The sequence below is a fragment of the Ictidomys tridecemlineatus genome, unplaced genomic scaffold (genome assembly GCF_052094955.1).
Source record: "Ictidomys tridecemlineatus isolate mIctTri1 unplaced genomic scaffold, mIctTri1.hap1 Scaffold_626, whole genome shotgun sequence".
Taxonomy (NCBI): Eukaryota; Metazoa; Chordata; class Mammalia; order Rodentia; family Sciuridae; genus Ictidomys; species Ictidomys tridecemlineatus.
Genome location: NW_027524315.1, coordinates 69,604 through 211,933, shown reverse-complemented (window position 1 = coordinate 211,933; position 142,330 = coordinate 69,604). Strand labels below are relative to the sequence as shown.

At 50.3% G+C, this 142,330-nt stretch overlaps 3 protein-coding genes and 2 long non-coding RNA genes across 7 annotated transcripts in view; all 5 read right to left on the bottom strand.

Moving 5' to 3' along the window:
* LOC144374235 (uncharacterized) overlaps positions 1 to 8,340 on the bottom strand; it is a 12,572-nt gene extending 4,232 nt beyond the window's left edge. Inside the window, exons 1-5 of one of the 2 annotated variants that reach the window (XR_013433682.1) lie at positions 7,681 to 8,340; positions 6,509 to 6,714; positions 4,879 to 6,272; positions 3,388 to 3,503; positions 1,794 to 3,221 (exon numbers count right to left, since the gene is read on the bottom strand). This is a non-coding gene — a long non-coding RNA (uncharacterized LOC144374235). The remainder of the gene's footprint in view (positions 1 to 1,793; positions 3,222 to 3,387; positions 3,504 to 4,878; positions 6,273 to 6,508; positions 6,715 to 7,680) is intronic. The other variant, XR_013433681.1, reaches the window with a different exon arrangement.
* A 25,417-nt stretch (positions 8,341 to 33,757) lies between these two features.
* LOC144374232 (uncharacterized) lies at positions 33,758 to 36,006 on the bottom strand. The gene is made up of 3 exons (XR_013433679.1): positions 35,346 to 36,006; positions 34,174 to 34,379; positions 33,758 to 33,937 (listed from the first exon to the last, which is right to left on the bottom strand). It is a non-coding gene; the product is annotated as an uncharacterized LOC144374232 (long non-coding RNA).
* A 15,078-nt stretch (positions 36,007 to 51,084) lies between these two features.
* Positions 51,085 to 60,829, bottom strand: LOC144374236 (uncharacterized). Its single transcript, XM_078037161.1, has 6 exons — positions 60,817 to 60,829; positions 60,212 to 60,346; positions 58,724 to 58,839; positions 58,327 to 58,557; positions 57,130 to 57,244; positions 51,085 to 54,827 (listed from the first exon to the last, which is right to left on the bottom strand). The coding sequence occupies exons 1-6, from the start codon at positions 60,827 to 60,829 to the stop codon at positions 54,664 to 54,666; spliced, it is 774 nt and encodes a 257-aa protein (XP_077893287.1). The 3' UTR covers positions 51,085 to 54,663.
* A 596-nt stretch (positions 60,830 to 61,425) lies between these two features.
* On the bottom strand, positions 61,426 to 91,239 carry LOC144374231 (uncharacterized). Of its 2 annotated transcripts, XR_013433678.1 has the most exons (13): positions 90,688 to 91,239; positions 89,516 to 89,721; positions 89,074 to 89,279; positions 87,886 to 88,000; positions 86,381 to 86,496; positions 85,984 to 86,214; positions 84,787 to 84,901; positions 82,400 to 82,500; positions 82,117 to 82,233; positions 81,029 to 81,143; positions 63,014 to 68,252; positions 61,842 to 62,047; positions 61,426 to 61,605 (listed from the first exon to the last, which is right to left on the bottom strand). XR_013433678.1 is itself a non-coding variant. In XM_078037157.1 (11 exons), the coding sequence occupies exons 1-11, from the start codon at positions 90,747 to 90,749 to the stop codon at positions 78,928 to 78,930; spliced, it is 1,590 nt and encodes a 529-aa protein (XP_077893283.1). In that variant the 5' UTR covers positions 90,750 to 91,239; the 3' UTR covers positions 78,762 to 78,927. The 2 variants fall into 2 exon arrangements, 1 of the variants encoding a protein (XP_077893283.1); XM_078037157.1 differs by lacking the exons at positions 61,426 to 61,605; positions 61,842 to 62,047; positions 63,014 to 68,252 and adding an exon at positions 78,762 to 79,133.
* Positions 91,240 to 106,430: 15,191 nt separating this feature from the next.
* On the bottom strand, positions 106,431 to 136,486 carry LOC144374233 (uncharacterized). The gene is made up of 13 exons (XM_078037158.1): positions 136,376 to 136,486; positions 123,379 to 123,591; positions 118,349 to 118,536; positions 117,177 to 117,382; positions 116,735 to 116,940; positions 115,547 to 115,661; positions 114,066 to 114,181; positions 113,669 to 113,899; positions 112,472 to 112,586; positions 110,069 to 110,169; positions 109,786 to 109,902; positions 108,697 to 108,811; positions 106,431 to 106,802 (listed from the first exon to the last, which is right to left on the bottom strand). The coding sequence occupies exons 2-13, from the start codon at positions 123,418 to 123,420 to the stop codon at positions 106,597 to 106,599; spliced, it is 1,758 nt and encodes a 585-aa protein (XP_077893284.1). The 5' UTR covers positions 123,421 to 123,591; positions 136,376 to 136,486; the 3' UTR covers positions 106,431 to 106,596.
* Between the last annotated feature and the right edge of the window lie 5,844 nt (positions 136,487 to 142,330).

The following is a 142,330-nucleotide window of genomic DNA, read 5'->3' as shown; positions in this document are numbered from 1 at the left end:
TCTAGGATCGCTCTCCTTCCCCTTGTTTCTCATCAGGAGCTGTCTGCTTGGTACTTTTATTCTGGTTCTTGTTCTACTTCTGGCTCTTCTTTCTGTCCTGCATCTTCTTGTAGTTCTTTCTGGGTCTTTTTCCTGTTCTTACATGATTCCTTCTTGTTCTTCTTCTTGTGTATCTCCCTCCACCCTTCCTTCTGTTCACCTCCTTCTTTTTCTTCTTCTGCCTCCTGCTCTTTATCGTGTGATCCTCTCCCCACTCAGGAGTGTCTCTTTCTCCTCCTCCTCCTTCTCCTTCTTTCTCTGGCAATGGTGGGGCGTCCTGAGGAGTTCAAATCTATCACACTCTTCTGCCCAGATGCAGCCTCTGTTCAGTAGTCCAAGATGAAATCAGTTCTCAATCAATGGCCAGGAGTGAAACCAAGACCAAAGACAAGTGACTTCCTTTCTTTGTCATTGTCACAGTCAGGAAAGACTGAATAACAGACACCGCATTCTGGATAGGCTTCTACCTGTGGTAGTCAGCACCTCATCTGGACCAGGATTGCTAAAATAGATTCCACCTCCATAAAGCTTCCCCAATGAAAACAAGGTTTCCAAAATCTAGGAGAGGGCCAGCATCACTGCCACCCTCCTGCCATAAGGCATAGATGCCATCACACCTAGTGGGTTCCAGGCCCCCCGTAGTCCTCCCTTTTGACGTCTTTTACACACAAACCTCCCCTGGTCTGGAGCCTGCTCTCAACTGATGCTTGGGTTGAAAGTCTGTTTCTGAAATCACCTTTGTAGATTCTCGGTTTGGTAATTCCTTTTGACTGGCTTATTTTTTTACTAGGGATAAAGCCAGAGGCACTTAAGCACTGAGACCATTCCCAGGCCTTTTGACTTGGGTACAGGGTCTCCCTAAGTTTCTGAGGCTGTTTGGAAATCCCCTTCCCCCTGCACTGCCTCCCAAGTCCCTGAGATTCGCAGACACTGCCCCTTGCCCAGCTCCTTGCACCTCAGTCTTCCTCATGTGTGAGACAGAGCCAACTCAAATGAGGCAGTGTGTGAAAATGGGAAAACTCACTTACGTGCTCGACAGATGGTGTGTTCTACTGTGGACAGGCTGGGATGGTGGAGGCTAGGAGTGTCGGGCTCACAAGAAAGGAAAGAGCACTGGCATTGTGGACAGCTCAGCATTGTGGCCTCTGTTCTTCAGATGCCCTTCTTTGTTGCTGGAAGGAATAATAACCTGGCCATTCTGATATCTTCAGGAGATGGGCACCCAGGCACAGAGGACTTGGAATTGTTCCAAAAAGAACCCAAACAGGCTGTCCCCTGGCCTTGACTTCCTCTTCACTGAGTCCTGTTCCCAGTTGCTGCAATCCTGACATTCTTGAGTAGGCAGGACTTCTCATATCCTGGCCATGGATTGGGACCTGTGCGGCTTCCGTCCATAGCAATGCTGATCCAATCAGGACCCATGCTCTGCTCCTCTTCATTTGAAGGCATCCTTATCAGTGAGCCATAAACCAAACTGATGATAGATTGAGCCTCTCTCTGCCTTGCCCTCATCGATATTAGCTTTGCATTGCCAGACCAGGTCCAGGGGAGAACACATTTAGAGAGGTCCAGCAGCCGCCTGGGGCCTCATTGAACTCGTCCACACTGGACACGCCCATCACTGCACTTGGTTTCCTGCACCAGGCCCACCACACTCTGGCTATTTTAGGGCCAAGGCCCACTTTCTCTTGGCTGTGAGTTATCCTGAGCCCACTGTGGATCATGTCTCCCCACTGTCTGATTGTCCTACTTACTGTCATGCAGAGACATCATTCTCAGCAGCTCAAAGTTGTCCACATCCTCATGCTGCAACAAATTTTGGTCCAAGGCCCTGCGGATGAGGCTTGTCACCCTCTCCTGACACGTCACCTAGATCAGGGTGGGACAAATGTCATCAGAGAATGGCTTTTAGAGGAGCTACCCAGAAGACTGTGGTCAAACATTCAGGAGAAATGTTAGCTACATATACAAGGGCACAATCTTGTTATCCTGCTACCTGAGTGTGGCCTCCATATACCGCCTGGGTTCTTGCAACGTGCTACTAGAACAATCCTGGTACAAATATCTGCCTGTACCTGCCATCTCCCCTCCCCCTGGGGAGCCACATTCCACTCAGGTCAAAGGACCAAACTGCCTATGCACAGACACACTCTCATCTCACTGAGATGACAGCAATGGGCCAGGGATCTGCGCACCAAGTGTGCTCTGGGATGCAGGCTGCCTTTGTGGGTGGAAGAGGCAGATGCACTGAAAATTTTGGTCCTGACTGCCACTACACAAAACAGACTCAGATGCAAGAGTGTGCACTTGAGTGCTTCATGATAGCCTGGAGAGGCCCTGGGCTCTGGAAGCTCGGTGTGGGTCTGGTTCTAATGATGTACTTGACTCAGCACTGGCAGTCACTGAACATGTCTCCTCTGCAGCTGGACACCTGCAGCATTAGCGTGTCTACTGCACATCCATAGAAATTCTGCCAAGAACCCCTTTAGCTCCGTATTTACATACATGCAAAGACTGACATTCCGAAGTTTGGCATGACCCCCCAGGTGATCCCGACCCCAAATTTTCACACCTAGTCATGCTAAGGAGGTTCTCTTCCCTGCCACCAGGAACACACCCCCTCCTACACATGTGACAAGTCACTGCCAGCTCCTCTGCTCCAACCTCACTCATTGAGAATACCAAGTTCTAGGCACTGCAGCCTGCACCCTGGACATATCTCTGCCTTCATCTGTCCACAGCACTTCCGTCTGCACTTCTGGCCTGCCAAACCCACAATACACAGGCCCACTCACCGCTGCAGCTGGGCATGCTGAGGCTCTCCCCACTCAGGTCAAGCCCTTAAGACTGACCTCTCTCTTCTTAATTTCCCACCACAGCCCCAGGGTTAGCTGTGTCTCCTGCCTTCCACTGTGGGGACACCCAGGAGGCAGCCCTGCTGTCGGGCTTACCAGGATGCGCTTTGTCTCCCTCAGGCTCTGTCCCTCTAGGAGGACGTGGACAAAGCGGCTGTCTTCCACCTGCTCGCTGGAGTGAAGCAGTGAGGAGCTGTTACTGGTGACTTTTCTCACGCACCACTCATTGGTTTGGGTGGCCTGGGGCAATGGTCCTGCAGCCACCACAGAGCTGCTGCTCACAGCTGCTGGGATCCTGGATGCCACTGCCACAGAAGGCTCCAAGAACTGTGGGGGATGACAACATCAGCAAAGCCCAGCACCTGCACCCCACCCAGCCTGGTAGTTGGCTCTGTGGGCATTCTAAAACATCCATCCAGAACCTGAGGTTCTTGTCCCCTTGGAGGATGTGGAGTGGCACCAGGAGTAAAGACTGAAGAAGGTGGCTGTTTACCTCCTTTGGCTTGACTTTAAACAACTTGCTGGCAGCTGTTTCCTGAAGAAGAAAGTTATAATCCACTCTGCCATCCAGGGCGTAATATACGTTTCCATCAGCAGGGATCCTCAGCTCTGGAGAGGCAGGGGCAGAGGCGTGGTAGGTGACACTCAAGTAATACACTACCCAACATCCCCCACATCTGAGAGCCTCTGCCAGCTCAGGTCTCACACACAGACCTGAGAGCCCCCGAATCCAGCTACTGTTGCACCAAAGACTCCCCACTGATTCCTCCCTGAGGACCCTCTATGCACAGGAGGTCCCCTACAGGAACACCTTTCAAGGAAATAGCCCCTTGTACCCCAGACCTTCTTAGTTCACGTTGGACCCACCAAAGACAAACAGCTAGAGTTTGTATCTGGATTGGTCCCCAAAGACTCATGTGTTCAAATTTTTCTCCCCACTGCAGCAATGATCACAGGTCAGTTTATGGAAAAGCACTTGATGGTGGGTGCCTCCACCTTGCCAGTGGATTCATCCACTCATACAGGGCTACACTAATTGGAGGGGTATGGTTTGGAGGTGTGTTGAGCGTAGGTGGAGGATGTCCACAGCAGGGCTGTGCCATCCAGAGATATATATTTCTCTTGAGTTCCCCACTTCTGCATTTTCTCCTCATGAGTCTAATTCTCATTCACATTTTTAATCAATTTATTGTTATACTTCTTGTTCGGCTTGTGTTTCTCCTTCTTGTTCTTGTTCTTCTTCATCTTCTCCTCATGCTTCTTCTTAAAGTCATCTTGACCTTCTTATTCATGGTCTCCTCCTTCAACTTATTTTCATTTTTCTACTTCTCCTTCTCCTCCTCCATGTCCTCCTTCTCCTCGTCCTCCTCATCCTTGTCCTCCTCCTCCTCGTCCTCCTCCTCCTCTTTCTTCTTCTTCTTTCTCTCTCTCTCTCTTTCTCTCTCTCTCTCTCTCTCTCTCTCTCTCTCTCTCTCTCTCTCTCTCTCTCTCTCTCTCTCTCCAAGAAGAGTTTACAAGCTGTGAAGGGTTCTATTCTACCACACTCTTCTCTCTAGAAATGGCCTCTGGTCCTAAGTAAACTCAGTTTGCAATGAATAGAAAGATTGGAAGCCAGAAATGATTCTTCATTGAACTGCTTTTCTCATGTACTCATCTAGGTCAGGAAAGGCCACCAAAGTAGGCACCCTGTGGTTGTCTGTCTTCTTTGACACAAGACAAAGAAGCCTCTCTTCTTGGCCCCTTGTGGATAATAGCTTTGCAATGCCTCCTCAGGCCAAGGAAAGAACACATGATAGGCAGGTCCACAGCCCCTGGGGAACATGAAGAACCTGCAGATTTATGCCCCATCATTACACTTTGTTTTATGCACAAGTCCCACCATACTCATCCTGGGCACTGGGTCAATGCACACTGTGTTCTGGCTCCCAGTTATCGTGAGCCCACTGTGACTCACTGCTCCCTACCCTCTGATGGTTCCACTTACTCTGATGGTTCGAGAGAATTTGCAGAAGCTCGTAGTTTTCTGGGTCCTCCTGCTGGAGCAAGTGTGCATCTAAGGCCCTGCGGATGATGACTGGAGCCCTGTCCTGGCAGGTCACCTGAGCAGGGTTGGAGAAAGCTCATCAGAGAGGGAATTTGGGAGTAGCTACCCAGAGGACAGTGCTCAAGGACAATCAGAGACAAGTGAGCTCTCAACACAAGGGCACCATCTTGATACCCTGCTACCTGAGGCCTTCATGTGATCATGTGGGGGTCTTCCTATGAGCCTCTAGTCCAATCTTAGTACAAGAGTTTGCTTCAACCTGCTATGCCCTACAGGGACAAGGGAATAAGGACCAAAAGACTTTGTACAGACACACTCTAGTCCCATCAAGATGGGAGGAATGGTCCAGTGCACTTCCATATCCCTGCTCTGGTCTGGGATGCAGCTGCATTTTTGTATGGACCAGGCACAAACCCTAGGTGCTTTGGTCCTGACAGCCAGGGCACAACACACACTAGGACTCTTTAATGATAGGCATGGAAGCTGCTGGGCTCGAGAGTGTCAGTGCTTGCTAGGGTGTCAGGAGGTTCGGACCCAGCAGGTACAGTGGTTCAACATAGCTCCCCTGGAGGTGGACACCAGAGTCTCATGATGGATACTCCACACCCAGGAAAATTCTGCAGAGAGAGCCGCTAAATCTCTATTCACATACATGCAAACTAGGACACTAATGGGCCCCTCCAAGGCCCCCAGTTCTCTGTGACCCACACCTACCCACCCTAATCATTCTACAATGGCTCCCTTCCCTTCAACCAGCAACATATCCCCTCCCACACACAAGAAAATGACTGCCAACTCCTGTGCTTCAACCTCCACGGTTCAATATACTCCTCCTCAATACCAAGGTCAGTAGAGGATGGCCTGTACCCTCGATATTTCTCTGACCTCCTCTGAACCCAGCACTCACTCCTGCACTTCTGACCTGCACATCCCAAAACACGCAGGCCCACTCGCACCCAGACCTGGCATGCTGCTGCTCTCCCGCCTCTCTCTTGCTCACTTTCTGCTCTCCTTCCTGACCTTCCAGAAGCTCCAGTTCAAGAAGACAGGCCTAGTCCAAAGTGTTTGCTGTGGACTCGGTCTTCCCCACTGTGGGCTCCCAGGAGACTCCCCTGCTCGAAGACTCACCAGGATGCTCCTATACTGTGTTGTCCTTTCCTTTTCCAGGTAGACGTGAATGAGGCACCTGCCTCTCATCCGCTTGTTATATTGGGGCCTTGGGGAGGACCGAGTAGAGACCCCTGATGTCCTGGACTCCGGCTCTGCCCCTTCCCTGGGAGAAGGCTCTGGCTCTGGGGTTGGCTGAGGAGCCGTGACAGGAACTGAGCTTGTAGCTAGAGGAGAAAAGATGCCAACATGACTGCCTTGCCCTGACCTTCCCACAGACAGACAATACCTCTGCTGCCAGGAAGAACTCAGGCCCTTGGCCCACACAGGACCTCTTTGCAGACTGGGGTCACTTCCTGAATGGACAAAGGCTTGTCCTAATTTCCAGCCCAACACCAGGCATACAGACTTCCTGCAGTGGGACAACAGTCGGACCTTTCCTCATATACCCTTAGGTACTCACCACAGTCCGCCTGGCTCTCAGGCTTTGCCTGGCTTGATTTGCCATCTTCAATTGCGGCCAGGAGGTGGTGTGCTTGGTGTTCCAGGTTCAAGCCTCCCAGCAGGAGCCACATGGATAGCAGCTGCTGCAGACTCAGAAAGCCTGGAGGCTGATGGGAAGCCTCGGAGTAGAGGTTCACCCAGGTCCCCAGGAAGGAAGGTGAGGCACTGTGGGGAGGAAGGTGTGGAGTCAGCAAAACCCTGGCCTTGCCTTCACCACGGCCTCCAGAGAAAACCTCTGACCCTACACTGGGGAGAGCAGTCTTTCCTCAGCCTTCCCAAGTCAAATCACCTTGCAGGTCCCTATTCTGGAAACAGGAGCCCACCCTCTTGACCCCAAGCCCATTCCATGTTGAAGTTGGTCCAGGGGTCCACCATAGTCACTGAAGAGGACAACGTGCACTTATGCCCCATGGAGTCAGGGATGCAGTCACATGTAGGATATGTACTCATGGCACCTGCGGTTTGAGGCTGACCCCCATGAAAAGGGACACAATGGCAGTCATTTGCACCCTATTTTTCAATGAATTATGAAATGTGACTGGAAACGTGTCTTCACACAGTGGGTGCTTTCTCCATGTTCATCAGTGAATGAGCCCAAACTGCTGATTCCCACATATCTCTGGGTGTGGGAGCCGCCATGTCCAAAGCCCCTGTCCAGCTATGTCCCAGCTAGGATGCTCTGTCCCACTATGGAAATTAACATGTCTTTATTAACCCAAAAGTGCTTTTCCCAAGGCCTGAGTTTTGAGACGCCTCTGGCACAGATCTACGTTCTTCACAAAGCCAATATCACACCAGAAAGACCACCTGGCCTCGCTGAGTCCACCTGGGAATGAGCTCAGTGCACACCATTGAGCTGTGGTGCCCAGTGTGTGGGGACTGCTCCACGGACCTCTGTGGATCAGCTGGAGTCAGGATGGTTTCTCTGCCTGAGAGCGGAGTTCACTCCCCTTGCAAGGCTGTGGCAGGCACCTCCAGGACTCGTCCCATTCGGGACTGACATTCCACTATGAGTGTGGTCCTCTATCTCATTAGGTATCACAAACCTTTGGGTCCCTGAGAGGTACATGGCAGCCCCAAGACCCAGGCATGAGGGGGCTACACACTTGGGCTTGGTGGTCTGGTGCTTACCTTGGGAACAAGAGATCCAGCACCTGATGGGTGGGGATGGAATCCCAGGAGATTAACCCCATGTTGCCGCTGCAATGTAGGTTCCTCCCACAAATGACAGGCAGGAGCTCATTCCTAAGCTGGTCCTGCCTGTAAGGTTCAAGGCTCTGTACCCTGAAGGGCTCCTCCGTGTTCTCATCATTTTCACCCTGTGTTGGGACCAAGAATGTTGGTTTAAAATGGAAATGGTGACAAACAGAAAAATGACTTGTGCCAATACACTAGAGTCAAAGCACAATGGGACAGTTCCCATCAGTACAAACACACACCCACACACACCCACACACACACAGTCAGAATAGGAGTCCTGGGCCATTCATCAGGGATCAGACTAGAGGGCCTGCTGGGCTCACCTGCCCTGTGCTACTCACTGTTACTCTTGAGCTCCTCTGCGACAATCGCCAGAGGCTCTGGCGTCTAAGATGAAGCCTCACCCAGTGCATCCACAAAAGGGCTAGTTGGCCCCCCTGAGATTCCTGGGAGCCTGAGGCTCGGCATTGTTTGCAACCACAGGAGAACATCCTTCTCCCTCCAGTTTCTCCAACCAAATGAGCTCGGATGGCTTGGTCAGTTAAGTGGGTGCCTGGATACCAGGGTTCCATGTTCTGTTTGATCCATTGTCAAGGCAATGATGTCATTTCCTGTGCCCATACCTGAGCCTCTTTTCACATAAGACCACTTTCAAAAGCCCTATGAGCTGCTGATTTCTCCTCCATGCCTAAACATCTCAGGTGCGCAGGTGTTCACCAACAACTACCCAAACATCCCCACCAGCATCTGCCCTGCTTGGTGCCACTAGAGTTCCAGCTTGGAGCCTTCAAAAATGCATTCACAACCAGTCCTTCCCTCTCAGCAGCTTTTGGACCCTGGTCCCATCATTGTGCAACTCATGGTGTGCCCAGTCTTTTCTGGAAAGTAGGGTAGCATCTAATCTCTAGGGTTTATTGTGTCTATTGGCCCATAACACCCTCTATTCTCTCTGAAACCAGAGATGGGACTCACAGGTGGCTAAAGCACAAATGTAGAGATGGGACAATCACAAGAAGGGCAGAGACAAAGAATGCACCCCAACTCAATCAGGCCTGTGTCCCACACAGGGACGTGGCCAATGTCCGTCCCATCATGGCTGCAGTTCCCTCTCTACACCATGGCAAGTTGGAGGGGACTGAGATGCAGAGGCTGCTCCCCTCTGCCATACAACTTCCCAAGGCTTCTCCTAAGATTTCAAAAGGGCCAAGTGTGTCTAGTGTTGGGGTCTCACAGAGACTCCGAGGTACCACAGCATCCTGCTGCCCAGAACCGGTTCACCCCTCACCTCAAGGGGGCTCAGCCTCTGCATTCATGGGAATTGAAGTGGGTACAGGTGATGGGATATCACCTCCAAGACTGAGTTATGCCAAGTCTATGACCCCTGTCTGCATCCCTGTCTCCAGCACCACTCCCTTCTCTCTCTTTCCTCCCCAGAGCAAACAAATCCATTTAGCAAGTGTGTCCTGTGATAAAGACATGACAGTCACCCATCCTCTCATTGCAAAAACACTGAGGCTCAGCCAACATGGATCCTACCAGGAACACAGGCATAAACTCAGAGTCCGATCCTCCCAGCCCAGCCTCAGTGGAGCCTGGACTCCCAGCCTCCTGAGTCAAGGAAACAGAGGTGCCTAGCCGAGCCACCTTGGATGCAGCCACACACAAACTGAACTCATCAATGCCCCTTGCTCTCAGTTGTGAGTAAGAGGGGAGGTGGTGTTTCACAACCCTGGACATCAAGTGCAGTCTCCAGGCTTTGGGGTGTGCCCTGGCCTCTCTCTATCTGCCCAGGCCCTCCAACTCACACTGGCCTTTTACCCAACCTCCTCCTAGGGCCAAACTCAATCCTGCCTCTCAATTTCTTCTGCCTTCCCCAACACACTGCTCCGCAAAATGAGCAGGGCTGGCTCTCTGTTATCATGCTGGTGTCAGCAGCAATGCCACCCCACTGACATAATTCTGAGTCCCAACCTAGGCACTCCAGCTGTCCTTGCCACATGTGGCCCTGTTTGGGCTCTGGCTCTTGCTCTTTTCTTTCATGTGCATGTGTTTTGAGGTTTTGAGTTTCTCCCACTGCAGAACTGCAGCTGTGGCAGGGTAGAGCTCATGAAGGTGACATTCTGAGCCACATCCAATCCCATCAGGACTGTGAACTGGGGTGATGCTGGAACACAGTGATGAGTGAACACATGGGAGGTGGTTGGACCCACCTTGCCTCTGAGTGGTTTCCTTTCAGGACAGGAATGTAGGGATGGGAGCCCCTGGCGTGGGGTGCTTTGCACAAGGCGTGACCACGGGCTCTTTCCTGGCAAAAACTGGCTCCACTCAGCATGGAGAGCACTGTCATTCCTGGTGGCTAACAACAGCCCTGGACCCCAGAAAGGAACCCACACTCAAGATTAACGTCTGAGTGTGCGTGTCCTGGAGGAAATGAGGTCTCCTGATCCCAGGTGCAAAGGGGTAAGTCCTCTAACTCCAGGGGCCATGAAGGGACATCTGAGATTCCCTTGTCCTTCTTTCCCTCTCTGAACCCATGGTGTCCTCACACTAACCACAGTTAGGACCCTGGCCTCATTCTCCAGTTGGGATCATTAGGCTCCATAAAGGACAGTCTCTAAGATGCTCAGTAAACCACCACCCTCTGCACAACCCATAACCCTATTCACCCAAGAGGCAAGAGGATTTCTATTCAGGAAAACCAGGACAGGGAGAGCCTTTCTCAAGGACACAAGGACATTAGTGAGTGAGGGAGTGATTAATGGATGGAGAACTATTTCCACCACCAACTTCCAGGAGCATATATGGCCCTTTGGGCACAGGTACGGACCCTTTTTTTCCAATCAACTTTTTCAGAGAAGTGAGGCTGCCTTCTAGATGGCACCTCCACACTAAGGGGGTCTCCTACTTCTTCCACATGTACATATTGCAACGGGCCTCCCACTGTGCATCTGAGAACACTCTGTGGGCATCTGTAGCCTTTCAAGACCCCAGAAACCATGCGGGCACCCCAGCACCAGCAGAGCATTTGTGCACATCACAACAATCACCCCGGGTGAGAACTCTCCGTTCCACTCTGTACTAGGCCCTGCCATCTGTACTGATCAGTCCAACCCCTCTCCTTCCTGTTTCTTGATTATACTACCATGGTTCCCACACATGGATGCCAGGGTGCTTGTGGCCCCCCCAACCATTTGAGTTCCAGGCACAGTGGAATGTGTTTGGGAACTTCTGGATGACGGGAAGTCCCACCCTCCAGGGTTTCATCTTCAATGTAATGAGTGCAGAGGGAGCCAGGAGGGCTCTGTCAGGTAGAGAGAGGTGGGAGCTGATGGAGCCTCAACTAAGTGCCCAGGACTCTGGGTTCAGAGCTGGTGTTATGTGGAATTGTTGAGGGACGTGAAGAAAACCCAGCTCACTGTACGCAGAGACAGCAGATGCCCTCACGTGGTCAGGCTGCTGTGCTAATCAGAGCCCCGAGATGTTCCACAGGTGTGCAGGTGGGGAACCCACGTGCCAGCCCAGGCTGTTCCTGAGCACCTCTACCTGGATTCGGAGCACGTGACTCTGCATCAGCGTCCTCACATCAATGTATCCCTGCCCCCCACCCCAAAAGTTCTCTCAGAGACAGTGAGGTTCCACTGCTCTGGACTTGCCCTTTTCTCTGGGATTCTGGGGTTCCATTAATTAGGAGGTCACAACAATTCTCAGCACACAGGCTGAGCCTACTGAGATCCCAGGAGTATCCAGGCATTGCTTCTATTTATAGTCCATCATGTCCCACGACACTGTGGACACGTATTGCACTCACCTAAAGAAACCACCAGGCCCAGGGCCTTCGTGCCACTGGCCTGCAGACACCTGGAGGAACAGGCAACCTATAGGCTGCGTGGAACCAAAGACCCTAGATCCTGGGATCTGAGCTGGACACACAGCTCATGTGCACACAGTCACCACCGTCACCGAGAGTGCAATTGAAACACCCGCCGAGTTAGCAGTGGACCTGATATGCCCACGAGTGGGGGTGAACTGCATCCCTTGAAAATGATCGTGTCCAGAGAAAGGCAAATTTTGTAGGATTTCACTTATCTCAGATTCTCAATTATCAGGTTCATAAAAAGATAAAGTACAATGTTCTTTTCCTGGGCCTCAAGGGCACTAGAATTCTGCATTGATGGCAAGAGTATGTCCACGTGACTTCTGGAGATGCATGGTGGTGACGCCTATACACCAACATGAACATGCTTAATGCCACTCAACTGTGTCCTCCAAAATGGTTTAATTACAAAACAGATGTTCGGTGTCAATTACCACAATGTAAACCCTTGGGAGACTGCTGATTGACTCATCTTAGCGTAAGTCAATGAATAAAGGTCCTAAGGTGCGAAGCTACAAAATGAGGGATGAGCATGGATGAGGATGGGCGGGAGAATCCTCCCCCTCTAACACAATTAGGGAAGGATGTGCTGCCCTCAAGTGGCTGGGGGGCCTGGGATCCTGCCACAGAGGGGGATTCCAAACCTCACATGCCCTGACCCAGGCCAGAAGACCAGGTAGAGTCCAAGGACCCTGGGGTGGCCCAATGGCAATAAAGGTCAAAAGGAACTGGGATCTGCCTGGACCCTCAATCCCCTACTCTGAGCAGGGCTGCATTATGAGGCCAGAGGCCATCCACAGCAATCTGCCTTTACAGGAAAACAGGGACTGCAGGCTGCCTCTGGCTCACTGACTCAGGATGGTGTTTTCATAAAGCAAGACCACTTCCTCACATTTGACCAGCAGCTCATGCGCTGACAGCACAATGGCTGGCTTGACTCAGGCCCTGAGAAATGAAATAGAAAATTCATAGCAAACCCATCTTCAGCTCTTCCACATCATCAGGGGGTGTGATTCATTTCCATCAACAAAGATGTCTGAAATGATGTCTAAACATGCTGGGGACTCACCTCCGTGTGGAACTTTTCAGGAAAAAGGGGATCAAATCTCATGAAGCAACTCTTCTCTCCTCTAGCCCATGGGCAATGCAAGGAACCTGCATGTTACCAGAGGCTCACTCTCTCTTCTCATGTCTTCTGGAAAGGATTCATGAATGCTTCCTTCAAGGTGAAGCAGAAGCCTGCATTCCCAGCTGCACAGAAGTGTTTGAGGGCAGTGTCTCCCTTAAAACCCAAGAAGAAAAACAGGTCATTAAACAGGCACATGGATTAGAGTACATGATCAATGATCCCTCCTCCCTGAAGCCTTCCACATGCCCACCTTCCACATTCACAGAGAAATGCTTGGCCATTCTCAAGACCAGGAGACCATGATGCTCATCACCAGGAAGTCAATAGGAACATGAACAGAGCAGCATGGATTGCACAAGGTGGCACACCAAGGATCTGCAGCACAGCTGCTAGAACACCAGAGCTGAACTTCAGTATTGACTTTCTGCCACCTGCCGAGTACGATGGTAATGTCAAGCACAACATGCAGATATGCAAGTAGTGGGTGACACGGTGCATCCATTCACAGAAGTGGGCAACATCTTCATTGGAACAAGGAAGTATCTTATCCTTACTCATCAAAATCATCACAAAGAATAAAATGGATGCAAGACTTCTCATTTCACTATCATGTAGCTGTTGGATTTCCCTATTAAATAATACCTCCTCCAAAATAAAAAATATCTCAGATATGTGTCAACTATTCGATGGATGACATTTTAAAAACTAGGCCTTTCCTTCATATTTATGTATGCTATAGCCCTGCCTAAGGCTCTTTGAGAAAGGAGCACATAGAATTGGATCTTTGAAAATCTCACATTTGCCGGTAAATATTACCGACAATGTCAGGCATGGCGAAGTGAAAAGTGGGACTTTGGATACTCAAAGAATGCTATGTTGTGAGATTGGTGTCTCTGACTCATAGACAGCATGTGGTTTCTATGAAAGCTGGTGAGGGAGCAGGAGTAACGAAGCTCATGGAACAGATGACCTCAGGGAATACTGACAGATAGGCCAAACTGGAGAACATGTTCCAGCTAACATTGGTATTTGGGCTCCTGAGCCCAGTCCTGTTTTAAAAAAAGTTGCAGACAGGCAGTGTTCATGTACAAAATGTCTACCATGTAAAAGTGGGTAATTGAAATGTCATCTAGGTACACATCTGATAGAATGGTCTGCCAACCTATGGATTTCATTCTAACAAATAAAAAGAAAAACACAGACATGAGACAAAAAGATAAAACCTTGTCTTCACCAGGATGCCTAAAAATAAGTTTTATTTGCCTCATGCAAAGAGCTTTCAATAGAACTTCTGATTTCTGAATGAACCCATTCAATTTTATAATGCACAGATCATAAGGTTTTCTTTACAGAATATTCTCTTCTTCTTCTTCTTCAAGCCTCACATAGAAAATGTCTCACAGGACATAGGAGGGGAATGACCCAAAGGATGAGAGAATGGCTGGAACCGTTCTCAAATGTGCCCATGTAGCCTAAAGTTTGAAGGCACCTAATTGTACTCTAAAACAATGATGAACCTATTTGATCCATTAATTAATAAATAGCAGGGCTTTACCACTTGAACCAAATCACAGAAAAATGGAAACAGATGATCGAATTCCTCTTCTCCCATCACCTCCTGGCCCAGACTCTCCCCAGAGGTGGCTCTGGTCATCTGTCTATTAGGGAGTCACCCGTGGTCCCCTATCTCTCAGAAAAGAAAATCACCTCAGCTACTGTCCCTAAAGCCAAGTGATGGCTGCGGTTTCCACACCGTGTGGATCTGGAGAGATGCACAGTGCCGCTGGACCAGCCTATGTTCAGGGCTGTGTCTGTGTCCCACAGCTGAAACATGTGGTCCAGGGTCTTCTTTCCACCCACAGGTCCTAAGAACTTGCAGTCAGCACGTGCCTCCTTATTCACTGTGGCCACAGACTTCCTGCCAATGGCCATTGCATTGTACACGTCTTATAATTTAACACGGCATTGAAATGAACTTCCTTCTGGGAGCTTCCCAGGGCACGTCCCAAGACCTGAATTTCTGTGTTGTAGGGAGCATAGCGTTCGTGCATTTTTTAAGTTTCATGGATAATGTTAAATGTGCCTCCAAAGTGTATGAAAAAAGCTTATCTTCCTATCCCCTCCCAGCACATATTATCAACATCCTTAATTTGGGTAAAAAATAAATAAATAAAACACATCATTTGAGCCTGTGTTCATCTTCTTGCCAGCTGTGTTCCAGTGACCTCCTCCCGTGCATAGTGCTCATCTGTGTTTCTCCTCGTGCCTCCTATTCTACTGGGTTGCCATTTCCTCCCAATCGGTCCCTCTGTTTTGACAATGTTTGGGGCATATTTCGTTGGAGAGTAGTTTCTAACGTGGATGGTCAATTGAACCATCTTGACAGCTTTGGGTTTTGAGGATTGAAGCCAACCCTCCCCATTTCTAGGCCACAGCCTCTTCTCCTAGATTTCTACCAGTATTCCAGTAAATATTTCATTGAATTTGGTTGGTCTCTGTGTCTGGGTTCAAGACTTAGGTCCTGCACTTGCTAGCAGGGACATTGTGCTTTCTGGTTTGTTGTGTTGGCTTCTTGGGGACACTGTGAGGATCAGGTAGGCAAGGCAGGTAGAGTGGCTGGCCTAGAGCATGGCCCAGAGGGAGCGTTTGATCAACATTATTTGTAAAATGACAGCTGTCAATTATCACAACCAACATGAAAGGCCATCCTAACAATCATCATTATGAAAATATTGGTCACAATAATGTTTTCTACTTCTATGGTACATCTGTATTATACTCTCCATGAGTGAGGTCACAGGCCATGTGTCATTGTGTGCCTGCTTCTGTCATTTAGCCTGGAGGCCCCTGGCATAGTTTGCGCTTCAGGACTGGAAGCTCTTTTACGATACAGTTTTCAAGTGGCCATTGGTCGCCTGATGGTACTCCATGGGGTCATCTGAGCCTGGCTTGCATCTGGCTCCTGCAACCAACATCCTGTTTTGCTAGAAACTCCATCGAAAGAGGCTTGGAACTCCTGCTCTCTTGTTCATCTCTGAAGTTCTGCCATTTCTTCTCAGATGGCTCCACAAACCTTTCAAAACCCTCCCCTGCTCCAGGGCTTTGAAGCGGTTTCTTTGGAAGCTTCTGCACAGGGTTAAGGACAAGCCATTCCTCACATGCTCCTTCCACAGGAGGAAGAGAGGGGCCAGAGGGGCCACAGGGAGCAACCTCCTGCTCTGTTCCAGGCAGCCACTTCCAGGCTGGGGCTGCAGCCTGGGGCTCTCAGGACGGCTCTGGCTAAGGGGGAAGCCCTACCCAAGCCTGGGTCACAGCCTCCCATGCCCCAGGGCAGCTGGTGAGCACTGGTAAAGGGTGGAGGGGAAGGCTTGCACCCCAGGAGTCGGGTCTGGACAGCATTCAGGTGGGAAGAGACCACTGGTCACCAAGGGGATGTGAAGCAGGGGGTGACCCAGGGCAGCCATGAGATCTCCTCTAAAGACCACTGTGGTCCCAGCACTACAAAGGGACTGAGTGACATTATTACTCTTCCCTGTTTTAAGGACAGAGGTGTGGAAGGGATTCCTGAGAGTCACAGAAAACGTGGCTCACAGGTTTCATTTTGCCATCTAGGAGTGACCTTGGCCGCACTGGTGGCAATTCCCCGGACCTTTGATGAGCCCCCTGGCATCCTCCCAGTGAGTCCTCCCAGGCCCAGTCTCAGGGGCAGACAGCTGCTCTGACTGCTCTCCCTGGACCTGAGGATCACATGGGGTTTTGAAATTCTTTTTGTTGCCGCACTGGGCATTGAACCCAGGGCCTTGCACATGCTAGGCAAGTGCTCTACCGCGGAGCTCACCCAGCCCTGAGGGTGACAGGTTTGGAGAGCATTTGCTACCTGAGTCTTGGTGAGGTGAATCCTCATAGCCCTGAAGTCAGCACGTTTCTCTACCAGCTGCGTTTGCAGGGTTAAGATCTTAGCTTGAGTTTTGTTTTCCCTTATTTCTTCACTTCTCTCTCTCTCTCTCTTTTGGTACCAGGGGTTGAACCAAGGGGTGCTTTACCACTGAGCCACATCCCCAGCCCTTTTTAAAATACTTCATTACAGACAGAGTCTCACTGAGTTGCTCAGAGCCTCACTAAATGGCTAAGGTTGGCTTCAAACATGCCATCCTCCAGCCTCAGCCTCCAGAGTGTCTGGGATTACAGGCATGTACCACTGCCCCCCAGCTCTGCACTATTCTTAATCAGAGAACCTGTGGGGCTATGTTTACTAGGTATGAATTGAGTTGCCCTCCAGAGAAAAGAAAAAGTAACAAAGCACTGCTGTGTGGGCAAATCAGGGATGACCCCAGGACAGGGTCAGCTTTCTCTCCAAGGAAACCCCACTGCCCAAAAGGAGCCCCTTGGCCAACGCAGTGGTGCACTCCTGGAATCCCTGCACCTCGGGAGGCTGAGGCAGGAGGATCAAAAATTTCAAAATCAGCCTTAGCAATGGCAAGGCACTAAGCAAATCAGTGAGACCCTGAGCCTAAATCAAATTCAAAATTGGGCTGGGGATGGGGTTCAGTGGTCAAGAATCCCTGAGATCAATCACTGGTACCACCCCCCGTGAAATAAAAGAGCCTCTGCTAAGGACTTCCATGTTGGCTGAGGCAGCTGCCTACAGTGGGTGTCCTGCAGAATGCAGTCAATCTCCCCAGGCCTGGCCTGTGGGGAGGGGTTGGCCCGGAGACCGGGGGTTAGCCCCCAGCTAATGATCACTTGGTATTGTGGTTTGGATGTCAAATGTCCCCATTGCCCATGTGCTAAAGGCTTGGTCACCAGCCTGTGGCCCTTGGGACATAATGGAAACTTTAGTAGGTGGGGCCTCCTGGAAGGAATGAGATCATTAGGGGTGTGACCTTGAGGGGGATATTGGGACCCAGCCCAGTCCTACCCACCCTCTTCCCAGTTACCCAGAGATGAGCAGCCTCCTCTGTCATGTGCTCCAGCTGCCAGGATGTCCTACTGTGCTGTCACAGGCCCAAAGCAACAGGGCTAAGGTGCCATGGACTGAGACCTATGCAGCCATGAGCCAAAAGAAACCCTGTTTCCTTTTAAGGGGATTCTCTCAGATGCTTTGTCACAGCAACAGAAAGCTGACAGCACCCTTGGTCTGTGCCCCTGCTTTATACATAGGGATGCTGAGGGCCCACAGGAAGCCGAGCAGCCCCAGGTCACATGGTCCCATAAAAACAATTATTATCTATTCATTCACTGACTACATGGCAGGAGCTGGACTCCAGATCTCAGTGTTTGAAAAAGTTGTGTTTCCTTCCTGCCCCTTAGTCCCTCGCTCTCTCTTTTTGTATGAATCCAAGAAGGACCTTCAGGAGATTGCAATGCCATCCAGTCATCCTAGCCAGATTTGTACTTGAACATGAAATTCATGGGATGTTTCTGCTTCACATTGTGTTAGTCACTAGTCATCAGAGAGCTCTGTGCTTTCACCTACAGAGTGCCACCCCACTTCCCTGCTGCAAGGGCTCTTCCTGCCAGGTCACCTGCTGGATGGAGGGCACTGCCCAGTGCCCTAGATCTCTCCTGAATGTCCTGTGACCAACCCACTGCAGGCCAGGCAGACATCCACAGAAAAAAACAGCGAGAGGGTCTGGCGCCCCCTTCAGGTACTGTTATATAGATGCCCACAGAACATTCCTCAAACCTGCAGCAGCTTGGACTGCATCCAAATGCAACCACAGGCCGAGCACAGTGCCACCCACCTGTGATAGAGTGACTCAGGAGGCTGAGGCAGGAGGATTGTGGGTTTGAGGCCAGGTTTAGCAACTTATTGAGGCACTGTCTTAAGATAAAGAATTAAAAGGGCTGAGGATGTAGCTCAGTGGCAGAGCCCCTGGTCCAATCCCCAGTACCAAGAGGAGGTGGAGATACCAGAGATGGGAACTTATGAGTTGGGTCAATGGTAACTCCAAGCCCAATGAGACTGAATGCACAGGGGAAGCTTTAACCCGCAAAAGAAAAGGAGGCAGGGAGCTTCAGCTCCAGGTAAAGGACTAGGAATTGAACCCGGGTGCCTTACCACTGAGTACACCCCAATCCTTTTTATTCTTGTTTTGAGAAGGGGTCTTGCTACGTTGCTGAGGGTCTCACAAAATCACCAAGGTTGACCTCAAGTGATCCTCCTGCCTCAGCCTCCCGAGAATCTCTGGGATTACAGGCATGCACCACCATGCCCAGCAAGAAAGGAACTTTTATCAGTGCAGCCACACGGGGAAGGCCGGGGACCCACATCTTAGCCTGTCTTCAGGGGGTGACAATGACTTGGAGCTTTTATAGAGAGGGGAATGAGGGCAAGGGCTTGGGCTTTGCACAGCTGCCAAAGCAGGTGGTCCTGACCAGTTGAGGTCTGTCCATCTTCCCTGGATTGGCCAGGTGGTGCCTTGTCAGGAGAGCTGTGTCACCTGCTTTGGCTCTCAGATGCACATCAATCAGACCTTGTTCCTGGGACATGAAACAGACTGCATGGGGGTGGGGGTCTGGATTCTGAATTAAGAGCAACTTTCTTCTGCTGAAAATAGAGACGGGCTGCAACCCCACGCCCACCTCAGGAGCCAGGAAAGCTAAGATGGGTCCCGCCCTTCCTCAAGCCTGGGCACAGGCCATCTGCCTAGGCATTTTCTGTGTTTTTCCCATTTTTGCTTTTCTTCAGGCCAAGGAAATTCACGGATGTAGATCACTTGGGTTTTGTTTCTATAAACTGTAACCACTTCTGTGGGTCAGGGGCTTCTTCCAAGCCTTCTGGCTGCTTCTCCCCAGTTTGATCAAAGTTCTTCATTTTTTCCTTTTTATTTCTTTTTTTTGCCTGTTCCTTGTGCTGGTGGGCACTGATGCAGCCAGCAGGGTCCAGTAACAAATCCAAGGTGACTCAGGCAAAGGGGATGGATGGGCCATATATTGAGGCAGAGATGCTGCCCTTCTAATTCTGCCTTTAGCCATCCATTGGATGTCTGCGGGTAGAGGTGGAGGGCTGGAGTCCTCCTTACAAAATCCTTACAACTCAAGTCAGCAAACACTGAAAGCCCTGTCGCCCTCAGGGACAGGGCACCAGACAGTTCCTCGGTGCCTCCCAAAGGCTGCCAAGGGAGAAGTCACTTGGGGCCCGACTCCAGGAGGATCATCAAGGGGCGGGACAGGGGGACTTCAGGTAAAAAGCCGCAGCCAGCTCGCCCTAGGACCCCAGCCCTCACCAGCCCCACCGCTTTCCTGGACAGAAAGGTTTCCTCGAGCATCCTCACTGGGTGTCCCTGCAGCAGGGCCCCAAGATTGTTCTGGAAAGGGATCTGTCAGGTGGGAGCGACAGAATCTCATGAAATTTTAAGTACAACAGAATGCCAAATGACTACTCATTCCAGTGAAGACATGCTGCAAATAAGACTTAGAACACGTGCTGCAAACAAGACTTAGAAAAGTGTCCTCAGAGAAGATTCTGTCATTCTGCATTTGTTTCTGAAAGTTGAAGCACACAGTTCTAATGAGCCCAGGAAGAGGTTGATACCCAGTTGAGTTGGCATATGATGTGCCAGAGGTCAGGACTTCAGGGCTGCTGTCAGGTGGTTCCCGGGCTCTTCTGGTCCTCACCTTCACTCAGGGACTTTTTGTTAGTGATGGAGTTCAGCAATGGATTACTGGCCCAGAGACTTGTTCAGTATTGCTCCGTAGGAGCAAAACACTGTCACCAGTTGTAGGTAGCCAACTCCAGGTGAGAAACTTGATAGATGTTAATGCTCACGGCTTCACACCAGCAACCTGCCCCTCAGTGATCATGCTCTCTAAAATATACACCATGCTAAATTGTGTGGAAGCATTCTAGGTCTAGCCAAACCACACGATCTTTCAAAAACAGCCCAATAACATTTAGAGGATTCACTCTCCAAAGCAAGCTTGCCAATGCCTGAGCGCCCACACACTCTATTGGCGCCAACCTCACCTCCTTTTAGAATGCACACATCCACCAAGATACCACTGCCTGTGGTGGTTGAGCAGCCTTTCCAATGGACGAGGTGGATGTGAATGTAACACGTGAAGGAATTAGCATTTACCAACAACTGGAAGAAAAAAATCCATTCTCTAAGATATGATGACGGAGCGGCTCTGTGATCTAGACCATCCCCCTCTCCTGCATCCTCTCTCTTTTCCTCTGCCTCGATGGACCTCCAACTGAGCCCAGAAAGATGTGTCCTTTCTAGTCAGAAGCCCTGTCATGGCTTCCATTTCCAGGCCCTGATTCCTGGTTAACTGCAGCCAGAGCTCGCTTTCAAGGTACTCTCTTCAGATCCCTTCCCTACCCTAACCACAGTGTGGGCTCTGGCCCCACCCTTACTCTCTACACCACCATTCCACATTAGGGTCTTCCTGTCCCTCTCTGTGACCCAGGACTGCCCATGACCGACCCCACCCAACAACAAGCTGTTGAACCAGGTGCCATCAAATGGAAGAAATGACCAGAGATGGCTAACTTGAAGATTTCACAGAATAGTCCATGAGACAAGGAATATCCTGAACCAGTGAAATGACATAAGAGGAAGTCAATGAATTCTAACCTCAAGAGCAAATCCTACAGTACACTGGCTCTCAAATTCAGCTACACACTGGAGCCACCTGGGAGCTGTGCATAGTACTGACCGCTGGACCACCCACTGGCCCTGGGCTGATGGAATGGCTCTGGGCTAAGATGGGACACTGGGGTTTGTAAATTACCAGTTGAGTATAATATAAAGCAAACTTTGAGAACATTGCTTTTTTCCCCACATGAAGAACTGTGTGCATACAGATGCAGAAGTACACAAATCTGCAGCATAAACCTCCTTGAGGGCCATAGATTAAATGCACTGCAATCACCAGCATCCTGGCTAGGAACACCACCAGCCTCCTATTTCCACCTTCCAGGTGATTGCAGCCCCGCCATCCAAGCATGGAGGAGTCCTCCCTGCTGAGAAATTTCAGTGTGCAGAATGGAGAGCCCTCTCTCCTGGGAATCCCTGCTTAGACAATAAGTGCACTGGAGAAGTTGAAATCAAGTGGGAGGCACATGGGGAGGCTTCTTGGATGAGGCCCTATTGAAAGGAGGATGGGATCTGAGGAGTGGACCAGAGAGAGGAAAGATGGGAAGTACAGCAAGTACATTCAGAGCCGAGGTCAGGCCCAAAATACAATGTTGGCTGACAAGAGAGCCCTTGCACCAGGATCAACAATTTTGAGAAGGCAATGAGGACTGCCTGAAAAGATCAATTCCACAAAATTCCATGGAAACCCACTCATCACACCTTTCTGAAAACACTGGAAATGTAGGTTTCATGCAAGGAACTCTGGGTGACAGATGGCAAAGTTTGCCAAATGCAAACATGCCTACCAGCTCTGAGAAGCCATTCTCATTCACACTGCTTCAACCAGGGAAAATCCCCATGTGCTCACTGAGAACAAGTTAGCTTGTGCCACTTGAAGCTGCTTCAACAAACAGCTTCACTTCTGCACTTCTAAGCTGTTCTCCTCAAGAACTTTCAGAGCACAGTTCAGGCATGAAACACAAAGGGTGCCAGAAAGAGATCTCTTGAATCTAGCATCACCAACGTGCAGTGAAAAAGAGGACCAGCTGAGAAGATCAGTTCTCCAAAGTCTCACTGACATCCATTTGTCACACTCATTTACAACATTCACTTGAAGTGCAGGTGCCCACATGAGTGAACTGTTTTTTTTTTTTATCAATGGCACAGAGGCTTCAATGTGTAAGCATGCCTGTCACCTGTAAGAAGCAGTTTTGAATTCTTCTAGGTCCACAGGAAAAAAAAAATAGCATGTGCTCACTTACAACAAAGTTAATCAACAAAGCAAATTGAAACTGCTTGCAGCAAACAGCTTCCATTCTCCCATTCCCCAGCTATTTTCAGCAATCGCATCCAGAGTCCAATTCCAGCTCAATATAAAATGTGTGCTCCCAAGGAAGCCTGTATAATTGACATCACCCAACTTGGGGAGGCAAGGGGAATGCTGAGAAGATCAGTTCTTCAAAACTCCTACTTTTTCAGAAAACTCATTGAAAGGCAGGGTACCCACTTGCAGCCATCAGTGGTTGACAGATGGCACAGAGGCTTCAATGTGAAACCGTGAATGCCAATCATTACAAGTGCTTCTGACACACTCTAGTGCAACCTGGGACACCCCAAAGTGCTCAACGAGAACACACTTTGTTCCTGCAAGTGGAAGCAGCTTGCATGAACTGTTTCAATCAGGAAATTCCAAGCTCTTCTCAGCAATCACATTCAGAGCACAGTTTTGGCCCAATAGAAAAAGGGTCCTAGCAAGAGGGTCCCACACCTACGATCACCTTCATAAGGTAGCTTCCCATCTTCTGTGTGGAAGTGGGTTTCTCCTTGGCCCTTATGCTGTGGAGGAGACCACTAGGAGCTAAGCTTCATGCAGGACCATCTGACCCGGACTTTTTGCAAGCCCTATGAAGCCCTCACACAAGCTCAAATGCTACAGGACTCTGCAGACCAGTCCATGCAACAGTAGACATTCATTCATTGTCTAGAGTCTACAGGTTCCTAAATGCATGGCATTCATTATCATCAAATGCACAATTTGGATCAAAAACCATCACAGTAGATCAGGTAACAAATCATCACAGTAGATCAGGTAACAAAAACATATATATTTTAAAATAATAATATATTAATGGGAACAACAAATACAGGATAGAGTAACAACTGTGTTACTAAACAAGGTCAAAGACAATGGCAAACTATAGATTCAAACTTTGAAGCAAATAGTAATCAATGTAAATATTCCTGGGCTGCCTCAGCCCCGCCCAGGCACACAGCAGCAGAATGGTTTTGCAAGCATCCTCAGGAGGGCTGGAGCCTTCTTTGCAGGACGAGAGGGAGGTTGAGGCTGGATCCACTCATCATTCTTTTGGGAGAGGCTCCTTTTCCTCAGCACGAATTTGGGTTTCGTGTGAGGGTTCTTTGCGTAAAATACGTTGGCCTGCGCTGGAATCCTCAGCTCTGGGGAGAGAGGGGTGTACAAAATAAGGTGGCTCAGGAGGTGCTCCCTGGGACACCCCAACATCTGAGAGCCTGTGCCAGAAACGAACTGAGCCACACACCTGAGAGCTCTCCAATTCAGCACCAATACCAACAAGACAGCCTCCACAGTCCTCCCTGAGGAAGAACTAGGCAGAGCACTTCAACAGACCTAATGTCTGTTCCTACCAAAGGCTTTGGACTCCAAAACATCCCAGGTCCTCTTGCGTCTGCCAAAGCACACCACTAGGGTTTGCATCTGAAATCTCCCACAAAAGTGCCGAAGATTCAGACCCCACATGAGCCATCTTCACAGGTGGGTTTGGAAGGAAGCATTGGATGGTGAGTGCTCTGATGTCAACATGAAATTCTCATTCAAGATGAATACACTACTGGGAGGTGGGAGGGACTGGAAGAAAGGTGGAGCATGCTTGGAGGAAGACCTAAACAGGAGTGCGCCCTGGGCAACAGTACCTTGTCCCTGTTGGCTCCACTGAATCCTCATTCTCCAAGTAGAGGTCTTCCTTCTCCTCTCCGTCTTTCTATCTCTCCCTCTCTCCCAGCCTTGTTCTCTCTCTCCCAGTCTATGCCTTTGTGGCAAGGGCTGAGGAGCTCTCCACTGCCACACACTAGAGCTTTATGGACAGCCTCAGTGCACAACCAAAGAGAAAGTTGTGAAACCCAGAGAAAAGGCCTAGGATTCTCAAGTATGGCCACGGTGAGGACAGGCTGACCAGCACGGATACCACATTAGAGCCACGCTTCTGCGTTGGTGGAGCCTGCTTCCATGTGAACCAGGCTTCTGAGAATGGAGACCACATTCCAAATGCTGCCCTCCTGAGAACAATGATTCCAAAGACCAGCAAAGGGACTGCTTCCCTCCGACATGGTGTATGGCCCAGTGGTGCCATGACCCCGAGTGGGGGAATACAACAGCCAGCTTCTCCTTCCTCTGAACACCTCTTTCCTCTCGCCCTCCTCTAACCTAGAGCCTGTTCTCTATCCCTTCTGGGTTGGATGTGGGGATCTCTGCTATGAATTTCTTAGGCTACCAAGGCCCCAGACAGACTTCCTCTTCCATAGACTCTACTAACCTAACAGAAGGTTAAGATAGGAGACAAGTGATCCTAGAACTCATTGGGATGGTGGTCTTCAGCGTACATAGGCTGGGATAATGGCTGCTGAGGTGTTTGGCTCACAAAAGCCAACCAACCAACCAATGAAAAAGCGCTGACATTATTATCAGATGAGCTCTGTGGCTACGTGCTCAGGAAGCCCTCATCTGACTCTAGTTAGGGATCATAACCTGGCTATTGGGATCACTCCTTGGCTAGTGGACTCAGGTGCGGAAGACCATGGAATTGATGCAAAAACAGATGATTCAAGCTGTCTCCCAGGCTGTGTTTTCTTCCCAATTTCATCCTGTTACTGCTTGCTAGAATCTTGGCAATGCTCTGCCCAGGCAGTGGTTTTCTGGTCACACAGAAGGCTTTTAATCCTACTGCTTCAGTCCACAAAATGCCAGTTCCATCTTTAGCCCATGCATTCCCATGTTCCTCTGAAACCACTCCTATCTCAGACCACAGAACCATACTGCTCCTGGAAAGAGGCTTTCCTCCTCACTCCTCAATGATGTCAGCTTTGCACGCGTCTTCATGTCCTGGGCAGGGCACCTGGTGGGGAGCCGCACTAGCCACTGGGGTATACCAAAACACCTGGAGAGCTTACACCAGCAGAAGTGCAGTTGGCTTTGTGCACGAGCCCAACACACCCTGTTAGAGTGTTCTTGGGGGTCAGAGAATGCTCTTTGGTGCTAAGAGTTGACCTGAGTCCACATCCTGACCCTTGCTCTCTGTCATCTGATTGTCCCACTTACTCTGACGGTGAGAGATGATTTGGCCCAGCTCATATTCCTCCGGCTTCTCCTGAGTAAGCAAGTGTAGCTCCAGGGCCCTGCGGATGACGACAGGAGCCCGATCGTGGCAGGTCACCTGGAGCAGCATGGGAGACAGGCCTTCAGGAAATGGGCCTTGAAGTGACTACTCAAGGACAGTGGGCAGGGGCATTCTGGAGGCACCTCCACTCTAAATACAAGGGCAACATCCATGACCCTACTACCTGAGGCTGACCTCCTGCTCATCGCGTGGGCTCTTCCCATAGGCTACTAGCCCAATCCTTGTACATAGGACTTCCTGGACCTGCCATTGCTCTTTGTGGAGCTGCACTTCTCTCCAAGTGAAAGGACCCCACTACCTGCATACAGATGCAATCTCATCCCACAAGTTGGGAGGAATGGGACAATAGCCTCCAAGATCCTAGGTCTGCCCGAGGATGCAGGCGGCATTGGGAATGGCCTAGGCACAAAACCTAGAGGCTTTGGTCTGGATTGCCAGGGCCCAAATCAGACCCAGGAACGTGACCACACACAGGAGTGACGAAAGAGAGCCATGAGAGCTCCTGGCCTCCAGAGGCTCAGTGCTGGCTGGGGTGTACGAGGGCACCTGTTCCGCCAAGGGTAAACATTGGGTTACCTGGACATTTAGTGTGCTTGCTCCACATCCATACTGACTCTGCAGAGAGACCCTCTCAGCTCCTTGTTCAAGGAACATGCAGAACCTCATACTGGTGTCCTGCTCCATAGAGGCCAGCATCCCATACAGAGGAACCTGCAACCTAGGTCCTGGCCTGTTCTCATCTGTCACTCATACCTGCCTCTGCCCTTCTGGACTGCATGCTGCCACCTGACACACAGACTCCCTCAGACATGGCGGTGGACAAGCTGCTGCTCTCCCTCATCTCAGCTCCAGCCCTTCACACTGACCTCTTCCTTCTTGATTCCCATCTATCCTCCTGATCATCCAGAAGCTCCAAATTCAAGAGGTCATGAGTAGTTCATGGTATTGGACCAGTGTCTGCTCCCCACCCAGGTGTAAGCACCAGGGGACACCCCTGCTCCCAGGCTTACCAAAACAGTCTTGGCCATCTTTGGACTTTGTGTTTCTAAGTGGACACGAATTAAGCAGGTGTCTCCCACCTGCTTGTGGGAAAGCGGCCTGGAGGACTTGCAGGTTGATTCTGAGAACTGTGGGGGATGGAACATCAGCAAACCCAGAAACAGAAAGCCACCCCAGCCTGTCAGTTGGCTCTATGGGCTTCTAGCACATATGTCCAGGTGCTCAGGCTTCTCATTTCCCCAGGTGGGAGTGGAATGGCAGCACAAGTACAGCTTGAATAAGGTAGGTGTTTACCTCCTTTCCCTTGACCTCGCGGCGTTTCCTCACGATGAAATAATATTTGATTTGTGGATTCATGGACAGATACATCAGTGAGTGGTCAGGGACCTTGATTTCTGCAGAGCAAAGTGGAGAGAATTGTTAGGTGGCACTCAAGGATTAGACCACAAAACACCCACAACCCCTGAGAGTCTCCGCCAGGGCGAGCCTGCACCAGAATTGAGAGCCCTCCTATCCAGCTACAGTGCCACCAAAGACTCCCTCAGTGATTCTTCCCTGGAGAAGATGATGTACAGGATTCTAAACCAAAAGAGCACCTGGCAATGGAAACAGCACCTTGGGCCCAGAACTTCTCAGTGCAGGTTGGATCTGCCAAAGGGACACTGCCAGGATCTGCATCAGGATTGGCAAAGGCTCCTGTGCTTAGGCCTTTCTCCCCAGGGCAGCCATGCTCACACATGGGCATTCAGGGAAGCGTTGGATGGTGGGGGAATTCATCCCCTTGCCCTGGATGAATCCACTCATGGATGAATACACGGAGGGGAGGTGGTATCCATCAGAGGTGTGTTGGGCATGGACATGGGAGGACTTGAGCAGGGTGGTGCCCTGAAGAACTCTATTGTTTTCTAGGATCGCTCTCCTTCCCCTTGTTTCTCATCAGGAGCTGTCTGCTTGGTACTTCTATTCTGGTTCTTGTTCTACTTCTGGCTCTTCTTTCTGTCCTGCATCTTCTTGTAGTTCTTTCTGGGTCTTTTTCCTGTTCTTACATGATTCCTTCTTGTTCTTCTTCTTGTGTATCTCCCTCCACCCTTCCTTCTGTTCACCTCCTTCTTTTTCTTCTTCTGCCTCCTGCTCTTTATCGTGTGATCCTCTCCCCACTCAGGAGTGTCTCTTTCTCCTCCTCCTCCTTCTCCTTCTTTCTCTGGCAATGGCGGGTCGTCCTGAGGAGTTCAAATCTATCACACTCTTCTGCCCAGATGCAGCCTCTGTTCAGTAGTCCAAGATGAAATCAGTTCTCAATCAATGGCCAGGAGTGAAACCAAGACCAAAGACAAGTGACTTCCTTTCTTGGTCATTGTCACTGTCAGGAAAGACTGAATAACAGACACCGCATTCTGGATAGGCTTCTACCTGTGGTAGTCAGCACCTCATCTGGACCAGGATTGCTAAAATAGATTCCACCTCCATAAAGCTTCCCCAATGAAAACAAGGTTTCCAAAATCTAGGAGAGGGCCAGCATCACTGCCACCCTCCTGCCATAAGGCATAGATGCCATCACACCTAGTGGGTTCCAGGCCCCCCGTAGTCCTCCCTTTTGACGTCTGTTACACACAAACCTCCCCTGGTCTGGAGCCTGCTCTCAACTGATGCTTGGGTTGAAAGTCTGTTTCTGAAATCACCTTTGTAGATTCTCGGTTTGGTAATTCCTTTTGACTGGCTTATTTTTTTACTAGGGATAAAGCCAGAGGCACTTAAGCACTGAGACCATTCCCAGGCCTTTTGACTTGGGTACAGGGTCTCCCTAAGTTTCTGAGGCTGTTTGGAAATCCCCTTCCCCCTGCACTGCCTCCCAAGTCCCTGAGATTCGCAGACACTGCCCCTTGCCCAGCTCCTTGCACCTCAGTCTTCCTCATGTGTGAGACAGAGCCAACTCAAATGAGGCAGTGTGTGAAAATGGGAAAACTCACTTACGTGCTCGACAGATGGTGTGTTCTACTGTGGACAGGCTGGGATGGTGGAGGCTAGGAGTGTCGGGCTCACAAGAAAGGAAAGAGCACTGGCATTGTGGACAGCTCAGCATTGTGGCCTCTGTTCTTCAGATGCCCTTCTTTGTTGCTGGAAGGAATAATAACCTGGCCATTCTGATATCTTCAGGAGATGGGCACCCAGGCAGAGAGGACTTGGAATTGTTCCAAAAAGAACCCAAACAGGCTGTCCCCTGGCCTTGACTTCCTCTTCACTGAGTCCTGTTCCCAGTTGCTGCAATCCTGACATTCTTGAGTAGGCAGGACTTCTCATATCCTGGCCATGGATTGGGACCTGTGCGGCTTCCGTCCATAGCAATGCTGATCCAATCAGGACCCATGCTCTGCTCCTCTTCATTTGAAGGCATCCTTATCAGTGAGCCATAAACCAAACTGATGATAGATTGAGCCTCTCTCTGCCTTGCCCTCATCGATATTAGCTTTGCATTGCCAGACCAGGTCCAGGGGAGAACACATTTAGAGAGGTCCAGCAGCCGCCTGGGGCCTCATTGAACTCGTCCACACTGGACACGCCCATCACTGCACTTGGTTTCCTGCACCAGGCCCACCACACTCTGGCTATTTTAGGGCCAAGGCCCACTTTCTCTTGGCTGTGAGTTATCCTGAGCCCACTGTGGATCATGTCTCCCCACTGTCTGATTGTCCTACTTACTGTCATGCAGAGACATCATTCTCAGCAGCTCAAAGTTGTCCACATCCTCATGCTGCAACAAATTTTGGTCCAAGGCCCTGCGGATGAGGCTTGTCACCCTCTCCTGACACGTCACCTAGATCAGGGTGGGACAAATGTCATCAGAGAATGGCTTTTAGAGGAGCTACCCAGAAGACTGTGGTCAAACATTCAGGAGAAATCTCAGCTACATATACAAGGGCACAATCTTGTTATCCTGCTACCTGAGTGTGGCCTCCATATACCCCCTGGGTTCTTGCAACGTGCTACTAGAACAATCCTGGTACAAATATCTGCCTGTACCTGCCATCTCCCCTCCCCCTGGGGAGCCACATTCCACTCAGGTCAAAGGACCAAACTGCCTATGCACAGACACACTCTCATCTCACTGAGATGACAGCAATGGGCCAGGGATCTGCGCACCAAGTGTGCTCTGGGATGCAGGCTGCCTTTGTGGGTGGAAGAGGCAGATGCACTGAAAATTTTGGTCCTGACTGCCACTACACAAAACAGACTCAGATGCAAGAGTGTGCACTTGAGTGCTTCATGATAGCCTGGAGAGGCCCTGGGCTCTGGAAGCTCGGTGTGGGTCTGGTTCTAATGATGTACTTGACTCAGCACTGGCAGTCACTGAACATGTCTCCTCTGCAGCTGGACACCTGCAGCATTAGCGTGTCTACTGCACATCCATAGAAATTCTGCCAAGAACCCCTTTAGCTCCGTATTTACATACATGCAAAGACTGACATTCCGAAGTTTGGCATGACCCCCCAGGTGATCCCGACCCCAAATTTTCACACCTAGTCATGCTAAGGAGGTTCTCTTCCCTGCCACCAGGAACACACCCCCTCCTACACATGTGACAAGTCACTGCCAGCTCCTCTGCTCCAACCTCACTCATTGAGAATACCAAGTTCTAGGCACTGCAGCCTGCACCCTGGACATATCTCTGCCTTCATCTGTCCACAGCACTTTCGTCTGCACTTCTGGCCTGCCAAACCCACAATACACAGGCCCACTCACCGCTGCAGCTGGGCATGCTGAGGCTCTCCCCACTCAGGTCAAGCCCTTAAGACTGACCTCTCTCTTCTTAATTTCCCACCACAGCCCCAGGGTTAGCTGTGTCTCCTGCCTTCCACTGTGGGGACACCCAGGAGGCAGCCCTGCTGTCGGGCTTACCAGGATGCGCTTTGTCTCCCTCAGGCTCTGTCCCTCTAGGAGGACGTGGACAAAGCGGCTGTCTTCCACCTGCTCGCTGGAGTGAAGCAGTGAGGAGCTGCTACTGGTGACTTTTCTCACGCACCACTCATTGGTTTGGGTGGCCTGGGGCAATGGTCCTGCAGCCACCGCAGAGCTGCTGCTCACAGCTGCTGGGATCCTGGATGCCACTGCCACAGAAGGCTCCAAGAACTGTGGGGGATGACAACATCAGCAAAGCCCAGCACCTGCACCCCACCCAGCCTGGCAGTTGGCTCTGTGGGCATTCTACAACATCCATCCAGAACCTGAGGTTCTTGTCCCCTTGGAGGATGTGGAGTGGCACCAGGAGTAAAGACTGAAGAAGGTGGCTGTTTACCTCCTTTGGCTTGACTTTAAACAACTTGCTGGCAGCTGTTTCCCGAAGAAGAAAGTTATAATCCACTCTGCCATCCAGGGCGTAATATACGTTTCCATCAGCAGGGATCCTCAGCTCTGGAGAGGCAGGGGCAGAGGCGTGGTAGGTGACACTCAAGTAATACACTACCCAACATCCCCCACAACTGAGAGCCTCTGCCAGCTCAGGTCTCACACACAGACCTGAGAGCCCCCGAATCCAGCTACTGTTGCACCAAAGACTCCCCACTGATTCCTCCCTGAGGACCCTCTATGCACAGGAGGTCCCCTACAGGAACACCTTTCAAGGAAATAGCCCCTTGTACCCCAGACCTTCTTAGTTCACGTTGGACCCACCAAAGACAAACAGCTAGAGTTTGTATCTGGATTGGTCCCCAAAGACTCATGTGTTCAAATTTTTCTCCCCACTGCAGCAATGATCACAGGTCGGTTTATGGAAAAGCACTTGATGGTGGGTGCCTCCACCTTGCCAGTGGATTCATCCACTCATACAGGGCTACACTAATTGGAGGGGTATGGTTTGGAGGTGTGTTGAGCGTAGGTGGAGGATGTCCACAGCAGGGCTGTGCCATCCAGAGATATATATTTCTCTTGAGTTCCCCACTTCTGCATTTTCTCCTCATGAGTCTAATTCTCATTCACATTTTTAATCAATTTATTGTTATACTTCTTGTTCGGCTTGTGTTTCTCCTTCTTGTTCTTGTTCTTCTTCATCTTCTCCTCATGCTTCTTCTTAAAGTCATCTTGACCTTCTTATTCATGGTCTCCTCCTTCAACTTATTTTCATTTTTCTACTTCTCCTTCTCCTCCTCCATGTCCTCCTTCTCCTCGTCCTCCTCATCCTTGTCCTCCTCCTCCTCGTCCTCCTCCTCCTCGTCCTCCTCCTCCTCTTTCTTCTTCTTCTTTCTCTCTCTCTCTCTCTCTCTCTCTCTCTCTCTCTCTCTCTCTCTCTCTCTCTCTCTCTCCAAGAAGAGTTTACAAGCTGTGAAGGGTTCTATTCTACCACACTCTTCTCTCTAGAAATGGCCTCTGGTCCTAAGTAAACTCAGTTTGCAATGAATAGAAAGATTGGAAGCCAGAAATGATTCTTCATTGAACTGCTTTTCTCATGTACTCATCTAGGTCAGGAAAGGCCACCAAAGTAGGCACCCTGTGGTTGTCTGTCTTCTTTGACACAAGACAAAGAAGCCTCTCTTCTTGGCCCCTTGTGGATAATAGCTTTGCAATGCCTCCTCAGGCCAAGGAAAGAACACATGATAGGCAGGTCCACAGCCCCTGGGGAACATGAAGAACCTGCAGATTTATGCCCCATCATTACACTTTGTTTTATGCACAAGTCCCACCATACTCATCCTGGGCACTGGGTCAATGCACACTGTGTTCTGGCTCCCAGTTATCGTGAGCCCACTGTGACTCACTGCTCCCTACCCTCTGATGGTTCCACTTACTCTGATGGTTCGAGAGAATTTGCAGAAGCTCGTAGTTTTCTGGGTCCTCCTGCTGGAGCAAGTGTGCATCTAAGGCCCTGCGGATGATGACTGGAGCCCTGTCCTGGCAGGTCACCTGAGCAGGGTTGGAGAAAGCTCATCAGAGAGGGAATTTGGGAGTAGCTACCCAGAGGACAGTGCTCAAGGACAATCAGAGACAAGTGAGCTCTCAACACAAGGGCACCATCTTGATACCCTGCTACCTGAGGCCTTCATGTGATCATGTGGGGGTCTTCCTATGAGCCTCTAGTCCAATCTTGGTACAAGAGTTTGCTTCAACCTGCTATGCCCTACAGGGACAAGGGAATAAGGACCAAAAGACTTTGTACAGACACACTCTAGTCCCATCAAGATGGGAGGAATGGTCCAGTGCACTTCCATATCCCTGCTCTGGTCTGGGATGCAGCTGCATTTTTGTGTGGACCAGGCACAAACCCTAGGTGCTTTGGTCCTGACAGCCAGGGCACAACACACACTAGGACTCTTTAATGATAGGCATGGAAGCTGCTGGGCTCGAGAGTGTCAGTGCTTGCTAGGGTGTCAGGAGGTTCGGACCCAGCAGGTGCAGTGGTTCAACATAGCTCCCCTGGAGGTGGACACCAGAGTCTCATGATGGATACTCCACACCCAGGAAAATTCTGCAGAGAGAGCCGCTAAATCTCTATTCACATACATGCAAACTAGGACACTAATGGGCCCCTCCAAGGCCCCCAGTTCTCTGTGACCCACACCTACCCACCCTAATCATTCTACAATGGCTCCCTTCCCTTCAACCAGCAACATATCCCCTCCCACACACAAGAAAATGACTGCCAACTCCTGTGCTTCAACCTCCACGGTTCAATATACTCCTCCTCAATACCAAGGTCAGTAGAGGATGGCCTGTACCCTCGATATTTCTCTGACCTCCTCTGAACCCAGCACTCACTCCTGCACTTCTGACCTGCACATCCCAAAACACGCAGGCCCACTCGCACCCAGACCTGGCATGCTGCTGCTCTCCCGCCTCTCTCTTGCTCACTTTCTGCTCTCCTTCCTGACCTTCCAGAAGCTCCAGTTCAAGAAGACAGGCCTAGTCCAAAGTGTTTGCTGTGGACTCGGTCTTCCCCACTGTGGGCTCCCAGGAGACTCCCCTGCTCGAGGACTCACCAGGATGCTCCTATACTGTGTTGTCCTTTCCTTTTCCAGGTAGACGTGAATGAGGCACCTGCCTCTCATCCGCTTGTTATATTGGGGCCTTGGGGAGGACCGAGTAGAGACCCCTGATGTCCTGGACTCCGGCTCTGCCCCTTCCCTGGGAGAAGGCTCTGGCTCTGGGGTTGGCTGAGGAGCCGTGACAGGAACTGAGCTTGTAGCTAGAGGAGAAAAGATGCCAACATGACTGCCTTGCCCTGACCTTCCCACAGACAGACAATACCTCTGCTGCCAGGAAGAACTCAGGCCCTTGGCCCACACAGGACCTCTTTGCAGACTGGGGTCACTTCCTGAATGGACAAAGGCTTGTCCTAATTTCCAGCCCAACACCAGGCATACAGACTCCCTGCAGTGGGACAACAGTTGGACCTTTCCTCATATACCCTTAGGTACTCACCACAGTCCGCCTGGCTCTCAGGCTTTGCCTGGCTTGATTTGCCATCTTCAATTGCGGCCAGGAGGTGGTGTGCTTGGTGTTCCAGGTTCAAGCCTCCCAGCAGGAGCCACATGGATAGCAGCTGCTGCAGACTCAGAAAGCCTGGAGGCTGATGGGAAGCCTCGGAGTAGAGGTTCACCCAGGTCCCCAGGAAGGAAGGTGAGGCACTGTGGGGAGGAAGGTGTGGAGTCAGCAAAACCCTGGCCTTGCCTTCACCACGGCCTCCAGAGAAAACCTCTGACCCTACACTGGGGAGAGCAGTCTTTCCTCAGCCTTCCCAAGTCAAATCACCTTGCAGGTCCCTATTCTGGAAACAGGAGCCCACCCTCTTGACCCCAAGCCCATTCCATGTTGAAGTTGGTCCAGGGGTCCACCATAGTCACTGAAGAGGACAACGTGCACTTATGCCCCATGGAGTCAGGGATGCAGTCACATGTAGGATATGTACTCATGGCACCTGCGGTTTGAGGCTGACCCCCATGAAAAGGGACACAATGGCAGTCATTTGCACCCTATTTTTCAATGAATTATGAAATGTGACTGGAAACGTGTCTTCACACAGTGGGTGCTTTCTCCATGTTCATCAGTGAATGAGCCCAAACTGCTGATTCCCACATATCTCTGGGTGTGGGAGCCGCCATGTCCAAAGCCCCTGTCCAGCTATGTCCCAGCTAGGATGCTCTGTCCCACTATGGAAATTAACATGTCTTTATTAACCCAAAAGTGCTTTTCCCAAGGCCTGAGTTTTGAGACGCCTCTGGCACAGATCTACGTTCTTCACAAAGCCAATATCACACCAGAAAGACCACCTGGCCTCGCTGAGTCCACCTGGGAATGAGCTCAGTGCACACCATTGAGCTGTGGTGCCCAGTGTGTGGGGACTGCTCCACGGACCTCTGTGGATCAGCTGGAGTCAGGATGGTTTCTCTGCCTGAGAGCGGAGTTCACTCCCCTTGCAAGGCTGTGGCAGGCACCTCCAGGACTCGTCCCATTCGGGACTGACATTCCACTATGAGTGTGGTCCTCTATCTCATTAGGTATCACAAACCTTTGGGTCCCTGAGAGGTACATGGCAGCCCCAAGACCCAGGCATGAGGGGGCTACACACTTGGGCTTGGTGGTCTGGTGCTTACCTTGGGAACAAGAGATCCAGCACCTGATGGGTGGGGATGGAATCCCAGGAGATTAACCCCATGTTGCCACTGAAATGTAGGTTCCTCCCACAAATGACAGGCAGGAGCTCATTCCTAAGCTGGTCCTGCCTGTAAGGTTCAAGGCTCTGTACCCTGAAGGGCTCCTCCGTGTTCTCATCATTTTCACCCTGTGTTGGGACCAAGAATGTTGGTTTAAAATGGAAATGGTGACAAACAGAAAAATGACTTGTGCCAATACACTAGAGTCAAAGCACAATGGGACAGTTCCCATCAGTACAAACACACACCCACCCACACACACACACACACAGTCAGAATAGGAGTCCTGGGCCATTCATCAGGGATCAGACTAGAGGGCCTGCTGGGCTCACCTGCCCTGTGCTACTCACTGTTACTCTTGAGCTCCTCTGCGACAATCGCCAGAGGCTCTGGCGTCTAAGATGAAGCCTCACCCAGTGCATCCACAAAAGGGCTAGTTGGCCCCCCTGAGGTTCCTGGGAGCCTGAGGCTCGGCATTGTTTGCAACCACAGGAGAACATCCTTCTCCCTCCAGTTTCTCCAACCAAATGAGCTCGGATGGCTTGGTCAGTTAAGTGGGTGCCTGGATACCAGGGTTCCATGTTCTGTTTGATCCATTGTCAAGGCAATGATGTCATTTCCTGTGCCCATACCTGAGCCTCTTTTCACATAAGACCACTTTCAAAAGCCCTATGAGCTGCTGATTTCTCCTCCATGCCTAAACATCTCAGGTGCGCAGGTGTTCACCAACAACTACCCAAACATCCCCACCAGCATCTGCCCTGCTTGGTGCCACTAGAGTTCCAGCTTGGAGCCTTCAAAAATGCATTCACAACCAGTCCTTCCCTCTCAGCAGCTTTTGGACCCTGGTCCCATCATTGTGCAACTCATGGTGTGCCCAGTCTTTTCTGGAAAGTAGGGTAGCATCTAATCTCTAGGGTTTATTGTGTCTATTGGCCCATAACACCCTCTATTCTCTCTGAAACCAGAGATGGGACTCACAGGTGGCTAAAGCACAAATGTAGAGATGGGACAATCACAAGAAGGGCAGAGACAAAGAATGCACCCCAACTCAATCAGGCCTGTGTCCCACACAGGGACGTGGCCAATGTCCGTCCCATCGTGGCTGCAGTTCCCTCTCTACACCATGGCAAGTTGGAGGGGACTGAGATGCAGAGGCTGCTCCCCTCTGCCATACAACTTCCCAAGGCTTCTCCTAAGATTTCAAAAGGGCCAAGTGTGTCTAGTGTTGGGGTCTCACAGAGACTCCGAGGTACCACAGCATCCTGCTGCCCAGAACCGGTTCACCCCTCACCTCAAGGGGGCTCAGCCTCTGCATTCATGGGAATTGAAGTGGGTACAGGTGATGGGATATCACCTCCAAGACTGAGTTATGCCAAGTCCATGACCCCTGTCTGCATCCCTGTCTCCAGCACCACTCCCCTTTCTCTCTTTCCTCCCCAGAGCAAACAAATCCATTTAGCAAGTGTGTCCTGTGATAAAGACATGACAGTCACCCATCCTCTCATTGCAAAAACACTGAGGCTCAGCCAACATGGATCCTACCAGGAACACAGGCATAAACTCAGAGTCCGATCCTCCCAGCCCAGCCTCAGTGGAGCCTGGACTCCCAGCCTCCTGAGTCAAGGAAACAGAGGTGCCTAGCCGAGCCACCTTGGATGCAGCCACACACAAACGGAACTCATCAATGCCCGTTTCTCTCAGTTGTGAGTAAGAGGGGAGGTGGTGTTTCACAACCCTGGACATCAAGTGCAGTCTCCAGGCTTTGGGGTGTGCCCTGGCCTCTCTCTATCTGCCCAGGCCCTCCAACTCACACTGGCCTTTTACCCAACCTCCTCCTAGGGCCAAACTCAATCCTGCCTCTCAATTTCTTCTGCCTTCCCCAACACACTGCTCCGCAAAATGAGCAGGGCTGGCTCTCTGTTATCATGCTGGTGTCAGCAGCAATGCCACCCCACTGACATAATTCTGAGTCCCAACCTAGGCACTCCAGCTGTCCTTGCCACATGTGGCCCTGTTTGGGCTCTGGCTCTTGCTCTTTTCTTTCATGTGCATGTGTTTTGAGGTTTTGAGTTTCTCCCACTGCAGAACTGCAGCCGTGGCAGGGTAGAGCTCATGAAGGTGACATTCTGAGCCACATCCAATCCCATCAGGACTGTGAACTGGGGTGATGCTGGAACACAGTGAAGAGTGAACACATGGGAGGTGGTTGGACCCACCTTGCCTCTGAGTGGTTTCCTTTCAGGACAGGAATGTAGGGATGGGAGCCCCTGGCGTGGGATGCTTTGCACAAGGCGTGACCACGGGCTCTTTCCTGGCAAAAACTGGCTCCACTCAGCATGGAGAGCACTGTCATTCCTGGTGGCTAACAACAGCCCTGGACCCCAGAAAGGAACCCACACTCAAGATTAACGTCTGAGTGTGCGTGTCCTGGAGGAAATGAGGTCTCCTGATCCCAGGTGCAAAGGGGTAAGTCCTCTAACTCCAGGGGCCATGAAGGGACATCTGAGTTTCCCTTGTCCTTCTTTCCCTCTCTGAACCCATGGTGTCCTCACACTAACCACAGTTAGGACCCTGGCCTCATTCCCCAGTTGGGATCATTAGGCTCCATAAAGGACAGTCTCTAAGATGCTCAGTAAACCACCACCCTCTGCACAAGCCATAACCCTATTCACCCAAGAGGCAAGAGGATTTCTATTCAGGAAAACCAGGAAAGGGAGAGCCTTTCTCAAGGACACAAGGACATTAGTGAGTGAGGGAGTGATTAATGGATGGAGAACTATTTCCACCACCAACTTCCAGGAGCATATATGGCCCTTTGGGCACAGGTACGGACCCTTTTTTTCCAATCAACTTTTTCAGAGAAGTGAGGCTGCCTTCTAGATGGCACCTCCACACTAAGGGGGTCTCCTACTTCTTCCACATGTACATATTGCAACGGGCCTCCCACTGTGCATCTGAGAACACTCTGTGGGCATCTGTAGCCTTTCAAGACCCCAGAAACCATGCGGGCACCCCAGCACCAGCAGAGCATTTGTGCACATCACAACAATCACCCCGGGTGAGAACTCTCCGTTCCACTCTGTACTAGGCCCTGCCATCTGTACTGATCAGTCCAACCCCTCTCCTTCCTGTTTCTTGATTATACTACCATGGTTCCCACACATGGATGCCAGGGTGCTTGTGGCCCCCCCAACCATTTGAGTTCCAGGAACAGTGGAATGTGTTTGGGAACTTCTGGATGACGGGAAGTCCCACCCTCCAGGGTTTCATCTTCAATGTAATGAGTGCAGAGGGAGCCAGGAGGGCTCTGTCAGGTAGAGAGAGGTGGGAGCTGATGGAGCCTCAACTAAGTGCCCAGGACTCTGGGTTCAGAGCTGGTGTTATGTGGAATTGTTGAGGGACGTGAAGAAAACCCAGCTCACTGTACACAGAGACAGCAGATGCCCTCACGTGGTCAGGCTGCTGTGCTAATCAGAGCCCCATGATGTTCCACAGGTGTGCAGGTGGGGAACCCACGTGCCAGCCCAGGCTGTTCCTGAGCACCTCTACCTGGATTCGGAGCATGTGACTCTGCATCAGAGTCCTCACATTAATGTATCCCGGCCCCCCACCCCAAAAGTTCTCTCAGAGACAGTGAGGTTCCACTGCTCTGGACTTGCCCTTTTCTCTGGGATTCTGGGGCCCCATTAATTAGGAGGTCACAACAATTCTCAGCACACAGGCTGAGCCTACTGAGATCCCAGGAGTATCCAGGCATTGCTTCTATTTATAGTCCATCATGTCCCACGACACTGTGGACACGTATTGCACTCACCTAAAGAAACCACCAGGCCCAGGGCCTTCGTGCCACTGGCCTGCAGACACCTGGAGGAACAGGCAACCTATAGGCTGCGTGGAACCAAAGACCCTAGATCCTGGGATCTGAGCTGGACACACAGCTCATGTGCACACAGTCACCACCGTCACCGAGAGTGCAATTGAAACACCCGCAGAGTTAGCAGTGGACCTGATATGCCCACGAGTGGGGGTGAACTGCATCCCTTGAAAATGATCGTGTCCAGAGAAAGGCAAATTTTGTAGGATTTCACTTATCTCAGATTCTCAATTATCAGGTTCATAAAAAGATAAAGTACAATGTTCTTTTCCTGGGCCTCAAGGGCACTAGAATTCCGCATTGATGGCAAGAGTACGTCCACGTGAGTTCTGGAGATGCATGGTGGTGACGCCTATACACCAACATGAATATGCTTAATGCCACTCAACTGTGTCCTCCAAAATGGTTTAATTACAAAACAGATGTTCGGTGTCAATTACCACAATGTAAACCCTTGGGAGACTGCTGATTGACTCATCTTAGCCTAAGTCAATGAATAAAGGTCCTAAGGTGCGAAGCTACAAAATGAGGGATGAGCATGGATGAGGATGGGCGGGAGAATCCTCCCCCTCTAACACAATTAGGGAAGGATGTGCTGCCCTCAAGTGGCTGGGGGGCCTGGGATCCTGCCACAGAGGGGGATTCCAAACCTCACATCCCCTGACCCAGGCCAGAAGACCAGGTAGAGTCCAAGGACCCTGGGGTGGCCCAATGGCAATAAAGGTCAAAAGGAACTGGGATCTGCCTGGACCCTCAATCCCCTACTCTGAGTAGGGCTGCATGATGAGGCCAGAGGCCATCCACAGCAATCTGCCTTTACAGGAAAAGAGGGACTGCAGGCTGCCTCTGGCTCACTGACTCAGGATGGTGTTTTCATAAAGCAAGACCACTTCCTCACATTTGACCAGCAGCTCATGCGCTGACAGCACAATGGCTGGCTTGACTCAGGCCCTGAGAAATGAAATAGAAAATTCATAGCAAACCCATCTTCAGCTCTTCCACATCATCAGGGGGTGTGATTCATTTCCATCAACAAAGATGTCTGAAATGATGTCTAAACATGCTGGGGACTCACCTCCGTGTGGAACTTTTCAGGAAAAAGGGGATCAAATCTCATGAAGCAACTCTTCTCTCCTCTAGCCCATGGGCAATGCAAGAAACCTGCATGTTACCAGAGGCTCACTCTCTCTTCTCATGTCTTCTGGAAAGGATTCATGAATGCTTCCTTCAAGGTGAAGCAGAAGCCTGCATTCCCAGCTGCACAGAAGTGTTTGAGGGCAGTGTCTCCCTTAAAACCCAAGAAGAAAAACAGGTCATTAAACAGGCACATGGATTAGAGTACATGATCAATGATCCCTCCTCCCTGAAGCCTTCCACATGCCCACCTTCCACATTCACAGAGAAATGCTTGGCCATTCTCAAGACCAGGAGACCATGATGCTCATCACCAGGAAGTCAATAGGAACATGAACAGAGCAGCATGGATTGCACAAGGTGGCACACCAAGGATCTGCAGCACAGCTGCTATAACACCAGAGCTGAACTTCAGTATTGACTTTCTGCCACCTGCCGAGTACGATGGTAATGTCAAGCACAACATGCAGATATGCAAGTAGTGGGTGACACGGTGCATCCATTCACAGAAGTGGGCAACATCTTCATTGGAACAAGGAAGTATCTTATCCTTACTCATCAAAATCATCACAAAGAATAAAATGGATGCAAGACTTCTCATTTCACTATCATGTAGCTGTTGGAATTCCCTATTAAATAATACCTCCTCCAAAATAAAAAATATCTCAGACATGTGTCAACTATTCGATGGATGACATTTTAAAAACTAGGCCTTTCCTTCATATTTATGTATGCTATAGCCCTGCCTAAGGCTCTTTGAGAAAGGAGCACATAGAATTGGATCTTTGAAAATCTCACATTTGCCGATAAATATTACCGACAATGTCAGGCATGGCGAAGTGAAAAGTGGGACTTTGGATACTCAAAGAATGCTATGTTGTGAGATTGGTGTCTCTGACTCATAGACAGCATGTGGTTTCTATGAAAGCTGGTGAGGGAGCAGGAGTAACGAAGCTCATGGAACAGATGACCTCAGGGAATACTGACAGATAGGCCAAACTGGAGAACATGTTCCAGCTAACATTGGTATTTGGGCTCCTGAGCCCAGTCCTGTTTTAAAAAAAGTTGCAGACAGGCAGTGTTCATGTACAAAATGTCTACCATGTAAAAGTGGGTAATTGAAATGTCATCTAGGTACACATCTGATAGAATGGTCTGCCAACCTATGGATTTCATTCTAACAAATAAAAAGAAAAACACAGACATGAGACAGAAAGATAAAACCTTGTCTTCACCAGGATGCCTAAAAATAAGTTTTATTTGCCTCATGCAAAGAGCTTTCAATAGAACTTCTGATTTCTGAATGAACCCATTCAATTTTATAATGCACAGATCATAAGGTTTTCTTTACAGAATATTCTCTTCTTCTTCTTCTTCAAGCCTCACATAGAAAATGTCTCACAGGACATAGGAGGGGAATGACCCAAAGGATGAGAGAATGGCTGGCACCGTTCTCAAATGTGCCCATGTAGCCTAAAGTTTGAAGGCACCTAATTGTACTCTAAAACAATGATGAACCTATTTGATCCATTAATTAATAAATAGCACCGCTTTACCACTTGAACCAAATCACAGAAAAATGGAAACAGATGATCGAATTCCACTTCTCCCATCACCTCCTGGCCCAGACTCTCCCCAGAGGTGGCTCTGGTCATCTGTCTATTAGGGAGTCACCCGTGGTCCCCTATCTCTCAGAAAAGAAAATCATCTCAGCTTCTGTCCCTAAAGCCAAGTGATGGCTGCGGTTTCCACACTGTGTGGATCTGGAGAGATGCACAGTGCCACTGGACCAGCCTATGTTCAGGGCTGTGTCTGTGTCCCACAGCTGAAACATGTGGTCCAGGGTCTTCTTTCCACCCACAGGTCCTAAGAACTTGCAGTCAGCACGTGCCTCCTTATTCACTGTGGCCACAGACTTCCTGCTTATGGCCATTGCATTGTACATGTCTTATAATTTAACACGGCATTGAAATGAACTTCCTTCTGGGAGCTTCCCAGGGCACGTCCCAAGACCTGAATTTCTGTGTTGTAGGGAGCATAGCATTCGTGCATTTTTTAAGTTTCATGGATAATGTTAAATGTGCCTCCAAAGTGTATGAAAAAAGCTTATCTTCCTATCCCCTCCCAGCACATATTATCAACATCCTTAATTTGGGTAAAAAATAAATAAATAAAACACATCATTTGAGCCTGTGTTCATCTTCTTGCCAGCTGTGTTCCAGTGACCTCCTCCCGTGCATAGTGCTCATCTGTGTTTCTCCTCGTGCCTCCTGTTCTACTGGGTTGCCATTTCCTCCCAATCGGTCCCTCTGTTTTGACAATGTTTGGGGCATATTTCGTTGGAGAGTAGTTTCTAACGTGGATGGTCAATTGAACCATCTTGACAGCTTTGGGTTTTGAGGATTGAAGCCAACCCTCCCCATTTCTAGGCCACAGCCTCTTCTCCTAGATTTCTACCAGTATTCCAGTAAATATTTCATTGAATTTGGTTGGTCTCTGTGTCTGGGTTCAAGACTTAGGTCCTGCACTTGCTAGCAGGGACATTGTGCTTTCTGGTTTGTTGTGTTGGCTTCTTGGGGACACTGTGAGGATCAGGTAGGCAAGGCAGGTAGAGTGGCTGGCCTAGAGCATGGCCCAGAGGGAGCGTTTGATCAACATTATTTGTAAAATGACAGCTGTCAATTATCACAACCAACATGAAAGGCCATCCTAACAATCATCATTATGAAAATATTGGTCACAATAATGTTTTCTACTTCTATGGTACATCTGTATTATACTCTCCATGAGTGAGGTCACAGGCCATGTGTCATTGTGTGCCTGCTTCTGTCATTTAGCCTGGAGGCCCCTGGCATAGTTTGCGCTTCAGGACTGGAAGCTCTTTTACGATACAGTTTTCAAGTGGCCATTGGTCGCCTGATGGTACTCCATGGGGTCATCTGAGCCTGGCTTGCATCTGGCTCCTGCAACCAACATCCTGTTTTGCTAGAAACTCCATCGAAAGAGGCTTGGAACTCCTGCTCTCTTGTTCATCTCTGAAGTTCTGCCATTTCTTCTCAGATGGCTCCACAAACCTTTCAAAACCCTCCCCTGCTCCAGGGCTTTGAAGCGGTTTCTTTGGAAGCTTCTGCACAGGGTTAAGGACAAGCCATTCCTCACATGCTCCTTCCACAGGAGGAAGAGAGGGGCCAGAGGGGCCACAGGGAGCAACCTCCTGCTCTGTTCCAGGCAGCCACTTCCAGGCTGGGGCTGCAGCCTGGGGCTCTCAGGACGGCTCTGGCTAAGGGGGAAGCCCTACCCAAGCCTGGGTCACAGCCTCCCATGCCCCAGGGCAGCTGGTGAGCACTGGTAAAGGGTGGAGGGGAAGGCTTGCACCCCAGGAGTCGGGTCTGGACAGCATTCAGGTGGAAAGAGACCACTGGTCACCAAGGGGATGTGAAGCAGGGGGTGACCCAGGGCAGCCATGAGATCTCCTCTAAAGACCACTGTGGTCCCAGCAGTACAAAGGGACTGAGTGACATTATTACTCTTCCCTGTTTTAAGGACAGAGGTGTGGAAGGGATTCCTGAGAGTCACAGAAAACGTGGCTCACAGGTTTCATTTTGCCATCTAGGAGTGACCTTGGCCGCACTGGTGGCAATTCCCCGGACCTTTGATGAGCCCCCTGGCATCCTCCCAGTGAGTCCTCCCAGGCCCAGTCTCAGGGGCAGACAGCTGCTCTGACTGCTCTCCCTGGACCTGAGGATCACATGGGGTTTTGAAATTCTTTTTGTTGCCGCACTGGGCATTGAACCCAGGGCCTTGCACATGCTAGGCAAGTGCTCTACCGCGGAGCTCACCCAGCCCTGAGGGTGACAGGTTTGGAGAGCATTTGCTACCTGAGTCTTGGTGAGGTGAATCCTCATAGCCCTGAAGTCAACACGTTTCTCTACCAGCTGCGTTTGCAGGGTTAAGATCTTAGCTTGAGTTTTGTTTTCCCTTATTTCTTCACTTCTCTCTCTCTCTCTCTTTTGGTACCAGGGGTTGAACCAAGGGGTGCTTTACCACTGAGCCACATCCCCAGCCCTTTTTAAAATACTTCATTACAGACAGAGTCTCACTGAGTTGCTCAGAGCCTCACTAAATGGCTAAGGTTGGCTTCAAACATGCCATCCTCCAGCCTCAGCCTCCAGAGTGTCTGGGATTACAGGCATGTACCACTGCCCCCCAGCTCTGCACTATTCTTAATCAGAGAACCTGTGGGGCTATGTTTACTAGGTATGAATTGAGTTGCCCTCCAGAGAAAAGAAAAAGTAACAAAGCACTGCTGTGTGGGCAAATCAGAAATGACCCCAGGACAGGGTCAGCTTTCTCTCCAAGGAAACCCCACTGCCCAAAAGGAGCCCCTTGGCCAACGCAGTGGTGCACTCCTGGAATCCCTGCACCTCGGGAGGCTGAGGCAGGAGGATCAAAAATTTCAAAATCAGCCTTAGCAATGGCAAGGCACTAAGCAAATCAGTGAGACCCTGAGCCTAAATCAAATTCAAAATTGGGCTGGGGATGGGGTTCAGTGGTCAAGAATCCCTGAGATCAATCACTGGTACCACCCCCCGTGAAATAAAAGAGCCTCTGCTAAGGACTTCCATGTTGGCTGAGGCAGCTGCCTACAGTGGGTGTCCTGCAGAATGCAGTCAATCTCCCCAGGCCTGGCCTGTGGGGAGGGGTTGGCCCGGAGACCGGGGGTTAGCCCCCAGCTAATGATCACTTGGTATTGTGGTTTGGATGTCAAATGTCCCCATTGCCCATGTGCTAAAGGCTTGGTCACCAGCCTGTGGCCCTTGGGACATAATGGAAACTTTAGTAGGTGGGGCCTCCTGGAAGGAATGAGATCATTAGGGGTGTGACCTTGAGGGGGATATTGGGACCCAGCCCAGTCCTACCCACCCTCTTCCCAGTTACCCAGAGATGAGCAGCCTCCTCTGTCATGTGCTCCAGCTGCCAGGATGTCCTACTGTGCTGTCACAGGCCCAAAGCAACAGGGCTAAGGTGCCATGGACTGAGACCTATGCAGCCATGAGCCAAAAGAAACCCTGTTTCCTTTTAAGGGGATTCTCTCAGATGCTTTGTCACAGCAACAGAAAGCTGACAGCACCCTTGGTCTGTGCCCCTGCTTTATACATAGGGATGCTGAGGGCCCACAGGAAGCCGAGCAGCCCCAGGTCACATGGTCCCATAAAAACAATTATTATCTATTCATTCACTGACTACATGGCAGGAGCTGGACTCCAGATCTCAGTGTTTGAAAAAGTTGTGTTTCCTTCCTGCCCCTTAGTCCCTCGCTCTCTCTTTTTGTATGAATCCAAGAAGGACCTTCAGGAGATTGCAATGCCATCCAGTCATCCTAGCCAGATTTGTACTTGAACATGAAATTCATGGGATGTTTCTGCTTCACATTGTGTTAGTCACTAGTCATCAGAGAGCTCTGTGCTTTCACCTACAGAGTGCCACCCCACTTCCCTGCTGCAAGGGCTCTTCCTGCCAGGTCACCTGCTGGATGGAGGGCACTGCCCAGTGCCCTAGATCTCTCCTGAATGTCCTGTGACCAACCCACTGCAGGCCAGGCAGACATCCACAGAAAAAAACAGCGAGAGGGTCTGGCGCCCCCTTCAGGTACTGTTATATAGATGCCCACAGAACATTCCTCAAACCTGCAGCAGCTTGGACTGCATCCAAATGCAACCACAGGCCGAGCACAGTGCCACCCACCTGTGATAGAGTGACTCAGGAGGCTGAGGCAGGAGGATTGTGGGTTTGAGGCCAGGTTTAGCAACTTATTGAGGCACTGTCTTAAGATAAAGAATTAAAAGGGCTGAGGATGTAGCTCAGTGGCAGAGCCCCTGGTCCAATCCCCAGTACCAAGAGGAGGTGGAGATACCAGAGATGGGAACTTATGAGTTGGGTCAATGGTAACTCCAAGCCCAATGAGACTGAATGCACAGGGGAAGCTTTAACCCGCAAAAGAAAAGGAGGCAGGGAGCTTCAGCTCCAGGTAAAGGACTAGGAATTGAACCCGGGTGCCTTACCACTGAGTACACCCCAATCCTTTTTATTCTTGTTTTGAGAAGGGGTCTTGCTACGTTGCTGAGGGTCTCACAAAATCACCAAGGTTGACCTCAAGTGATCCTCCTGCCTCAGCCTCCCGAGAATCTCTGGGATTACAGGCATGCACCACCATGCCCAGCAAGAAAGGAACTTTTATCAGTGCAGCCACACGGGGAAGGCCGGGGACCCACATCTTAGCCTGTCTTCAGGGGGTGACAATGACTTGGAGCTTTTATAGAGAGGGGAATGAGGGCAAGGGCTTGGGCTTTGCACAGCTGCCAAAGCAGGTGGTCCTGACCAGTTGAGGTCTGTCCATCTTCCCTGGATTGGCCAGGTGGTGCCTTGTCAGGAGAGCTGTGTCACCTGCTTTGGCTCTCAGATGCACATCAATCAGACCTTGTTCCTGGGACATGAAACAGACTGCATGGGGGTGGGGGTCTGGATTCTGAATTAAGAGCAACTTTCTTCTGCTGAAAATAGAGACGGGCTGCAACCCCACGCCCACCTCAGGAGCCAGGAAAGCTAAGATGGGTCCCGCCCTTCCTCAAGCCTGGGCACAGGCCATCTGCCTAGGCATTTTCTGTGTTTTTCCCATTTTTGCTTTTCTTCAGGCCAAGGAAATTCACGGATGTAGATCACTTGGGTTTTGTTTCTATAAACTGTAACCACTTCTGTGGGTCAGGGGCTTCTTCCAAGCCTTCTGGCTGCTTCTCCCCAGTTTGATCAAAGTTCTTCATTTTTTCCTTTTTATTTCTTTTTTTTGCCTGTTCCTTGTGCTGGTGGGCACTGATGCAGCCAGCAGGGTCCAGTAACAAATCCAAGGTGACTCAGGCAAAGGGGATGGATGGGCCATATATTGAGGCAGAGATGCTGCCCTTCTAATTCTGCCTTTAGCCATCCATTGGATGTCTGCGGGTAGAGGTGGAGGGCTGGAGTCCTCCTTACAAAATCCTTACAACTCAAGTCAGCAAACACTGAAAGCCCTGTCGCCCTCAGGGACAGGGCACCAGACAGTTCCTCGGTGCCTCCCAAAGGCTGCCAAGGGAGAAGTCACTTGGGGCCCGACTCCAGGAGGATCATCAAGGGGCGGGACAGGGGGACTTCAGGTAAAAAGCCGCAGCCAGCTCGCCCTAGGACCCCAGCCCTCACCAGCCCCACCGCTTTCCTGGACAGAAAGGTTTCCTCGAGCATCCTCACTGGGTGTCCCTGCAGCAGGGCCCCAAGATTGTTCTAGAAAGGGATCTGTCAGGTGGGAGCGACAGAATCTCATGAAATTTTAAGTACAACAGAATGCCAAATGACTACTCATTCCAGTGAAGACATGCTGCAAATAAGACTTAGAACACGTGCTGCAAACAAGACTTAGAAAAGTGTCCTCAGAGAAGATTCTGTCATTCTGCATTTGTTTCTGAAAGTTGAAGCACACAGTTCTAATGAGCCCAGGAAGAGGTTGATACCCAGTTGAGTTGGCATATGATGTGCCAGAGGTCAGGACTTCAGGGCTGCTGTCAGGTGGTTCCCGGGCTCTTCTGGTCCTCACCTTCACTCAGGGACTTTTTGTTAGTGATGGAGTTCAGCAATGGATTACTGGCCCAGAGACTTGTTCAGTATTGCTCCGTAGGAGCAAAACACTGTCACCAGTTGTAGGTAGCCAACTCCAGGTGAGAAACTTGATAGATGTTAATGCTCACGGCTTCACACCAGCAACCTGCCCCTCAGTGATCATGCTCTCTAAAATATACACCATGCTAAATTGTGTGGAAGCATTCTAGGTCTAGCCAAACCACACGATCTTTCAAAAACAGCCCAATAACATTTAGAGGATTCACTCTCCAAAGCAAGCTTGCCAATGCCTGAGCGCCCACACACTCTATTGGCGCCAACCTCACCTCCTTTTAGAATGCACACATCCACCAAGATACCACTGCCTGTGGTGGTTGAGCAGCCTTTCCAATGGACGAGGTGGATGTGAATGTAACACGTGAAGGAATTAGCATTTACCAACAACTGGAAGAAAAAAATCCATTCTCTAAGATATGATGACGGAGCGGCTCTGTGATCTAGACCATCCCCCTCTCCTGCATCCTCTCTCTTTTCCTCTGCCTCGATGGACCTCCAACTGAGCCCAGAAAGATGTGTCCTTTCTAGTCAGAAGCCCTGTCATGGCTTCCATTTCCAGGCCCTGATTCCTGGTTAACTGCAGCCAGAGCTCGCTTTCAAGGTACTCTCTTCAGATCCCTTCCCTACCCTAACCACAGTGTGGGCTCTGGCCCCACCCTTACTCTCTACACCACCATTCCACATTAGGGTCTTCCTGTCCCTCTCTGTGACCCAGGACTGCCCATGACCGACCCCACCCAACAACAAGCTGTTGAACCAGGTGCCATCAAATGGAAGAAATGACCAGAGATGGCTAACTTGAAGATTTCACAGAATAGTCCATGAGACAAGGAATATCGTGAACCAGTGAAATGACATAAGAGGAAGTCAATGAATTCTAACCTCAAGGGCAAATCCTACAGTACACTGGCTCTCAAATTCAGCTACACACTGGAGCCACCTGGGAGCTGTGCATAGTACTGACCGCTGGACCACCCACTGGCCCTGGGCTGATGGAATGGCTCTGGGCTAAGATGGGACACTGGGGTTTGTAAATTACCAGTTGAGTATAATATAAAGCAAACTTTGAGAACATTGCTTTTTTCCCCACATGAAGAACTGTGTGCATACAGATGCAGAAGTACACAAATCTGCAGCATAAACCTCCTTGAGGGCCATAGATTAAATGCACTGCAATCACCAGCATCCTGGCTAGGAACACCACCAGCCTCCTATTTCCACCTTCCAGGTGATTGCAGCCCCGCCATCCAAGCATGGAGGAGTCCTCCCTGCTGAGAAATTTCAGTGTGCAGAATGGAGAGCCCTCTCTCCTGGGAATCCCTGCTTAGACAATAAGTGCACTGGAGAAGTTGAAATCAAGTGGGAGGCACATGGGGAGGCTTCTTGGATGAGGCCCTATTGAAAGGAGGATGGGATCTGAGGAGTGGACCAGAGAGAGGAAAGATGGGAAGTACAGCAAGTACATTCAGAGCCGAGGTCAGGCCCAAAATACAATGTTGGCTGACAAGAGAGCCCTTGCACCAGGATCAACAATTTTGAGAAGGCAATGAGGACTGCCTGAAAAGATCAATTCCACAAAATTCCATGGAAACCCACTCATCACACCTTTCTGAAAACACTGGAAATGTAGGTTTCATGCAAGGAACTCTGGGTGACAGATGGCAAAGTTTGCCAAATGCAAACATGCCTACCAGCTCTGAGAAGCCATTCTCATTCACACTGCTTCAACCAGGGAAAATCCCCATGTGCTCACTGAGAACAAGTTAGCTTGTGCCACTTGAAGCTGCTTCAACAAACAGCTTCACTTCTGCACTTCTAAGCTGTTCTCCTCAAGAACTTTCAGAGCACAGTTCAGGCATGAAACACAAAGGGTGCCAGAAAGAGATCTCTTGAATCTAGCATCACCAACGTGCAGTGAAAAAGAGGACCAGCTGAGAAGATCAGTTCTCCAAAGTCTCACTGACATCCATTTGTCACACTCATTTACAACATTCACTTGAAGTGCAGGTGCCCACATGAGTGAACTGTTTTTTTTTATCAATGGCACAGAGGCTTCAATGTGTAAGCATGCCTGTCACCTGTAAGAAGCAGTTTTGAATTCTTCTAGGTCCACAGGAAAAAAAAAATAGCATGTGCTCACTTACAACAAAGTTAATCAACAAAGCAAATTGAAACTGCTTGCAGCAAACAGCTTCCATTCTCCCATTCCCCAGCTATTTTCAGCAATCGCATCCAGAGTCCAATTCCAGCTCAATATAAAATGTGTGCTCCCAAGGAAGCCTGTATAATTGACATCACCCAACTTGGGGAGGCAAGGGGAATGCTGAGAAGATCAGTTCTTCAAAACTCCTACTTTTTCAGAAAACTCATTGAAAGGCAGGGTACCCACTTGCAGCCATCAGTGGTTGACAGATGGCACAGAGGCTTCAATGTGAAACCGTGAATGCCAATCATTACAAGTGCTTCTGACACACTCTAGTGCAACCTGGGACACCCCAAAGTGCTCAACGAGAACACACTTTGTTCCTGCAAGTGGAAGCAGCTTGCATGAACTGTTTCAATCAGGAAATTCCAAGCTCTTCTCAGCAATCACATTCAGAGCACAGTTTTGGCCCAATAGAAAAAGGGTCCTAGCAAGAGGGTCCCACACCTACGATCACCTTCATAAGGTAGCTTCCCATCTTCTGTGTGGAAGTGGGTTTCTCCTTGGCCCTTATGCTGTAGAGGAGACCACTAGGAGCTAAGCTTCATGCAGGACCATCTGACCCGGACTTTTTGCAAGCCCTATGAAGCCCTCACACAAGCTTAAATGCTACAGGACTCTGCAGACCAGTCCATGCAACAGTAGACATTCATTCATTGTCTAGAGTCTACAGGTTCCTAAATGCATGGCATTCATTATCATCAAATGCACAATTTTGATCAAAAACCATCACAGTAGATCAGGTGACAAATCATCACAATAGATCAGGTAACAAAAACATATATATTTTCAAATAATAATATATTAATGGGAACAACAAATACAGGATAGAGTAACAACTGTGTTACTAAACAAGGTCAAAGACAATGGCAAACTATAGATTCAAACTTTGAAGCAGATAGTAATCAATGTAAATATTCCTGGGCTGCCTCAGCCCCGCCCAGGCACACAGCAGCAGAATGGTTTTGCAAGCATCCTCAGGAGGGCTGCAGCCTTCTTCTTTGCAGGACGAGAGGGAGGTTGAGGCTGGATCCACTCATCATTCTTTTGGGAGAGGCTCCTTTTCCTCAGCACGAAGTTGGGTTTCGTGTGAGGGTTCTTTGCGTAAAATACGTTGGCCTGCGCTGGAATCCTCAGCTCTGGGGAGAGAGGGGTGTACAAAATAAGGTGGCTCAGGAGGTGCTCCCTGGGACACCCCAACATCTGAGAGCCTGTGCCAGAAACGAACTGAGCCACACACCTGAGAGCTCTCCAATTCAGCACCAATACCAACAAGACAGCCTCCACAGTCCTCCCTGAGGAAGAACTAGGCAGAGCACTTCAACAGACCTAATGTCTGTTCCTACCAAAGGCTTTGGACTCCAAAACATCCCAGGTCCTCTTGCGTCTGCCAAAGCACACCACTAGGGTTTGCATCTGAAATCTCCCACAAAAGTGCCGAAGATTCAGACCCCACATGAGCCATCTTCACAGGTGGGTTTGGAAGGAAGCATTGGATGGTGAGTGCTCTGATGTCAACATGCAATTCTCATTCAAGATAAATACACTACTGGGGGGTGGGAGGAACTGGAAGAAAGGTTGAGCATGCTTGGAGGAAGACCTAAACAGGAGTGCGCCCTGGGCACCAGTACCTTGTCCCTGTTGGCTCCACTGAATCCTCATTCTCCAAGTAGAGGTCCTCCTTCTCCTCTCCGTCTTTCTCTCTCTCCCTCTCTCCCAGCCTTGTTCTCTCTCTCCCAGTCTATGCCTTTGTGGCAAGGGCTGAGAAGCTCTCCACTGCCACACACTAGAGCTTTATGGACAGCCTCAGTGCACAACCAAAGAGAAAGTTGTGAAACCCAGAGAAAAGGCCTAGGATTCCTCAAGTATGGCCACGGTGAGGACAGGCTGACCTGCACGGATACCACATTAGAGCCACGCTTCTGCGTTGGTGGAGCCTGCTTCCATGTGAACCAGGCTTCTGAGAATGGAGGCCACATTCCAAATGCTGCCCTCCTGAGAACAATGATTCCAAAGACCAGCAAAGGGCCTGCTTCCCTCCAACATGGTGTATGGCCCAGTGGTGCCATGACCCCGAGTGGGGGAATACAACAGCCAGCTTCTCCTTCCTCTGAACACCTCTTTCCTGTTGCCCTCCTCTAACCTAGAGCCTGTTCTCCATCCCTTCTGGGTTGGATGTGGGGATCTCTGCTATGAATTTCTTAGGCTACCAAGGCCCCAGACAGACTTCCTCTTCCATAGACTCTACTAACCTAACAGAAGGTTAAGATAGGAGACAAGTGATCCTAGAACTCATTGGGATGGTGGTCTTCAGCGTACATAGGCTGGGATAATGGCTGCTGAGGTGTTTGGCTCACAAAAGCCAACCAACCAACCAATGAAAAAGCGCTGACATTATTATCAGATGAGCTCTGTGGCTACGTGCTCAGGAAGCCCTCATCTGACTCTAGTTAGGGATCATAACCTGGCTATTGGGATCACTCCTTGGCTAGTGGACTCAGGTGCGGAAGACCATGGAATTGATGCAAAAACAGATGATTCAAGCTGTCTCCCAGGCTGTGTTTTCTTCCCAATTTCATCCTGTTACTGCTTGCTAGAATCTTGGCAATGCTCTGCCCAGGCAGTGGTTTTCTGGTCACACAGAAGGCTTTTAATCCTACTGCTTCAGCCCACAAAATGCCAGTTCCATCTTTAGCCCATGCATTCCCATGTTCCTCTGAAACCACTCCTATCTCAGACCACAGAACCATACTGCTCCTGGAAAGAGGCTTTCCTCCTCACTCCTCAATGATGTCAGCTTTGCATGCGTCTTCATGTCCTGGGCAGGGCACCTGGTGGGGAGCCGCACTAGCCACTGGGGTATACCAAAACACCTGGAGAGCTTACACCAGCAGAAGTGCAGTTGGCTTTGTGCACGAGCCCAACACACCCTGTTAGAGTGTTCTTGGGGGTCAGAGAATGCTCTTTGGTGCTAAGAGTTGACCTGAGTCCACATCCTGACCCTTGCTCTCTGTCATCTGATTGTCCCACTTACTCTGACGGTGAGAGATGATTTGGCCCAGCTCATATTCCTCCGGCTTCTCCTGAGTAAGCAAGTGTAGCTCGAGGGCCCTGCGGATGACGACAGGAGCCCGATCGTGGCAGGTCACCTGGAGCAGCATGGAAGACAGGCCTTCAGGAAATGGGCCTTGAAGTGACTACTCAAGGACAGTGGGCAGGGGCATTCTGGAGGCACCTCCACTCTAAATACAAGGGCAACATCCATGACCCTACTACCTGAGGCTGACCTCCTGCTCATCGCGTGGGCTCTTCCCATAGGCTACTAGCCCAATCCTTGTACATAGGACTTCCTGGACCTGCCATTGCTCTTTGTGGAGCTGCACTCCTCTCCAAGTGAAAGGACCCCACTACCTGCATACAGATGCAATCTCATCCCACAAGTTGGGAGGAATGGGACAATAGCCTCCAAGATCCTAGGTCTGCCCGAGGATGCAGGCGGCATTGGGAATGGCCTAGGCACAAAACCTAGAGGCTTTGGTCTGGATTGCCAGGGCCCAAATCAGACCCAGGAACGTGACCACACACAGGAGTGACGAAAGAGAGCCATGAGAGCTCCTGGCCTCCAGAGGCTCAGTGCTGGCTGGGGTGTACGAGGGCACCTGTTCCGCCAAGGGTAAACATTGGGTTACCTGGACATTTAGTGTGCTTGCTCCACATCCATACTGACTCTGCAGAGAGACCCTCTCAGCTCCTTGTTCAAGGAACATGCAGAACCTCATACTGGTGTCCTGCTCCATAGAGGCCAGCATCCCATACAGAGGAACCTGCAACCTAGGTCCTGGCCTGTTCTCATCTGTCACCCATACCTGCCTCTGCCCTTCTGGACTGCATGCTGCCACCTGACACACAGACTCCCTCAGACATGGCGGTGGACAAGCTGCTGCTCTCCCTCATCTCAGCTCCAGCCCTTCACACTGACCTCTTCCTTCTTGATTCCCATCTATCCTCCTGATCATCCAGAAGCTCCAAATTCAAGAGGGCATGAGTAGTTCATGGTATTGGACCAGTGTCTGCTCCCCACCCAGGTGTAAGCACCAGGGGACACCCCTGCTCCCAGGCTTACCAAAACAGTCTTGGCCATCTTTGGACTTTGTGTTTCTAAGTGGACACGAATTAAGCAGGTGTCTCCCACCTGCTTGTGGGAAAGCGGCCTGGAGGACTTGCAGGTTGATTCTGAGAACTGTGGGGGATGGAACATCAGCAAACCCAGAAACAGAAAGCCACCCCAGCCTGTCAGTTGGCTCTATGGGCTTCTAGCACATATGTCCAGGTGCTCAGGCTTCTCATTTCCCCAGGTGGGAGTGGAATGGCAGCACAAGTACAGCTTGAATAAGGTAGGTGTTTACCTCCTTTCCCTTGACCTCGCGGCGTTTCCTCACGATGAAATAATATTTGATTTGTGGATTCATGGACAGATACATCAGTGAGTGGTCAGGGACCTTGATTTCTGCAGAGCAAAGTGGAGAGAATTGTTAGGTGGCACTCAAGGATTAGACCACAAAACACCCACAACCCCTGAGAGTCTCCGCCAGGGCGAGCCTGCACCAGAATTGAGAGCCCTCCTATCCAGCTACAGTGCCACCAAAGACTCCCTCAGTGATTCTTCCCTGGAGAAGATGATGTACAGGATTCTAAACCAAAAGAGCACCTGGCAATGGAAACAGCACCTTGGGCCCAGAACTTCTCAGTGCAGGTTGGATCTGCCAAAGGGACACTGCCAGGATCTGCATCAGGATTGGCAAAGGCTCCTGTGCTTAGGCCTTTCTCCCCAGGGCAGCCATGCTCACACATGGGCATTCAGGGAAGCGTTGGATGGTGGGGGAATTCATCCCCTTGCCCTGGATGAATCCACTCATGGATGAATACACGGAGGGGAGGTGGTATCCATCAGAGGTGTGTTGGGCATGGACATGGGAGGACTTGAGCAGGGTGGTGCCCTGGAGAACTCTATTGTTTTCTAGGATCGCTCTCCTTCCCCTTGTTTCTCATCAGGAGCTGTCTGCTTGGTACTTTTATTCTGGTTCTTGTTCTACTTCTGGCTCTTCTTTCTGTCCTGCATCTTCTTGTAGTTCTTTCTGGGTCTTTTTCCTGTTCTTACATGATTCCTTCTTGTTCTTCTTCTTGTGTATCTCCCTCCACCCTTCCTTCTGTTCACCTCCTTCTTTTTCTTCTTCTGCCTCCTGCTCTTTATCGTGTGATCCTCTCCCCACTCAGGAGTGTCTCTTTCTCCTCCTCCTCCTTCTCCTTCTTTCTCTGGCAATGGTGGGGCGTCCTGAGGAGTTCAAATCTATCACACTCTTCTGCCCAGATGCAGCCTCTGTTCAGTAGTCCAAGATGAAATCAGTTCTCAATCAATGGCCAGGAGTGAAACCAAGACCAAAGACAAGTGACTTCCTTTCTTTGTCATTGTCACAGTCAGGAAAGACTGAATAACAGACACCGCATTCTGGATAGGCTTCTACCTGTGGTAGTCAGCACCTCATCTGGACCAGGATTGCTAAAATAGATTCCACCTCCATAAAGCTTCCCCAATGAAAACAAGGTCTCCAAAATCTAGGAGAGGGCCAGCATCACTGCCACCCTCCTGCCATAAGGCATAGATGCCATCACACCTAGTGGGTTCCAGGCCCCCCGTAGTCCTCCCTTTTGACGTCTTTTACACACAAACCTCCCCTGGTCTGGAGCCTGCTCTCAACTGATGCTTGGGTTGAAAGTCTGTTTCTGAAATCACCTTTGTAGATTCTCGGTTTGGTAATTCCTTTTGACTGGCTTATTTTTTTACTAGGGATAAAGCCAGAGGCACTTAAGCACTGAGACCATTCCCAGGCCTTTTGACTTGGGTACAGGGTCTCCCTAAGTTTCTGAGGCTGTTTGGAAATCCCCTTCCCCCTGCACTGCCTCCCAAGTCCCTGAGATTCGCAGACACTGCCCCTTGCCCAGCTCCTTGCACCTCAGTCTTCCTCATGTGTGAGACAGAGCCAACTCAAATGAGGCAGTGTGTGAAAATGGGAAAACTCACTTACGTGCTCGACAGATGGTGTGTTCTACTGTGGACAGGCTGGGATGGTGGAGGCTAGGAGTGTCGGGCTCACAAGAAAGGAAAGAGCACTGGCATTGTGGACAGCTCAGCATTGTGGCCTCTGTTCTTCAGATGCCCTTCTTTGTTGCTGGAAGGAATAATAACCTGGCCATTCTGATATCTTCAGGAGATGGGCACCCAGGCACAGAGGACTTGGAATTGTTCCAAAAAGAACCCAAACAGGCTGTCCCCTGGCCTTGACTTCCTCTTCACTGAGTCCTGTTCCCAGTTGCTGCAATCCTGACATTCTTGAGTAGGCAGGACTTCTCATATCCTGGCCATGGATTGGGACCTGTGCGGCTTCCGTCCATAGCAATGCTGATCCAATCAGGACCCATGCTCTGCTCCTCTTCATTTGAAGGCATCCTTATCAGTGAGCCATAAACCAAACTGATGATAGATTGAGCCTCTCTCTGCCTTGCCCTCATCGATATTAGCTTTGCATTGCCAGACCAGGTCCAGGGGAGAACACATTTAGAGAGGTCCAGCAGCCGCCTGGGGCCTCATTGAACTCGTCCACACTGGACACGCCCATCACTGCACTTGGTTTCCTGCACCAGGCCCACCACACTCTGGCTATTTTAGGGCCAAGGCCCACTTTCTCTTGGCTGTGAGTTATCCTGAGCCCACTGTGGATCATGTCTCCCCACTGTCTGATTGTCCTACTTACTGTCATGCAGAGACATCATTCTCAGCAGCTCAAAGTTGTCCACATCCTCATGCTGCAACAAATTTTGGTCCAAGGCCCTGCGGATGAGGCTTGTCACCCTCTCCTGACACGTCACCTAGATCAGGGTGGGACAAATGTCATCAGAGAATGGCTTTTAGAGGAGCTACCCAAAAGACTGTGGTCAAACATTCAGGAGAAATGTTAGCTACATATACAAGGGCACAATCTTGTTATCCTGCTACCTGAGTGTGGCCTCCATATACCCCCTGGGTTCTTGCAACGTGCTACTAGAACAATCCTGGTACAAATATCTGCCTGTACCTGCCATCTCCCCTCCCCCTGGGGAGCCACATTCCACTCAGGTCAAAGGACCAAACTGCCTATGCACAGACACACTCTCATCTCACTGAGATGACAGCAATGGGCCAGGGATCTGCGCACCAAGTGTGCTCTGGGATGCAGGCTGCCTTTGTGGGTGGAAGAGGCAGATGCACTGAAAATTTTGGTCCTGACTGCCACTACACAAAACAGACTCAGATGCAAGAGTGTGCACTTGAGTGCTTCATGATAGCCTGGAGAGGCCCTGGGCTCTGGAAGCTCGGTGTGGGTCTGGTTCTAATGATGTACTTGACTCAGCACTGGCAGTCACTGAACATGTCTCCTCTGCAGCTGGACACCTGCAGCATTAGCGTGTCTACTGCACATCCATAGAAATTCTGCCAAGAACCCCTTTAGCTCCGTATTTACATACATGCAAAGACTGACATTCCGAAGTTTGGCATGACCCCCCAGGTGATCCCGACCCCAAATTTTCACACCTAGTCATGCTAAGGAGGTTCTCTTCCCTGCCACCAGGAACACACCCCCTCCTACACATGTGACAAGTCACTGCCAGCTCCGCTGCTCCAACCTCACTCATTGAGAATACCAAGTTCTAGGCACTGCAGCCTGCACCCTGGACATATCTCTGCCTTCATCTGTCCACAGCACTTCCGTCTGCACTTCTGGCCTGCCAAACCCACAATACACAGGCCCACTCACCGCTGCAGCTGGGCATGCTGAGGCTCTCCCCACTCAGGTCAAGCCCTTAAGACTGACCTCTCTCTTCTTAATTTCCCACCACAGCCCCAGGGTTAGCTGTGTCTCCTGCCTTCCACTGTGGGGACACCCAGGAGGCAGCCCTGCTGTCGGGCTTACCAGGATGCGCTTTGTCTCCCTCAGGCTCTGTCCCTCTAGGAGGACGTGGACAAAGCGGCTGTCTTCCACCTGCTCGCTGGAGTGAAGCAGTGAGGAGCTGTTACTGGTGACTTTTCTCACGCACCACTCATTGGTTTGGGTGGCCTGGGGCAATGGTCCTGCAGCCACCGCAGAGCTGCTGCTCACAGCTGCTGGGATCCTGGATGCCACTGCCACAGAAGGCTCCAAGAACTGTGGGGGATGACAACATCAGCAAAGCCCAGCACCTGCACCCCACCCAGCCTGGTAGTTGGCTCTGTGGGCATTCTAAAACATCCATCCAGAACCTGAGGTTCTTGTCCCCTTGGAGGATGTGGAGTGGCACCAGGAGTAAAGACTGAAGAAGGTGGCTGTTTACCTCCTTTGGCTTGACTTTAAACAACTTGCTGGCAGCTGTTTCCTGAAGAAGAAAGTTATAATCCACTCTGCCATCCAGGGCGTAATATACGTTTCCATCAGCAGGGATCCTCAGCTCTGGAGAGGCAGGGGCAGAGGCGTGGTAGGTGACACTCAAGTAATACACTACCCAACATCCCCCACATCTGAGAGCCTCTGCCAGCTCAGGTCTCACACACAGACCTGAGAGCCCCCGAATCCAGCTACTGTTGCACCAAAGACTCCCCACTGATTCCTCCCTGAGGACCCTCTATGCACAGGAGGTCCCCTACAGGAACACCTTTCAAGGAAATAGCCCCTTGTACCCCAGACCTTCTTAGTTCACGTTGGACCCACCAAAGACAAACAGCTAGAGTTTGTATCTGGATTGGTCCCCAAAGACTCATGTGTTCAAATTTTTCTCCCCACTGCAGCAATGATCACAGGTCAGTTTATGGAAAAGCACTTGATGGTGGGTGCCTCCACCTTGCCAGTGGATTCATCCACTCATACAGGGCTACACTAATTGGAGGGGTATGGTTTGGAGGTGTGTTGAGCGTAGGTGGAGGATGTCCACAGCAGGGCTGTGCCATCCAGAGATATATATTTCTCTTGAGTTCCCCACTTCTGCATTTTCTCCTCATGAGTCTAATTCTCATTCACATTTTTAATCAATTTATTGTTATACTTCTTGTTCGGCTTGTGTTTCTCCTTCTTGTTCTTGTTCTTCTTCATCTTCTCCTCATGCTTCTTCTTAAAGTCATCTTGACCTTCTTATTCATGGTCTCCTCCTTCAACTTATTTTCATTTTTCTACTTCTCCTTCTCCTCCTCCATGTCCTCCTTCTCCTCGTCCTCCTCATCCTTGTCCTCCTCCTCCTCGTCCTCCTCCTCCTCTTTCTTCTTCTTCTTTCTCTCTCTCTCTCTTTCTCTCTCTCTCTCTCTCTCTCTCTCTCTCTCTCTCTCTCTCTCTCTCTCTCTCTCTCTCTCAAGAAGAGTTTACAAGCTGTGAAGGGTTCTATTCTACCACACTCTTCTCTCTAGAAATGGCCTCTGGTCCTAAGTAAACTCAGTTTGCAATGAATAGAAAGATTGGAAGCCAGAAATGATTCTTCATTGAACTGCTTTTCTCATGTACTCATCTAGGTCAGGAAAGGCCACCAAAGTAGGCACCCTGTGGTTGTCTGTCTTCTTTGACACAAGACAAAGAAGCCTCTCTTCTTGGCCCCTTGTGGATAATAGCTTTGCAATGCCTCCTCAGGCCAAGGAAAGAACACATGATAGGCAGGTCCACAGCCCCTGGGGAACATGAAGAACCTGCAGATTTATGCCCCATCATTACACTTTGTTTTATGCACAAGTCCCACCATACTCATCCTGGGCACTGGGTCAATGCACACTGTGTTCTGGCTCCCAGTTATCGTGAGCCCACTGTGACTCACTGCTCCCTACCCTCTGATGGTTCCACTTACTCTGATGGTTCGAGAGAATTTGCAGAAGCTCGTAGTTTTCTGGGTCCTCCTGCTGGAGCAAGTGTGCATCTAAGGCCCTGCGGATGATGACTGGAGCCCTGTCCTGGCAGGTCACCTGAGCAGGGTTGGAGAAAGCTCATCAGAGAGGGAATTTGGGAGTAGCTACCCAGAGGACAGTGCTCAAGGACAATCAGAGACAAGTGAGCTCTCAACACAAGGGCACCATCTTGATACCCTGCTACCTGAGGCCTTCATGTGATCATGTGGGGGTCTTCCTATGAGCCTCTAGTCCAATCTTAGTACAAGAGTTTGCTTCAACCTGCTATGCCCTACAGGGACAAGGGAATAAGGACCAAAAGACTTTGTACAGACACACTCTAGTCCCATCAAGATGGGAGGAATGGTCCAGTGCACTTCCATATCCCTGCTCTGGTCTGGGATGCAGCTGCATTTTTGTATGGACCAGGCACAAACCCTAGGTGCTTTGGTCCTGACAGCCAGGGCACAACACACACTAGGACTCTTTAATGATAGGCATGGAAGCTGCTGGGCTCGAGAGTGTCAGTGCTTGCTAGGGTGTCAGGAGGTTCGGACCCAGCAGGTACAGTGGTTCAACATAGCTCCCCTGGAGGTGGACACCAGAGTCTCATGATGGATACTCCACACCCAGGAAAATTCTGCAGAGAGAGCCGCTAAATCTCTATTCACATACATGCAAACTAGGACACTAATGGGCCCCTCCAAGGCCCCCAGTTCTCTGTGACCCACACCTACCCACCCTAATCATTCTACAATGGCTCCCTTCCCTTCAACCAGCAACATATCCCCTCCCACACACAAGAAAATGACTGCCAACTCCTGTGCTTCAACCTCCACGGTTCAATATACTCCTCCTCAATACCAAGGTCAGTAGAGGATGGCCTGTACCCTCGATATTTCTCTGACCTCCTCTGAACCCAGCACTCACTCCTGCACTTCTGACCTGCACATCCCAAAACACGCAGGCCCACTCGCACCCAGACCTGGCATGCTGCTGCTCTCCCGCCTCTCTCTTGCTCACTTTCTGCTCTCCTTCCTGACCTTCCAGAAGCTCCAGTTCAAGAAGACAGGCCTAGTCCAAAGTGTTTGCTGTGGACTCGGTCTTCCCCACTGTGGGCTCCCAGGAGACTCCCCTGCTCGAAGACTCACCAGGATGCTCCTATACTGTGTTGTCCTTTCCTTTTCCAGGTAGACGTGAATGAGGCACCTGCCTCTCATCCGCTTGTTATATTGGGGCCTTGGGGAGGACCGAGTAGAGACCCCTGATGTCCTGGACTCCGGCTCTGCCCCTTCCCTGGGAGAAGGCTCTGGCTCTGGGGTTGGCTGAGGAGCCGTGACAGGAACTGAGCTTGTAGCTAGAGGAGAAAAGATGCCAACATGACTGCCTTGCCCTGACCTTCCCACAGACAGACAATACCTCTGCTGCCAGGAAGAACTCAGGCCCTTGGCCCACACAGGACCTCTTTGCAGACTGGGGTCACTTCCTGAATGGACAAAGGCTTGTCCTAATTTCCAGCCCAACACCAGGCATACAGACTCCCTGCAGTGGGACAACAGTCGGACCTTTCCTCATATACCCTTAGGTACTCACCACAGTCCGCCTGGCTCTCAGGCTTTGCCTGGCTTGATTTGCCATCTTCAATTGTGGCCAGGAGGTGGTGTGCTTGGTGTTCCAGGTTCAAGCCTCCCAGCAGGAGCCACATGGATAGCAGCTGCTGCAGACTCAGAAAGCCTGGAGGCTGATGGGAAGCCTCGGAGTAGAGGTTCACCCAGGTCCCCAGGAAGGAAGGTGAGGCACTGTGGGGAGGAAGGTGTGGAGTCAGCAAAACCCTGGCCTTGCCTTCACCACGGCCTCCAGAGAAAACCTCTGACCCTACACTGGGGAGAGCAGTCTTTCCTCAGCCTTCCCAAGTCAAATCACCTTGCAGGTCCCTATTCTGGAAACAGGAGCCCACCCTCTTGACCCCAAGCCCATTCCATGTTGAAGTTGGTCCAGGGGTCCACCATAGTCACTGAAGAGGACAACGTGCACTTATGCCCCATGGAGTCAGGGATGCAGTCACATGTAGGATATGTACTCATGGCACCTGCGGTTTGAGGCTGACCCCCATGAAAAGGGACACAATGGCAGTCATTTGCACCCTATTTTTCAATGAATTATGAAATGTGACTGGAAACGTGTCTTCACACAGTGGGTGCTTTCTCCATGTTCATCAGTGAATGAGCCCAAACTGCTGATTCCCACATATCTCTGGGTGTGGGAGCCGCCATGTCCAAAGCCCCTGTCCAGCTATGTCCCAGCTAGGATGCTCTGTCCCACTATGGAAATTAACATGTCTTTATTAACCCAAAAGTGCTTTTCCCAAGGCCTGAGTTTTGAGACGCCTCTGGCACAGATCTACGTTCTTCACAAAGCCAATATCACACCAGAAAGACCACCTGGCCTCGCTGAGTCCACCTGGGAATGAGCTCAGTGCACACCATTGAGCTGTGGTGCCCAGTGTGTGGGGACTGCTCCACGGACCTCTGTGGATCAGCTGGAGTCAGGATGGTTTCTCTGCCTGAGAGCGGAGTTCACTCCCCTTGCAAGGCTGTGGCAGGCACCTCCAGGACTCGTCCCATTCGGGACTGACATTCCACTATGAGTGTGGTCCTCTATCTCATTAGGTATCACAAACCTTTGGGTCCCTGAGAGGTACATGGCAGCCCCAAGACCCAGGCATGAGGGGGCTACACACTTGGGCTTGGTGGTCTGGTGCTTACCTTGGGAACAAGAGATCCAGCACCTGATGGGTGGGGATGGAATCCCAGGAGATTAACCCCATGTTGCCGCTGCAATGTAGGTTCCTCCCACAAATGACAGGCAGGAGCTCATTCCTAAGCTGGTCCTGCCTGTAAGGTTCAAGGCTCTGTACCCTGAAGGGCTCCTCCGTGTTCTCATCATTTTCACCCTGTGTTGGGACCAAGAATGTTGGTTTAAAATGGAAATGGTGACAAACAGAAAAATGACTTGTGCCAATACACTAGAGTCAAAGCACAATGGGACAGTTCCCATCAGTACAAACACACACCCACACACACACACACACACACACACACACACACACAGTCAGAATAGGAGTCCTGGGCCATTCATCAGGGATCAGACTAGAGGGCCTGCTGGGTTCACCTGCCCTGTGCTACTCACTGTTACTCTTGAGCTCCTCTGCGACAATCGCCAGAGGCTCTGGCGTCTAAGATGAAGCCTCACCCAGTGCATCCACAAAAGGGCTAGTTGGCCCCCCTGAGGTTCCTGGGAGCCTGAGGCTCGGCATTGTTTGCAACCACAGGAGAACATCCTTCTCCCTCCAGTTTCTCCAACCAAATGAGCTCGGATGGCTTGGTCAGTTAAGTGGGTGCCTGGATACCAGGGTTCCATGTTCTGTTTGATCCATTGTCAAGGCAATGATGTCATTTCCTGTGCCCATACCTGAGCCTCTTTTCACATAAGACCACTTTCAAAAGCCCTATGAGCTGCTGATTTCTCCTCCATGCCTAAACATCTCAGGTGTGCAGGTGTTCACCAACAACTACCCAAACATCCCCACCAGCATCTGCCCTGCTTGGTGCCACTAGAGTTCCAGCTTGGAGCCTTCAAAAATGCATTCACAACCAGTCCTTCCCTCTCAGCAGCTTTTGGACCCTGGTCCCATCATTGTGCAACTCATGGTGTGCCCAGTCTTTTCTGGAAAGTAGGGTAGCATCTAATCTCTAGGGTTTATTGTGTCTATTGGCCCATAACACCCTCTATTCTCTCTGAAACCAGAGATGGGACTCACAGGTGGCTAAAGCACAAATGTAGAGATGGGACAATCACAAGAAGGGCAGAGACAAAGAATGCACCCCAACTCAATCAGGCCTGTGTCCCACACAGGGACGTGGCCAATGTCCGTCCCATCGTGGCTGCAGTTCCCTCTCTACACCATGGCAAGTTGGAGGGGACTGAGATGCAGAGGCTGCTCCCCTCTGCCATACAACTTCCCAAGGCTTCTCCTAAGATTTCAAAAGGGCCAAGTGTGTCTAGTGTTGGGGTCTCACAGAGACTCCGAGGTACCACAGCATCCTGCTGCCCAGAACCGGTTCACCCCTCACCTCAAGGGGGCTCAGCCTCTGCATTCATGGGAATTGAAGTGGGTACAGGTGATGGGATATCACCTCCAAGACTGAGTTATGCCAAGTCTATGACCCCTGTCTGCATCCCTGTCTCCAGCACCACTCCCTTCTCTCTCTTTCCTCCCCAGAGCAAACAAATCCATTTAGCAAGTGTGTCCTGTGATAAAGACATGACAGTCACCCATCCTCTCATTGCAAAAACACTGAGGCTCAGCCAACATGGATCCTACCAGGAACACAGGCATAAACTCAGAGTCCGATCCTCCCAGCCCAGCCTCAGTGGAGCCTGGACTCCCAGCCTCCTGAGTCAAGGAAACAGAGGTGCCTAGCCGAGCCACCTTGGATGCAGCCACACACAAACTGAACTCATCAATGCCCCTTGCTCTCAGTTGTGAGTAAGAGGGGAGGTGGTGTTTCACAACCCTGGACATCAAGTGCAGTCTCCAGGCTTTGGGGTGTGCCCTGGCCTCTCTCTATCTGCCCAGGCCCTCCAACTCACACTGGCCTTTTACCCAACCTCCTCCTAGGGCCAAACTCAATCCTGCCTCTCAATTTCTTCTGCCTTCCCCAACACACTGCTCCGCAAAATGAGCAGGGCTGGCTCTCTGTTATCACGCTGGTGTCAGCAGCAATGCCACCCCACTGACATAATTCTGAGTCCCAACCTAGGCACTCCAGCTGTCCTTGCCACATGTGGCCCTGTTTGGGCTCTGGCTCTTGCTCTTTTCTTTCATGTGCATGTGTTTTGAGGTTTTGAGTTTCTCCCACTGCAGAACTGCAGCTGTGGCAGGGTAGAGCTCATGAAGGTGACATTCTGAGCCACATCCAATCCCATCAGGACTGTGAACTGGGGTGATGCTGGAACACAGTGATGAGTGAACACATGGGAGGTGGTTGGACCCACCTTGCCTCTGAGTGGTTTCCTTTCAGGACAGGAATGTAGGGATGGGAGCCCCTGGCGTGGGGTGCTTTGCACAAGGCGTGACCACGGGCTCTTTCCTGGCAAAAACTGGCTCCACTCAGCATGGAGAGCACTGTCATTCCTGGTGGCTAACAACAGCCCTGGACCCCAGAAAGGAACCCACACTCAAGATTAACGTCTGAGTGTGCGTGTCCTCGAGGAAATGAGGTCTCCTGATCCCAGGTGCAAAGGGGTAAGTCCTCTAACTCCAGGGGCCATGAAGGGACATCTGAGATTCCCTTGTCCTTCTTTCCCTCTCTGAACCCATGGTGTCCTCACACTAACCACAGTTAGGACCCTGGCCTCATTCCCCAGTTGGGATCATTAGGCTCCATAAAGGACAGTCTCTAAGATGCTCAGTAAACCACCACCCTCTGCACAACCCATAACCCTATTCACCCAAGAGGCAAGAGGATTTCTATTCAGGAAAACCAGGACAGGGAGAGCCTTTCTCAAGGACACAAGGACATTAGTGAGTGAGGGAGTGATTAATGGATGGAGAACTATTTCCACCACCAACTTCCAGGAGCATATATGGCCCTTTGGGCACAGGTACGGACCCTTTTTTTCCAATCAACTTTTTCAGAGAAGTGAGGCTGCCTTCTAGATGGCACCTCCACACTAAGGGGGTCTCCTACTTCTTCCACATGTACATATTGCAACGGGCCTCCCACTGTGCATCTGAGAACACTCTGTGGGCATCTGTAGCCTTTCAAGACCCCAGAAACCATGCGGGCACCCCAGCACCAGCAGAGCATTTGTGCACATCACAACAATCACCCCGGGTGAGAACTCTCCGTTCCACTCTGTACTAGGCCCTGCCATCTGTACTGATCAGTCCAACCCCTCTCCTTCCTGTTTCTTGATTATACTACCATGGTTCCCACACATGGATTCCAGGGTGCTTGTGGCCCCCCCAACCATTTGAGTTCCAGGAACAGTGGAATGTGTTTGGGAACTTCTGGATGACGGGAAGTCCCACCCTCCAGGGTTTCATCTTCAATGTAATGAGTGCAGAGGGAGCCAGGAGGGCTCTGTCAGGTAGAGAGAGGTGGGAGCTGATGGAGCCTCAACTAAGTGCCCAGGACTCTGGGTTCAGAGCTGGTGTTATGTGGAATTGTTGAGGGACGTGAAGAAAACCCAGCTCACTGTACGCAGAGACAGCAGATGCCCTCACGTGGTCAGGCTGCTGTGCTAATCAGAGCCCCGAGATGTTCCACAGGTGTGCAGGTGGGGAACCCACGTGCCAGCCCAGGCTGTTCCTGAGCACCTCTACCTGGATTCGGAGCACGTGACTCTGCATCAGCGTCCTCACATCAATGTATCCCGGCCCCCCACCCCAAAAGTTCTCTCAGAGACAGTGAGGTTCCACTGCTCTGGACTTGCCCTTTTCTCTGGGATTCTGGGGTTCCATTAATTAGGAGGTCACAACAATTCTCAGCACACAGGCTGAGCCTACTGAGATCCCAGGAGTATCCAGGCATTGCTTCTATTTATAGTCCATCATGTCCCACCACACTGTGGACACGTATTGCACTCACCTAAAGAAACCACCAGGCCCAGGGCCTTCGTGCCACTGGCCTGCAGACACCTGGAGGAACAGGCAACCTATAGGCTGCGTGGAACCAAAGACCCTAGATCCTGGGATCTGAGCTGGACACACAGCTCATGTGCACACAGTCACCACCGTCACCGAGAGTGCAATTGAAACACCCGCCGAGTTAGCAGTGGACCTGATATGCCCACGAGTGGGGGTGAACTGCATCCCTTGAAAATGATCGTGTCCAGAGAAAGGCAAATTTTGTAGGATTTCACTTATCTCAGATTCTCAATTATCAGGTTCATAAAAAGATAAAGTACAATGTTCTTTTCCTGGGCCTCAAGGGCACTAGAATTCTGCATTGATGGCAAGAGTATGTCCACGTGACTTCTGGAGATGCATGGTGGTGACGCCTATACACCAACATGAACATGCTTAATGCCACTCAACTGTGTCCTCCAAAATGGTTTAATTACAAAACAGATGTTCGGTGTCAATTACCACAATGTAAACCCTTGGGAGACTGCTGATTGACTCATCTTAGCGTAAGTCAATGAATAAAGGTCCTAAGGTGCGAAGCTACAAAATGAGGGATGAGCATGGATGAGGATGGGCGGGAGAATCCTCCCCCTCTAACACAATTAGGGAAGGATGTGCTGCCCTCAAGTGGCTGGGGGGCCTGGGATCCTGCCACAGAGGGGGATTCCAAACCTCACATGCCCTGACCCAGGCCAGAAGACCAGGTAGAGTCCAAGGACCCTGGGGTGGCCCAATGGCAATAAAGGTCAAAAGGAACTGGGATCTGCCTGGACCCTCAATCCCCTACTCTGAGCAGGGCTGCATTATGAGGCCAGAGGCCATCCACAGCAATCTGCCTTTACAGGAAAACAGGGACTGCAGGCTGCCTCTGGCTCACTGACTCAGGATGGTGTTTTCATAAAGCAAGACCACTTCCTCACATTTGACCAGCAGCTCATGCGCTGACAGCACAATGGCTGGCTTGACTCAGGCCCTGAGAAATGAAATAGAAAATTCATAGCAAACCCATCTTCAGCTCTTCCACATCATCAGGGGGTGTGATTCATTTCCATCAACAAAGATGTCTGAAATGATGTCTAAACATGCTGGGGACTCACCTCCGTGTGGAACTTTTCAGGAAAAAGGGGATCAAATCTCATGAAGCAACTCTTCTCTCCTCTAGCCCATGGGCAATGCAAGGAACCTGCATGTTACCAGAGGCTCACTCTCTCTTCTCATGTCTTCTGGAAAGGATTCATGAATGCTTCCTTCAAGGTGAAGCAGAAGCCTGCATTCCCAGCTGCACAGAAGTGTTTGAGGGCAGTGTCTCCCTTAAAACCCAAGAAGAAAAACAGGTCATTAAACAGGCACATGGATTAGAGTACATGATCAATGATCCCTCCTCCCTGAAGCCTTCCACATGCCCACCTTCCACATTCACAGAGAAATGCTTGGCCATTCTCAAGACCAGGAGACCATGATGCTCATCACCAGGAAGTCAATAGGAACATGAACAGAGCAGCATGGATTGCACAAGGTGGCACACCAAGGATCTGCAGCACAGCTGCTAGAACACCAGAGCTGAACTTCAGTATTGACTTTCTGCCACCTGCCGAGTACGATGGTAATGTCAAGCACAACATGCAGATATGCAAGTAGTGGGTGACACGGTGCATCCATTCACAGAAGTGGGCAACATCTTCATTGGAACAAGGAAGTATCTTATCCTTACTCATCAAAATCATCACAAAGAATAAAATGGATGCAAGACTTCTCATTTCACTATCATGTAGCTGTTGGATTTCCCTATTAAATAATACCTCCTCCAAAATAAAAAAATATCTCAGATATGTGTCAACTATTCGATGGATGACATTTTAAAAACTAGGCCTTTCCTTCATATTTATGTATGCTATAGCCCTGCCTAAGGCTCTTTGAGAAAGGAGCACATAGAATTGGATCTTTGAAAATCTCACATTTGCCGGTAAATATTACCGACAATGTCAGGCATGGCGAAGTGAAAAGTGGGACTTTGGATACTCAAAGAATGCTATGTTGTGAGATTGGTGTCTCTGACTCATAGACAGCATGTGGTTTCTATGAAAGCTGGTGAGGGAGCAGGAGTAACGAAGCTCATGGAACAGATGACCTCAGGGAATACTGACAGATAGGCCAAACTGGAGAACATGTTCCAGCTAACATTGGTATTTGGGCTCCTGAGCCCAGTCCTGTTTTAAAAAAAGTTGCAGACAGGCAGTGTTCATGTACAAAATGTCTACCATGTAAAAGTGGGTAATTGAAATGTCATCTAGGTACACATCTGATAGAATGGTCTGCCAACCTATGGATTTCATTCTAACAAATAAAAAGAAAAACACAGACATGAGACAAAAAGATAAAACCTTGTCTTCACCAGGATGCCTAAAAATAAGTTTTATTTGCCTCATGCAAAGAGCTTTCAATAGAACTTCTGATTTCTGAATGAACCCATTCAATTTTATAATGCACAGATCATAAGGTTTTCTTTACAGAATATTCTCTTCTTCTTCTTCTTCAAGCCTCACATAGAAAATGTCTCACAGGACATAGGAGGGGAATGACCCAAAGGATGAGAGAATGGCTGGAACCGTTCTCAAATGTGCCCATGTAGCCTAAAGTTTGAAGGCACCTAATTGTACTCTAAAACAATGATGAACCTATTTGATCCATTAATTAATAAATAGCAGGGCTTTACCACTTGAACCAAATCACAGAAAAATGGAAACAGATGATCGAATTCCTCTTCTCCCATCACCTCCTGGCCCAGACTCTCCCCAGAGGTGGCTCTGGTCATCTGTCTATTAGGGAGTCACCCGTGGTCCCCTATCTCTCAGAAAAGAAAATCACCTCAGCTACTGTCCCTAAAGCCAAGTGATGGCTGCGGTTTCCACACCGTGTGGATCTGGAGAGATGCACAGTGCCGCTGGACCAGCCTATGTTCAGGGCTGTGTCTGTGTCCCACAGCTGAAACATGTGGTCCAGGGTCTTCTTTCCACCCACAGGTCCTAAGAACTTGCAGTCAGCACGTGCCTCCTTATTCACTGTGGCCACAGACTTCCTGCCAATGGCCATTGCATTGTACACGTCTTATAATTTAACACGGCATTGAAATGAACTTCCTTCTGGGAGCTTCCCAGGGCACGTCCCAAGACCTGAATTTCTGTGTTGTAGGGAGCATAGCGTTCGTGCATTTTTTAAGTTTCATGGATAATGTTAAATGTGCCTCCAAAGTGTATGAAAAAAGCTTATCTTCCTATCCCCTCCCAGCACATATTATCAACATCCTTAATTTGGGTAAAAAATAAATAAATAAAACACATCATTTGAGCCTGTGTTCATCTTCTTGCCAGCTGTGTTCCAGTGACCTCCTCCCGTGCATAGTGCTCATCTGTGTTTCTCCTCGTGCCTCCTGTTCTACTGGGTTGCCATTTCCTCCCAATCGGTCCCTCTGTTTTGACAATGTTTGGGGCATATTTCGTTGGAGAGTAGTTTCTAACGTGGATGGTCAATTGAACCATCTTGACAGCTTTGGGTTTTGAGGATTGAAGCCAACCCTCCCCATTTCTAGGCCACAGCCTCTTCTCCTAGATTTCTACCAGTATTCCAGTAAATATTTCATTGAATTTGGTTGGTCTCTGTGTCTGGGTTCAAGACTTAGGTCCTGCACTTGCTAGCAGGGACATTGTGCTTTCTGGTTTGTTGTGTTGGCTTCTTGGGGACACTGTGAGGATCAGGTAGGCAAGGCAGGTAGAGTGGCTGGCCTAGAGCATGGCCCAGAGGGAGCGTTTGATCAACATTATTTGTAAAATGACAGCTGTCAATTATCACAACCAACATGAAAGGCCATCCTAACAATCATCATTATGAAAATATTGGTCACAATAATGTTTTCTACTTCTATGGTACATCTGTATTATACTCTCCATGAGTGAGGTCACAGGCCATGTGTCATTGTGGGCCTGCTTCTGTCATTTAGCCTGGAGGCCCCTGGCATAGTTTGCGCTTCAGGACTGGAAGCTCTTTTACGATACAGTTTTCAAGTGGCCATTGGTCGCCTGATGGTACTCCATGGGGTCATCTGAGCCTGGCTTGCATCTGGCTCCTGCAACCAACATCCTGTTTTGCTAGAAACTCCATCGAAAGAGGCTTGGAACTCCTGCTCTCTTGTTCATCTCTGAAGTTCTGCCATTTCTTCTCAGATGGCTCCACAAACCTTTCAAAACCCTCCCCTGCTCCAGGGCTTTGAAGCGGTTTCTTTGGAAGCTTCTGCACAGGGTTAAGGACAAGCCATTCCTCACATGCTCCTTCCACAGGAGGAAGAGAGGGGCCAGAGGGGCCACAGGGAGCAACCTCCTGCTCTGTTCCAGGCAGCCACTTCCAGGCTGGGGCTGCAGCCTGGGGCTCTCAGGACGGCTCTGGCTAAGGGGGAAGCCCTACCCAAGCCTGGGTCACAGCCTCCCATGCCCCAGGGCAGCTGGTGAGCACTGGTAAAGGGTGGAGGGGAAGGCTTGCACCCCAGGAGTCGGGTCTGGACAGCATTCAGGTGGGAAGAGACCACTGGTCACCAAGGGGATGTGAAGCAGGGGGTGACCCAGGGCAGCCATGAGATCTCCTCTAAAGACCACTGTGGTCCCAGCACTACAAAGGGACTGAGTGACATTATTACTCTTCCCTGTTTTAAGGACAGAGGTGTGGAAGGGATTCCTGAGAGTCACAGAAAACGTGGCTCACAGGTTTCATTTTGCCATCTAGGAGTGACCTTGGCCGCACTGGTGGCAATTCCCCGGACCTTTGATGAGCCCCCTGGCATCCTCCCAGTGAGTCCTCCCAGGCCCAGTCTCAGGGGCAGACAGCTGCTCTGACTGCTCTCCCTGGACCTGAGGATCACATGGGGTTTTGAAATTCTTTTTGTTGCCGCACTGGGCATTGAACCCAGGGCCTTGCACATGCTAGGCAAGTGCTCTACCGCGGAGCTCACCCAGCCCTGAGGGTGACAGGTTTGGAGAGCATTTGCTACCTGAGTCTTGGTGAGGTGAATCCTCATAGCCCTGAAGTCAGCACGTTTCTCTACCAGCTGCGTTTGCAGGGTTAAGATCTTAGCTTGAGTTTTGTTTTCCCTTATTTCTTCACTTCTCTCTCTCTCTCTCTTTTGGTACCAGGGGTTGAACCAAGGGGTGCTTTACCACTGAGCCACATCCCCAGCCCTTTTTAAAATACTTCATTACAGACAGAGTCTCACTGAGTTGCTCAGAGCCTCACTAAATGGCTAAGGTTGGCTTCAAACATGCCATCCTCCAGCCTCAGCCTCCAGAGTGTCTGGGATTACAGGCATGTACCACTGCCCCCCAGCTCTGCACTATTCTTAATCAGAGAACCTGTGGGGCTATGTTTACTAGGTATGAATTGAGTTGCCCTCCAGAGAAAAGAAAAAGTAACAAAGCACTGCTGTGTGGGCAAATCAGGGATGACCCCAGGACAGGGTCAGCTTTCTCTCCAAGGAAACCCCACTGCCCAAAAGGAGCCCCTTGGCCAACGCAGTAGTGCACTCCTGGAATCCCTGCACCTCGGGAGGCTGAGGCAGGAGGATCAAAAATTTCAAAATCAGCCTTAGCAATGGCAAGGCACTAAGCAAATCAGTGAGACCCTGAGCCTAAATCAAATTCAAAATTGGGCTGGGGATGGGGTTCAGTGGTCAAGAATCCCTGAGATCAATCACTGGTACCACCCCCTGTGAAATAAAAGAGCCTCTGCTAAGGACTTCCATGTTGGCTGAGGCAGCTGCCTACAGTGGGTGTCCTGCAGAATGCAGTCAATCTCCCCAGGCCTGGCCTGTGGGGAGGGGTTGGCCCGGAGACCGGGGGTTAGCCCCCAGCTAATGATCACTTGGTATTGTGGTTTGGATGTCAAATGTCCCCATTGCCCATGTGCTAAAGGCTTGGTCACCAGCCTGTGGCCCTTGGGACATAATGGAAACTTTAGTAGGTGGGGCCTCCTGGAAGGAATGAGATCATTAGGGGTGTGACCTTGAGGGGGATATTGGGACCCAGCCCAGTCCTACCCACCCTCTTCCCAGTTACCCAGAGATGAGCAGCCTCCTCTGTCATGTGCTCCAGCTGCCAGGATGTCCTACTGTGCTGTCACAGGCCCAAAGCAACAGGGCTAAGGTGCCATGGACTGAGACCTATGCAGCCATGAGCCAAAAGAAACCCTGTTTCCTTTTAAGGGGATTCTCTCAGATGCTTTGTCACAGCAACAGAAAGCTGACAGCACCCTTGGTCTGTGCCCCTGCTTTATACATAGGGATGCTGAGGGCCCACAGGAAGCCGAGCAGCCCCAGGTCACATGGTCCCATAAAAACAATTATTATCTATTCATTCACTGACTACATGGCAGGAGCTGGACTCCAGATCTCAGTGTTTGAAAAAGTTGTGTTTCCTTCCTGCCCCTTAGTCCCTCGCTCTCTCTTTTTGTATGAATCCAAGAAGGACCTTCAGGAGATTGCAATGCCATCCAGTCATCCTAGCCAGATTTGTACTTGAACATGAAATTCATGGGATGTTTCTGCTTCACATTGTGTTAGTCACTAGTCATCAGAGAGCTCTGTGCTTTCACCTACAGAGTGCCACCCCACTTCCCTGCTGCAAGGGCTCTTCCTGCCAGGTCACCTGCTGGATGGAGGGCACTGCCCAGTGCCCTAGATCTCTCCTGAATGTCCTGTGACCAACCCACTGCAGGCCAGGCAGACATCCACAGAAAAAAACAGCGAGAGGGTCTGGCGCCCCCTTCAGGTACTGTTATATAGATGCCCACAGAACATTCCTCAAACCTGCAGCAGCTTGGACTGCATCCAAATGCAACCACAGGCCGAGCACAGTGCCACCCACCTGTGATAGAGTGACTCAGGAGGCTGAGGCAGGAGGATTGTGGGTTTGAGGCCAGGTTTAGCAACTTATTGAGGCACTGTCTTAAGATAAAGAATTAAAAGGGCTGAGGATGTAGCTCAGTGGCAGAGCCCCTGGTCCAATCCCCAGTACCAAGAGGAGGTGGAGATACCAGAGATGGGAACTTATGAGTTGGGTCAATGGTAACTCCAAGCCCAATGAGACTGAATGCACAGGGGAAGCTTTAACCCGCAAAAGAAAAGGAGGCAGGGAGCTTCAGCTCCAGGTAAAGGACTAGGAATTGAACCCGGGTGCCTTACCACTGAGTACACCCCAATCCTTTTTATTCTTGTTTTGAGAAGGGGTCTTGCTACGTTGCTGAGGGTCTCACAAAATCACCAAGGTTGACCTCAAGTGATCCTCCTGCCTCAGCCTCCCGAGAATCTCTGGGATTACAGGCATGCACCACCATGCCCAGCAAGAAAGGAACTTTTATCAGTGCAGCCACACGGGGAAGGCAGGGGACCCACATCTTAGCCTGTCTTCAGGGGGTGACAATGACTTGGAGCTTTTATAGAGAGGGGAATGAGGGCAAGGGCTTGGGCTTTGCACAGCTGCCAAAGCAGGTGGTCCTGACCAGTTGAGGTCTGTCCATCTTCCCTGGATTGGCCAGGTGGTGCCTTGTCAGGAGAGCTGTGTCACCTGCTTTGGCTCTCAGATGCACATCAATCAGACCTTGTTCCTGGGACATGAAACAGACTGCATGGGGGTGGGGGTCTGGATTCTGAATTAAGAGCAACTTTCTTCTGCTGAAAATAGAGACGGGCTGCAACCCCACGCCCACCTCAGGAGCCAGGAAAGCTAAGATGGGTCCCGCCCTTCCTCAAGCCTGGGCACAGGCCATCTGCCTAGGCATTTTCTGTGTTTTTCCCATTTTTGCTTTTCTTCAGGCCAAGGAAATTCACGGATGTAGATCACTTGGGTTTTGTTTCTATAAACTGTAACCACTTCTGTGGGTCAGGGGCTTCTTCCAAGCCTTCTGGCTGCTTCTCCCCAGTTTGATCAAAGTTCTTTATTTTTTTTTCTTTCTTTTTTTTTGCCTGTTCCTTGTGCTGGTGGGCACTGATGCAGCCAGCAGGGTCCAGTAACAAATCCAAGGTGACTCAGGCAAAGGGGATGGATGGGCCATATATTGAGGCAGAGATGCTGCCCTTCTAATTCTGCCTTTAGCCATCCATTGGATGTCTGCGGGTAGAGGTGGAGGGCTGGAGTCCTCCTTACAAAATCCTTACAACTCAAGTCAGCAAACACTGAAAGCCCTGTTGCCCTCAGGGACAGGGCCCCAGACAGTTCCTCGGTGCCTCCCAAAGGCTGCCAAGGGAGAAGTCACTTGGGGCCCGACTCCAGGAGGATCATCAAGGGGCGGGACAGGGGGACTTCAGGTAAAAAGCCGCAGCCAGCTCGCCCTAGGACCCCAGCCCTCACCAGCCCCACCGCGTTCCTGGACAGAAAGGTTTCCTCGAGCATCCTCACTGGGTGTCCCTGCAGCAGGGCCCCAAGATTGTTCTAGAAAGGGATCTGTCAGGTGGGAGCGACAGAATCTCATGAAATTTTAAGTACAACAGAATGCCAAATGACTACTCATTCCAGTGAAGACATGCTGCAAATAATACTTAGAACACGTGCTGCAAACCAGACTTAGAAAAGTGTCCTCACAGAAGATTCTGTCATTCTGCATTTGTTTCTGAAAGTTGAAGCACACAGTTCTAATGAGCCCAGGAAGAGGTTGATACCCAGTTGAGTTGGCATATGATGTGCCAGAGCTCAGGACTTCAGGGCTGCTGTCAGGTGGTTCCCGGGCTCTTCTGGTCCTCACCTTCACTCAGGGTCTTTTTGTTGGTGATGGAGTTCAGCAATAGATTACTGGCCCAGAGACTTGTTCAGTATTGCTCCGTAGGAGCAAAACTGTCACCAGTTGTAGGTAGCCAACTCCAGGTGAGAAACTTGATAGATGTTAATGCTCACGGCTTCACACCAGCAACCTGCCCCTCAGTGATCATGCTCTCTAAAATATACACCATGCTAAATTGTGTGGAAGCATTCTAGGTCTAGCCAAACCACACGATCTTTCAAAAACAGCCCAATAACATTTAGAGGATTCACTCTCCAAAGCAAGCTTGCCAATGCCTGAGCGCCCACACACTCTATTGGCGCCAACCTCACCTCCTTTTAGAATGCACACATCCACCAAGATACCACTGCCTGTGGTGGTTGAGCAGCCTTTCCAATGGACGAGGTGGATGTGAATGTAACACGTGAAGGAATTAGCATTTACCAACAACTAGAAGAAAAAAATCCATTCTCTAAGATACGATGACGGAGCTGCTCTGTGATCTAGACCATCCCCCTCTCCTGCATCCTCTCTCTTTTCCTCTGCCTCGATGGACCTCCAACTGAGCCCAGAAAGATGTGTCCTTTCTAGTCAGAAGCCCTGTCATGGCTTCCATTTCCAGGCCCTGATTCCTGGTTAACTGCAGCCAGAGCTCGCTTTCAAGGTAGTCTCTTCAGATCCCTTCCCTACCCTAACCACAGTGTGGGCTCTGGCCCCACCCTTACTCTCTACACCACCATTCCACATTAGGGTCTTCCTGTCCCTCTCTGTGACCCAGGACTGCCCATAACTGACCCCACCCAAAAACAAGCTGTTGAACCAGGTGCCATCAAAGGGAAGAAATGACCAGAGATGGCTAACTTGAAGATTTCACAGAATAGTCCATGAGACAAGGAATATCCTGAACCAGTGAAATGACATAAGAGGAAGTCAATGAATTCTAACCTCAAGGGCAAATCCTACAGTACACTGGCTCTCAAATTCAGCTACACACTGGAGCCACCTGGGAGCTGTGCATAGTACTGACCGCTGGACCACCCACTGGCCCTGGGCTGATGGAATGGCTCTGGGCTAAGATGGGACACTGGGGTTTGTAAATTACCAGTTGAGTATAATATAAAGCAAACATTGAGAACATTGCTTTTTTCCCCACATGAAGAACTGTGTGCATACAGATGCAGAAGTACACAAATCTGCAGCATAAACCTCCTTGAGGGCCATAGATTAAATGCACTGCAGTCACCAGCATCCTGGCTAGGAACACCACCAGCCTCCTATTTCCACCTTCCAGGTGATTGCAGCCCCGCCATCCAAGCATGGAGGAGTCCTCCCTGCTGAGAAATTTCAGTGTGCAGAATGGAGAGCCCTCTCTCCTGGGAGTCTCTGCTTTGACAATAAGTGCACTGGAGAAGTTGAAATCAAGTGGGAGGCACATGGGCAGGCTTCCTGGATGAGGCCCTATTGAAAGAAGGATGGGATCTGAGGAGTGGACCAGAGAGAGGAAAGATGGGAAGTACAGCAAGTACATTCAGAGCCGAGGTCAGGCCCAAAATACAATGTTGGCTGACAAGAGAGCCCTTGCACCAGGATCAACAATTTTGAGAAGGCAATGAGGACTGCCTGAAAAGATCAATTCCACAAAATTCCATGGAAACCCACTCATCACACCTTTCTGAAAACACTGGAAATGTAGGTTTCATGCAAGGAACTCTGGGTGACAGATGGCAAAGTTTGCCAAATGCAAGCATGCCTACCAGCTCTGAGAAGCCATTCTCATTCACACTGCTTCAACCAGGGAAAATCCCCATGTGCTCACTGAGAACAAGTTAGCTTGTGCCACTTGAAGCTGCTTCAACAAACAGCTTCACTTCTGCACTTCTAAGCTGTTCTCCTCAAGAACTTTCAGAGCACAGTTCAGGCATGAAACACAAAGGGTTCCAGAAAGAGATCTCTTGAATCTAGCATCACCAACGTGCAGTGAAAAAGAGGACCAGCTGAGAAGATCAGTTCTCCAAAGTCTCACTGACATCCATTTGTCACACTCATTTACAACATTCACTTGAAGTGCAGGTGCCCACATGAGTGAATTGTTTTTTTTTATCAATGGCACAGAGGCTTCAATGTGTAAGCATGCCTGTCACCTGTAAGAAGCAGTTTTGAATTCTTCTAGGTCCACAGGAAAAAAAAATAGCATGTGCTCACTTACAACAAAGTTAATCAACAAAGCAAATTGAAACTGCTTGCAGCAAACAGCTTCCATTCTCCCATTCCCCAGCTATTTTCAGCAATCGCATCCAGAGTCCAATTCCAGCTCAATATAAAATGTGTGCTCCCAAGGAAGCCTGTATAATTGACATCACCCAACTTGGGGAGGCAAGGGGAATGCTGAGAAGATCAGTTCTTCAAAACTCCTACTTTTTCAGAAAACTCATTGAAAGGCAGGGTACCCACTTGCAGCCATCAGTGGTTGACAGATGGCACAGAGGCTTCAATGTGAAACCGTGAATGCCAATCATTACAAGTGCTTCTGACACACTCTAGTGCAACCTGGGACACCCCAAAGTGCTCAACGAGAACACACTTTGTTCCTGCAAGTGGAAGCAGCTTGCATGAACTGTTTCAATCAGGAAATTCCAAGCTCTTCTCAGCAATCACATTCAGAGCACAGTTTTGGCCCAATAGAAAAAGGGTCCTAGCAAGAGGGTCCCACACCTACGATCACCTTCATAAGGTAGCTTCCCATCTTCTGTGTGGAAGTGGGTTTCTCCTTGGCCCTTATGCTGTGGAGGAGACCACTAGGAGCTAAGCTTCATGCAGGACCATCTGACCCGGACTTTTTGCAAGCCCTATGAAGCCCTCACACAAGCTCAAATGCTACAGGACTCTGCAGACCAGTCCATGCAACAGTAGACATTCATTCATTGTCTAGAGTCTACAGGTTCCTAAATGCATGGCATTCATTATCATCAAATGCACAATTTGGATCAAAAACCATCACAGTAGATCAGGTAACAAATCATCACAGTAGATCAGGTAACAAAAACATATATATTTTAAAATAATAATATATTAATGGGAACAACAAATATAGGATAGAGTAACAACTGTGTTACTAAACAAGGTCAAAGACAATGGCAAACTATAGATTCAAACTTTGAAGCAAATAGTAATCAATGTAAATATTCCTGGGCTGCCTCAGCCCCGCCCAGGCACACAGCAGCAGAATGGTTTTGCAAGCATCCTCAGGAGGGCTGGAGCCTTCTTTGCAGGATGAGAGGGAGGTTGAGGCTGGATCCACTCATCATTCTTTTGGGAGAGGCTCCTTTTCCTCAGCACGAAGTTGGGTTTCGTGTGAGGGTTCTTTGCGTAAAATACGTTGGCCTGCGCTGGAATCCTCAGCTCTGGGGAGAGAGGGGTGTACAAAATAAGGTGGCTCAGGAGGTGCTCCCTGGGACACCCCAACATCTGAGAGCCTGTGCCAGAAACGAACTGAGCCACACACCTGAGAGCTCTCCAATTCAGCACCAATACCAACAAGACAGCCTCCACAGTCCTCCCTGAGGAAGAATTAGGCAGAGCACTTCAACAGACCTAATGTCTGTTCCTACCAAAGGCTTTGGACTCCAAAACATCCCAGGTCCTCTTGTGTCTGCCAAAGCACACCACTAGGGTTTGCATCTGAAATCTCCCACAAAAGTGCCGAAGATTCAGACCCCACATGAGCCATCTTCACAGGTGGGTTTGGAAGGAAGCATTGGATGGTGAGTGCTCTGATGTCAACATGAAATTCTCATTCAAGATGAATACACTACTGGGAGGTGGGAGGGACTGGAAGAAAGGTGGAGCATGCTTGGAGGAAGACCTAAACAGGAGTGCGCCCTGGGCACCAGTACCTTGTCCCTGTTGGCTCCACTGAATCCTCAATTCTCCAAGTAGAGGTCCTCCTTCTCCTCTCCGTCTTTCTCTCTCTCCCTCTCTCCCAGCCTTGTTCTCTCTCTCCCAGTCTATGCCTTTGTGGCAAGGGCTGAGGAGCTCTCCACTGCCACACACTAGAGCTTTATGGACAGCCTCAGTGCACAACCAAAGAGAAAGTTGTGAAACCCAGAGAAAAGGCCTAGGATTCTCAAGTATGGCCACGGTGAGGACAGGCTGACCAGCACGGATACCACATTAGAGCCACGCTTCTGCGTTGGTGGAGCCTGCTTCCATGTGAACCAGGCTTCTGAGAATGGAGGCCACATTCCAAATGCTGCCCTCCTGAGAACAATGATTCCAAAGACCAGCAAAGGGACTGCTTCCCTCCGACATGGTGTATGGCCCAGTGGTGCCATGACCCCGAGTGGGGGAATACAACAGCCAGCTTCTCCTTCCTCTGAACACCTCTTTCCTGTCGCCCTCCTCTAACCTAGAGCCTGTTCTCCATCCCTTCTGGGTTGGATGTGGGGATCTCTGCTATGAATTTCTTAGGCTACCAAGGCTCCAGACAGACTTCCTCTTCCATAGACTCTACTAACCTAACAGAAGGTTAAGATAGGAGACAAGTGATCCTAGAACTCATTGGGATGGTGGTCTTCAGCGTACATAGGCTGGGATAATGGCTGCTGAGGTGTTTGGCTCACAAAAGCCAACCAACCAACCAATGAAAAAGCGCTGACATTATTATCAGATGAGCTCTGTGGCTACGTGCTCAGGAAGCCCTCATCTGACTCTAGTTAGGGATCATAACCTGGCTATTGGGATCACTCCTTGGCTAGTGGACTCAGGTGCGGAAGACCATGGAATTGATGCAAAAACAGATGATTCAAGCTGTCTCCCAGGCTGTGTTTTCTTCCCAATTTCATCCTGTTACTGCTTGCTAGAATCTTGGCAATGCTCTGCCCAGGAAGTGGTTTTCTGGTCACACAGAAGGCTTTCAATCCTACTGCTTCAGTCCACAAAATGCCCGTTCCATCTTTAGCCCATGCATTCCCATGTTCCTCTGAAACCATTCCTATCTCAGACCACAGAACCATACTGCTCCTGGAAAGAGGCTTTCCTCCTCACTCCTCAATGATGTCAGCTTTGCACGCGTCTTCATGTCCTGGGCAGGGCACCTGGTGGGGAGCCGCACTAGCCACTGGGGTATACCAAAACACCTGGAGAGCTTACACCAGCAGAAGTGCAGTTGGCTTTGTGCACGAGCCCAACACACCCTGTTGGAGTGTTCTTGGGGGTCAGAGACTGCTCTTTGGTGCTAAGAGTCGACCTGAGTCCACATCCTGACCCTTGCTCTCTGTCATCTGATTGTCCCACTTACTCTGACGGTGAGAGATGATTTGGCCCAGCTCATATTCCTCCGGCTTCTCCTGAGTAAGCAAGTGTAGCTCGAGGGCCCTGCGGATGACGACAGGAGCCCGATCGTGGCAGGTCACCTGGAGCAGCATGGAAGACAGGCCTTCAGGAAATGGGCCTTGAAGTGACTACTCAAGGACAGTGGGCAGGGGCATTCTGGAGGCACCTCCACTCTAAATACAAGGGCAACATCCATGACCCTACTACCTGAGGCTGACCTCCTGCTCATCGCGTGGGCTCTTCCCATAGGCTACTAGCCCAATCCTTGTACATAGGACTTCCTGGACCTGCCATTGCTCTTTGTGGAGCTGCACTTCTCTCCAAGTGAAAGGACCCCACTACCTGCATACAGATGCAATCTCATCCCACAAGTTGGGAGGAATGGGACAATAGCCTCCAAGATCCTAGGTCTGCCCGAGGATGCAGGCGGCATTGGGAATGGCCTAGGCACAAAACCTAGAGGCTTTGGTCTGGATTGCCAGGGCCCAAATCAGACCCAGGAACATGACCACACACAGGAGTGACGAAAGATAGCCATGAGAGCTCCTGGCTTCCAGAGGCTCAGTGCTGGCTGGGGTGTACGAGGGCACCTGTTCCGCCAAGGGTGGTCATTGGGTTACCTGGACATTTAGTGTGCTTGCTCCACATCCATACTGACTCTGCAGAGAGACCCTCTCAGCTCCTTGTTCAAGGAACATGCAGAACCTCATACTGGTGTCCTGCTCCATAGAGGCCAGCATCCCATACAGAGGAAGCTGCAACCTAGGTCCTGGCCTGTTCTCATCTGTCACCCATACCTGCCTCTGCCCTTCTGGACTGCATGCTGCCACCTGACACACAGACTCCCTCAGACATGGCGGTGGACAAGCTGCTGTTCTCCCTCATCTGAGCTCCAGCCCTTCACACTGACCTCTTCCTTCTTGATTCCCATCTATCCTCCTGATCATCCAGAAGCTCCAAATCAAGAGGGCATGAGTAGTCCATGGTATTGGACCAGTGTCTGCTCCCCACCCAGGTGTAAGCACCAGGGGACATTCCTGCTCCCAGGCTTACCAAAACAGTCTTGGCCATCTTTGGACTTTGTGTTTCTAAGTGGACACGAATTAAGCAGGTGTCTCCCACCTGCCTGTGGGAAAGCGGCCTGGAGGACTTGCAGGTTGATTCTGAGAACTGTGGGGGATGGAACATCAGCAAACCCAGAAACAGAAAGCCACCCCAGCCTGTCAGTTGGCTCTATGGGCTTCTAGCACATATGTCCAGGTGCTCAGGCTTCTCATTTCCCCAGGTGGGAGTGGAATGGCAGCACAAGTACAGCTTGAATAAGGTAGGTGTTTACCTCCTTTCCCTTGACCTCGCGGCGTTTCCTCACGATGAAATAATATTTGATTTGTGGATTCATGGACAGATACATCAGTGAGTGGTCAGGGACCTTGATTTCTGCAGAGCAAAGTGGAGAGAATTGTTAGGTGGCACTCAAGGATTAGACCACAAAACACCCACAACCCCTGAGAGTCTCCGCCAGGGCGAGCCTGCACCAGAATTGAGAGCCCTCCTATCCAGCTACAGTGCCACCAAAGACTCCCTCAGTGATTCTTCCCTGGAGAAGATGATGTACAGGATTCTAAACCAAAAGAGCACCTGGCAATGGAAACAGCACCTTGGGCCCAGAACTTCTCAGTGCAGGTTGGATCTGCCAAAGGGACACTGCTAGGATCTGCATCAGGATTGGCAAAGGCTCCTGTGCTTAGGCCTTTCTCCCCAGGGCAGCCATGCTCACACATGGGCATTCAGGGAAGCGTTGGATGGTGGGGGAATTCATCCCCTTGCCCTGGATGAATCCACTCATGGATGAATACACGGAGGGGAGGTGTGTTGGGCATGGACATGGGAGGACTTGAGCAGGGTGGTGCCCTGGAGAACTCTATTGTTTTCTAGGATCGCTCTCCTTCCCCTTGTTTCTCATCAGGAGCTGTCTGCTTGGTACTTTTATTCTGGTTCTTGTTCTACTTCTGGCTCTTCTTTCTGTCCTGCATCTTCTTGTAGTTCTTTCTGGGTCTTTTTCCTGTTCTTACATGATTCCTTCTTGTTCTTCTTCTTGTGTATCTCCCTCCACCCTTCCTTCTGTTCACCTCCTTCTTTTTCTTCTTCTGCCTCCTGCTCTTTATCGTGTGATCCTCTCCCCACTCAGGAGTGTCTCTTTCTCCTCCTCCTCCTTCTCCTTCTTTCTCTGGCAATGGTGGGGCGTCCTGAGGAGTTCAAATCTATCACACTCTTCTGCCCAGATGCAGCCTCTGTTCAGTAGTCCAAGATGAAATCAGTTCTCAATCAATGGCCAGGAGTGAAACCAAGACCAAAGACAAGTGACTTCCTTTCTTTGTCATTGTCACAGTCAGGAAAGACTGAATAACAGACACCGCATTCTGGATAGGCTTCTACCTGTGGTAGTCAGCACCTCATCTGGACCAGGATTGCTAAAATAGATTCCACCTCCATAAAGCTTCCCCAATGAAAACAAGGTCTCCAAAATCTAGGAGAGGGCCAGCATCACTGCCACCCTCCTGCCATAAGGCATAGATGCCATCACACATAGTGGGTTCCAGGCCCCCCGTAGTCCTCCCTTTTGACGTCTTTTACACACAAACCTCCCCTGGTCTGGAGCCTGCTCTCAACTGATGCTTGGGTTGAAAGTCTGTTTCTGAAATCACCTTTGTAGATTCTCGGTTTGGTAATTCCTTTTGACTGGCTTATTTTTTTACTAGGGATAAAGCCAGAGGCACTTAAGCACTGAGACCATTCCCAGGCCTTTTGACTTGGGTACAGGGTCTCCCTAAGTTTCTGAGGCTGTTTGGAAATCCCCTTCCCCCTGCACTGCCTCCCAAGTCCCTGAGATTCGCAGACACTGCCCCTTGCCCAGCTCCTTGCACCTCAGTCTTCCTCATGTGTGAGACAGAGCCAACTCAAATGAGGCAGTGTGTGAAAATGGGAAAACTCACTTACGTGCTCGACAGATGGTGGGTTCTACTGTGGACAGGCTGGGATGGTGGAGGCTAGGAGTGTCGGGCTCACAAGAAAGGAAAGAGCACTGGCATTGTGGACAGCTCAGCATTGTGGCCTCTGTTCTTCAGATGCCCTTCTTTGTTGCTGGAAGGAATAATAACCTGGCCATTCTGATATCTTCAGGAGATGGGCACCCAGGCACAGAGGACTTGGAATTGTTCCAAAAAGAACCCAAACAGGCTGTCCCCTGGCCTTGACTTCCTCTTCACTGAGTCCTGTTCCCAGTTGCTGCAATCCTGACATTCTTGAGTAGGCAGGACTTCTCATATCCTGGCCATGGATTGGGACCTGTGCGGCTTCCGTCCATAGCAATGCTGATCCAATCAGGACCCATGCTCTGCTCCTCTTCATTTGAAGGCATCCTTATCAGTGAGCCATAAACCAAACTGATGATAGATTGAGCCTCTCTCTGCCTTGCCCTCATCGATATTAGCTTTGCATTGCCAGACCAGGTCCAGGGGAGAACACATTTAGAGAGGTCCAGCAGCCGCCTGGGGCCTCATTGAACTCGTCCACACTGGACACGCCCATCACTGCACTTGGTTTCCTGCACCAGGCCCACCACACTCTGGCTATTTTAGGGCCAAGGCCCACTTTCTCTTGGCTGTGAGTTATCCTGAGCCCACTGTGGATCATGTCTCCCCACTGTCTGATTGTCCTACTTACTGTCATGCAGAGACATCATTCTCAGCAGCTCAAAGTTGTCCACATCCTCATGCTGCAACAAATTTTGGTCCAAGGCCCTGCGGATGAGGCTTGTCACCCTCTCCTGACACGTCACCTAGATCAGGGTGGGACAAATGTCATCAGAGAATGGCTTTTAGAGGAGCTACCCAGAAGACTGTGGTCAAACATTCAGGAGAAATGTTAGCTACATATACAAGGGCACAATCTTGTTATCCTGCTACCTGAGTGTGGCCTCCATATACCGCCTGGGTTCTTGCAACGTGCTACTAGAACAATCCTGGTACAAATATCTGCCTGTACCTGCCATCTCCCCTCCCCCTGGGGAGCCACATTCCACTCAGGTCAAAGGACCAAACTGCCTATGCACAGACACACTCTCATCTCACTGAGATGACAGCAATGGGCCAGGGATCTGCGCACCAAGTGTGCTCTGGGATGCAGGCTGCCTTTGTGGGTGGAAGAGGCAGATGCACTGAAAATTTTGGTCCTGACTGCCACTACACAAAACAGACTCAGATACAAGAGTGTGCACTTGAGTGCTTCATGATAGCCTGGAGAGGCCCTGGGCTCTGGAAGCTCGGTGCGGGTCTGGTTCTAATGATGTACTTGACTCAGCACTGGCAGTCACTGAACATGTCTCCTCTGCAGCTGGACACCTGCAGCATTAGCGTGTCTACTGCACATCCATAGAAATTCTGCCAAGAACCCCTTTAGCTCCGTATTTACATACATGCAAAGACTGACATTCCGAAGTTTGGCATGACCCCCCAGGTGATCCCGACCCCAAATTTTCACACCTAGTCATGCTAAGGAGGTTCTCTTCCCTGCCACCAGGAACACACCCCCTCCTACACATGTGACAAGTCACTGCCAGCTCCGCTGCTCCAACCTCACTCATTGAGAATACCAAGTTCTAGGCACTGCAGCCTGCACCCTGGACATATCTCTGCCTTCATCTGTCCACAGCACTTCCGTCTGCACTTCTGGCCTGCCAAACCCACAATACACAGGCCCACTCACCGCTGCAGCTGGGCATGCTGAGGCTCTCCCCACTCAGGTCAAGCCCTTAAGACTGACCTCTCTCTTCTTAATTTCCCACCACAGCCCCAGGGTTAGCTGTGTCTCCTGCCTTCCACTGTGGGGACACCCAGGAGGCAGCCCTGCTGTCGGGCTTACCAGGATGCGCTTTGTCTCCCTCAGGCTCTGTCCCTCTAGGAGGACGTGGACAAAGCGGCTGTCTTCCACCTGGTCGCTGGAGTGAAGCAGTGAGGAGCTGCTACTGGTGACTTTTCTCACGCACCACTCATTGGTTTGGGTGGCCTGGGGCAATGGTCCTGCAGCCACCGCAGAGCTGCTGCTCACAGCTGCTGGGATCCTGGATGCCACTGCCACAGAAGGCTCCAAGAACTGTGGGGGATGACAACATCAGCAAAGCCCAGCACCTGCACCCCACCCAGCCTGGCAGTTGGCTCTGTGGGCATTCTAAAACATCCATCCAGAACCTGAGGTTCTTGTCCCCTTGGAGGATGTGGAGTGGCACCAGGAGTAAAGACTGAAGAAGGTGGCTGTTTACCTCCTTTGGCTTGACTTTAAACAACTTGCTGGCAGCTGTTTCCTGAAGAAGAAAGTTATAATCCACTCTGCCATCCAGGGCGTAATATACGTTTCCATCAGCAGGGATCCTCAGCTCTGGAGAGGCAGGGGCAGAGGCGTGGTAGGTGACACTCAAGTAATACACTACCCAACATCCCCCACAACTGAGAGCCTCTGCCAGCTCAGGTCTCACACACAGACCTGAGAGCCCCCGAATCCAGCTACTGTTGCACCAAAGACTCACCAAAGACTGATTCCTCCCTGAGGACCCTCTATGCACAGGAGGTCCCCTACAGGAACACCTTTCAAGGAAATAGCCCCTTGTACCCCAGACCTTCTTAGTTCACGTTGGACCCACCAAAGACAAACAGCTAGAGTTTGTATCTGGATTGGTCCCCAAAGACTCATGTGTTCAAATTTTTCTCCCCACTGCAGCAATGATCACAGGTCGGTTTATGGAAAAGCACTTGATGGTGGGTGCCTCCACCTTGCCAGTGGATTCATCCACTCATACAGGGCTACACTAATTGGAGGGGTATGGTTTGGAGGTGTGTTGAGCGTAGGTGGAGGATGTCCACAGCAGGGCTGTGCCATCCAGAGATATATATTTCTCTTGAGTTCCCCACTTCTGCATTTTCTCCTCATGAGTCTAATTCTCATTCACATTTTTAATCAATTTATTGTTATACTTCTTGTTCGGCTTGTGTTTCTCCTTCTTGTTCTTGTTCTTCTTCATCTTCTCCTCATGCTTCTTCTTAAAGTCATCTTGACCTTCTTATTCATGGTCTCCTCCTTCAACTTATTTTCATTTTTCTACTTCTCCTTCTCCTCCTCCATGTCCTCCTTCTCCTCGTCCTCCTCATCCTTGTCCTCCTCCTCCTCGTCCTCCTCCTCCTCGTCCTCCTCCTCCTCTTTCTTCTTCTTCTTCTCTCTCTCTCTCTCTCTCTCTCTCTCTCTCTCTCTCTCTCTCTCTCTCTCTCTCTCTCTCTCTCTCTCTCTCTCCAAGAAGAGTTTACAAGCTGTGAAGGGTTCTATTCTACCACACTCTTCTCTCTAGAAATGGCCTCTGGTCCTAAGTAAACTCAGTTTGCAATGAATAGAAAGATTGGAAGCCAGAAATGATTCTTCATTGAACTGCTTTTCTCATGTACTCATCTAGGTCAGGAAAGGCCACCAAAGTAGGCACCCTGTGGTTGTCTGTCTTCTTTGACACAAGACAAAGAAGCCTCTCTTCTTGGCCCCTTGTGGATAATAGCTTTGCAATGCCTCCTCAGGCCAAGGAAAGAACACATGATAGGCAGGTCCACAGCCCCTGGGGAACATGAAGAACCTGCAGATTTATGCCCCATCATTACACTTTGTTTTATGCACAAGTCCCACCATACTCATCCTGGGCACTGGGTCAATGCACACTGTGTTCTGGCTCCCAGTTATCGTGAGCCCACTGTGACTCACTGCTCCCTACCCTCTGATGGTTCCACTTACTCTGATGGTTCGAGAGAATTTGCAGAAGCTCGTAGTTTTCTGGGTCCTCCTGCTGGAGCAAGTGTGCATCTAAGGCCCTGCGGATGATGACTGGAGCCCTGTCCTGGCAGGTCACCTGAGCAGGGTTGGAGAAAGCTCATCAGAGAGGGAATTTGGGAGTAGCTACCCAGAGGACAGTGCTCAAGGACAATCAGAGACAAGTGAGCTCTCAACACAAGGGCACCATCTTGATACCCTGCTACCTGAGGCCTTCATGTGATCATGTGGGGGTCTTCCTATGAGCCTCTAGTCCAATCTTGGTACAAGAGTTTGCTTCAACCTGCTATGCCCTACAGGGACAAGGGAATAAGGACCAAAAGACTTTGTACAGACACACTCTAGTCCCATCAAGATGGGAGGAATGGTCCAGTGCACTTCCATATCCCTGCTCTGGTCTGGGATGCAGCTGCATTTTTGTGTGGACCAGGCACAAACCCTAGGTGCTTTGGTCCTGACAGCCAGGGCACAACACACACTAGGACTCTTTAATGATAGGCATGGAAGCTGCTGGGCTCGAGAGTGTCAGTGCTTGCTAGGGTGTCAGGAGGTTCGGACCCAGCAGGTGCAGTGGTTCAACATAGCTCCCCTGGAGGTGGACACCAGAGTCTCATGATGGATACTCCACACCCAGGAAAATTCTGCAGAGAGAGCCGCTAAATCTCTATTCACATACATGCAAACTAGGACACTAATGGGCCCCTCCAAGGCCCCCAGTTCTCTGTGACCCACACCTACCCACCCTAATCATTCTACAATGGCTCCCTTCCCTTCAACCAGCAACATATCCCCTCCCACACACAAGAAAATGACTGCCAACTCCTGTGCTTCAACCTCCACGGTTCAATATACTCCTCCTCAATACCAAGGTCAGTAGAGGATGGCCTGTACCCTCGATATTTCTCTGACCTCCTCTGAACCCAGCACTCACTCCTGCACTTCTGACCTGCACATCCCAAAACACGCAGGCCCACTCGCACCCAGACCTGGCATGCTGCTGCTCTCCCGCCTCTCTCTTCCTCACTTTCTGCTCTCCTTCCTGACCTTCCAGAAGCTCCAGTTCAAGAAGACAGGCCTAGTCCAAAGTGTTTGCTGTGGACTCGGTCTTCCCCACTGTGGGCTCCCAGGAGACTCCCCTGCTCGAAGACTCACCAGGATGCTCCTATACTGTGTTGTCCTTTCCTTTTCCAGGTAGACGTGAATGAGGCACCTGCCTCTCATCCGCTTGTTATATTGGGGCCTTGGGGAGGACCGAGTAGAGACCCCTGATGTCCTGGACTCCGGCTCTGCCCCTTCCCTGGGAGAAGGCTCTGGCTCTGGGGTTGGCTGAGGAGCCGTGACAGGAACTGAGCTTGTAGCTAGAGGAGAAAAGATGCCAACATGACTGCCTTGCCCTGACCTTCCCACAGACAGACAATACCTCTGCTGCCAGGAAGAACTCAGGCCCTTGGCCCACACAGGACCTCTTTGCAGACTGGGGTCACTTCCTGAATGGACAAAGGCTTGTCCTAATTTCCAGCCCAACACCAGGCATACAGACTCCCTGCAGTGGGACAACAGTCGGACCTTTCCTCATATACCCTTAGGTACTCACCACAGTCCGCCTGGCTCTCAGGCTTTGCCTGGCTTGATTTGCCATCTTCAATTGCGGCCAGGAGGTGGTGTGCTTGGTGTTCCAGGTTCAAGCCTCCCAGCAGGAGCCACATGGATAGCAGCTGCTGCAGACTCAGAAAGCCTGGAGGCTGATGGGAAGCCTCGGAGTAGAGGTTCACCCAGGTCCCCAGGAAGGAAGGTGAGGCACTGTGGGGAGGAAGGTGTGGAGTCAGCAAAACCCTGGCCTTGCCTTCACCACGGCCTCCAGAGAAAACCTCTGACCCTACACTGGGGAGAGCAGTCTTTCCTCAGCCTTCCCAAGTCAAATCACCTTGCAGGTCCCTATTCTGGAAACAGGAGCCCACCCTCTTGACCCCAAGCCCATTCCATGTTGAAGTTGGTCCAGGGGTCCACCATAGTCACTGAAGAGGACAACGTGCACTTATGCCCCATGGAGTCAGGGATGCAGTCACATGTAGGATATGTACTCATGGCACCTGCGGTTTGAGGCTGACCCCCATGAAAAGGGACACAATGGCAGTCATTTGCACCCTATTTTTCAATGAATTATGAAATGTGACTGGAAACGTGTCTTCACACAGTGGGTGCTTTCTCCATGTTCATCAGTGAATGAGCCCAAACTGCTGATTCCCACATATCTCTGGGTGTGGGAGCCGCCATGTCCAAAGCCCCTGTCCAGCTATGTCCCAGCTAGGATGCTCTGTCCCACTATGGAAATTAACATGTCTTTATTAACCCAAAAGTGCTTTTCCCAAGGCCTGAGTTTTGAGACGCCTCTGGCACAGATCTACGTTCTTCACAAAGCCAATATCACACCAGAAAGACCACCTGGCCTCGCTGAGTCCACCTGGGAATGAGCTCAGTGCACACCATTGAGCTGTGGTGCCCAGTGTGTGGGGACTGCTCCACGGACCTCTGTGGATCAGCTGGAGTCAGGATGGTTTCTCTGCCTGAGAGCGGAGTTCACTCCCCTTGCAAGGCTGTGGCAGGCACCTCCAGGACTCGTCCCATTCGGGACTGACATTCCACTATGAGTGTGGTCCTCTATCTCATTAGGTATCACAAACCTTTGGGTCCCTGAGAGGTACATGGCAGCCCCAAGACCCAGGCATGAGGGGGCTACACACTTGGGCTTGGTGGTCTGGTGCTTACCTTGGGAACAAGAGATCCAGCACCTGATGGGTGGGGATGGAATCCCAGGAGATTAACCCCATGTTGCCGCTGCAATGTAGGTTCCTCCCACAAATGACAGGCAGGAGCTCATTCCTAAGCTGGTCCTGCCTGTAAGGTTCAAGGCTCTGTACCCTGAAGGGCTCCTCCGTGTTCTCATCATTTTCACCCTGGGTTGGGACCAAGAATGTTGGTTTAAAATGGAAATGGTGACAAACAGAAAAATGACTTGTGCCAATACACTAGAGTCAAAGCACAATGGGACAGTTCCCATCAGTACAAACACACACCCACACACACCCACACACACACAGTCAGAATAGGAGTCCTGGGCCATTCATCAGGGATCAGACTAGAGGGCCTGCTGGGCTCACCTGCCCTGTGCTACTCACTGTTACTCTTGAGCTCCTCTGCGACAATCGCCAGAGGCTCTGGCGTCTAAGATGAAGCCTCACCCAGTGCATCCACAAAAGGGCTAGTTGGCCCCCCTGAGATTCCTGGGAGCCTGAGGCTCGGCATTGTTTGCAACCACAGGAGAACATCCTTCTCCCTCCAGTTTCTCCAACCAAATGAGCTCGGATGGCTTGGTCAGTTAAGTGGGTGCCTGGATACCAGGGTTCCATGTTCTGTTTGATCCATTGTCAAGGCAATGATGTCATTTCCTGTGCCCATACCTGAGCCTCTTTTCACATAAGACCACTTTCAAAAGCCCTATGAGCTGCTGATTTCTCCTCCATGCCTAAACATCTCAGGTGCGCAGGTGTTCACCAACAACTACCCAAACATCCCCACCAGCATCTGCCCTGCTTGGTGCCACTAGAGTTCCAGCTTGGAGCCTTCAAAAATGCATTCACAACCAGTCCTTCCCTCTCAGCAGCTTTTGGACCCTGGTCCCATCATTGTGCAACTCATGGTGTGCCCAGTCTTTTCTGGAAAGTAGGGTAGCATCTAATCTCTAGGGTTTATTGTGTCTATTGGCCCATAACACCCTCTATTCTCTCTGAAACCAGAGATGGGACTCACAGGTGGCTAAAGCACAAATGTAGAGATGGGACAATCACAAGAAGGGCAGAGACAAAGAATGCACCCCAACTCAATCAGGCCTGTGTCCCACACAGGGACGTGGCCAATGTCCGTCCCATCGTGGCTGCAGTTCCCTCTCTACACCATGGCAAGTTGGAGGGGACTGAGATGCAGAGGCTGCTCCCCTCTGCCATACAACTTCCCAAGGCTTCTCCTAAGATTTCAAAAGGGCCAAGTGTGTCTAGTGTTGGGGTCTCACAGAGACTCCGAGGTACCACAGCATCCTGCTGCCCAGAACCGGTTCACCCCTCACCTCAAGGGGGCTCAGCCTCTGCATTCATGGGAATTGAAGTGGGTACAGGTGATGGGATATCACCTCCAAGACTGAGTTATGCCAAGTCTATGACCCCTGTCTGCATCCCTGTCTCCAGCACCACTCCCTTCTCTCTCTTTCCTCCCCAGAGCAAACAAATCCATTTAGCAAGTGTGTCCTGTGATAAAGACATGACAGTCACCCATCCTCTCATTGCAAAAACACTGAGGCTCAGCCAACATGGATCCTACCAGGAACACAGGCATAAACTCAGAGTCCGATCCTCCCAGCCCAGCCTCAGTGGAGCCTGGACTCCCAGCCTCCTGAGTCAAGGAAACAGAGGTGCCTAGCCGAGCCACCTTGGATGCAGCCACACACAAACTGAACTCATCAATGCCCCTTGCTCTCAGTTGTGAGTAAGAGGGGAGGTGGTGTTTCACAACCCTGGACATCAAGTGCAGTCTCCAGGCTTTGGGGTGTGCCCTGGCCTCTCTCTATCTGCCCAGGCCCTCCAACTCACACTGGCCTTTTACCCAACCTCCTCCTAGGGCCAAACTCAATCCTGCCTCTCAATTTCTTCTGCCTTCCCCAACACACTGCTCCGCAAAATGAGCAGGGCTGGCTCTCTGTTATCATGCTGGTGTCAGCAGCAATGCCACCCCACTGACATAATTCTGAGTCCCAACCTAGGCACTCCAGCTGTCCTTGCCACATGTGGCCCTGTTTGGGCTCTGGCTCTTGCTCTTTTCTTTCATGTGCATGTGTTTTGAGGTTTTGAGTTTCTCCCACTGCAGAACTGCAGCTGTGGCAGGGTAGAGCTCATGAAGGTGACATTCTGAGCCACATCCAATCCCATCAGGACTGTGAACTGGGGTGATGCTGGAACACAGTGATGAGTGAACACATGGGAGGTGGTTGGACCCACCTTGCCTCTGAGTGGTTTCCTTTCAGGACAGGAATGTAGGGATGGGAGCCCCTGGCGTGGGGTGCTTTGCACAAGGCGTGACCACGGGCTCTTTCCTGGCAAAAACTGGCTCCACTCAGCATGGAGAGCACTGTCATTCCTGGTGGCTAACAACAGCCCTGGACCCCAGAAAGGAACCCACACTCAAGATTAACGTCTGAGTGTGCGTGTCCTGGAGGAAATGAGGTCTCCTGATCCCAGGTGCAAAGGGGTAAGTCCTCTAACTCCAGGGGCCATGAAGGGACATCTGAGATTCCCTTGTCCTTCTTTCCCTCTCTGAACCCATGGTGTCCTCACACTAACCACAGTTAGGACCCTGGCCTCATTCTCCAGTTGGGATCATTAGGCTCCATAAAGGACAGTCTCTAAGATGCTCAGTAAACCACCACCCTCTGCACAACCCATAACCCTATTCACCCAAGAGGCAAGAGGATTTCTATTCAGGAAAACCAGGACAGGGAGAGCCTTTCTCAAGGACACAAGGACATTAGTGAGTGAGGGAGTGATTAATGGATGGAGAACTATTTCCACCACCAACTTCCAGGAGCATATATGGCCCTTTGGGCACAGGTACGGACCCTTTTTTTCCAATCAACTTTTTCAGAGAAGTGAGGCTGCCTTCTAGATGGCACCTCCACACTAAGGGGGTCTCCTACTTCTTCCACATGTACATATTGCAACGGGCCTCCCACTGTGCATCTGAGAACACTCTGTGGGCATCTGTAGCCTTTCAAGACCCCAGAAACCATGCGGGCACCCCAGCACCAGCAGAGCATTTGTGCACATCACAACAATCACCCCGGGTGAGAACTCTCCGTTCCACTCTGTACTAGGCCCTGCCATCTGTACTGATCAGTCCAACCCCTCTCCTTCCTGTTTCTTGATTATACTACCATGGTTCCCACACATGGATGCCAGGGTGCTTGTGGCCCCCCCAACCATTTGAGTTCCAGGCACAGTGGAATGTGTTTGGGAACTTCTGGATGACGGGAAGTCCCACCCTCCAGGGTTTCATCTTCAATGTAATGAGTGCAGAGGGAGCCAGGAGGGCTCTGTCAGGTAGAGAGAGGTGGGAGCTGATGGAGCCTCAACTAAGTGCCCAGGACTCTGGGTTCAGAGCTGGTGTTATGTGGAATTGTTGAGGGACGTGAAGAAAACCCAGCTCACTGTACGCAGAGACAGCAGATGCCCTCACGTGGTCAGGCTGCTGTGCTAATCAGAGCCCCGAGATGTTCCACAGGTGTGCAGGTGGGGAACCCACGTGCCAGCCCAGGCTGTTCCTGAGCACCTCTACCTGGATTCGGAGCACGTGACTCTGCATCAGCGTCCTCACATCAATGTATCCCTGCCCCCCACCCCAAAAGTTCTCTCAGAGACAGTGAGGTTCCACTGCTCTGGACTTGCCCTTTTCTCTGGGATTCTGGGGTTCCATTAATTAGGAGGTCACAACAATTCTCAGCACACAGGCTGAGCCTACTGAGATCCCAGGAGTATCCAGGCATTGCTTCTATTTATAGTCCATCATGTCCCACGACACTGTGGACACGTATTGCACTCACCTAAAGAAACCACCAGGCCCAGGGCCTTCGTGCCACTGGCCTGCAGACACCTGGAGGAACAGGCAACCTATAGGCTGCGTGGAACCAAAGACCCTAGATCCTGGGATCTGAGCTGGACACACAGCTCATGTGCACACAGTCACCACCGTCACCGAGAGTGCAATTGAAACACCCGCCGAGTTAGCAGTGGACCTGATATGCCCACGAGTGGGGGTGAACTGCATCCCTTGAAAATGATCGTGTCCAGAGAAAGGCAAATTTTGTAGGATTTCACTTATCTCAGATTCTCAATTATCAGGTTCATAAAAAGATAAAGTACAATGTTCTTTTCCTGGGCCTCAAGGGCACTAGAATTCTGCATTGATGGCAAGAGTATGTCCACGTGACTTCTGGAGATGCATGGTGGTGACGCCTATACACCAACATGAACATGCTTAATGCCACTCAACTGTGTCCTCCAAAATGGTTTAATTACAAAACAGATGTTCGGTGTCAATTACCACAATGTAAACCCTTGGGAGACTGCTGATTGACTCATCTTAGCGTAAGTCAATGAATAAAGGTCCTAAGGTGCGAAGCTACAAAATGAGGGATGAGCATGGATGAGGATGGGCGGGAGAATCCTCCCCCTCTAACACAATTAGGGAAGGATGTGCTGCCCTCAAGTGGCTGGGGGGCCTGGGATCCTGCCACAGAGGGGGATTCCAAACCTCACATGCCCTGACCCAGGCCAGAAGACCAGGTAGAGTCCAAGGACCCTGGGGTGGCCCAATGGCAATAAAGGTCAAAAGGAACTGGGATCTGCCTGGACCCTCAATCCCCTACTCTGAGCAGGGCTGCATTATGAGGCCAGAGGCCATCCACAGCAATCTGCCTTTACAGGAAAACAGGGACTGCAGGCTGCCTCTGGCTCACTGACTCAGGATGGTGTTTTCATAAAGCAAGACCACTTCCTCACATTTGACCAGCAGCTCATGCGCTGACAGCACAATGGCTGGCTTGACTCAGGCCCTGAGAAATGAAATAGAAAATTCATAGCAAACCCATCTTCAGCTCTTCCACATCATCAGGGGGTGTGATTCATTTCCATCAACAAAGATGTCTGAAATGATGTCTAAACATGCTGGGGACTCACCTCCGTGTGGAACTTTTCAGGAAAAAGGGGATCAAATCTCATGAAGCAACTCTTCTCTCCTCTAGCCCATGGGCAATGCAAGGAACCTGCATGTTACCAGAGGCTCACTCTCTCTTCTCATGTCTTCTGGAAAGGATTCATGAATGCTTCCTTCAAGGTGAAGCAGAAGCCTGCATTCCCAGCTGCACAGAAGTGTTTGAGGGCAGTGTCTCCCTTAAAACCCAAGAAGAAAAACAGGTCATTAAACAGGCACATGGATTAGAGTACATGATCAATGATCCCTCCTCCCTGAAGCCTTCCACATGCCCACCTTCCACATTCACAGAGAAATGCTTGGCCATTCTCAAGACCAGGAGACCATGATGCTCATCACCAGGAAGTCAATAGGAACATGAACAGAGCAGCATGGATTGCACAAGGTGGCACACCAAGGATCTGCAGCACAGCTGCTAGAACACCAGAGCTGAACTTCAGTATTGACTTTCTGCCACCTGCCGAGTACGATGGTAATGTCAAGCACAACATGCAGATATGCAAGTAGTGGGTGACACGGTGCATCCATTCACAGAAGTGGGCAACATCTTCATTGGAACAAGGAAGTATCTTATCCTTACTCATCAAAATCATCACAAAGAATAAAATGGATGCAAGACTTCTCATTTCACTATCATGTAGCTGTTGGATTTCCCTATTAAATAATACCTCCTCCAAAATAAAAAAATATCTCAGATATGTGTCAACTATTCGATGGATGACATTTTAAAAACTAGGCCTTTCCTTCATATTTATGTATGCTATAGCCCTGCCTAAGGCTCTTTGAGAAAGGAGCACATAGAATTGGATCTTTGAAAATCTCACATTTGCCGGTAAATATTACCGACAATGTCAGGCATGGCGAAGTGAAAAGTGGGACTTTGGATACTCAAAGAATGCTATGTTGTGAGATTGGTGTCTCTGACTCATAGACAGCATGTGGTTTCTATGAAAGCTGGTGAGGGAGCAGGAGTAACGAAGCTCATGGAACAGATGACCTCAGGGAATACTGACAGATAGGCCAAACTGGAGAACATGTTCCAGCTAACATTGGTATTTGGGCTCCTGAGCCCAGTCCTGTTTTAAAAAAAGTTGCAGACAGGCAGTGTTCATGTACAAAATGTCTACCATGTAAAAGTGGGTAATTGAAATGTCATCTAGGTACACATCTGATAGAATGGTCTGCCAACCTATGGATTTCATTCTAACAAATAAAAAGAAAAACACAGACATGAGACAAAAAGATAAAACCTTGTCTTCACCAGGATGCCTAAAAATAAGTTTTATTTGCCTCATGCAAAGAGCTTTCAATAGAACTTCTGATTTCTGAATGAACCCATTCAATTTTATAATGCACAGATCATAAGGTTTTCTTTACAGAATATTCTCTTCTTCTTCTTCTTCAAGCCTCACATAGAAAATGTCTCACAGGACATAGGAGGGGAATGACCCAAAGGATGACAGAATGGCTGGAACCGTTCTCAAATGTGCCCATGTAGCCTAAAGTTTGAAGGCACCTAATTGTACTCTAAAACAATGATGAACCTATTTGATCCATTAATTAATAAATAGCAGGGCTTTACCACTTGAACCAAATCACAGAAAAATGGAAACAGATGATCGAATTCCTCTTCTCCCATCACCTCCTGGCCCAGACTCTCCCCAGAGGTGGCTCTGGTCATCTGTCTATTAGGGAGTCACCCATGGTCCCCTATCTCTCAGAAAAGAAAATCACCTCAGCTACTGTCCCTAAAGCCAAGTGATGGCTGCGGTTTCCACACCGTGTGGATCTGGAGAGATGCACAGTGCCGCTGGACCAGCCTATGTTCAGGGCTGTGTCTGTGTCCCACAGCTGAAACATGTGGTCCAGGGTCTTCTTTCCACCCACAGGTCCTAAGAACTTGCAGTCAGCACGTGCCTCCTTATTCACTGTGGCCACAGACTTCCTGCCAATGGCCATTGCATTGTACACGTCTTATAATTTAACACGGCATTGAAATGAACTTCCTTCTGGGAGCTTCCCAGGGCACGTCCCAAGACCTGAATTTCTGTGTTGTAGGGAGCATAGCATTCGTGCATTTTTTAAGTTTCATGGATAATGTTAAATGTGCCTCCAAAGTGTATGAAAAAAGCTTATCTTCCTATCCCCTCCCAGCACATATTATCAACATCCTTAATTTGGGTAAAAAATAAATAAATAAAACACATCATTTGAGCCTGTGTTCATCTTCTTGCCAGCTGTGTTCCAGTGACCTCCTCCCGTGCATAGTGCTCATCTGTGTTTCTCCTCGTGCCTCCTATTCTACTGGGTTGCCATTTCCTCCCAATCGGTCCCTCTGTTTTGACAATGTTTGGGGCATATTTCGTTGGAGAGTAGTTTCTAACGTGGATGGTCAATTGAACCATCTTGACAGCTTTGGGTTTTGAGGATTGAAGCCAACCCTCCCCATTTCTAGGCCACAGCCTCTTCTCCTAGATTTCTACCAGTATTCCAGTAAATATTTCATTGAATTTGGTTGGTCTCTGTGTCTGGGTTCAAGACTTAGGTCCTGCACTTGCTAGCAGGGACATTGTGCTTTCTGGTTTGTTGTGTTGGCTTCTTGGGGACACTGTGAGGATCAGGTAGGCAAGGCAGGTAGAGTGGCTGGCCTAGAGCATGGCCCAGAGGGAGCGTTTGATCAACATTATTTGTAAAATGACAGCTGTCAATTATCACAACCAACATGAAAGGCCATCCTAACAATCATCATTATGAAAATATTGGTCACAATAATGTTTTCTACTTCTATGGTACATCTGTATTATACTCTCCATGAGTGAGGTCACAGGCCATGTGTCATTGTGTGCCTGCTTCTGTCATTTAGCCTGGAGGCCCCTGGCATAGTTTGCGCTTCAGGACTGGAAGCTCTTTTACGATACAGTTTTCAAGTGGCCATTGGTCGCCTGATGGTACTCCATGGGGTCATCTGAGCCTGGCTTGCATCTGGCTCCTGCAACCAACATCCTGTTTTGCTAGAAACTCCATCGAAAGAGGCTTGGAACTCCTGCTCTCTTGTTCATCTCTGAAGTTCTGCCATTTCTTCTCAGATGGCTCCACAAACCTTTCAAAACCCTCCCCTGCTCCAGGGCTTTGAAGCGGTTTCTTTGGAAGCTTCTGCACAGGGTTAAGGACAAGCCATTCCTCACATGCTCCTTCCACAGGAGGAAGAGAGGGGCCAGAGGGGCCACAGGGAGCAACCTCCTGCTCTGTTCCAGGCAGCCACTTCCAGGCTGGGGCTGCAGCCTGGGGCTCTCAGGACGGCTCTGGCTAAGGGGGAAGCCCTACCCAAGCCTGGGTCACAGCCTCCCATGCCCCAGGGCAGCTGGTGAGCACTGGTAAAGGGTGGAGGGGAAGGCTTGCACCCCAGGAGTCGGGTCTGGACAGCATTCAGGTGGGAAGAGACCACTGGTCACCAAGGGGATGTGAAGCAGGGGGTGACCCAGGGCAGCCATGAGATCTCCTCTAAAGACCACTGTGGTCCCAGCACTACAAAGGGACTGAGTGACATTATTACTCTTCCCTGTTTTAAGGACAGAGGTGTGGAAGGGATTCCTGAGAGTCACAGAAAACGTGGCTCACAGGTTTCATTTTGCCATCTAGGAGTGACCTTGGCCGCACTGGTGGCAATTCCCCGGACCTTTGATGAGCCCCCTGGCATCCTCCCAGTGAGTCCTCCCAGGCCCAGTCTCAGGGGCAGACAGCTGCTCTGACTGCTCTCCCTGGACCTGAGGATCACATGGGGTTTTGAAATTCTTTTTGTTGCCGCACTGGGCATTGAACCCAGGGCCTTGCACATGCTAGGCAAGTGCTCTACCGCGGAGCTCACCCAGCCCTGAGGGTGACAGGTTTGGAGAGCATTTGCTACCTGAGTCTTGGTGAGGTGAATCCTCATAGCCCTGAAGTCAGCACGTTTCTCTACCAGCTGCGTTTGCAGGGTTAAGATCTTAGCTTGAGTTTTGTTTTCCCTTATTTCTTCACTTCTCTCTCTCTCTCTCTTTTGGTACCAGGGGTTGAACCAAGGGGTGCTTTACCACTGAGCCACATCCCCAGCCCTTTTTAAAATACTTCATTACAGACAGAGTCTCACTGAGTTGCTCAGAGCCTCACTAAATGGCTAAGGTTGGCTTCAAACATGCCATCCTCCAGCCTCAGCCTCCAGAGTGTCTGGGATTACAGGCATGTACCACTGCCCCCCAGCTCTGCACTATTCTTAATCAGAGAACCTGTGGGGCTATGTTTACTAGGTATGAATTGAGTTGCCCTCCAGAGAAAAGAAAAAGTAACAAAGCACTGCTGTGTGGGCAAATCAGGGATGACCCCAGGACAGGGTCAGCTTTCTCTCCAAGGAAACCCCACTGCCCAAAAGGAGCCCCTTGGCCAACGCAGTGGTGCACTCCTGGAATCCCTGCACCTCGGGAGGCTGAGGCAGGAGGATCAAAAATTTCAAAATCAGCCTTAGCAATGGCAAGGCACTAAGCAAATCAGTGAGACCCTGAGCCTAAATCAAATTCAAAATTGGGCTGGGGATGGGGTTCAGTGGTCAAGAATCCCTGAGATCAATCACTGGTACCACCCCCCGTGAAATAAAAGAGCCTCTGCTAAGGACTTCCATGTTGGCTGAGGCAGCTGCCTACAGTGGGTGTCCTGCAGAATGCAGTCAATCTCCCCAGGCCTGGCCTGTGGGGAGGGGTTGGCCCGGAGACCGGGGGTTAGCCCCCAGCTAATGATCACTTGGTATTGTGGTTTGGATGTCAAATGTCCCCATTGCCCATGTGCTAAAGGCTTGGTCACCAGCCTGTGGCCCTTGGGACATAATGGAAACTTTAGTAGGTGGGGCCTCCTGGAAGGAATGAGATCATTAGGGGTGTGACCTTGAGGGGGATATTGGGACCCAGCCCAGTCCTACCCACCCTCTTCCCAGTTACCCAGAGATGAGCAGCCTCCTCTGTCATGTGCTCCAGCTGCCAGGATGTCCTACTGTGCTGTCACAGGCCCAAAGCAACAGGGCTAAGGTGCCATGGACTGAGACCTATGCAGCCATGAGCCAAAAGAAACCCTGTTTCCTTTTAAGGGGATTCTCTCAGATGCTTTGTCACAGCAACAGAAAGCTGACAGCACCCTTGGTCTGTGCCCCTGCTTTATACATAGGGATGCTGAGGGCCCACAGGAAGCCGAGCAGCCCCAGGTCACATGGTCCCATAAAAACAATTATTATCTATTCATTCACTGACTACATGGCAGGAGCTGGACTCCAGATCTCAGTGTTTGAAAAAGTTGTGTTTCCTTCCTGCCCCTTAGTCCCTCGCTCTCTCTTTTTGTATGAATCCAAGAAGGACCTTCAGGAGATTGCAATGCCATCCAGTCATCCTAGCCAGATTTGTACTTGAACATGAAATTCATGGGATGTTTCTGCTTCACATTGTGTTAGTCACTAGTCATCAGAGAGCTCTGTGCTTTCACCTACAGAGTGCCACCCCACTTCCCTGCTGCAAGGGCTCTTCCTGCCAGGTCACCTGCTGGATGGAGGGCACTGCCCAGTGCCCTAGATCTCTCCTGAATGTCCTGTGACCAACCCACTGCAGGCCAGGCAGACATCCACAGAAAAAAACAGCGAGAGGGTCTGGCGCCCCCTTCAGGTACTGTTATATAGATGCCCACAGAACATTCCTCAAACCTGCAGCAGCTTGGACTGCATCCAAATGCAACCACAGGCCGAGCACAGTGCCACCCACCTGTGATAGAGTGACTCAGGAGGCTGAGGCAGGAGGATTGTGGGTTTGAGGCCAGGTTTAGCAACTTATTGAGGCACTGTCTTAAGATAAAGAATTAAAAGGGCTGAGGATGTAGCTCAGTGGCAGAGCCCCTGGTCCAATCCCCAGTACCAAGAGGAGGTGGAGATACCAGAGATGGGAACTTATGAGTTGGGTCAATGGTAACTCCAAGCCCAATGAGACTGAATGCACAGGGGAAGCTTTAACCCGCAAAAGAAAAGGAGGCAGGGAGCTTCAGCTCCAGGTAAAGGACTAGGAATTGAACCCGGGTGCCTTACCACTGAGTACACCCCAATCCTTTTTATTCTTGTTTTGAGAAGGGGTCTTGCTACGTTGCTGAGGGTCTCACAAAATCACCAAGGTTGACCTCAAGTGATCCTCCTGCCTCAGCCTCCCGAGAATCTCTGGGATTACAGGCATGCACCACCATGCCCAGCAAGAAAGGAACTTTTATCAGTGCAGCCACACGGGGAAGGCCGGGGACCCACATCTTAGCCTGTCTTCAGGGGGTGACAATGACTTGGAGCTTTTATAGAGAGGGGAATGAGGGCAAGGGCTTGGGCTTTGCACAGCTGCCAAAGCAGGTGGTCCTGACCAGTTGAGGTCTGTCCATCTTCCCTGGATTGGCCAGGTGGTGCCTTGTCAGGAGAGCTGTGTCACCTGCTTTGGCTCTCAGATGCACATCAATCAGACCTTGTTCCTGGGACATGAAACAGACTGCATGGGGGTGGGGGTCTGGATTCTGAATTAAGAGCAACTTTCTTCTGCTGAAAATAGAGACGGGCTGCAACCCCACGCCCACCTCAGGAGCCAGGAAAGCTAAGATGGGTCCCGCCCTTCCTCAAGCCTGGGCACAGGCCATCTGCCTAGGCATTTTCTGTGTTTTTCCCATTTTTGCTTTTCTTCAGGCCAAGGAAATTCACGGATGTAGATCACTTGGGTTTTGTTTCTATAAACTGTAACCACTTCTGTGGGTCAGGGGCTTCTTCCAAGCCTTCTGGCTGCTTCTCCCCAGTTTGATCAAAGTTCTTCATTTTTTCCTTTTTATTTCTTTTTTTTGCCTGTTCCTTGTGCTGGTGGGCACTGATGCAGCCAGCAGGGTCCAGTAACAAATCCAAGGTGACTCAGGCAAAGGGGATGGATGGGCCATATATTGAGGCAGAGATGCTGCCCTTCTAATTCTGCCTTTAGCCATCCATTGGATGTCTGCGGGTAGAGGTGGAGGGCTGGAGTCCTCCTTACAAAATCCTTACAACTCAAGTCAGCAAACACTGAAAGCCCTGTCGCCCTCAGGGACAGGGCACCAGACAGTTCCTCGGTGCCTCCCAAAGGCTGCCAAGGGAGAAGTCACTTGGGGCCCGACTCCAGGAGGATCATCAAGGGGCGGGACAGGGGGACTTCAGGTAAAAAGCCGCAGCCAGCTCGCCCTAGGACCCCAGCCCTCACCAGCCCCACCGCTTTCCTGGACAGAAAGGTTTCCTCGAGCATCCTCACTGGGTGTCCCTGCAGCAGGGCCCCAAGATTGTTCTGGAAAGGGATCTGTCAGGTGGGAGCGACAGAATCTCATGAAATTTTAAGTACAACAGAATGCCAAATGACTACTCATTCCAGTGAAGACATGCTGCAAATAAGACTTAGAACACGTGCTGCAAACAAGACTTAGAAAAGTGTCCTCAGAGAAGATTCTGTCATTCTGCATTTGTTTCTGAAAGTTGAAGCACACAGTTCTAATGAGCCCAGGAAGAGGTTGATACCCAGTTGAGTTGGCATATGATGTGCCAGAGGTCAGGACTTCAGGGCTGCTGTCAGGTGGTTCCCGGGCTCTTCTGGTCCTCACCTTCACTCAGGGACTTTTTGTTAGTGATGGAGTTCAGCAATGGATTACTGGCCCAGAGACTTGTTCAGTATTGCTCCGTAGGAGCAAAACACTGTCACCAGTTGTAGGTAGCCAACTCCAGGTGAGAAACTTGATAGATGTTAATGCTCACGGCTTCACACCAGCAACCTGCCCCTCAGTGATCATGCTCTCTAAAATATACACCATGCTAAATTGTGTGGAAGCATTCTAGGTCTAGCCAAACCACACGATCTTTCAAAAACAGCCCAATAACATTTAGAGGATTCACTCTCCAAAGCAAGCTTGCCAATGCCTGAGCGCCCACACACTCTATTGGCGCCAACCTCACCTCCTTTTAGAATGCACACATCCACCAAGATACCACTGCCTGTGGTGGTTGAGCAGCCTTTCCAATGGACGAGGTGGATGTGAATGTAACACGTGAAGGAATTAGCATTTACCAACAACTGGAAGAAAAAAATCCATTCTCTAAGATATGATGACGGAGCGGCTCTGTGATCTAGACCATCCCCCTCTCCTGCATCCTCTCTCTTTTCCTCTGCCTCGATGGACCTCCAACTGAGCCCAGAAAGATGTGTCCTTTCTAGTCAGAAGCCCTGTCATGGCTTCCATTTCCAGGCCCTGATTCCTGGTTAACTGCAGCCAGAGCTCGCTTTCAAGGTACTCTCTTCAGATCCCTTCCCTACCCTAACCACAGTGTGGGCTCTGGCCCCACCCTTACTCTCTACACCACCATTCCACATTAGGGTCTTCCTGTCCCTCTCTGTGACCCAGGACTGCCCATGACCGACCCCACCCAACAACAAGCTGTTGAACCAGGTGCCATCAAATGGAAGAAATGACCAGAGATGGCTAACTTGAAGATTTCACAGAATAGTCCATGAGACAAGGAATATCCTGAACCAGTGAAATGACATAAGAGGAAGTCAATGAATTCTAACCTCAAGAGCAAATCCTACAGTACACTGGCTCTCAAATTCAGCTACACACTGGAGCCACCTGGGAGCTGTGCATAGTACTGACCGCTGGACCACCCACTGGCCCTGGGCTGATGGAATGGCTCTGGGCTAAGATGGGACACTGGGGTTTGTAAATTACCAGTTGAGTATAATATAAAGCAAACTTTGAGAACATTGCTTTTTTCCCCACATGAAGAACTGTGTGCATACAGATGCAGAAGTACACAAATCTGCAGCATAAACCTCCTTGAGGGCCATAGATTAAATGCACTGCAATCACCAGCATCCTGGCTAGGAACACCACCAGCCTCCTATTTCCACCTTCCAGGTGATTGCAGCCCCGCCATCCAAGCATGGAGGAGTCCTCCCTGCTGAGAAATTTCAGTGTGCAGAATGGAGAGCCCTCTCTCCTGGGAATCCCTGCTTAGACAATAAGTGCACTGGAGAAGTTGAAATCAAGTGGGAGGCACATGGGGAGGCTTCTTGGATGAGGCCCTATTGAAAGGAGGATGGGATCTGAGGAGTGGACCAGAGAGAGGAAAGATGGGAAGTACAGCAAGTACATTCAGAGCCGAGGTCAGGCCCAAAATACAATGTTGGCTGACAAGAGAGCCCTTGCACCAGGATCAACAATTTTGAGAAGGCAATGAGGACTGCCTGAAAAGATCAATTCCACAAAATTCCATGGAAACCCACTCATCACACCTTTCTGAAAACACTGGAAATGTAGGTTTCATGCAAGGAACTCTGGGTGACAGATGGCAAAGTTTGCCAAATGCAAACATGCCTACCAGCTCTGAGAAGCCATTCTCATTCACACTGCTTCAACCAGGGAAAATCCCCATGTGCTCACTGAGAACAAGTTAGCTTGTGCCACTTGAAGCTGCTTCAACAAACAGCTTCACTTCTGCACTTCTAAGCTGTTCTCCTCAAGAACTTTCAGAGCACAGTTCAGGCATGAAACACAAAGGGTGCCAGAAAGAGATCTCTTGAATCTAGCATCACCAACGTGCAGTGAAAAAGAGGACCAGCTGAGAAGATCAGTTCTCCAAAGTCTCACTGACATCCATTTGTCACACTCATTTACAACATTCACTTGAAGTGCAGGTGCCCACATGAGTGAACTGTTTTTTTTTTTTATCAATGGCACAGAGGCTTCAATGTGTAAGCATGCCTGTCACCTGTAAGAAGCAGTTTTGAATTCTTCTAGGTCCACAGGAAAAAAAAAATAGCATGTGCTCACTTACAACAAAGTTAATCAACAAAGCAAATTGAAACTGCTTGCAGCAAACAGCTTCCATTCTCCCATTCCCCAGCTATTTTCAGCAATCGCATCCAGAGTCCAATTCCAGCTCAATATAAAATGTGTGCTCCCAAGGAAGCCTGTATAATTGACATCACCCAACTTGGGGAGGCAAGGGGAATGCTGAGAAGATCAGTTCTTCAAAACTCCTACTTTTTCAGAAAACTCATTGAAAGGCAGGGTACCCACTTGCAGCCATCAGTGGTTGACAGATGGCACAGAGGCTTCAATGTGAAACCGTGAATGCCAATCATTACAAGTGCTTCTGACACACTCTAGTGCAACCTGGGACACCCCAAAGTGCTCAACGAGAACACACTTTGTTCCTGCAAGTGGAAGCAGCTTGCATGAACTGTTTCAATCAGGAAATTCCAAGCTCTTCTCAGCAATCACATTCAGAGCACAGTTTTGGCCCAATAGAAAAAGGGTCCTAGCAAGAGGGTCCCACACCTACGATCACCTTCATAAGGTAGCTTCCCATCTTCTGTGTGGAAGTGGGTTTCTCCTTGGCCCTTATGCTGTAGAGGAGACCACTAGGAGCTAAGCTTCATGCAGGACCATCTGACCTGGACTTTTTGCAAGCCCTATGAAGCCCTCACACAAGCTCAAATGCTACAGGACTCTGCAGACCAGTCCATGCAACAGTAGACATTCATTCATTGTCTAGAGTCTACAGGTTCCTAAATGCATGGCATTCATTATCATCAAATGCACAATTTGGATCAAAAACCATCACAGTAGATCAGGTAACAAATCATCACAGTAGATCAGGTAACAAAAACATATATATTTTAAAATAATAATATATTAATGGGAACAACAAATACAGGATAGAGTAACAACTGTGTTACTAAACAAGGTCAAAGACAATGGCAAACTATAGATTCAAACTTTGAAGCAAATAGTAATCAATGTAAATATTCCTGGGCTGCCTCAGCCCCGCCCAGGCACACAGCAGCAGAATGGTTTTGCAAGCATCCTCAGGAGGGCTGGAGCCTTCTTTGCAGGACGAGAGGGAGGTTGAGGCTGGATCCACTCATCATTCTTTTGGGAGAGGCTCCTTTTCCTCAGCACGAATTTGGGTTTCGTGTGAGGGTTCTTTGCGTAAAATACGTTGGCCTGCGCTGGAATCCTCAGCTCTGGGGAGAGAGGGGTGTACAAAATAAGGTGGCTCAGGAGGTGCTCCCTGGGACACCCCAACATCTGAGAGCCTGTGCCAGAAACGAACTGAGCCACACAACTGAGAGCTCTCCAATTCAGCACCAATACCAACAAGACAGCCTCCACAGTCCTCCCTGAGGAAGAACTAGGCAGAGCACTTCAACAGACCTAATGTCTGTTCCTACCAAAGGCTTTGGACTCCAAAACATCCCAGGTCCTCTTGCGTCTGCCAAAGCACACCACTAGGGTTTGCATCTGAAATCTCCCACAAAAGTGCCGAAGATTCAGACCCCACATGAGCCATCTTCACAGGTGGGTTTGGAAGGAAGCATTGGATGGTGAGTGCTCTGATGTCAACATGAAATTCTCATTCAAGATGAATACACTACTGGGAGGTGGGAGGGACTGGAAGAAAGGTGGAGCATGCTTGGAGGAAGACCTAAACAGGAGTGCGCCCTGGGCAACAGTACCTTGTCCCTGTTGGCTCCACTGAATCCTCATTCTCCAAGTAGAGGTCTTCCTTCTCCTCTCCGTCTTTCTATCTCTCCCTCTCTCCCAGCCTTGTTCTCTCTCTCCCAGTCTATGCCTTTGTGGCAAGGGCTGAGGAGCTCTCCACTGCCACACACTAGAGCTTTATGGACAGCCTCAGTGCACAACCAAAGAGAAAGTTGTGAAACCCAGAGAAAAGGCCTAGGATTCTCAAGTATGGCCACGGTGAGGACAGGCTGACCAGCACGGATACCACATTAGAGCCACGCTTCTGCGTTGGTGGAGCCTGCTTCCATGTGAACCAGGCTTCTGAGAATGGAGACCACATTCCAAATGCTGCCCTCCTGAGAACAATGATTCCAAAGACCAGCAAAGGGACTGCTTCCCTCCGACATGGTGTATGGCCCAGTGGTGCCATGACCCCGAGTGGGGGAATACAACAGCCAGCTTCTCCTTCCTCTGAACACCTCTTTCCTCTCGCCCTCCTCTAACCTAGAGCCTGTTCTCTATCCCTTCTGGGTTGGATGTGGGGATCTCTGCTATGAATTTCTTAGGCTACCAAGGCCCCAGACAGACTTCCTCTTCCATAGACTCTACTAACCTAACAGAAGGTTAAGATAGGAGACAAGTGATCCTAGAACTCATTGGGATGGTGGTCTTCAGCGTACATAGGCTGGGATAATGGCTGCTGAGGTGTTTGGCTCACAAAAGCCAACCAACCAACCAATGAAAAAGCGCTGACATTATTATCAGATGAGCTCTGTGGCTACGTGCTCAGGAAGCCCTCATCTGACTCTAGTTAGGGATCATAACCTGGCTATTGGGATCACTCCTTGGCTAGTGGACTCAGGTGCGGAAGACCATGGAATTGATGCAAAAACAGATGATTCAAGCTGTCTCCCAGGCTGTGTTTTCTTCCCAATTTCATCCTGTTACTGCTTGCTAGAATCTTGGCAATGCTCTGCCCAGGCAGTGGTTTTCTGGTCACACAGAAGGCTTTTAATCCTACTGCTTCAGTCCACAAAATGCCAGTTCCATCTTTAGCCCATGCATTCCCATGTTCCTCTGAAACCACTCCTATCTCAGACCACAGAACCATACTGCTCCTGGAAAGAGGCTTTCCTCCTCACTCCTCAATGATGTCAGCTTTGCACGCGTCTTCATGTCCTGGGCAGGGCACCTGGTGGGGAGCCGCACTAGCCACTGGGGTATACCAAAACACCTGGAGAGCTTACACCAGCAGAAGTGCAGTTGGCTTTGTGCACGAGCCCAACACACCCTGTTAGAGTGTTCTTGGGGGTCAGAGAATGCTCTTTGGTGCTAAGAGTTGACCTGAGTCCACATCCTGACCCTTGCTCTCTGTCATCTGATTGTCCCACTTACTCTGACGGTGAGAGATGATTTGGCCCAGCTCATATTCCTCCGGCTTCTCCTGAGTAAGCAAGTGTAGCTCCAGGGCCCTGCGGATGACGACAGGAGCCCGATCGTGGCAGGTCACCTGGAGCAGCATGGGAGACAGGCCTTCAGGAAATGGGCCTTGAAGTGACTACTCAAGGACAGTGGGCAGGGGCATTCTGGAGGCACCTCCACTCTAAATACAAGGGCAACATCCATGACCCTACTACCTGAGGCTGACCTCCTGCTCATCGCGTGGGCTCTTCCCATAGGCTACTAGCCCAATCCTTGTACATAGGACTTCCTGGACCTGCCATTGCTCTTTGTGGAGCTGCACTTCTCTCCAAGTGAAAGGACCCCACTACCTGCATACAGATGCAATCTCATCCCACAAGTTGGGAGGAATGGGACAATAGCCTCCAAGATCCTAGGTCTGCCCGAGGATGCAGGCGGCATTGGGAATGGCCTAGGCACAAAACCTAGAGGCTTTGGTCTGGATTGCCAGGGCCCAAATCAGACCCAGGAACGTGACCACACACAGGAGTGACGAAAGAGAGCCATGAGAGCTCCTGGCCTCCAGAGGCTCAGTGCTGGCTGGGGTGTACGAGGGCACCTGTTCCGCCAAGGGTAAACATTGGGTTACCTGGACATTTAGTGTGCTTGCTCCACATCCATACTGACTCTGCAGAGAGACCCTCTCAGCTCCTTGTTCAAGGAACATGCAGAACCTCATACTGGTGTCCTGCTCCATAGAGGCCAGCATCCCATACAGAGGAACCTGCAACCTAGGTCCTGGCCTGTTCTCATCTGTCACTCATACCTGCCTCTGCCCTTCTGGACTGCATGCTGCCACCTGACACACAGACTCCCTCAGACATGGCGGTGGACAAGCTGCTGCTCTCCCTCATCTCAGCTCCAGCCCTTCACACTGACCTCTTCCTTCTTGATTCCCATCTATCCTCCTGATCATCCAGAAGCTCCAAATTCAAGAGGTCATGAGTAGTTCATGGTATTGGACCAGTGTCTGCTCCCCACCCAGGTGTAAGCACCAGGGGACACCCCTGCTCCCAGGCTTACCAAAACAGTCTTGGCCATCTTTGGACTTTGTGTTTCTAAGTGGACACGAATTAAGCAGGTGTCTCCCACCTGCTTGTGGGAAAGCGGCCTGGAGGACTTGCAGGTTGATTCTGAGAACTGTGGGGGATGGAACATCAGCAAACCCAGAAACAGAAAGCCACCCCAGCCTGTCAGTTGGCTCTATGGGCTTCTAGCACATATGTCCAGGTGCTCAGGCTTCTCATTTCCCCAGGTGGGAGTGGAATGGCAGCACAAGTACAGCTTGAATAAGGTAGGTGTTTACCTCCTTTCCCTTGACCTCGCGGCGTTTCCTCACGATGAAATAATATTTGATTTGTGGATTCATGGACAGATACATCAGTGAGTGGTCAGGGACCTTGATTTCTGCAGAGCAAAGTGGAGAGAATTGTTAGGTGGCACTCAAGGATTAGACCACAAAACACCCACAACCCCTGAGAGTCTCCGCCAGGGCGAGCCTGCACCAGAATTGAGAGCCCTCCTATCCAGCTACAGTGCCACCAAAGACTCCCTCAGTGATTCTTCCCTGGAGAAGATGATGTACAGGATTCTAAACCAAAAGAGCACCTGGCAATGGAAACAGCACCTTGGGCCCAGAACTTCTCAGTGCAGGTTGGATCTGCCAAAGGGACACTGCCAGGATCTGCATCAGGATTGGCAAAGGCTCCTGTGCTTAGGCCTTTCTCCCCAGGGCAGCCATGCTCACACATGGGCATTCAGGGAAGCGTTGGATGGTGGGGGAATTCATCCCCTTGCCCTGGATGAATCCACTCATGGATGAATACACGGAGGGGAGGTGGTATCCATCAGAGGTGTGTTGGGCATGGACATGGGAGGACTTGAGCAGGGTGGTGCCCTGAAGAACTCTATTGTTTTCTAGGATCGCTCTCCTTCCCCTTGTTTCTCATCAGGAGCTGTCTGCTTGGTACTTCTATTCTGGTTCTTGTTCTACTTCTGGCTCTTCTTTCTGTCCTGCATCTTCTTGTAGTTCTTTCTGGGTCTTTTTCCTGTTCTTACATGATTCCTTCTTGTTCTTCTTCTTGTGTATCTCCCTCCACCCTTCCTTCTGTTCACCTCCTTCTTTTTCTTCTTCTGCCTCCTGCTCTTTATCGTGTGATCCTCTCCCCACTCAGGAGTGTCTCTTTCTCCTCCTCCTCCTTCTCCTTCTTTCTCTGGCAATGGCGGGTCGTCCTGAGGAGTTCAAATCTATCACACTCTTCTGCCCAGATGCAGCCTCTGTTCAGTAGTCCAAGATGAAATCAGTTCTCAATCAATGGCCAGGAGTGAAACCAAGACCAAAGACAAGTGACTTCCTTTCTTGGTCATTGTCACTGTCAGGAAAGACTGAATAACAGACACCGCATTCTGGATAGGCTTCTACCTGTGGTAGTCAGCACCTCATCTGGACCAGGATTGCTAAAATAGATTCCACCTCCATAAAGCTTCCCCAATGAAAACAAGGTTTCCAAAATCTAGGAGAGGGCCAGCATCACTGCCACCCTCCTGCCATAAGGCATAGATGCCATCACACCTAGTGGGTTCCAGGCCCCCCGTAGTCCTCCCTTTTGACGTCTGTTACACACAAACCTCCCCTGGTCTGGAGCCTGCTCTCAACTGATGCTTGGGTTGAAAGTCTGTTTCTGAAATCACCTTTGTAGATTCTCGGTTTGGTAATTCCTTTTGACTGGCTTATTTTTTTACTAGGGATAAAGCCAGAGGCACTTAAGCACTGAGACCATTCCCAGGCCTTTTGACTTGGGTACAGGGTCTCCCTAAGTTTCTGAGGCTGTTTGGAAATCCCCTTCCCCCTGCACTGCCTCCCAAGTCCCTGAGATTCGCAGACACTGCCCCTTGCCCAGCTCCTTGCACCTCAGTCTTCCTCATGTGTGAGACAGAGCCAACTCAAATGAGGCAGTGTGTGAAAATGGGAAAACTCACTTACGTGCTCGACAGATGGTGTGTTCTACTGTGGACAGGCTGGGATGGTGGAGGCTAGGAGTGTCGGGCTCACAAGAAAGGAAAGAGCACTGGCATTGTGGACAGCTCAGCATTGTGGCCTCTGTTCTTCAGATGCCCTTCTTTGTTGCTGGAAGGAATAATAACCTGGCCATTCTGATATCTTCAGGAGATGGGCACCCAGGCAGAGAGGACTTGGAATTGTTCCAAAAAGAACCCAAACAGGCTGTCCCCTGGCCTTGACTTCCTCTTCACTGAGTCCTGTTCCCAGTTGCTGCAATCCTGACATTCTTGAGTAGGCAGGACTTCTCATATCCTGGCCATGGATTGGGACCTGTGCGGCTTCCGTCCATAGCAATGCTGATCCAATCAGGACCCATGCTCTGCTCCTCTTCATTTGAAGGCATCCTTATCAGTGAGCCATAAACCAAACTGATGATAGATTGAGCCTCTCTCTGCCTTGCCCTCATCGATATTAGCTTTGCATTGCCAGACCAGGTCCAGGGGAGAACACATTTAGAGAGGTCCAGCAGCCGCCTGGGGCCTCATTGAACTCGTCCACACTGGACACGCCCATCACTGCACTTGGTTTCCTGCACCAGGCCCACCACACTCTGGCTATTTTAGGGCCAAGGCCCACTTTCTCTTGGCTGTGAGTTATCCTGAGCCCACTGTGGATCATGTCTCCCCACTGTCTGATTGTCCTACTTACTGTCATGCAGAGACATCATTCTCAGCAGCTCAAAGTTGTCCACATCCTCATGCTGCAACAAATTTTGGTCCAAGGCCCTGCGGATGAGGCTTGTCACCCTCTCCTGACACGTCACCTAGATCAGGGTGGGACAAATGTCATCAGAGAATGGCTTTTAGAGGAGCTACCCAGAAGACTGTGGTCAAACATTCAGGAGAAATGTTAGCTACATATACAAGGGCACAATCTTGTTATCCTGCTACCTGAGTGTGGCCTCCATATACCGCCTGGGTTCTTGCAACGTGCTACTAGAACAATCCTGGTACAAATATCTGCCTGTACCTGCCATCTCCCCTCCCCCTGGGGAGCCACATTCCACTCAGGTCAAAGGACCAAACTGCCTATGCACAGACACACTCTCATCTCACTGAGATGACAGCAATGGGCCAGGGATCTGCGCACCAAGTGTGCTCTGGGATGCAGGCTGCCTTTGTGGGTGGAAGAGGCAGATGCACTGAAAATTTTGGTCCTGACTGCCACTACACAAAACAGACTCAGATGCAAGAGTGTGCACTTGAGTGCTTCATGATAGCCTGGAGAGGCCCTGGGCTCTGGAAGCTCGGTGTGGGTCTGGTTCTAATGATGTACTTGACTCAGCACTGGCAGTCACTGAACATGTCTCCTCTGCAGCTGGACACCTGCAGCATTAGCGTGTCTACTGCACATCCATAGAAATTCTGCCAAGAACCCCTTTAGCTCCGTATTTACATACATGCAAAGACTGACATTCCGAAGTTTGGCATGACCCCCCAGGTGATCCCGACCCCAAATTTTCACACCTAGTCATGCTAAGGAGGTTCTCTTCCCTGCCACCAGGAACACACCCCCTCCTACACATGTGACAAGTCACTGCCAGCTCCTCTGCTCCAACCTCACTCATTGAGAATACCAAGTTCTAGGCACTGCAGCCTGCACCCTGGACATATCTCTGCCTTCATCTGTCCACAGCACTTCCGTCTGCACTTCTGGCCTGCCAAACCCACAATACACAGGCCCACTCACCGCTGCAGCTGGGCATGCTGAGGCTCTCCCCACTCAGGTCAAGCCCTTAAGACTGACCTCTCTCTTCTTAATTTCCCACCACAGCCCCAGGGTTAGCTGTGTCTCCTGCCTTCCACTGTGGGGACACCCAGGAGGCAGCCCTGCTGTCGGGCTTACCAGGATGCGCTTTGTCTCCCTCAGGCTCTGTCCCTCTAGGAGGACGTGGACAAAGCGGCTGTCTTCCACCTGCTCGCTGGAGTGAAGCAGTGAGGAGCTGCTACTGGTGACTTTTCTCACGCACCACTCATTGGTTTGGGTGGCCTGGGGCAATGGTCCTGCAGCCACCGCAGAGCTGCTGCTCACAGCTGCTGGGATCCTGGATGCCACTGCCACAGAAGGCTCCAAGAACTGTGGGGGATGACAACATCAGCAAAGCCCAGCACCTGCACCCCACCCAGCCTGGCAGTTGGCTCTGTGGGCATTCTACAACATCCATCCAGAACCTGAGGTTCTTGTCCCCTTGGAGGATGTGGAGTGGCACCAGGAGTAAAGACTGAAGAAGGTGGCTGTTTACCTCCTTTGGCTTGACTTTAAACAACTTGCTGGCAGCTGTTTCCCGAAGAAGAAAGTTATAATCCACTCTGCCATCCAGGGCGTAATATACGTTTCCATCAGCAGGGATCCTCAGCTCTGGAGAGGCAGGGGCAGAGGCGTGGTAGGTGACACTCAAGTAATACACTACCCAACATCCCCCACAACTGAGAGCCTCTGCCAGCTCAGGTCTCACACACAGACCTGAGAGCCCCCGAATCCAGCTACTGTTGCACCAAAGACTCCCCACTGATTCCTCCCTGAGGACCCTCTATGCACAGGAGGTCCCCTACAGGAACACCTTTCAAGGAAATAGCCCCTTGTACCCCAGACCTTCTTAGTTCACGTTGGACCCACCAAAGACAAACAGCTAGAGTTTGTATCTGGATTGGTCCCCAAAGACTCATGTGTTCAAATTTTTCTCCCCACTGCAGCAATGATCACAGGTCGGTTTATGGAAAAGCACTTGATGGTGGGTGCCTCCACCTTGCCAGTGGATTCATCCACTCATACAGGGCTACACTAATTGGAGGGGTATGGTTTGGAGGTGTGTTGAGCGTAGGTGGAGGATGTCCACAGCAGGGCTGTGCCATCCAGAGATATATATTTCTCTTGAGTTCCCCACTTCTGCATTTTCTCCTCATGAGTCTAATTCTCATTCACATTTTTAATCAATTTATTGTTATACTTCTTGTTCGGCTTGTGTTTCTCCTTCTTGTTCTTGTTCTTCTTCATCTTCTCCTCATGCTTCTTCTTAAAGTCATCTTGACCTTCTTATTCATGGTCTCCTCCTTCAACTTATTTTCATTTTTCTACTTCTCCTTCTCCTCCTCCATGTCCTCCTTCTCCTCGTCCTCCTCATCCTTGTCCTCCTCCTCCTCGTCCTCCTCCTCCTCTTTCTTCTTCTTCTTTCTCTCTCTCTCTCTCTCTCTCTCTCTCTCTCTCTCTCTCTCTCTCTCTCTCTCTCTCTCTCTCTCTCTCCAAGAAGAGTTTACAAGCTGTGAAGGGTTCTATTCTACCACACTCTTCTCTCTAGAAATGGCCTCTGGTCCTAAGTAAACTCAGTTTGCAATGAATAGAAAGATTGGAAGCCAGAAATGATTCTTCATTGAACTGCTTTTCTCATGTACTCATCTAGGTCAGGAAAGGCCACCAAAGTAGGCACCCTGTGGTTGTCTGTCTTCTTTGACACAAGACAAAGAAGCCTCTCTTCTTGGCCCCTTGTGGATAATAGCTTTGCAATGCCTCCTCAGGCCAAGGAAAGAACACATGATAGGCAGGTCCACAGCCCCTGGGGAACATGAAGAACCTGCAGATTTATGCCCCATCATTACACTTTGTTTTATGCACAAGTCCCACCATACTCATCCTGGGCACTGGGTCAATGCACACTGTGTTCTGGCTCCCAGTTATCGTGAGCCCACTGTGACTCACTGCTCCCTACCCTCTGATGGTTCCACTTACTCTGATGGTTCGAGAGAATTTGCAGAAGCTCGTAGTTTTCTGGGTCCTCCTGCTGGAGCAAGTGTGCATCTAAGGCCCTGCGGATGATGACTGGAGCCCTGTCCTGGCAGGTCACCTGAGCAGGGTTGGAGAAAGCTCATCAGAGAGGGAATTTGGGAGTAGCTACCCAGAGGACAGTGCTCAAGGACAATCAGAGACAAGTGAGCTCTCAACACAAGGGCACCATCTTGATACCCTGCTACCTGAGGCCTTCATGTGATCATGTGGGGGTCTTCCTATGAGCCTCTAGTCCAATCTTGGTACAAGAGTTTGCTTCAACCTGCTATGCCCTACAGGGACAAGGGAATAAGGACCAAAAGACTTTGTACAGACACACTCTAGTCCCATCAAGATGGGAGGAATGGTCCAGTGCACTTCCATATCCCTGCTCTGGTCTGGGATGCAGCTGCATTTTTGTGTGGACCAGGCACAAACCCTAGGTGCTTTGGTCCTGACAGCCAGGGCACAACACACACTAGGACTCTTTAATGATAGGCATGGAAGCTGCTGGGCTCGAGAGTGTCAGTGCTTGCTAGGGTGTCAGGAGGTTCGGACCCAGCAGGTGCAGTGGTTCAACATAGCTCCCCTGGAGGTGGACACCAGAGTCTCATGATGGATACTACACACCCAGGAAAATTCTGCAGAGAGAGCCGCTAAATCTCTATTCACATACATGCAAACTAGGACACTAATGGGCCCCTCCAAGGCCCCCAGTTCTCTGTGACCCACACCTACCCACCCTAATCATTCTACAATGGCTCCCTTCCCTTCAACCAGCAACATATCCCCTCCCACACACAAGAAAATGACTGCCAACTCCTGTGCTTCAACCTCCACGGTTCAATATACTCCTCCTCAATACCAAGGTCAGTAGAGGATGGCCTGTACCCTCGATATTTCTCTGACCTCCTCTGAACCCAGCACTCACTCCTGCACTTCTGACCTGCACATCCCAAAACACGCAGGCCCACTCGCACCCAGACCTGGCATGCTGCTGCTCTCCCGCCTCTCTCTTGCTCACTTTCTGCTCTCCTTCCTGACCTTCCAGAAGCTCCAGTTCAAGAAGACAGGCCTAGTCCAAAGTGTTTGCTGTGGACTCGGTCTTCCCCACTGTGGGCTCCCAGGAGACTCCCCTGCTCGAGGACTCACCAGGATGCTCCTATACTGTGTTGTCCTTTCCTTTTCCAGGTAGACGTGAATGAGGCACCTGCCTCTCATCCGCTTGTTATATTGGGGCCTTGGGGAGGACCGAGTAGAGACCCCTGATGTCCTGGAGTCCGGCTCTGCCCCTTCCCTGGGAGAAGGCTCTGGCTCTGGGGTTGGCTGAGGAGCCGTGACAGGAACTGAGCTTGTAGCTAGAGGAGAAAAGATGCCAACATGACTGCCTTGCCCTGACCTTCCCACAGACAGACAATACCTCTGCTGCCAGGAAGAACTCAGGCCCTTGGCCCACACAGGACCTCTTTGCAGACTGGGGTCACTTCCTGAATGGACAAAGGCTTGTCCTAATTTCCAGCCCAACACCAGGCATACAGACTCCCTGCAGTGGGACAACAGTTGGACCTTTCCTCATATACCCTTAGGTACTCACCACAGTCCGCCTGGCTCTCAGGCTTTGCCTGGCTTGATTTGCCATCTTCAATTGCGGCCAGGAGGTGGTGTGCTTGGTGTTCCAGGTTCAAGCCTCCCAGCAGGAGCCACATGGATAGCAGCTGCTGCAGACTCAGAAAGCCTGGAGGCTGATGGGAAGCCTCGGAGTAGAGGTTCACCCAGGTCCCCAGGAAGGAAGGTGAGGCACTGTGGGGAGGAAGGTGTGGAGTCAGCAAAACCCTGGCCTTGCCTTCACCACGGCCTCCAGAGAAAACCTCTGACCCTACACTGGGGAGAGCAGTCTTTCCTCAGCCTTCCCAAGTCAAATCACCTTGCAGGTCCCTATTCTGGAAACAGGAGCCCACCCTCTTGACCCCAAGCCCATTCCATGTTGAAGTTGGTCCAGGGGTCCACCATAGTCACTGAAGAGGACAACGTGCACTTATGCCCCATGGAGTCAGGGATGCAGTCACATGTAGGATATGTACTCATGGCACCTGCGGTTTGAGGCTGACCCCCATGAAAAGGGACACAATGGCAGTCATTTGCACCCTATTTTTCAATGAATTATGAAATGTGACTGGAAACGTGTCTTCACACAGTGGGTGCTTTCTCCATGTTCATCAGTGAATGAGCCCAAACTGCTGATTCCCACATATCTCTGGGTGTGGGAGCCGCCATGTCCAAAGCCCCTGTCCAGCTATGTCCCAGCTAGGATGCTCTGTCCCACTATGGAAATTAACATGTCTTTATTAACCCAAAAGTGCTTTTCCCAAGGCCTGAGTTTTGAGACGCCTCTGGCACAGATCTACGTTCTTCACAAAGCCAATATCACACCAGAAAGACCACCTGGCCTCGCTGAGTCCACCTGGGAATGAGCTCAGTGCACACCATTGAGCTGTGGTGCCCAGTGTGTGGGGACTGCTCCACGGACCTCTGTGGATCAGCTGGAGTCAGGATGGTTTCTCTGCCTGAGAGCGGAGTTCACTCCCCTTGCAAGGCTGTGGCAGGCACCTCCAGGACTCGTCCCATTCGGGACTGACATTCCACTATGAGTGTGGTCCTCTATCTCATTAGGTATCACAAACCTTTGGGTCCCTGAGAGGTACATGGCAGCCCCAAGACCCAGGCATGAGGGGGCTACACACTTGGGCTTGGTGGTCTGGTGCTTACCTTGGGAACAAGAGATCCAGCACCTGATGGGTGGGGATGGAATCCCAGGAGATTAACCCCATGTTGCCGCTGCAATGTAGGTTCCTCCCACAAATGACAGGCAGGAGCTCATTCCTAAGCTGGTCCTGCCTGTAAGGTTCAAGGCTCTGTACCCTGAAGGGCTCCTCCGTGTTCTCATCATTTTCACCCTGTGTTGGGACCAAGAATGTTGGTTTAAAATGGAAATGGTGACAAACAGAAAAATGACTTGTGCCAATACACTAGAGTCAAAGCACAATGGGACAGTTCCCATCAGTACAAACACACACCCACACACACACACACACACACACACACACACACACACACAGTCAGAATAGGAGTCCTGGGCCATTCATCAGGGATCAGACTAGAGGGCCTGCTGGGTTCACCTGCCCTGTGCTACTCACTGTTACTCTTGAGCTCCTCTGCGACAATCACCAGAGGCTCTGGCGTCTAAGATGAAGCCTCACCCAGTGCATCCACAAAAGGGCTAGTTGGCCCCCCTGAGGTTCCTGGGAGCCTGAGGCTCGGCATTGTTTGCAACCACAGGAGAACATCCTTCTCCCTCCAGTTTCTCCAACCAAATGAGCTCGGATGGCTTGGTCAGTTAAGTGGGTGCCTGGATACCAGGGTTCCATGTTCTGTTTGATCCATTGTCAAGGCAATGATGTCATTTCCTGTGCCCATACCTGAGCCTCTTTTCACATAAGACCACTTTCAAAAGCCCTATGAGCTGCTGATTTCTCCTCCATGCCTAAACATCTCAGGTGCGCAGGTGTTCACCAACAACTACCCAAACATCCCCACCAGCATCTGCCCTGCTTGGTGCCACTAGAGTTCCAGCTTGGAGCCTTCAAAAATGCATTCACAACCAGTCCTTCCCTCTCAGCAGCTTTTGGACCCTGGTCCCATCATTGTGCAACTCATGGTGTGCCCAGTCTTTTCTGGAAAGTAGGGTAGCATCTAATCTCTAGGGTTTATTGTGTCTATTGGCCCATAACACCCTCTATTCTCTCTGAAACCAGAGATGGGACTCACAGGTGGCTAAAGCACAAATGTAGAGATGGGACAATCACAAGAAGGGCAGAGACAAAGAATGCACCCCAACTCAATCAGGCCTGTGTCCCACACAGGGACGTGGCCAATGTCCGTCCCATCGTGGCTGCAGTTCCCTCTCTACACCATGGCAAGTTGGAGGGGACTGAGATGCAGAGGCTGCTCCCCTCTGCCATACAACTTCCCAAGGCTTCTCCTAAGATTTCAAAAGGGCCAAGTGTGTCTAGTGTTGGGGTCTCACAGAGACTCCGAGGTACCACAGCATCCTGCTGCCCAGAACCGGTTCACCCCTCACCTCAAGGGGGCTCAGCCTCTGCATTCATGGGAATTGAAGTGGGTACAGGTGATGGGATATCACCTCCAAGACTGAGTTATGCCAAGTCTATGACCCCTGTCTGCATCCCTGTCTCCAGCACCACTCCCTTCTCTCTCTTTCCTCCCCAGAGCAAACAAATCCATTTAGCAAGTGTGTCCTGTGATAAAGACATGACAGTCACCCATCCTCTCATTGCAAAAACACTGAGGCTCAGCCAACATGGATCCTACCAGGAACACAGGCATAAACTCAGAGTCCGATCCTCCCAGCCCAGCCTCAGTGGAGCCTGGACTCCCAGCCTCCTGAGTCAAGGAAACAGAGGTGCCTAGCCGAGCCACCTTGGATGCAGCCACACACAAACTGAACTCATCAATGCCCCTTGCTCTCAGTTGTGAGTAAGAGGGGAGGTGGTGTTTCACAACCCTGGACATCAAGTGCAGTCTCCAGGCTTTGGGGTGTGCCCTGGCCTCTCTCTATCTGCCCAGGCCCTCCAACTCACACTGGCCTTTTACCCAACCTCCTCCTAGGGCCAAACTCAATCCTGCCTCTCAATTTCTTCTGCCTTCCCCAACACACTGCTCCGCAAAATGAGCAGGGCTGGCTCTCTGTTATCATGCTGGTGTCAGCAGCAATGCCACCCCACTGACATAATTCTGAGTCCCAACCTAGGCACTCCAGCTGTCCTTGCCACATGTGGCCCTGTTTGGGCTCTGGCTCTTGCTCTTTTCTTTCATGTGCATGTGTTTTGAGGTTTTGAGTTTCTCCCACTGCAGAACTGCAGCTGTGGCAGGGTAGAGCTCATGAAGGTGACATTCTGAGCCACATCCAATCCCATCAGGACTGTGAACTGGGGTGATGCTGGAACACAGTGATGAGTGAACACATGGGAGGTGGTTGGACCCACCTTGCCTCTGAGTGGTTTCTTTTCAGGACAGGAATGTAGGGATGGGAGCCCCTGGTGTGGGGTGCTTTGCACAAGGCGTGACCACGGGCTCTTTCCTGGCAAAAACTGGCTCCACTCAGCATGGAGAGCACTGTCATTCCTGGTGGCTAACAACAGCCCTGGACCCCAGAAAGGAACCCACACTCAAGATTAACGTCTGAGTGTGCGTGTCCTGGAGGAAATGAGGTCTCCTGATCCCAGGTGCAAAGGGGTAAGTCCTCTAACTCCAGGGGCCATGAAGGGACATCTGAGTTTCCCTTGTCCTTCTTTCCCTCTCTGAACCCATGGTGTCCTCACACTAACCACAGTTAGGACCCTGGCCTCATTCCCCAGTTGGGATCATTAGGCTCCATAAAGGACAGTCTCTAAGATGCTCAGTAAACCACCACCCTCTGCACAAGCCATAACCCTATTCACCCAAGAGGCAAGAGGATTTCTATTCAGGAAAACCAGGAAAGGGAGAGCCTTTCTCAAGGACACAAGGACATTAGTGAGTGAGGGAGTGATTAATGGATGGAGAACTATTTCCACCACCAACTTCCAGGAGCATATATGGCCCTTTGGGCACAGGTACGGACCCTTTTTTTCCAATCAACTTTTTCAGAGAAGTGAGGCTGCCTTCTAGATGGCACCTCCACACTAAGGGGGTCTCCTACTTCTTCCACATGTACATATTGCAACGGGCCTCCCACTGTGCATCTGAGAACACTCTGTGGGCATCTGTAGCCTTTCAAGACCCCAGAAACCATGCGGGCACCCCAGCACCAGCAGAGCATTTGTGCACATCACAACAATCACCCCGGGTGAGAACTCTCCGTTCCACTCTGTACTAGGCCCTGCCATCTGTACTGATCAGTCCAACCCCTCTCCTTCCTGTTTCTTGATTATACTACCATGGTTCCCACACATGGATGCCAGGGTGCTTGTGGCCCCCCCAACCATTTGAGTTCCAGGAACAGTGGAATGTGTTTGGGAACTTCTGGATGACGGGAAGTCCCACCCTCCAGGGTTTCATCTTCAATGTAATGAGTGCAGAGGGAGCCAGGAGGGCTCTGTCAGGTAGAGAGAGGTGGGAGCTGATGGAGCCTCAACTAAGTGCCCAGGACTCTGGGTTCAGAGCTGGTGTTATGTGGAATTGTTGAGGGACGTGAAGAAAACCCAGCTCACTGTACACAGAGACAGCAGATGCCCTCACGTGGTCAGGCTGCTGTGCTAATCAGAGCCCCATGATGTTCCACAGGTGTGCAGGTGGGGAACCCACGTGCCAGCCCAGGCTGTTCCTGAGCACCTCTACCTGGATTCGGAGCATGTGACTCTGCATCAGAGTCCTCACATTAATGTATCCCGGCCCCCCACCCCAAAAGTTCTCTCAGAGACAGTGAGGTTCCACTGCTCTGGACTTGCCCTTTTCTCTGGGATTCTGGGGCCCCATTAATTAGGAGGTCACAACAATTCTCAGCACACAGGCTGAGCCTACTGAGATCCCAGGAGTATCCAGGCATTGCTTCTATTTATAGTCCATCATGTCCCACGACACTGTGGACACGTATTGCACTCACCTAAAGAAACCACCAGGCCCAAGGCCTTCGTGCCACTGGCCTGCAGACACCTGGAGGAACAGGCAACCTATAGGCTGCGTGGAACCAAAGACCCTAGATCCTGGGATCTGAGCTGGACACACAGCTCATGTGCACACAGTCACCACCGTCACCGAGAGTGCAATTGAAACACCCGCAGAGTTAGCAGTGGACCTGATATGCCCACGAGTGGGGGTGAACTGCATCCCTTGAAAATGATCGTGTCCAGAGAAAGGCAAATTTTGTAGGATTTCACTTATCTCAGATTCTCAATTATCAGGTTCATAAAAAGATAAAGTACAATGTTCTTTTCCTGGGCCTCAAGGGCACTAGAATTCCGCATTGATGGCAAGAGTACGTCCACGTGAGTTCTGGAGATGCATGGTGGTGACGCCTATACACCAACATGAATATGCTTAATGCCACTCAACTGTGTCCTCCAAAATGGTTTAATTACAAAACAGATGTTCGGTGTCAATTACCACAATGTAAACCCTTGGGAGACTGCTGATTGACTCATCTTAGCCTAAGTCAATGAATAAAGGTCCTAAGGTGCGAAGCTACAAAATGAGGGATGAGCATGGATGAGGATGGGCGGGAGAATCCTCCCCCTCTAACACAATTAGGGAAGGATGTGCTGCCCTCAAGTGGCTGGGGGGCCTGGGATCCTGCCACAGAGGGGGATTCCAAACCTCACATCCCCTGACCCAGGCCAGAAGACCAGGTAGAGTCCAAGGACCCTGGGGTGGCCCAATGGCAATAAAGGTCAAAAGGAACTGGGATCTGCCTGGACCCTCAATCCCCTACTCTGAGTAGGGCTGCATGATGAGGCCAGAGGCCATCCACAGCAATCTGCCTTTACAGGAAAAGAGGGACTGCAGGCTGCCTCTGGCTCACTGACTCAGGATGGTGTTTTCATAAAGCAAGACCACTTCCTCACATTTGACCAGCAGCTCATGCGCTGACAGCACAATGGCTGGCTTGACTCAGGCCCTGAGAAATGAAATAGAAAATTCATAGCAAACCCATCTTTAGCTCTTCCACATCATCAGGGGGTGTGATTCATTTCCATCAACAAAGATGTCTGAAATGATGTCTAAACATGCTGGGGACTCACCTCCGTGTGGAACTTTTCAGGAAAAAGGGGATCAAATCTCATGAAGCAACTCTTCTCTCCTCTAGCCCATGGGCAATGCAAGAAACCTGCATGTTACCAGAGGCTCACTCTCTCTTCTCATGTCTTCTGGAAAGGATTCATGAATGCTTCCTTCAAGGTGAAGCAGAAGCCTGCATTCCCAGCTGCACAGAAGTGTTTGAGGGCAGTGTCTCCCTTAAAACCCAAGAAGAAAAACAGGTCATTAAACAGGCACATGGATTAGAGTACATGATCAATGATCCCTCCTCCCTGAAGCCTTCCACATGCCCACCTTCCACATTCACAGAGAAATGCTTGGCCATTCTCAAGACCAGGAGACCATGATGCTCATCACCAGGAAGTCAATAGGAACATGAACAGAGCAGCATGGATTGCACAAGGTGGCACACCAAGGATCTGCAGCACAGCTGCTAGAACACCAGAGCTGAACTTCAGTATTGACTTTCTGCCACCTGCCGAGTACGATGGTAATGTCAAGCACAACATGCAGATATGCAAGTAGTGGGTGACACGGTGCATCCATTCACAGAAGTGGGCAACATCTTCATTGGAACAAGGAAGTATCTTATCCTTACTCATCAAAATCATCACAAAGAATAAAATGGATGCAAGACTTCTCATTTCACTATCATGTAGCTGTTGGATTTCCCTATTAAATAATACCTCCTCCAAAATAAAAAATATCTCAGACATGTGTCAACTATTCGATGGATGACATTTTAAAAACTAGGCCTTTCCTTCATATTTATGTATGCTATAGCCCTGCCTAAGGCTCTTTGAGAAAGGAGCACATAGAATTGGATCTTTGAAAATCTCACATTTGCCGATAAATATTACCGACAATGTCAGGCATGGCGAAGTGAAAAGTGGGACTTTGGATACTCAAAGAATGCTATGTTGTGAGATTGGTGTCTCTGACTCATAGACAGCATGTGGTTTCTATGAAAGCTGGTGAGGGAGCAGGAGTAACGAAGCTCATGGAACAGATGACCTCAGGGAATACTGACAGATAGGCCAAACTGGAGAACATGTTCCAGCTAACATTGGTATTTGGGCTCCTGAGCCCAGTCCTGTTTTAAAAAAAGTTGCAGACAGGCAGTGTTCATGTACAAAATGTCTACCATGTAAAAGTGGGTAATTGAAATGTCATCTAGGTACACATCTGATAGAATGGTCTGCCAACCTATGGATTTCATTCTAACAAATAAAAAGAAAAACACAGACATGAGACAGAAAGATAAAACCTTGTCTTCACCAGGATGCCTAAAAATAAGTTTTATTTGCCTCATGCAAAGAGCTTTCAATAGAACTTCTGATTTCTGAATGAACCCATTCAATTTTATAATGCACAGATCATAAGGTTTTCTTTACAGAATATTCTCTTCTTCTTCTTCTTCAAGCCTCACATAGAAAATGTCTCACAGGACATAGGAGGGGAATGACCCAAAGGATGAGAGAATGGCTGGCACCGTTCTCAAATGTGCCCATGTAGCCTAAAGTTTGAAGGCACCTAATTGTACTCTAAAACAATGATGAACCTATTTGATCCATTAATTAATAAATAGCACCGCTTTACCACTTGAACCAAATCACAGAAAAATGGAAACAGATGATCGAATTCCACTTCTCCCATCACCTCCTGGCCCAGACTCTCCCCAGAGGTGGCTCTGGTCATCTGTCTATTAGGGAGTCACCCGTGGTCCCCTATCTCTCAGAAAAGAAAATCATCTCAGCTTCTGTCCCTAAAGCCAAGTGATGGCTGCGGTTTCCACACTGTGTGGATCTGGAGAGATGCACAGTGCCACTGGACCAGCCTATGTTCAGGGCTGTGTCTGTGTCCCACAGCTGAAACATGTGGTCCAGGGTCTTCTTTCCACCCACAGGTCCTAAGAACTTGCAGTCAGCACGTGCCTCCTTATTCACTGTGGCCACAGACTTCCTGCTTATGGCCATTGCATTGTACATGTCTTATAATTTAACACGGCATTGAAATGAACTTCCTTCTGGGAGCTTCCCAGGGCACGTCCCAAGACCTGAATTTCTGTGTTGTAGGGAGCATAGCATTCGTGCATTTTTTAAGTTTCATGGATAATGTTAAATGTGCCTCCAAAGTGTATGAAAAAAGCTTATCTTCCTATCCCCTCCCAGCACATATTATCAACATCCTTAATTTGGGTAAAAAATAAATAAATAAAACACATCATTTGAGCCTGTGTTCATCTTCTTGCCAGCTGTGTTCCAGTGACCTCCTCCCGTGCATAGTGCTCATCTGTGTTTCTCCTCGTGCCTCCTATTCTACTGGGTTGCCATTTCCTCCCAATCGGTCCCTCTGTTTTGACAATGTTTGGGGCATATTTCGTTGGAGAGTAGTTTCTAACGTGGATGGTCAATTGAACCATCTTGACAGCTTTGGGTTTTGAGGATTGAAGCCAACCCTCCCCATTTCTAGGCCACAGCCTCTTCTCCTAGATTTCTACCAGTATTCCAGTAAATATTTCATTGAATTTGATTGGTCTCTGTGTCTGGGTTCAAGACTTAGGTCCTGCACTTGCTAGCAGGGACATTGTGCTTTCTGGTTTGTTGTGTTGGCTTCTTGGGGACACTGTGAGGATCAGGTAGGCAAGGCAGGTAGAGTGGCTGGCCTAGAGCATGGCCCAGAGGGAGCGTTTGATCAACATTATTTGTAAAATGACAGCTGTCAATTATCACAACCAACATGAAAGGCCATCCTAACAATCATCATTATGAAAATATTGGTCACAATAATGTTTTCTACTTCTATGGTACATCTGTATTATACTCTCCATGAGTGAGGTCACAGGCCATGTGTCATTGTGTGCCTGCTTCTGTCATTTAGCCTGGAGGCCCCTGGCATAGTTTGCGCTTCAGGACTGGAAGCTCTTTTACGATACAGTTTTCAAGTGGCCATTGGTCGCCTGATGGTACTCCATGGGGTCATCTGAGCCTGGCTTGCATCTGGCTCCTGCAACCAACATCCTGTTTTGCTAGAAACTCCATCGAAAGAGGCTTGGAACTCCTGCTCTCTTGTTCATCTCTGAAGTTCTGCCATTTCTTCTCAGATGGCTCCACAAACCTTTCAAAACCCTCCCCTGCTCCAGGGCTTTGAAGCGGTTTCTTTGGAAGCTTCTGCACAGGGTTAAGGACAAGCCATTCCTCACATGCTCCTTCCACAGGAGGAAGAGAGGGGCCAGAGGGGCCACAGGGAGCAACCTCCTGCTCTGTTCCAGGCAGCCACTTCCAGGCTGGGGCTGCAGCCTGGGGCTCTCAGGACGGCTCTGGCTAAGGGGGAAGCCCTACCCAAGCCTGGGTCACAGCCTCCCATGCCCCAGGGCAGCTGGTGAGCACTGGTAAAGGGTGGAGGGGAAGGCTTGCACCCCAGGAGTCAGGTCTGGACAGCATTCAGGTGGAAAGAGACCACTGGTCACCAAGGGGATGTGAAGCAGGGGGTGACCCAGGGCAGCCATGAGATCTCCTCTAAAGACCACTGTGGTCCCAGCACTACAAAGGGACTGAGTGACATTATTACTCTTCCCTGTTTTAAGGACAGAGGTGTGGAAGGGATTCCTGAGAGTCACAGAAAACGTGGCTCACAGGTTTCATTTTGCCATCTAGGAGTGACCTTGGCCGCACTGGTGGCAATTCCCCGGACCTTTGATGAGCCCCCTGGCATCCTCCCAGTGAGTCCTCCCAGGCCCAGTCTCAGGGGCAGACAGCTGCTCTGACTGCTCTCCCTGGACCTGAGGATCACATGGGGTTTTGAAATTCTTTTTGTTGCCGCACTGGGCATTGAACCCAGGGCCTTGCACATGCTAGGCAAGTGCTCTACCGCGGAGCTCACCCAGCCCTGAGGGTGACAGGTTTGGAGAGCATTTGCTACCTGAGTCTTGGTGAGGTGAATCCTCATAGCCCTGAAGTCAACACGTTTCTCTACCAGCTGCGTTTGCAGGGTTAAGATCTTAGCTTGAGTTTTGTTTTCCCTTATTTCTTCACTTCTCTCTCTCTCTCTCTTTTGGTACCAGGGGTTGAACCAAGGGGTGCTTTACCACTGAGCCACATCCCCAGCCCTTTTTAAAATACTTCATTACAGACAGAGTCTCACTGAGTTGCTCAGAGCCTCACTAAATGGCTAAGGTTGGCTTCAAACATGCCATCCTCCAGCCTCAGCCTCCAGAGTGTCTGGGATTACAGGCATGTACCACTGCCCCCCAGCTCTGCACTATTCTTAATCAGAGAACCTGTGGGGCTATGTTTACTAGGTATGAATTGAGTTGCCCTCCAGAGAAAAGAAAAAGTAACAAAGCACTGCTGTGTGGGCAAATCAGAAATGACCCCAGGACAGGGTCAGCTTTCTCTCCAAGGAAACCCCACTGCCCAAAAGGAGCCCCTTGGCCAACGCAGTGGTGCACTCCTGGAATCCCTGCACCTCGGGAGGCTGAGGCAGGAGGATCAAAAATTTCAAAATCAGCCTTAGCAATGGCAAGGCACTAAGCAAATCAGTGAGACCCTGAGCCTAAATCAAATTCAAAATTGGGCTGGGGATGGGGTTCAGTGGTCAAGAATCCCTGAGATCAATCACTGGTACCACCCCCCGTGAAATAAAAGAGCCTCTGCTAAGGACTTCCATGTTGGCTGAGGCAGCTGCCTACAGTGGGTGTCCTGCAGAATGCAGTCAATCTCCCCAGGCCTGGCCTGTGGGGAGGGGTTGGCCCGGAGACCGGGGGTTAGCCCCCAGCTAATGATCACTTGGTATTGTGGTTTGGATGTCAAATGTCCCCATTACCCATGTGCTAAAGGCTTGGTCACCAGCCTGTGGCCCTTGGGACATAATGGAAACTTTAGTAGGTGGGGCCTCCTGGAAGGAATGAGATCATTAGGGGTGTGACCTTGAGGGGGATATTGGGACCCAGCCCAGTCCTACCCACCCTCTTCCCAGTTACCCAGAGATGAGCAGCCTCCTCTGTCATGTGCTCCAGCTGCCAGGATGTCCTACTGTGCTGTCACAGGCCCAAAGCAACAGGGCTAAGGTGCCATGGACTGAGACCTATGCAGCCATGAGGCAAAAGAAACCCTGTTTCCTTTTAAGGGGATTCTCTCAGATGCTTTGTCACAGCAACAGAAAGCTGACAGCACCCTTGGTCTGTGCCCCTGCTTTATACATAGGGATGCTGAGGGCCCACAGGAAGCCGAGCAGCCCCAGGTCACATGGTCCCATAAAAACAATTATTATCTATTCATTCACTGACTACATGGCAGGAGCTGGACTCCAGATCTCAGTGTTTGAAAAAGTTGTGTTTCCTTCCTGCCCCTTAGTCCCTCGCTCTCTCTTTTTGTATGAATCCAAGAAGGACCTTCAGGAGATTGCAATGCCATCCAGTCATCCTAGCCAGATTTGTACTTGAACATGAAATTCATGGGATGTTTCTGCTTCACATTGTGTTAGTCACTAGTCATCAGAGAGCTCTGTGCTTTCACCTACAGAGTGCCACCCCACTTCCCTGCTGCAAGGGCTCTTCCTGCCAGGTCACCTGCTGGATGGAGGGCACTGCCCAGTGCCCTAGATCTCTCCTGAATGTCCTGTGACCAACCCACTGCAGGCCAGGCAGACATCCACAGAAAAAAACAGCGAGAGGGTCTGGCGCCCCCTTCAGGTACTGTTATATAGATGCCCACAGAACATTCCTCAAACCTGCAGCAGCTTGGACTGCATCCAAATGCAACCACAGGCCGAGCACAGTGCCACCCACCTGTGATAGAGTGACTCAGGAGGCTGAGGCAGGAGGATTGTGGGTTTGAGGCCAGGTTTAGCAACTTATTGAGGCACTGTCTTAAGATAAAGAATTAAAAGGGCTGAGGATGTAGCTCAGTGGCAGAGCCCCTGGTCCAATCCCCAGTACCAAGAGGAGGTGGAGATACCAGAGATGGGAACTTATGAGTTGGGTCAATGGTAACTCCAAGCCCAATGAGACTGAATGCACAGGGGAAGCTTTAACCCGCAAAAGAAAAGGAGGCAGGGAGCTTCAGCTCCAGGTAAAGGACTAGGAATTGAACCCGGGTGCCTTACCACTGAGTACACCCCAATCCTTTTTATTCTTGTTTTGAGAAGGGGTCTTGCTACGTTGCTGAGGGTCTCACAAAATCACCAAGGTTGACCTCAAGTGATCCTCCTGCCTCAGCCTCCCGAGAATCTCTGGGATTACAGGCATGCACCACCATGCCCAGCAAGAAAGGAACTTTTATCAGTGCAGCCACACGGGGAAGGCCGGGGACCCACATCTTAGCCTGTCTTCAGGGGGTGACAATGACTTGGAGCTTTTATAGAGAGGGGAATGAGGGCAAGGGCTTGGGCTTTGCACAGCTGCCAAAGCAGGTGGTCCTGACCAGTTGAGGTCTGTCCATCTTCCCTGGATTGGCCAGGTGGTGCCTTGTCAGGAGAGCTGTGTCACCTGCTTTGGCTCTCAGATGCACATCAATCAGACCTTGTTCCTGGGACATGAAACAGACTGCATGGGGGTGGGGGTCTGGATTCTGAATTAAGAGCAACTTTCTTCTGCTGAAAATAGAGACGGGCTGCAACCCCACGCCCACCTCAGGAGCCAGGAAAGCTAAGATGGGTCCCGCCCTTCCTCAAGCCTGGGCACAGGCCATCTGCCTAGGCATTTTCTGTGTTTTTCCCATTTTTGCTTTTCTTCAGGCCAAGGAAATTCACGGATGTAGATCACTTGGGTTTTGTTTCTATAAACTGTAACCACTTCTGTGGGTCAGGGGCTTCTTCCAAGCCTTCTGGCTGCTTCTCCCCAGTTTGATCAAAGTTCTTCATTTTTTCCTTTTTATTTCTTTTTTTTGCCTGTTCCTTGTGCTGGTGGGCACTGATGCAGCCAGCAGGGTCCAGTAACAAATCCAAGGTGACTCAGGCAAAGGGGATGGATGGGCCATATATTGAGGCAGAGATGCTGCCCTTCTAATTCTGCCTTTAGCCATCCATTGGATGTCTGCGGGTAGAGGTGGAGGGCTGGAGTCCTCCTTACAAAATCCTTACAACTCAAGTCAGCAAACACTGAAAGCCCTGTCGCCCTCAGGGACAGGGCACCAGACAGTTCCTCGGTGCCTCCCAAAGGCTGCCAAGGGAGAAGTCACTTGGGGCCCGACTCCAGGAGGATCATCAAGGGGCGGGACAGGGGGACTTCAGGTAAAAAGCCGCAGCCAGCTCGCCCTAGGACCCCAGCCCTCACCAGCCCCACCGCTTTCCTGGACAGAAAGGTTTCCTCGAGCATCCTCACTGGGTGTCCCTGCAGCAGGGCCCCAAGATTGTTCTAGAAAGGGATCTGTCAGGTGGGAGCGACAGAATCTCATGAAATTTTAAGTACAACAGAATGCCAAATGACTACTCATTCCAGTGAAGACATGCTGCAAATAAGACTTAGAACACGTGCTGCAAACAAGACTTAGAAAAGTGTCCTCAGAGAAGATTCTGTCATTCTGCATTTGTTTCTGAAAGTTGAAGCACACAGTTCTAATGAGCCCAGGAAGAGGTTGATACCCAGTTGAGTTGGCATATGATGTGCCAGAGGTCAGGACTTCAGGGCTGCTGTCAGGTGGTTCCCGGGCTCTTCTGGTCCTCACCTTCACTCAGGGACTTTTTGTTAGTGATGGAGTTCAGCAATGGATTACTGGCCCAGAGACTTGTTCAGTATTGCTCCGTAGGAGCAAAACACTGTCACCAGTTGTAGGTAGCCAACTCCAGGTGAGAAACTTGATAGATGTTAATGCTCACGGCTTCACACCAGCAACCTGCCCCTCAGTGATCATGCTCTCTAAAATATACACCATGCTAAATTGTGTGGAAGCATTCTAGGTCTAGCCAAACCACACGATCTTTCAAAAACAGCCCAATAACATTTAGAGGATTCACTCTCCAAAGCAAGCTTGCCAATGCCTGAGCGCCCACACACTCTATTGGCGCCAACCTCACCTCCTTTTAGAATGCACACATCCACCAAGATACCACTGCCTGTGGTGGTTGAGCAGCCTTTCCAATGGACGAGGTGGATGTGAATGTAACACGTGAAGGAATTAGCATTTACCAACAACTGGAAGAAAAAAATCCATTCTCTAAGATATGATGACGGAGCGGCTCTGTGATCTAGACCATCCCCCTCTCCTGCATCCTCTCTCTTTTCCTCTGCCTCGATGGACCTCCAACTGAGCCCAGAAAGATGTGTCCTTTCTAGTCAGAAGCCCTGTCATGGCTTCCATTTCCAGGCCCTGATTCCTGGTTAACTGCAGCCAGAGCTCGCTTTCAAGGTAGTCTCTTCAGATCCCTTCCCTACCCTAACCACAGTGTGGGCTCTGGCCCCACCCTTACTCTCTACACCACCATTCCACATTAGGGTCTTCCTGTCCCTCTCTGTGACCCAGGACTGCCCATGACCGACCCCACCCAACAACAAGCTGTTGAACCAGGTGCCATCAAATGGAAGAAATGACCAGAGATGGCTAACTTGAAGATTTCACAGAATAGTCCATGAGACAAGGAATATCGTGAACCAGTGAAATGACATAAGAGGAAGTCAATGAATTCTAACCTCAAGGGCAAATCCTACAGTACACTGGCTCTCAAATTCAGCTACACACTGGAGCCACCTGGGAGCTGTGCATAGTACTGACCGCTGGACCACCCACTGGCCCTGGGCTGATGGAATGGCTCTGGGCTAAGATGGGACACTGGGGTTTGTAAATTACCAGTTGAGTATAATATAAAGCAAACTTTGAGAACATTGCTTTTTTCCCCACATGAAGAACTGTGTGCATACAGATGCAGAAGTACACAAATCTGCAGCATAAACCTCCTTGAGGGCCATAGATTAAATGCACTGCAATCACCAGCATCCTGGCTAGGAACACCACCAGCCTCCTATTTCCACCTTCCAGGTGATTGCAGCCCCGCCATCCAAGCATGGAGGAGTCCTCCCTGCTGAGAAATTTCAGTGTGCAGAATGGAGAGCCCTCTCTCCTGGGAATCCCTGCTTAGACAATAAGTGCACTGGAGAAGTTGAAATCAAGTGGGAGGCACATGGGGAGGCTTCTTGGATGAGGCCCTATTGAAAGGAGGATGGGATCTGAGGAGTGGACCAGAGAGAGGAAAGATGGGAAGTACAGCAAGTACATTCAGAGCCGAGGTCAGGCCCAAAATACAATGTTGGCTGACAAGAGAGCCCTTGCACCAGGATCAACAATTTTGAGAAGGCAATGAGGACTGCCTGAAAAGATCAATTCCACAAAATTCCATGGAAACCCACTCATCACACCTTTCTGAAAACACTGGAAATGTAGGTTTCATGCAAGGAACTCTGGGTGACAGATGGCAAAGTTTGCCAAATGCAAACATGCCTACCAGCTCTGAGAAGCCATTCTCATTCACACTGCTTCAACCAGGGAAAATCCCCATGTGCTCACTGAGAACAAGTTAGCTTGTGCCACTTGAAGCTGCTTCAACAAACAGCTTCACTTCTGCACTTCTAAGCTGTTCTCCTCAAGAACTTTCAGAGCACAGTTCAGGCATGAAACACAAAGGGTGCCAGAAAGAGATCTCTTGAATCTAGCATCACCAACGTGCAGTGAAAAAGAGGACCAGCTGAGAAGATCAGTTCTCCAAAGTCTCACTGACATCCATTTGTCACACTCATTTACAACATTCACTTGAAGTGCAGGTGCCCACATGAGTGAACTGTTTTTTTTTATCAATGGCACAGAGGCTTCAATGTGTAAGCATGCCTGTCACCTGTAAGAAGCAGTTTTGAATTCTTCTAGGTCCACAGGAAAAAAAAAATAGCATGTGCTCACTTACAACAAAGTTAATCAACAAAGCAAATTGAAACTGCTTGCAGCAAACAGCTTCCATTCTCCCATTCCCCAGCTATTTTCAGCAATCGCATCCAGAGTCCAATTCCAGCTCAATATAAAATGTGTGCTCCCAAGGAAGCCTGTATAATTGACATCACCCAACTTGGGGAGGCAAGGGGAATGCTGAGAAGATCAGTTCTTCAAAACTCCTACTTTTTCAGAAAACTCATTGAAAGGCAGGGTACCCACTTGCAGCCATCAGTGGTTGACAGATGGCACAGAGGCTTCAATGTGAAACCGTGAATGCCAATCATTACAAGTGCTTCTGACACACTCTAGTGCAACCTGGGACACCCCAAAGTGCTCAACGAGAACACACTTTGTTCCTGCAAGTGGAAGCAGCTTGCATGAACTGTTTCAATCAGGAAATTCCAAGCTCTTCTCAGCAATCACATTCAGAGCACAGTTTTGGCCCAATAGAAAAAGGGTCCTAGCAAGAGGGTCCCACACCTACGATCACCTTCATAAGGTAGCTTCCCATCTTCTGTGTGGAAGTGGGTTTCTCCTTGGCCCTTATGCTGTAGAGGAGACCACTAGGAGCTAAGCTTCATGCAGGACCATCTGACCCGGACTTTTTGCAAGCCCTATGAAGCCCTCACACAAGCTTAAATGCTACAGGACTCTGCAGACCAGTCCATGCAACAGTAGACATTCATTCATTGTCTAGAGTCTACAGGTTCCTAAATGCATGGCATTCATTATCATCAAATGCACAATTTTGATCAAAAACCATCACAGTAGATCAGGTGACAAATCATCACAATAGATCAGGTAACAAAAACATATATATTTTCAAATAATAATATATTAATGGGAACAACAAATACAGGATAGAGTAACAACTGTGTTACTAAACAAGGTCAAAGACAATGGCAAACTATAGATTCAAACTTTGAAGCAGATAGTAATCAATGTAAATATTCCTGGGCTGCCTCAGCCCCGCCCAGGCACACAGCAGCAGAATGGTTTTGCAAGCATCCTCAGGAGGGCTGCAGCCTTCTTCTTTGCAGGACGAGAGGGAGGTTGAGGCTGGATCCACTCATCATTCTTTTGGGAGAGGCTCCTTTTCCTCAGCACGAAGTTGGGTTTCGTGTGAGGGTTCTTTGCGTAAAATACGTTGGCCTGCGCTGGAATCCTCAGCTCTGGGGAGAGAGGGGTGTACAAAATAAGGTGGCTCAGGAGGTGCTCCCTGGGACACCCCAACATCTGAGAGCCTGTGCCAGAAACGAACTGAGCCACACACCTGAGAGCTCTCCAATTCAGCACCAATACCAACAAGACAGCCTCCACAGTCCTCCCTGAGGAAGAACTAGGCAGAGCACTTCAACAGACCTAATGTCTGTTCCTACCAAAGGCTTTGGACTCCAAAACATCCCAGGTCCTCTTGCGTCTGCCAAAGCACACCACTAGGGTTTGCATCTGAAATCTCCCACAAAAGTGCCGAAGATTCAGACCCCACATGAGCCATCTTCACAGGTGGGTTTGGAAGGAAGCATTGGATGGTGAGTGCTCTGATGTCAACATGCAATTCTCATTCAAGATAAATACACTACTGGGGGGTGGGAGGAACTGGAAGAAAGGTTGAGCATGCTTGGAGGAAGACCTAAACAGGAGTGCGCCCTGGGCACCAGTACCTTGTCCCTGTTGGCTCCACTGAATCCTCATTCTCCAAGTAGAGGTCCTCCTTCTCCTCTCCGTCTTTCTCTCTCTCCCTCTCTCCCAGCCTTGTTCTCTCTCTCCCAGTCTATGCCTTTGTGGCAAGGGCTGAGAAGCTCTCCACTGCCACACACTAGAGCTTTATGGACAGCCTCAGTGCACAACCAAAGAGAAAGTTGTGAAACCCAGAGAAAAGGCCTAGGATTCCTCAAGTATGGCCACGGTGAGGACAGGCTGACCTGCACGGATACCACATTAGAGCCACGCTTCTGCGTTGGTGGAGCCTGCTTCCATGTGAACCAGGCTTCTGAGAATGGAGGCCACATTCCAAATGCTGCCCTCCTGAGAACAATGATTCCAAAGACCAGCAAAGGGCCTGCTTCCCTCCAACATGGTGTATGGCCCAGTGGTGCCATGACCCCGAGTGGGGGAATACAACAGCCAGCTTCTCCTTCCTCTGAACACCTCTTTCCTGTTGCCCTCCTCTAACCTAGAGCCTGTTCTCCATCCCTTCTGGGTTGGATGTGGGGATCTCTGCTATGAATTTCTTAGGCTACCAAGGCCCCAGACAGACTTCCTCTTCCATAGACTCTACTAACCTAACAGAAGGTTAAGATAGGAGACAAGTGATCCTAGAACTCATTGGGATGGTGGTCTTCAGCGTACATAGGCTGGGATAATGGCTGCTGAGGTGTTTGGCTCACAAAAGCCAACCAACCAACCAATGAAAAAGCGCTGACATTATTATCAGATGAGCTCTGTGGCTACGTGCTCAGGAAGCCCTCATCTGACTCTAGTTAGGGATCATAACCTGGCTATTGGGATCACTCCTTGGCTAGTGGACTCAGGTGCGGAAGACCATGGAATTGATGCAAAAACAGATGATTCAAGCTGTCTCCCAGGCTGTGTTTTCTTCCCAATTTCATCCTGTTACTGCTTGCTAGAATCTTGGCAATGCTCTGCCCAGGCAGTGGTTTTCTGGTCACACAGAAGGCTTTTAATCCTACTGCTTCAGCCCACAAAATGCCAGTTCCATCTTTAGCCCATGCATTCCCATGTTCCTCTGAAACCACTCCTATCTCAGACCACAGAACCATACTGCTCCTGGAAAGAGGCTTTCCTCCTCACTCCTCAATGATGTCAGCTTTGCATGCGTCTTCATGTCCTGGGCAGGGCACCTGGTGGGGAGCCGCACTAGCCACTGGGGTATACCAAAACACCTGGAGAGCTTACACCAGCAGAAGTGCAGTTGGCTTTGTGCACGAGCCCAACACACCCTGTTAGAGTGTTCTTGGGGGTCAGAGAATGCTCTTTGGTGCTAAGAGTTGACCTGAGTCCACATCCTGACCCTTGCTCTCTGTCATCTGATTGTCCCACTTACTCTGACGGTGAGAGATGATTTGGCCCAGCTCATATTCCTCCGGCTTCTCCTGAGTAAGCAAGTGTAGCTCGAGGGCCCTGCGGATGACGACAGGAGCCCGATCGTGGCAGGTCACCTGGAGCAGCATGGAAGACAGGCCTTCAGGAAATGGGCCTTGAAGTGACTACTCAAGGACAGTGGGCAGGGGCATTCTGGAGGCACCTCCACTCTAAATACAAGGGCAACATCCATGACCCTACTACCTGAGGCTGACCTCCTGCTCATCGCGTGGGCTCTTCCCATAGGCTACTAGCCCAATCCTTGTACATAGGACTTCCTGGACCTGCCATTGCTCTTTGTGGAGCTGCACTTCTCTCCAAGTGAAAGGACCCCACTACCTGCATACAGATGCAATCTCATCCCACAAGTTGGGAGGAATGGGACAATAGCCTCCAAGATCCTAGGTCTGCCCGAGGATGCAGGCGGCATTGGGAATGGCCTAGGCACAAAACCTAGAGGCTTTGGTCTGGATTGCCAGGGCCCAAATCAGACCCAGGAACATGACCACACACAGGAGTGACGAAAGATAGCCATGAGAGCTCCTGGCTTCCAGAGGCTCAGTGCTGGCTGGGGTGTACGAGGGCACCTGTTCCGCCAAGGGTGGTCATTGGGTTACCTGGACATTTAGTGTGCTTGCTCCACATCCATACTGACTCTGCAGAGAGACCCTCTCAGCTCCTTGTTCAAGGAACATGCAGAACCTCATACTGGTGTCCTGCTCCATAGAGGCCAGCATCCCATACAGAGGAAGCTGCAACCTAGGTCCTGGCCTGTTCTCATCTGTCACCCATACCTGCCTCTGCCCTTCTGGACTGCATGCTGCCACCTGACACACAGACTCCCTCAGACATGGCGGTGGACAAGCTGCTGTTCTCCCTCATCTGAGCTCCAGCCCTTCACACTGACCTCTTCCTTCTTGATTCCCATCTATCCTCCTGATCATCCAGAAGCTCCAAATCAAGAGGGCATGAGTAGTCCATGGTATTGGACCAGTGTCTGCTCCCCACCCAGGTGTAAGCACCAGGGGACATTCCTGCTCCCAGGCTTACCAAAACAGTCTTGGCCATCTTTGGACTTTGTGTTTCTAAGTGGACACGAATTAAGCAGGTGTCTCCCACCTGCCTGTGGGAAAGCGGCCTGGAGGACTTGCAGGTTGATTCTGAGAACTGTGGGGGATGGAACATCAGCAAACCCAGAAACAGAAAGCCACCCCAGCCTGTCAGTTGGCTCTATGGGCTTCTAGCACATATGTCCAGGTGCTCAGGCTTCTCATTTCCCCAGGTGGGAGTGGAATGGCAGCACAAGTACAGCTTGAATAAGGTAGGTGTTTACCTCCTTTCCCTTGACCTCGCGGCGTTTCCTCACGATGAAATAATATTTGATTTGTGGATTCATGGACAGATACATCAGTGAGTGGTCAGGGACCTTGATTTCTGCAGAGCAAAGTGGAGAGAATTGTTAGGTGGCACTCAAGGATTAGACCACAAAACACCCACAACCCCTGAGAGTCTCCGCCAGGGCGAGCCTGCACCAGAATTGAGAGCCCTCCTATCCAGCTACAGTGCCACCAAAGACTCCCTCAGTGATTCTTCCCTGGAGAAGATGATGTACAGGATTCTAAACCAAAAGAGCACCTGGCAATGGAAACAGCACCTTGGGCCCAGAACTTCTCAGTGCAGGTTGGATCTGCCAAAGGGACACTGCTAGGATCTGCATCAGGATTGGCAAAGGCTCCTGTGCTTAGGCCTTTCTCCCCAGGGCAGCCATGCTCACACATGGGCATTCAGGGAAGCGTTGGATGGTGGGGGAATTCATCCCCTTGCCCTGGATGAATCCACTCATGGATGAATACACGGAGGGGAGGTGTGTTGGGCATGGACATGGGAGGACTTGAGCAGGGTGGTGCCCTGGAGAACTCTATTGTTTTCTAGGATCGCTCTCCTTCCCCTTGTTTCTCATCAGGAGCTGTCTGCTTGGTACTTTTATTCTGGTTCTTGTTCTACTTCTGGCTCTTCTTTCTGTCCTGCATCTTCTTGTAGTTCTTTCTGGGTCTTTTTCCTGTTCTTACATGATTCCTTCTTGTTCTTCTTCTTGTGTATCTCCCTCCACCCTTCCTTCTGTTCACCTCCTTCTTTTTCTTCTTCTGCCTCCTGCTCTTTATCGTGTGATCCTCTCCCCACTCAGGAGTGTCTCTTTCTCCTCCTCCTCCTTCTCCTTCTTTCTCTGGCAATGGTGGGGCGTCCTGAGGAGTTCAAATCTATCACACTCTTCTGCCCAGATGCAGCCTCTGTTCAGTAGTCCAAGATGAAATCAGTTCTCAATCAATGGCCAGGAGTGAAACCAAGACCAAAGACAAGTGACTTCCTTTCTTTGTCATTGTCACAGTCAGGAAAGACTGAATAACAGACACCGCATTCTGGATAGGCTTCTACCTGTGGTAGTCAGCACCTCATCTGGACCAGGATTGCTAAAATAGATTCCACCTCCATAAAGCTTCCCCAATGAAAACAAGGTTTCCAAAATCTAGGAGAGGGCCAGCATCACTGCCACCCTCCTGCCATAAGGCATAGATGCCATCACACCTAGTGGGTTCCAGGCCCCCCGTAGTCCTCCCTTGTGAGTAAAAGACGTCTGAAATCACCTTTGTAGATTCTCGGTTTGGTAATTCCTTTTGACTGGCTTATTTTTTTACTAGGGATAAAGCCAGAGGCACTTAAGCACTGAGACCATTCCCAGGCCTTTTGACTTGGGTACAGGGTCTCCCTAAGTTTCTGAGGCTGTTTGGAAATCCCCTTCCCCCTGCACTGCCTCCCAAGTCCCTGAGATTCGCAGACACTGCCCCTTGCCCAGCTCCTTGCACCTCAGTCTTCCTCATGTGTGAGACAGAGCCAACTCAAATGAGGCAGTGTGTGAAAATGGGAAAACTCACTTACGTGCTCGACAGATGGTGGGTTCTACTGTGGACAGGCTGGGATGGTGGAGGCTAGGAGTGTCGGGCTCACAAGAAAGGAAAGAGCACTGGCATTGTGGACAGCTCAGCATTGTGGCCTCTGTTCTTCAGATGCCCTTCTTTGTTGCTGGAAGGAATAATAACCTGGCCATTCTGATATCTTCAGGAGATGGGCACCCAGGCACAGAGGACTTGGAATTGTTCCAAAAAGAACCCAAACAGGCTGTCCCCTGGCCTTGACTTCCTCTTCACTGAGTCCTGTTCCCAGTTGCTGCAATCCTGACATTCTTGAGTAGGCAGGACTTCTCATATCCTGGCCATGGATTGGGACCTGTGCGGCTTCCGTCCATAGCAATGCTGATCCAATCAGGACCCATGCTCTGCTCCTCTTCATTTGAAGGCATCCTTATCAGTGAGCCATAAACCAAACTGATGATAGATTGAGCCTCTCTCTGCCTTGCCCTCATCGATATTAGCTTTGCATTGCCAGACCAGGTCCAGGGGAGAACACATTTAGAGAGGTCCAGCAGCCGCCTGGGGCCTCATTGAACTCGTCCACACTGGACACGCCCATCACTGCACTTGGTTTCCTGCACCAGGCCCACCACACTCTGGCTATTTTAGGGCCAAGGCCCACTTTCTCTTGGCTGTGAGTTATCCTGAGCCCACTGTGGATCATGTCTCCCCACTGTCTGATTGTCCTACTTACTGTCATGCAGAGACATCATTCTCAGCAGCTCAAAGTTGTCCACATCCTCATGCTGCAACAAATTTTGGTCCAAGGCCCTGCGGATGAGGCTTGTCACCCTCTCCTGACACGTCACCTAGATCAGGGTGGGACAAATGTCATCAGAGAATGGCTTTTAGAGGAGCTACCCAGAAGACTGTGGTCAAACATTCAGGAGAAATGTTAGCTACATATACAAGGGCACAATCTTGTTATCCTGCTACCTGAGTGTGGCCTCCATATACCGCCTGGGTTCTTGCAACGTGCTACTAGAACAATCCTGGTACAAATATCTGCCTGTACCTGCCATCTCCCCTCCCCCTGGGGAGCCACATTCCACTCAGGTCAAAGGACCAAACTGCCTATGCACAGACACACTCTCATCTCACTGAGATGACAGCAATGGGCCAGGGATCTGCGCACCAAGTGTGCTCTGGGATGCAGGCTGCCTTTGTGGGTGGAAGAGGCAGATGCACTGAAAATTTTGGTCCTGACTGCCACTACACAAAACAGACTCAGATACAAGAGTGTGCACTTGAGTGCTTCATGATAGCCTGGAGAGGCCCTGGGCTCTGGAAGCTCGGTGCGGGTCTGGTTCTAATGATGTACTTGACTCAGCACTGGCAGTCACTGAACATGTCTCCTCTGCAGCTGGACACCTGCAGCATTAGCGTGTCTACTGCACATCCATAGAAATTCTGCCAAGAACCCCTTTAGCTCCGTATTTACATACATGCAAAGACTGACATTCCGAAGTTTGGCATGACCCCCCAGGTGATCCCGACCCCAAATTTTCACACCTAGTCATGCTAAGGAGGTTCTCTTCCCTGCCACCAGGAACACACCCCCTCCTACACATGTGACAAGTCACTGCCAGCTCCGCTGCTCCAACCTCACTCATTGAGAATACCAAGTTCTAGGCACTGCAGCCTGCACCCTGGACATATCTCTGCCTTCATCTGTCCACAGCACTTCCGTCTGCACTTCTGGCCTGCCAAACCCACAATACACAGGCCCACTCACCGCTGCAGCTGGGCATGCTGAGGCTCTCCCCACTCAGGTCAAGCCCTTAAGACTGACCTCTCTCTTCTTAATTTCCCACCACAGCCCCAGGGTTAGCTGTGTCTCCTGCCTTCCACTGTGGGGACACCCAGGAGGCAGCCCTGCTGTCGGGCTTACCAGGATGCGCTTTGTCTCCCTCAGGCTCTGTCCCTCTAGGAGGACGTGGACAAAGCGGCTGTCTTCCACCTGCTCGCTGGAGTGAAGCAGTGAGGAGCTGCTACTGGTGACTTTTCTCACGCACCACTCATTGGTTTGGGTGGCCTGGGGCAATGGTCCTGCAGCCACCGCAGAGCTGCTGCTCACAGCTGCTGGGATCCTGGATGCCACTGCCACAGAAGGCTCCAAGAACTGTGGGGGATGACAACATCAGCAAAGCCCAGCACCTGCACCCCACCCAGCCTGGCAGTTGGCTCTGTGGGCATTCTAAAACATCCATCCAGAACCTGAGGTTCTTGTCCCCTTGGAGGATGTGGAGTGGCACCAGGAGTAAAGACTGAAGAAGGTGGCTGTTTACCTCCTTTGGCTTGACTTTAAACAACTTGCTGGCAGCTGTTTCCCGAAGAAGAAAGTTATAATCCACTCTGCCATCCAGGGCGTAATATACGTTTCCATCAGCAGGGATCCTCAGCTCTGGAGAGGCAGGGGCAGAGGCGTGGTAGGTGACACTCAAGTAATACACTACCCAACATCCCCCACAACTGAGAGCCTCTGCCAGCTCAGGTCTCACACACAGACCTGAGAGCCCCCGAATCCAGCTACTGTTGCACCAAAGACTCCCCACTGATTCCTCCCTGAGGACCCTCTATGCACAGGAGGTCCCCTACAGGAACACCTTTCAAGGAAATAGCCCCTTGTACCCCAGACCTTCTTAGTTCACGTTGGACCCACCAAAGACAAACAGCTAGAGTTTGTATCTGGATTGGTCCCCAAAGACTCATGTGTTCAAATTTTTCTCCCCACTGCAGCAATGATCACAGGTCGGTTTATGGAAAAGCACTTGATGGTGGGTGCCTCCACTTGCCAGTGGATTCATCCACTCATACAGGGCTACACTAATTGGAGGGGTATGGTTTGGAGGTGTGTTGAGCGTAGGTGGAGGATGTCCACAGCAGGGCTGTGCCATCCAGAGATATATATTTCTCTTGAGTTCCCCACTTCTGCATTTTCTCCTCATGAG

Coding starts and splice junctions, on each gene's coding strand:
- LOC144374233 (XM_078037158.1), bottom strand. CDS start 123,420: ATGAGATTTGATCCCCTTTTTCCTGAAAAGTTCCACACGGAG. Junction 113,900..114,065: donor TTAAAGTCAAGCCAAAGGAG/GTAAACAGCCAC, acceptor CATCCCCCACAG/TTCTTGGAGCCTTCTGTGGC. Junction 106,803..108,696: donor AATCATCTCTCACCGTCAGA/GTAAGTGGGACA, acceptor CTCTCTCCCCAG/AGCTGAGGATTCCAGCGCAG.
- LOC144374236 (XM_078037161.1), bottom strand. Junction 58,558..58,723: donor TTAAAGTCAAGCCAAAGGAG/GTAAACAGCCAC, acceptor CATCCCCCACAG/TTCTTGGAGCCTTCTGTGGC. Junction 54,828..57,129: donor AATGATGTCTCTGCATGACA/GTAAGTAGGACA, acceptor TTTGCTCTGCAG/AAATCAAGGTCCCTGACCAC.
- LOC144374231 (XM_078037157.1), bottom strand. CDS start 90,749: ATGGGGTTAATCTCCTGGGATTCCATCCCCACCCATCAGGTGCTGGAT. Junction 86,215..86,380: donor TTAAAGTCAAGCCAAAGGAG/GTAAACAGCCAC, acceptor CATCCCCCACAG/TTCTTGGAGCCTTCTGTGGC. Junction 82,234..82,399: donor GCGAGGTCAAGGGAAAGGAG/GTAAACACCTAC, acceptor CATCCCCCACAG/TTCTCAGAATCAACCTGCAA.